This window comes from Pituophis catenifer, unplaced genomic scaffold (genome assembly GCF_029215685.1).
Source record: "Pituophis catenifer annectens isolate HBS135680 unplaced genomic scaffold, rPitCat1.0.hap2 SCAF_2, whole genome shotgun sequence".
Classification (NCBI taxonomy): Eukaryota; Metazoa; Chordata; class Lepidosauria; order Squamata; family Colubridae; genus Pituophis; species Pituophis catenifer.
This window is the reverse complement of record NW_027256882.1, coordinates 241996175-242140353: the sequence shown is the minus strand read 5'-3', so window position 1 is coordinate 242140353 and position 144179 is coordinate 241996175. Positions and strand designations below refer to the sequence as shown.

The 144179-nt window shown below is 36.3% G+C and overlaps 3 protein-coding genes across 5 annotated transcripts; 2 read left to right on the top strand and 1 right to left on the bottom strand.

The window, feature by feature from the left end:
• Positions 1–9524: 9524 nt before the first annotated feature.
• Positions 9525–35143, top strand: SNX2 (sorting nexin 2). Its single transcript, XM_070935703.1, has 15 exons — positions 9525–9644; positions 13446–13563; positions 16798–16961; positions 19755–19821; positions 19992–20035; positions 20127–20268; positions 24589–24667; positions 27554–27629; positions 28870–28983; positions 29215–29308; positions 30997–31202; positions 32597–32740; positions 34552–34632; positions 34741–34812; positions 34982–35143. Exons 1-15 carry the CDS (start codon positions 9537–9539, stop codon positions 35030–35032), a joined length of 1560 nt encoding a protein of 519 aa, XP_070791804.1. The 5' UTR covers positions 9525–9536; the 3' UTR covers positions 35033–35143.
• A 3030-nt stretch (positions 35144–38173) lies between these two features.
• On the top strand, positions 38174–122806 carry SNX24 (sorting nexin 24). Of its 3 annotated transcripts, none has more exons than XM_070935698.1 (7): positions 38174–38290; positions 86799–86882; positions 91396–91500; positions 115944–116038; positions 116824–116856; positions 117949–118013; positions 120579–121604. In XM_070935698.1, exons 1-7 carry the CDS (start codon positions 38231–38233, stop codon positions 120647–120649), a joined length of 513 nt encoding a protein of 170 aa, XP_070791799.1. In that variant the 5' UTR covers positions 38174–38230; the 3' UTR covers positions 120650–121604. The 3 variants fall into 3 exon arrangements, with proteins under 3 accessions (XP_070791799.1, XP_070791802.1, XP_070791800.1); XM_070935701.1 differs by lacking the exon at positions 120579–121604 and adding an exon at positions 122759–122806 and having other exon boundaries at positions 38195–38290; positions 117949–118087; XM_070935699.1 differs by having other exon boundaries at positions 38195–38290; positions 117949–118087.
• On the bottom strand, positions 122562–131500 carry PPIC (peptidylprolyl isomerase C). Its single transcript, XM_070935702.1, has 5 exons — positions 131337–131500; positions 126415–126528; positions 124858–124951; positions 123987–124171; positions 122562–123261 (listed from the first exon to the last, which is right to left on the bottom strand). Exons 1-5 carry the CDS (start codon positions 131445–131447, stop codon positions 123127–123129), a joined length of 639 nt encoding a protein of 212 aa, XP_070791803.1. The 5' UTR covers positions 131448–131500; the 3' UTR covers positions 122562–123126.
• Positions 131501–144179: the final 12679 nt, after the last annotated feature.

Genomic DNA, 144179 nt, shown 5'->3' with positions numbered 1-144179 from the left:
TTTCCTTCTTACTTTCTCTTCCCCCCACCCTCTTTTTCTCCTCCCTACTTCCTCTTCCTTTCTCCTTCTCCTCCTCTCTTCCTCCCTCTCTTACCCTCACTCCTACTCTAATTTCCATTCCTTCATCCCTCTCTATTGCTGTATCCTTTAATGCATATGGACTACTCAGAGGGCTGAAAAAGTTATTTTTGACTGGTCCTCACACTTTTGACCAGTCCTCGAACTTACGACTGTCCTCACATTTTACATTTTTGCCCTATCTTGTCACCATGGTGAAGAGAAGCAGTTGTGAAATGAGTGACATGGTTGTTAAGAATACTGCACGGGCATAAATGTGAGGATGGTCATAAGTGTGAGGACCAGTCAAAAGTGTGAGGACCTGTCAGAAATGACTTTTCAGCCCTCTGAGTAGTCCCTATACACATAGCCATGGCCACCCGGTCACATGACCAGCTAGCCATGCCCACCCAGTCACATGGCCTCCAAGCCACGCCCACACAATAAGTCACGCCCACAATGGTGTCCTTCTTACCAATGTTAAAATCTGTTCACCTTACCCTATACACATAGCCATGGCCACCCGGTCACATGACCAGCTAGCCACGCCCACCCAGTCACATGACCAGCTAGCCACGTCCACAAAATAAGCCACGCCCACAATGTCCCTCTTTACCAATGTTAAAATCTGGTCACCTTATACTTACTGCTACTTTTCTTCTCTTTCCTTCTATCTTTCCCAGTATTAGAGACTTCTCCAGAGAGCTAGATCTTGTCTTTGCCTAATGTTTCCAAGGTAAGATAATTTGAACCTGGTAATTTATGCCTCGAGTGAGAACTCTGGGTTGATTTGTTCAATGATCCATTCATGTATTCTTGACTGTCTATGGTATTCTTGAAAGTTTTTTATAACATCAAAATTTAAACATTATCAATTCTCTTTCTATCCCATTTCTTCACAGACCAACTTTTGCTTTTTTATATGACACCATTCTGTACCATTCTGATCTTTGTACGTATAGACACATTATTGTATCTTTTTCAAGACGTTTATGATTACTTTACTAAATGCTAGTCTGTGGCATCTGCTTTTTTATTATTGATAGTTGATCCTAAAAACAGATGCTATCTACCACTTCAATATCTTCATATCTTTCTTATAATGTTTATTGTACTTGTTAATCATTAGTTTGGTCTTTACATTTAAGGATAATCTTATTTTTTCACTATGCTCTGTGACTTTTATTACTAGGGTTTGCATTTTTGGCTATCAAAGTAGTGTCATTTTCAAAGCACAGGTCATTGATGATTTTTCCTCCAATTTTAAAACATCCAAATCCAGATTCCTTCAAAATATAGTTAAGCTTTTATTTATGGTTTAAATAAGTAAAGGGAGAGTATGAAGCCTTGTCTCATGTCTTTGCCAACCTAGAGCCATTCTGTTTCACTATTTCTGTCCTTCCTGACTTGTTAACTGCCCAGAGTCAATTATTCAGTGAGATGGGTGGTGTATAAATTTGGTTAATAAATAAATAAAAATAAGTAAAATATAGCTCTGCATGAGAACAATGAGATGCTCTTAGATTCCCATTTTAAAAGCACATTCCACAGATTGACATCACTGAAACAATCAAATGCCTTTTTATAATCAATACAGCACATACTGACTTCTTTTTGGCTTTTGGTGAATTAGTAATAACGCCTTAAGTTTTTTGGCTTTTCCTAAAGCTAGGTTGAATATCTGGCATCTCTTTTTCCATGCAGAGTTTTAAGATGCATTGGAAAATTGAACCATTGTTTTGTTAGCATGTGAAACTAAGGATATTATACAATAATTTGTACAGTGTTACGTCTCCTTTTCTTTTCTCCTTTTTAGGGAGAAGTGAAATGTAGATTGACCCTTTCCAATCTATTGACCACTGTGTAATTCTCCAGATTTGATTACAACCTTTGCTGATTCTTCTTCTGTAACTTGCCATATTTCTCTGGGTAGCATTTGTAGTTCTTGTAAATATAGAATATCTTCTAAAGCATCTTGTATGTTGATATCTCTACCGTACAATATTTCAGTACATTCCTTAAATATTTCTTTGATTTTTTCTGAATCAATTACTTGTCCATTCATGTCCTTTAGCATATTAATTCACAGTTGGAGCCTCCTTCTGAGTTTAGAGATTTTTTGGAAGACTTTCTTTCTTTTTCTCTGTCTATTTACATCTTCACATCTTTACAGACGTCACTGTAATACTCTTCTTGTCTTTTCTAACAGCTTTCTGAAACTCTTTTTAAAGTTCCTTCCTGAGATTTTTGATTTTGGCTTCTTTTTTCTTCTTGGCAATTTCCAAGAATTGATTGGATTGAGATGGGCTGCTGTAGAAACTAAATAAATAAACGAAGTTCACTGTTTGTTCTGACGTACTGTCAGATCATACTATGGAAATTGATTGGCTTTTTCTTCTACCTTAGCTTAATTTGGAGTTTGCACATGAACAGTTTGTAATCTGTTCCATAGTCAGCACTTGGCCATGCTTTTGACTCTGTAACTGAGTTCCTCTACATCCTTTTAGCAATTACATTGTCCATTTGATTTCTATATATTCTATCTGAAGAAATAATTAGAGTGGAAGAAATTAATTCTTCTCCTGCTTCATTTTGGTTTCTTAAACCATACAATCCAATTACATCTTCCTCTTTAATGTTTTCAAACTTTGACATTCAAGTCTCCAATTACAAGCAGGACATCTTGCTTGTGTGTTCAGTTGATTTCAGATTGGATCTGATCATAAAATTAACCAAACTTTTCTGCATTGCATCAGTGGTTGGAACATAAAGCTTGGAGACCATCATATTAAAGAACTATAATCTAATTGATATCATGTATTCATTGATTGAATCGTAGCTAAATTCTGTTCTTGCTATATCCTTCCTAACTATAAAAATATCAGTCCTTCTGTTTTTCATATCCTAAGTAATAAACAGTGCAATCTTCTGACTGAAAATGTCTGATCTCATCCATCTCAATTCACTGATGCCTAAGATGTCAATTTGTAGTGGTTTCATTCCATTTTTCACTATATTAAGATTTCCCATGTTCATGTTTCTTACAGTCCATATTCCCATTGTAATTTTGTCTTTGCAACTTAGGATTTTCTCTTCCTTTGGGGCAACCCCATCAATTACAAATCTTGAAATTTTTAATGTAATCACATCATAAACACCATTCATACTCCAAAAGATCCTCAGTTCTTCCTCAGTAACATGTTGATAAAACAAAGCATTTTATCAAAAGCATAAAAAGTTAGCAAATACACAACCCTGGAAATATATTTTTTATTAAACAGGGAGTTAATCACAGAAGTTGCAAGTCTCTCTAAGAGAGTACTAAAAACAAATGTCTGATTCACTGATGTATTGTCAGTGATTTTACTAATTCACTTTTCTCTTTCATATAATGTATGTGATACAAATGATTAAGAAATTACTATAGCCATTTATATCTCCCTGCCTGGTATGCTTTCTCTAGAATTAGCAAGGTTTTAGAAAGTTGATAATGTGTTTCTTTCTTTCTTTCTCAGCTTCTATGGCACTTCAATCAGTCAACTTTGATCAGTTTATGAAATGTGAGTTATAAGAAATAAACTGAATCCATTCTCTAAAAGGGCTATAATGATACTGCACCAATCTCTGCTAATTAGCTTCCTTCTGGCAGTCAGATTAAAGAATGTTTAAGAAAAATTCTTTCAAATTATCAATAATTTTACATAACCACAATAATACTTTTATGTTCCAAGTTTTGTGTTAGTGTGAAAAGTGGATCCTTGGTACATTGTTTCTACTTAATGTCCTTCACCATGAACCTCTTATATCCTGTTTCTATTAGCATGAACTCATGCTCAGTTTTGAACAGGAAGGAAGAAGGGCAGGCAGGCAGGCAGGCAAGATGACCTGAAGCTTCCTTTTGGAGACTCTATAACTCTTGATGTTTTGCCAAGCAAGAAAAAGAGAAGCCTACGATAAGTCACATAAGAAGCCACAATCAAATTCACAGCAACAATTTCTAATGGCTCAAATGCAGACTTAAGAAACTGAAGATGGAAGTCTTGAGGCTCGGCAGAAGACAGTTGTATATAAATTATGGTCTAAATGAGTAACAATGACTCCATTTAGCTTCTACATGCCTGACCAGGATTACTGTCTACCTATGCAAGAAGGAGAAATTTTGAAGACATTTTAGCATGCAGTCATAGGAACACATACCCATGAGATAAAATTGAGTCATTTGCTCCTCCTCAACACTCAAAACTTACAATGGTATGGAAAATAGATTTTTGATGTGCAAATCAGTTTAAGACTGAAGGAATTCTTGAAAGGAAAATAAAGGTGTCAGAAGTAATATGAAGCATTCAGATTGTTGTTCATGAGACCTGTAATAGAACAAAATCTGGAGAGTTTTTGTTCAATAAATTCATTCGAATGCAAACTACACTATCGCTTAGCATGATATGTGAACTAGATCAGAGAACAAATAATAGACAAAAGCTGATATAGTATAGCTTCTTCACATAAGCCAATGAACCACATAAACTAACCAATCATATGTTTAGAAAAATGGCTGAGTTATGTAAATGCAGATCATACAATTAGTTTATATTTGTAGAAACTTGGATAATTCTGTATCCTCTGAAAATATAGCCACAGTTCCTGAACCTGTGAGAAGAGTTATCTGAATGCCCTTCTAGCATTCATTTCTTAAGACATATCCTCAATTGCACTTAACCAAGTCAAAAACAAGCCCTGGCAACAAAATACTCATGATATTGCCTTCATCTTAGCCCATAACTGAGTCAGGCTCAACCTGCCCTTAGTTGTATTATAGATTTCTGCTTATTCCAACATCATCCAAGGCTTCAAGGTATCTAAAATCAATTCAGATTGTATCATATATTATCTTGGAAGGAAGTCAAAATGCAAAGACCATAGAATAAGACACAGATTGATGATGAGGACAAAAACAAGGATGGTTGGAGTGCTGCTTCTGCTACTAATGTTGCCATTGTCTCCATGAGATCAGTCTCAGTTGCAGGACACTGAAGAATCTTTGCCAGACGTAAATCACTAAGAGATAGGTCTGCAATCTGCCCAATGTCACATTCCACTTCCCACTTGGGATTTGCACAACTATGCTTGAGTTGCTGGCTCTGTCTTCTCTCACTGCGCAATGCCAGCTCCCCTTGGGTGACACTGCTTCTGTTTCTCCTGCAGCTTTGGCCTTCTTTCTTTTCCTCACAGAATCACCATGGGACCTTGCAACAAGGTCCATTACATCTAGTTTGTCTACGCTGTGATCCAGAAGGAAGCAGCAACACTAGGCTGAATCATAGAATCTCTCATTCGCTGCTCAGAGGAGAGGCAAACACAACTGAGGGAAATTGCTCCCAAATGTCAATCAATGACCACTTTGCGCAGTAGCTGAGGAAGGAGACAAACTGTTGGGTTTACACATGACAGCAGGTATAGGAACTGTACTGTGCCCATAACTAAGACAGCAATGTGGACTACAACATGGATGAAGAATTTAGCCAAAGCACACTACCTTCCATCTCTTCTATGCAACCAGCTGTTGGCATGTTGCATTTCCTTCTAGCCAGCAAGTCCTACAGAGGAAAGCAGTTTGCATAGCAATCTGCCATAGAGCCAGAAGATTCCACCTTGACTCTCCTTTTAGACATCTGCATTGGAAGAGAACTGCTAAAAAGACTAGACATATGTCACAGACCAAAGTTAGATTCCTGACTCATCAATGTTGGGGACTTATGGTAGCATAGGGATATGTTCCTATCTGTCAGGCCCCAAGAATTGACCTGTGGAATTACTTAACGAGTAGTTTACCTTATTTTCTTCATCTATACAAAGAATGTTACCAAACTAAAGCAACTATTTGCATAACTACAAGTATATTATAGGAAAAGCAAGGGAGAAGCCATCTTAACTCTCTTTCTGTCAACCAAACTTTCCAAATTCCACTTCCTCTTTGTCCTGTGGAAAGCTGTCTCATCTTTCTGAGAATTCAGACTATTTATCAACACAGGACCGGATACCTGTGTACCAGTACTCAAGGTCTAGTAGTGTGTTCTCGTTTCCTATGATGACTTCCAAAAGCACCTGGAGGTTATGGTAGAAGAGATACTCCTGTAGCCAGGGCACCAGCCCTATTTGCTCAACTTTCACAGTAACTTATATATGAGTATGCCCAAGACACTGCTGTATCACTGTGTTCACCAGGAAAACAACGTTCCACCACATTCCATGATTCAATATTACCATATATTTTTAGTTAGTTATTACATTTCTATAGATGAAACTAACTGGATGTTTCCTAAAATCATGGCTCTACAACCGAATAGCAATTCACTGCTCAGCCCGCTCATGGAGAGAATGCATGAGGGACGAATTGCATTCAATCATTACTCTATCCATACAGAGAGTGGTCAGTCTCCTCTTATCCATTTTTATGATGTCATGTGTTATTGAATCCAAAGGAAACCATTAGGGTGCCTATACTGGCATTCGAGTAGTGCCTGTCATTGTCATGTTTCTTTCACTGAGTGGTACTACAGGAAGCACTATTATAAGGAAAAGTGTTTGTCACCCTCTCTTCTCTGCACATCTGCATTTGTAATCACCCATAAGTACAGTCCTGCACACAAGTGGACTGCCATAGTGGATAGGCAAAAATTATTGAATGCACTGCTTCCAAAGAACAACACATGATGATGATGATGATGATGATGATGATGATGATGATGATGATAGGCCTACCTGGCAGGGCAAATCCTTTCCCAGTCATTTCTATTTTTGTCCCTTGGAAGGCGTGGGCATGGAGTCCTAGGATAAGGTGAGGCTGGACCCTGTGATAGTGGGTTTTTTTATGTCTCTGGGAGCGTTATTTCAGGTATCTCTGGGTTTTTTAAATTCTATCTATCTATCTATCTATCTATCTATCTATCTATCTATCTATCTATCTATCATCTATCTATTTCTTTTCAGTGAGCCAGTAGTTATGGCAAATAAAATGGGTAGCTATATAACTCTCATAAATAAATAAATTAATTAATAAATGCTCGTTAGAGAAGGGCTATCATCCATATGGGCAACTACTGCTAAGTAAGAAGAAAAGTGCTGTGCAAACTTTGAGGAATGGTTCCTCCTAAGCAAGAGAAATGTGATTCAGCAGAAATGCTATGTGCCCCAGCTGCAATACATTCTTTAGCTTGCATAAATCTTCTGCCAGCAGGAAATCCACCATCATTTGTGGTTTAGGCTGCTGCACAATAACGTGTTAAGAGATAAATGGAGAACAGTCCACCCTTTGAGACAGGCCAAGTCAAAGAAAATGAGGCCTCTGGAACACACATACAGTGACAGGTAACAAAATCTTAAAAGCCTGTCAGAGTTCTCTTCTGGGTTTGTATGCCTTCTTGGCAACTGTCTGGATGAGTCCCTGCAGTTTTCATGACAAGATTTCATAGGAGTTTGCCATGTGCCTCCTTCCTAGCTCTAAGACTGCCTGGCCCAAAGATACCAAGTTGCCTTTGGGTTTAAGGCAGGACTAGAACTCAGTCTCCTGGTTTCTAACCTGATGCTTTAACCAGATTTAGAAGCCAGAGCTATAGACAGAGCATTAACTGCAGGAAGCTTCAGCCAGACTTCAAATGTGTATCCCAGGTAGGATTGTAGCAATGGCCCACAGGTGTAATAAAGACTTCTAATGCAATCTGATCTGCAATTTAAAAGCTGCAGAAAGTAGGCTCTAGTGCTGATTTTTTTGGGGGGAGGGGGAGAATAAAGATAATAGGGTATCAATGAAGGAGAATATTTGTAGTTCAGGGTTAAAATGAGGGGTCCTTGGTGCTCTGAGCTTGTTTTCTTGACATTTCATTATCCTAACTAGGTAACGTCATTAGTGCTACCAAGAACCTTGGTAGTGCAGCAGACTAAAGCACTGTTAACACCAGCTGCCTGCAATTACTGCAAGTTCAAATCTCACCAGGCTCAAGGTTGACTCAGCCTTCCATCCTTTCGAGGTAGGTAAAATGAGGACACCGTTTGTGGGGTCAATAAGTTGACTTTGTATAAAAAAGAACACCGCTCGGGGGCCCCCAAAAAGCCCTACTAAGCAGGTATATACAAAAGTATGAAGGCTATTGCTTAACGCATTGTAAGCCGCCCTGAGTCTCCGGAAAAGGGCAGCATATAAATCAAACCAATAAATAAATAATAAATAAGGAGTGCTGTTTGCTGTCAGTTTATATTCTGGTGTCTTGCCTGTATGTGGGGAGGCAGTCTTAGGGAGTCTTTAGTTGGGCTGTTTACTGATGGCTCTTTGGCCATTTCTTGGTTGGGGTATTGCTTACTAAATTGTTGGTCTGACAGCAGATTGATAAACTGACAGCAAACAGCACTCCTTACTAGCACTGATGATCTTACCTAATTAGGGTAATGAAACGTTGCCAAGAAAACAAGCAAGCTCAGAGAGCACCAAGGATCCCTCATAATAGATTTGCCCAAAGAGATGCAGTTCCGTCCCTAAAGAATAAAGGGCAATTTAGGGGGTCTTTCACAGGGAGGAAGCTCCTTCCTGCTTTACTCCAATCTTTGCTACAGGTCAGAGGCTTGGCTGCATCTGCTCACCAGCAACAGCGATTAAGTTTCTTTCCCGCTGAAACTGGCTTTTATTTTATTTTAGATTTCAATTACAATAGTAAAAGTGAATACGCACACTAAACTCGGAAAGAGAAAAAGGAATAGAAAGAATAAAAAGTGCAAAAAAAAGTTGCCTTTTCGAAAGAAAGTGGCTTATATCCCACGGGGTTGCTTTTTGGGAGTGAGAAACAACAGGAGATTTAGTCTGTAGAGATTCTCAAGTCATCCAGGTCATGGCTGTCCCAAAGGTGCTTTTTCAGGAGGCAACTGGACTTTCTTGGTTTTTTTTTTTTTTCCTTTTGAAGATATTTCGCTTCTCATCCAAGCAGCTTCTTCAACTCTGACTGGATAGTGGGGAATGGAAAGATGCGTTCAATCCAGTCAGCGCTGAAGAAGCTGCTTGGATGAGAAGCGAAACATCTTTAAAGGAAAAATAAAACAAGAAAGTCCAGTTGCCTCCTGAAAAAGCACCTTTGGGACAACAGGAGATTTACACGCCACAAGCCAAGTTCCCCGCAACCAGAAGACCAACAGCGGCTTTCTTCTCTCCAGCCTCCCCGTTGCTACCGCTCCGACTTCCACAAAGGCGTCCTTCCCTCCGCCCACCGCTCCACGCCCCTCACTCCGGCTCCAGCGGTTTCTCCCTAACCGTTCCCTATAGCTCCGCCCCTCCCGGCCTCGTGTAGGGAAGGCGGATCTCGCGCATCGGGTCACAGCGGCCGTCACGTGAGGGGGGAAGTAAAGGGGGCGTGGTCTATAGTCGTCATCTGACTGGCTGCAGCTGCCGGAAATCTCGCGCCTCTAAGAGTGGGGTGGGGGGGGGAGAGCGGGGAAAGATGGCGACAGAAAGGGAGCCCCCTCCGTTTGGGGACGGCAAGCCGTCAGAGTTCGAGGAGCTGGAGGACGGGGAGGACCTTTTCATCAGCACCGTCTCTACCCTGGAGGTAAAGAGGAAGGAGTCGCGGTTTCTCCCACTTTTCTCTCTTCTTGGAACTCCTTATTTCTTCTCCCAGGGCAGCTGCTGTTGGGTTTGTCATGGCTGTCCCTCCCTCCCTCCGAGAGGTTTTGACTTAATGGAGGGGGGGGCTTCCTCAAACCATGGTTTACTCCTGGTAAAGAGAGTAAAGAGAGGCACCTGCCTCCTCTTTCCCTGCCATTCCCTGGGCTGGGGCTCGCCAACCCGAATTGCAGCAGCCAGTTCTGGGTTATTCCCAGCTGTGACACTTTTCTAAAAAAAAAAAAAAAAAAACCCAAGCGATTTAATTTCCCCACTTTGGGCAAGGGCGTATATAGGAGTGGATTTCCTCTAGTAGTGGGCTGCTTCTCCTGGAGAATGAGGTCTGAAAGTGCCAACTGTTTGAGAGTGTGCATATTCTTTCAAGTGCTGCATAAAGAAAACATCTGTTAAAAATGGCTTTCTGTGGATGTACAGGTAGTCCTCGACTTACAACAGTTCATTTAGTGACCGTTTGAAGTTTACAACGGCACTGTAAAAAGTGACTTGCGACCATTTTTCACACTTATGACCATTGCAGCATCTCCACAGTCACATGATTTACATGTGGATACCATTGACAACTAACTCGTATTTATGATGGTTGCAGTGTCCTGGGTCATGTGATCACCTTTTTTGATCTTCTGACAAGCAAAGTCAATGGGGACACCAGATTCACTTAACAAACATGGCAAAAAAAAGTCATAAAATGGGGCAAAACTCACCTAATACATTTCTCACTTAGGAATTTAAAGTTTGGCCTCAACTGTTGTTTTACGTCAAGGATTACCTGTATTTGAATATTCCTGAGCTATTTTTGCTGTTTCAAATATTCCTCAGTTGATACTGTCATAACTATTATGGGGGGGCGCTGCTAATTGGGGAATAAAGGTTACTGGAAGATGTTCAAATACTTTTGAAGTTTGCTTTGAGTTCCACCCAGTGAAATCAGTGGGCTAACTTTTCAGTTGGCGTGCAGATCATTGTGCTATAACCCTACTGATAAATTGAAGGAGAGTAGTACACATTGTGTATTTTTCAATATAGGATTTTATTTGTTTCCTTATTGGGTACTCATGTCCTGCACCATTGATGAAAATTTAATTAGCTCAGACACTGATTTGTGTATGTTGAATGCAACTAATAGATTTAATAAAAGAAGCTTGATAGTGGCTTGTCTCATGTTAATCTTTATAGGTCTAACATAAAATATTTATAAATCAAGATGTTCTAATTTGTAAACAACTGCATTTAGTATCTGTTTGCCATGTATGATAGCATTCAGTGAGCCTTCTCTCACAGGAAGGAAGTACTAATGCTTTGCTGGCTGTTGTTTCCTAAACTTACTTCCACCTTTTTATGCTGAGTCAGTAGTATTTTTCCTCCTGTGAAAAAGTAGGCAAAATATGTAAAGGAAATATGCTTTCAGAAAATTCAATATAATACTCTTGCCTTTCTAAACTGCTCAGTTTAAATATATAATACTATAAACAAGACAACTAGAAATAATTGGTTGGTATTAATTAGATTAATTATACAGATATTCATATTTCTCATACATTGGAGTTTGACCCCTAGAACTTACTCTTCTGTTGTGGATGAAACTAGCAGTCAAAGTAGCTTTTACAGGAACAAAGACTAAAACAACAGAAATTATGTATGTGCATGTATAAAATCAATGTACATTGAGTTGACTATTAATGTGAAATTAATAGTGATAAATGAAAGATTTGATATTTGCAGAATTTGATTTTGTAACTAAATTGTAGGTTTAATTTTCTAATTGGTAAGAAGTCACTAATTTTTGAGCCCAACAACTCAATGCATGAGAGATGAATTTGGATTATTGGTTAAAATCTTTGCTATATAACAAAGTTACTATCACAAGTTTTATCTCTACAACTATGGGACGCTGCTGTTTATCAGAGTATGTTGTACAATATTGTGATATAACTAAAAGCCCTATGTTGTTTTATTGAGTTATTGAAAGTTCAGTGTTCAAATAACTACAGAATTATAGCGGCTTTAGTTACTTTTTTTTAGTAACTATTCCCCTGGATTTGGTTCCATTTAACAATTAAGGCAGCATATCTGTATCCTGCAATATTAACAGACATGGGTTGGTGATGTCATAGAGGGTATGAAAGTATTAATATCTTAAAAGAGCTACATTAGAATTGCATTGAAAGTATCTTATCAGTTTCTCCTGCCTCAGCATTGTTTCCTGTCAGATAAATACATAAATGCTCAGATGCATTATCTGCAATCTAAATACAAAGCCTTGCATGTAATTTAAATCAACACTAATCTCTCCAGGGTAGCTCCCTATTCTATGTAATCACCCCAGGGAAATTAGTACAGGTTTGGAAAATATTTTGACTCCAGAATTCCTTGTTTTGAGCTAAGGGAATCTTATAGATGATCAATACATTTTGCACACCTTCAGAAAGTATAGGTAGCTTTGGCATACCTTTTATCTGAATAGCTTATGTTTGGTACCCAAAGTTTGGTTTATATTTCTTTTTCTGATTATATGTGCCATTATTGTATATTCAAAACAATGCCGAGTAGTCTACCGGTAAACTATGGCTTCACATACTAAAATGAATGGGCAGTAATGGAATACACAACCACAAAATGTTCATGACTTCTAATTTGATAGCTTTTGTTTGCAGTTGAAATAGCTTTTAACCCTAAACAAGTAAATAAGGATGACTTGCTGACAAACACACTGGAGATCAGTTTTTACTCTCCTGCCCAACTGCACTTAGCCACTCTTTGTTGGTATGAACAAACGAAAGAGTAGCCCTTCCAGAGTCTGGGTATTTTAATCCTTTTGTATTGTATACATAATAATTAAATGGAACCTCTTTTTTCAGAAGTCTTGCTATGGCTCTACGGTGCTTAGCTTTTAGTCATTTATCCTGCTACAAATTTGTTGAATAGATAAGCCTGATCTGTTAGGCCTTATTTTATATCCATGAAATGTTTTTATCTAATGTTGTCCAATTGGTATTTAAAATCTTGATCAAATAGATAGACTACCCTAGAGTTGCCCTAGGCTAGCTTCAAAGGAAATTACATTAAGGCTAGCTCCTTAGGAAATTACATTACTAGCCTTTATATTTCATTCGTTGGCAGCCCATTTCTTAATTTATTTTGCTTCATTTAGCGGTGTGTAAAACTTAAGTATTTTGATGTTTTTAAATCTTTTTTATAATCAGTGTTAGCCTTATTGCACAGTCACTTAACCATTGTCTTTTTTTGAGCTTTTGATACTTTAAGCTACTACAACTTACAAATAAATATTTTAAAAAATCATTTACTGATAAATCTATATAAATGAATTCAGAGATTCAACTGTATTAAGTTTTATATGATTAATGAGCTTTTTAAGTTTGGATATACTTACATCAACCTCTTTTTATTACTCGGCAATAATTATTTCCTATTATAGGAGATTAAAAGTCAACAGCGTTACCACATTTAAATTGGATTAACGTATGAATTAAATTTTAGACTGAGATTTGAGTGCATACGAATGAACAATATAGTGAATATCACAAAGTGAAAACATTAGCTAAGGTATCCTGCTAAACAATAATTAATGGTTTCTTAATGTATTATTCTACAGCTTTGAGGAAATGGAAAGTGCTGACATGAGTAAATATATTGTCTGCTTGTGAATGTTAACAAAAAAAATCATAGTGTAAATACTGACTGTTTCTCAACTCTTCATTCCTTTCTCTAGTCAAGCCCTTCATCTCCAGAACCAGCCAGTCTTCCAGCAGAAGACATCAGTACAAATTCAAATGGTCCTAAGCCTACAGAAATCTTATTAGATGATGACAGGGAAGATCTTTTTGCTGGTAATTTCTTTCCCATTTGTAGACGAGTTTTTTACTGGAAAAACTTCATGCATGCTTTTTCAGCGTATAATTTTAGTGACCTATTTTGCATCCTTTATCATCATTTAGTTAGTATTAAATACATCAGAACAGTTTTTAACATTTAAACAAAATTGGTCTGAATAACTATAACATTGCAACTATAGCATTGTAGTAATAAGCAAATATCTCATATGTAAAATTATGACATTAAAAGATCAGGCCTTTGTCAGTCTTAATACATTTTATTTTCTTTGTATATACAGAGTAGAGATTGAAAGATTAAAAGTTCATTCTTCTCTCTTTTTTTGCATATTAACAGCTTCCTATTATGTTTCATCTTGGGAAATCATGCTTTGACCTAAGTTTAACAAGGCAAGCCATATTTCCTATATTCAGTCTCTCTTGGCTTAAACTATAACACAGAACATGTTTTATTGAAACTGTTTCGGTAATTGAAGCATGAAGGACATAGTTGAATGAAATTAGTTTCATTTGTGCATATGTACTGACAGACATGGTTTTGTAAATGACGTTCAAGAAAGGGTTATTCAGTTGCATGGCATTAATTCAGTTCTCCTACTTCAATTTTCCTTAGAGCAGAAGTTACAACTTTTGGACTTCCCTTTTTTCTTTATCATGTACTAGATTGCTTTGGAAGAAAATGCAACCAATGAGAGCACATTTCTGAGAATCCTGTAGTATAAATTATGCAGCAATTGCTTTCCAAGATCAAACAACTGATGTATTTCATTTTTATGACATTTTGTTCTTTAAGGCAGAATATAATCAAGGTTACACACAGTATGAGAAGCTTGTTCACATGGCTACTTATACAATTAAATGAGTATGTCTATTCAGTTGCTTTTAGCATTTTTATTAAGTTGCTATTTCTATTCAGTTGCTTTTAGGGGAGTTTTGATACTAATTTCTAGGATAAGTTTCCAGAACGTAGCCGCACGGGTGATTATGGGCGCAGCTCGTTATGCCCATGTAACACCTCTCCTACGCGAGCTGCACTGGCTCCCGGTGGTCTTCCGGGTGCGATTCAAGGTGTTAGTTATCACCTTTAAAGCACTCCATGGCTTAGGACCTGGGTACCTATGAGACCGTCTTTTGCCACCAATAGCCTCCCACCGACCAGTTCTCACAGGGAGGGACTGCTCAGGGTACTGTCAGTCAAATTATGTCGACTGGTGACTCCCAGGGGGAGGGCCTTCTCTGTGGGGGCTCCAACCCTTTGGAATGAACTGCTCCCGGAGATACGGAATATCCCTGATCTCCGTGCTTTCCGCCGTGCCCTCAAGACCCTGATGTTCCAACAGGCAGGGCTAAACATACAAACATGTGAATGATTTTTTAAATGTTATCTAATTCTGGGTTTTATTTAATTGACCAAACGAAGTCATAATTTTAATTAGCAATTTTATGATGTTTGTGTGTCTATATTTTTCTTGACTGTACACCACCTTGAGTCCTACGGGAGAAAGGCGGTATAGAAATATAATAATAAATAAATAAATAAAATAAATAAGTTACATTGATTATTTAACTTGGATTGTGGCCTCTAGCAGACCAAATAACTGCAAGTATTTCATGAACCAATATAGAATTTCTTGAGAGTTGAGAAAAGCTACTTAAAAATATAAACAGTGCTTGTTTAAAAATGCAAAATGTTTGTTCTAGCCACTCCTTCGTTGTGTTTTTTCATAAGGTATCAATTTTTCATTGAAAAAGAAACTGCAGAAAAATCTATGACCAAGTAAAAAGCAAATTCTGTATAGTCTTGATTGATTTTGAAAAGCTAATGTTGTTACAGGAAATGCCAGGACTATGGACTAGATTGGTTTTTTTTAAAAAAAAGGCAGTGACCAAACACTTCTGATTGTTATCTAGCAATGAGTAATAAAGTTACCAGAAGCTGATCTAAAGAAACTTTGGCAGAGATTACTATTGCAAGCCAAAAGAATGATATATTTCCTGAATTCTAAATAATTAAAACCAGTCTTTAAGAAAGAGTAATTCATTGTTAGGATCTAAGGTTGCTTCACCCTTTATAAATATAGCAGCCCCAATGAGAACCTGCATCTCAGTTGTTAAAGTCAAGTGGTTGCTAAGAGAAACTCTGCCTGTGCTTATAATGTTACTTCAGTTTTTCCTTTGCTCGGACTTGTGAAAGTTGTAAATGCAAGCATTGGTCATTAAAGTTACTTTTTTAATCACCATTATAACTGTGAACAGTTACTGAACAAGGCAGTCGCTAAACAAGGACTGCTTGTACTTCTAATTATTCTGATGGTACATTCCTGGTTCAGTAGCTTAACATTTATTACTTTATTTAAAGACAACTTTATGATGAATTATAACAATCATAATGATATAAAAATATATTGCATCAGCAGCTTTTCTCTTGCATACCATCCAAACAGCTCACTGTTCATAAGATACTTGGAATGTCCTGAATCCAAGGACATGTAGAATATATCCACTCTAAGGTGCTTCAAGGCTTTATCACTAAAATACTGTGTTATGCTCAATTGTAAGTTAAAATATTTAATCATTTGACAACTATAACTATTTGGTTATATATACTTTAAGTGAAGAAATGTACTTTGAAATATATTATTTTACTTCATTCTCTATTTGATCCCTTCATAATTTAGATGTATATATTAAAACAGATAAATATTATACCGTAATCTATATTCATAATGTCTGAAATTATGGCTTAATCTTTGCTAAGAGGGAAGCTTGTAGAAAGAACAAGTTATTAAACTGCATGTGTGTCATCTGCTTGGCCTTAGAAGCCCACCAGGCTTACAGGCAGTACAAGGTTCATTCTCTAACTTTGTCTTTTAGCCATATTTGTATTTAAATGATGGATGATAGTAAAATGTGTATTCAGTATGGCTTCCATTTCTTTTAATAGTATGCTAATTACTTTTGTAATTGATCTTAATTTGCATTAACAGATACGTTTCTGTTACTTGTAACTATGGAGTACAGAATACGTTACAAATATTAATCATGCAATACATATTTTAAATTAAGCTTGCTCTGAATTCTAGACTTTTCACTTTTCACAATTATACTGAGGATCAGTGATCTGTACAGGAGTAAATAAAAGATACTTTCAGAAGATAAATCTTTCTCATGTGTATACACGTGTATAAAAATACGCAGGCTAATGTATGAATGGTTCTCTTTTTTGTCTAGAAGCAACAGAAGAAGTTTCTTTGGATAGTCCAGAAAGGGAACCAATACTTTCTTCAGACTCTACTCCAGCTATAACTCCTGTTACCCCAACAACACTAATAGCACCAAGAATGGAATCAAAAACAATAGTGGCCCCTGTGGATTTTGATAGATGCAGAGAAGAGGTATTAATGAAGTTAATAAGGCAATTTTCAAGCTGGGTACACAATTTATAATCAAAGTAAATGTGAATACATTGGCACTGTCCACAAAATTAATTAGCAATAAAGAAATAGTTAACTTGCTTTAGAAATTGGTATTTATTCTTATGATAAGTTTATGCATGTAACTGGTTTTATAATTCCTACAATTATGGTTACTTCTGCAGGGAATGCTGTCTTGTTTTATATTAATTGTATATAAGTAGTTGGAGCCTTTTTGAATGAATATTGGAATAAATATTTTAACACAGTGGATATTGCCAATTAAGAAAACTTGGAAAGCTTTGAATGATTTTGCAATTACTTACTTAATATCCTGACTTTATTTTTTCAGTCATAGTTACTCAACATTTCAGTCATAGTTATTCAACATTAATCATATTCACAATATTCTTCAGAATTAGGGAGGATTATGCTTTATCTTGTCTAATCTTAATGTTTTCAATTTTTTTATGTTGTAAGCTACCCAGAGTCATTGGCTAAAAGATGGGCAGCAAATAAATTTGATAAATAAATACTATGTCTGCCAACTTAGAGATACCTCTGATTTCTAACTTGGCAGAGACATAGTACTTATTAATTTATCAAATTTATTTGCTGCCCATCTTGTAGCCAATGACTCTGGGTAGCTTACATCATAAAAAAATTGAAAAACATTAAAGTCATCCACTCTAAAAACACAGCAAGTAAAAACATTAACAGATAAAATCAAGTAGCCAAGATGGCAAATAAGGGAGCCAGACACATGGGGGTGGGGAGGTAGCATTGAGTTTTAACTAGTCACCCACCTCTAGTATGAAGTTCCCCCATTGGGTCCCCAAACCATCTGGCAGAGCCAGGTCTTGAGGCTCTTTTGAAACATCTGGAGAATGGGAACCAATCTTACCTCAGGGGATAAGATGTTCCAGAGGATAGGAGCCAGGGCAGAGAAGGCTCTTCTCTGGATCCCAGCAGCCGAAAATCCTTGGCTGATGGGATCTGCAGTATGGTCCCTCTGTTGGCACAGGTGGGGCAGACCAGTCCATTGGAGTGAGAAAATTCCTCAAATAGCCTGGACTCATGCGAGTATTGTATCTATTCTCCCTATCCTTATATTTATCCTCCAGTAAGCATGCTGAACTCACAATATATTTAAACCACTTAAATTTTATATTAAGAACTCACTAGATTGGAACATCTAGTTTATCTTGATCATAAATTTTCTAGTTCAAACACAATCAGGATTTTGGGTTCTTTGCAGCATGCTAAGAACAGAAAAATATGGCAACATCTTTGGCTGGTCCATATCTTGTCCATCTTTGTTTATATAAAGGGAGTATTTTAGTAAAAATTCTGTGAGGTCCTTAGTGCGCTCCGAGTTTGATTGTATTCTTATAGATGTTTTATTACCCAACTAGGCAATTTCATCAATGCTAGAAGGGTATGGGGTTTTTACTCTCTCTTTATGTAGAAATGGCTTGCCCTGGTCAGTGTTGCTGGAGTGTTTTTGATTAGCTACTTTTTTTTTTGTCTGATTTGTTTAATATGGTAAACATATACATAGTTGTATTCAGTTCAGTGACTTGACTTTTGCAAACATGGTATTATGAATCTCCAGTTGTCTTTAAACTGGTACAGGTGTTTTAGAATTATGTACCTTGAAAACTGATTTTCCTTCAGAGGGAACTTGATTTCTATAAGTAGAGTGGAATTTTAATAATCCATTAAAATATGAACAAGGCGATGACATTAACTAAAGTTTAGGGTTAATGATAGTTAACCCTAAACTTTAGGGTTAAAGAAAAGTTTTAACAAAAGTGGGAAAATGGTATTTGTCTCTCAATGTTAAACATTTGACTCTAATACGAATGTGTATACCACAGGATTTAAAAAATGCCGCATTCTCATTTCTTTTATCTAGAGTAGAAAATATAAATGTGAAAAGTACTGGTCATAATAAAAAGAATTATTTGAAAACAAAGGCTGTAAAACCGAGTTATAGATCGAAGGGGGTTGAGAGTACAAAGTTAGTGGCCTAGTTGCTTTTAAATTTTGAATGTTTGAATGTCCCCTACACCATAAGATCCTTCATCTTATCAAAAAGCTCTGCAATTCTGTCTCCCAGCCTTTTTGAAGGTTTACTCTGTTTTAATTAATTCACCTGTTGTTTTTTGTAAAATGGGATGAACCTGGTCTATCCATGATCACAGAGTTTTGTGGGGAAAGAGTCAGATCTATTTGATTTTATTCTGACTTGTGTTTGTTCCACTATGGATCTATCATGTATCTGTTATGGTGTTCCTAAATCTGCTTTTATCGGATTGGCTGGTGGAATTATTTCTAATCCTTAGTGATGATCGGAAAAATATTTATAGAAATGCCAGTATTTTTTGCAATTCTTTCATAAATAGTTGTACTATATTTGGGATAATTTGTTGGAATGTTTTTCATCAAAATACAAGTAGCCTTTATTCTCATTACTGAAAAAGTGTTTTAATGCTGAGAAATCATAATCTTTTTCTGTATGAAAACTTTTCAGTCATAGTTACTCAACATTAATCATATTCATAATATTCTTCAGAATTAGGAAGGATTGTTCCTTATCTTGTCTAATCGTTCAAATGATTTTCTTATTGAAAATATAGTGAGCTATGGTTGGGCTTTTTATATTTTTTGAACTACAGAGATGCAAGCGTGTTTAAACTTTAGAATTTGTGATTAGACATTAAATTTAGATTCTTGGAAAGATTGCTTACTGTTTAATATTACTTTTTTTAGATTGAAGAAGAAGCAAATGGAGATGCATTTGATATTGAAATTAATGTGTCAGATCCAGAAAAAGTTGGTGAGTCTGAAAATTGCTGCATTAATTAAAGAAATATTACTTAATTTTATAGCTAGAGTTTGATATAACTATTTAAGTCACATGTATAAAAACTCTAATGTTAATAAATTATATAAACGGATAAATCTAAATTGTTAATAAATGTGTGTATTTATTCATTTACCATACAGGGGATGGCATGAATGCTTACATGGCATACAGAGTCACTACAAAGGTACCTATTACATGATAACTAATCAAATGTTTAGTGTTCAGCACTATATAAATGTGATATATTTTATAAATGCCTTTTTCTGTTTTTTTAGACTTCCCTAACTATGTTTCACAAAAATGAATTCTCTGTTAAAAGAAGATTCAGTGATTTTCTTGGTTTGTATGGCAAGTTAGCATCAAAATATCTTCATGTTGGTTACATTGTACCACCAGCTCCAGAAAAGAGTATTGTAGGTAAGTGTGACTAATGAATAATGGCATTCATCTTCCATAGTGAAACTATTATTCTAACAGTAAAAATTATGTTGCAACACATAAATCTATTTTTACACCTATTTGACAAATTTTACTTTTAGAGTAGGGGTTATTAACCTTGGATCCATATACCTCCCGCCCCCGAGGTCTGTATTTAGATGTCCAGAGGTCTATGAACTTGAGGGGGTGGGAAAAAATATATTTCCACTAACCTCTAACCATGACTAAATTGCTTATTTAGAGGCTAAAGAAGTTAAAGAAAATAGTTACTTTATTAGTGAATTTTATTTTCACTGACCTCTAACTGAAAATTAACTTGTCTTATTGATTAATGGAATAATGAAGTGCATATATTACTGTGTTACATGTTTGCTATTTGTAATATTTTGATAATATCAATAGTCAATATATATTTAATGTGTTTAAATACAATTTTCTGAGAAATTTAATGTGTTTAAATACAATTTTCTGAGAAGGGGTCAGTAGTTTCACTGCATTTCCAAAGGGCTCAGTTGCACAAAAAGGAACTGAAGCTGGTATGGGGCCAGGTTACCTACAGAACCATCTTTGTCCCATTACACTAGCACATCCCACCCAATTAGGCAGGAGACTTGTCATGAACCTGTCAGTTAAAGAATTTTGACTGACAGGGTCTAGGAAGAAAGTCTTTTCTGCCATTGCTGGCTTTGGAACATTCTGTCCCTAGAAGCAAGGCAGCCCTCCCCAGTCTCATAGCCTTTTGGAAATGTCTAAAGAACTAGGTCTGTTATCTCACTTCAAGCTTACAGTACAGCATGTACCCTGAAAGCCCTTCCTCTGCCTTTTAATTGACTTTTTAATATTAAGTTTTAAGTATCCTTATTTCTTACTTAAATGTTTATCTTCAGTTCTTTAAAAAAAATATTTTATTTCTATACCACCCAGAGTTTCTCTGTGAAGGAGATAGGTAGTTTCTAAACTTAATAAATAAATAAAGGAAGCTCTGCTTTTGACATTTTTTTAAAAGTGTAAAAACTAAATTAACATATTTTTGAAAGAAAAGTACACTTTATTAATGTATTTTCTATGTTCTATTTAGTTGTCCCTTGGTCTTGGAACATTTAGCTACTTTTTCAATATTATGGTAAATTGGCAGTTAAAATATTTAGATTAATCTTTCTATTAATCACATACTGATCACCAGTATGCTAATGATACTCAGCTTTACATCTCTACCCTGGGCCACAGTGGTGAGGCTGTTAAAGTCTTGTTCTACTGTCCAGAGGTTGTGGAGATCCAGATTGAATCCTAGCAGGACACAATTACTGTTTGTCATCAAGATATTCAGATGGTCCAGTGGTGTATGTCAAAGGGGGGGGGGAACCAATACCCCTGAAGAAGTAAATCTGTGATTTGAGTATCATCCTAGATTCACAGTTCCTGCTTGATTAGAAATTAGAAACCATAACCAAGGTGGTTGGAAGTTAGATTAGCCACCATCTGCAAGCAGTTGGAGCTCTTCCAGAGGGTATTTGGGACTCATTTGCATGTTTATGTATTTTGTATCTTACTGGATCATAACTTTTTGAATGTTTGTATTTCTGTAAAGTAAAGTTATGTGGAATCATGATCAGTTATAAATGTAATAAGTAAAAACCTTGGTGGTTCTCCCAGGCCTTTGATTAGAATGATGGTTGAACCCTTATGGTTTGTTGTTGTTGTTTAGTCTTTGGTTATAGTCTTCCATTCAGTTGTTTTTTTCTTGATATATTTTATGTTAATGTTTTATTTATAAGCACTTCAGAGTTATTGTGGACAACTGAACTCACAACTGAAATTATTATTTATTTATATCCTGGCTTTATTATTTTTACAAACTCAAGGCAGTGAACATACCCAAAATACCTTCCTCTTCTTATTTTCACCACATAACCACCCTGTGAAATGGGCTTGTGAGAAAGAAAGTGATTGATCCCAGATCACCCAGATGGCTTTCATAGCTAAGGTGGGACCAGAGTGCACAGACTCCCACTCTCTAGTCTAGTACCTTACCACTTGACCAAACTGGCTCTCTATATATTTAGAGAAAAACTGGGTGCACATCTCAAGTTATTTTTTGGCTTCTACTTATATTCACAATATCATTAAACTTTGATGTTCAACTGTTCAACTGTTCTGAAGAAACTGTTCTGAACAATTGAAGAAAGCTTATTCATTTTTGTATAGGATAATAATGAGTGTAAACTTGTAGAAACAACACTTTCAACCCTTTGGTAAGGTGTTCAAATTAATCAAGGAAAGTAATATCTCTAAAAATGAACATAAATTCTTTCCCAAGAGAAATGGAATAGACTAACGAGAAACAATATTGTGCATTGATATTGAGAATACTAATATTTGATTTGAAAAAATTTGGGCAGAATTCTGACTGAATGGTTTTATTGTTTGGTTATTTGGTTGTTTCAGGCTGATTGTTGCTTATTTCAAAAATAATTTGAAAAGTTTTTTGGACATTACAAAAGTACAGCACTTTCTGTTATTCATTAAGCTGCCTGATTTTTTTCAAGCTTCAATATAAGTTGAGTCTGAAAAAAGAGCTGCTTCTATTTTAAGAGTCCCATTGATTTTTGAGAAGTGCGATACTTCTACCAGGTCAAAAGCACACTTTCCAATTTGTTTTTGCAGTGTGCACAGCCCTAGACTGTGGCTGACGGCTTTTCTCCTTTGGATTTCAGGAATGTTCTTTGAAATACTCAAAGAATATGCAATATTTTTCATTGCATATTCAAAAAATGAACGTATTACATGTAAATCTAAATGTTTGTGCTAATTCAGTAATAGCTGAATGAAGCTTTCATCTATGAAAAAGCCTATTCATGTTTAAAGTTTTATCAGATTTATATACTGTTTATTCCAGAAATTAATCTAGACTAAGACTGCTAGAGCTAGGTGAACTGTCTTGGCTAAGAGAACAACTCATTTGTGCTACTTATCCAGCTGATTGCAAATATAATGGTTGACTTAGTGTTTTATGCTTCTGAAATGATTTTCTTCAGGTTCTTTGTATGAATGGAAGACAACAAAAATAACTTCTTTTGTTTCACTGTAGTCCCTCCTCCCTTCTGTAGACTACTAAAAGAGTAACCAAAACGCTGTCCTTTTTAAATAAGTGGGTCCATTTGGAACTTTGGAAGAATGTCACGTACATTCTCCCCAAATGTCTGCAATGTATGAATTGGCAATAAAAACACTCCCATTTTCCAGAAGCCTAGTATTTGAATAAATTGTCAGTTATCTTTTTAATCTCCCAATATGTTCTCAGCTAATCTTTTGTTTTTTTGGGAGGCAAATGAAATACTTTCTAAATAAAACTTAAGAGTGCAGTTAGTACCATTTATATTTTTGAGGAAAATATAATTATTGAGATTCCTGTTTTGCCTTGCAGTGTGTTGGCTTTTAACTTTTTTTAATTAAAAGAATAAAATCAGGTGAAGCGTGGAACCTGGTAGATCTCAAGGAAAATAATTATTGAGCATATTATTTCTGCACTGGACACTAAGTCTTAAAAAGTAAAGTGAAAACTTTTGTCTCACACTCTCATCTGAAAAATGATGTTTAGGCGCGAAGGAAAATAATTATCTAAAATTGGCCAGCACAGATCTCTCCACATTACTATAGTACAGTTCATATACTGTAAGTAAATTCATATTTACAGAAGAGAAAAGCATGATGTTCAAATTATAACAAGTTAAAATATATTTTTGTGACCTTAAGGTATTTTATGAATAATTTTTATTAAAAGATTTTGCAAAGGTTTTAAAAATTAAAGAAACTTAGAAAAAATGCAAAAAGAAAAAGTTTATACAAGTTTATAAAAGGATAAAAGAGAAAAAGAATAACAAAAAAGAAAGAAAAAGATCATAAAAGCAATTAGATCTTCTTTGAAGTTATCACAAATATAGCAATTACCATCTCCACCCTTCCATATTACATATCATAGTTCTTGCCATAAGCAAACCTTTTTAATCTGTAAAGCCCCAAATTGATTCATTTTTGTCCGTTTTCAGCAAAAACCCATAAAAGGTAGCTGAATTCCCTCCATAATCAACAAGTCTGTTTAGCTATTTCTGCAAACTCTGTCATCTTCACAAGGTGTTCTTCTATTATTGATGTGCCTATAGTCTTCCATCTTTGTACACATAGTAACCTTGCATATATGTGACCTTATTAGATTAATATACTGTACATTTAGATATGAATTTGACAAAAGGGCAGAATTTCATCAGGTTAAAAAATGAATTTATGTCACTTCCTTCAAAGGCATGACGAAGGTAAAAGTAGGCAAGGAAGATTCCTCATCTACAGAATTTGTAGAAAAAAGAAGAGCAGCATTAGAAAGGTAATTGATTATTTGTAGTATTATTAAATGAATGTGCAGTGAAGTATACAGTTCTATTTGTTTCTCAGACTATTTAATTTTTCATGCTAAACTGTAAAAGAAACCGTTCAGAATAAAATCTGAAGTTGATATTAAATTGTTTATATAATGATGATGGCATATTTCAGTATGAATATCATGTAGAAATATATATGTGTATTTGTATGTGTATAGATATGAAAGACAGAAAATACCTTTTCTCTCAGAAAGGTTGTTTGGCATGCTAAAGCTAGCTGCATCTGCTCAGAATCAAATATAATTCAAAATCCAGCATTTAAATATTGTCTGTTTTAAATATTGCTTAGATTTTCATGTGGCACTTGGAAGGACTTCAGAAGTTAGTTTACATTGATCTAGATTTCAATTTCTAGTTTTCATTCTTGACTGCTTCTGCAAGTGACATCCGCTATGAAAGTATTTGTGATTTATTCATGAAAGACAGGGCTTTGAATGCCATCCTTCTATGCTATCTTTATTACTATGTATGAAAAATCATAATGTGTCAAAATGTTTCTATGTAGCAGTTACTTAAAAGAAGACTTGTCACCAGCATATCAATATTATCTAGTATCATTGTAACTTCTCAAAGTAATATTTGGCTTCCCTGAATATTACATTCCAGACTAAATCATTTTTAAAACCTTTTCCCACCAATAGAATAGAATGAATATATGTAGCCCGGATTGAACTGTGGAGTCCTTGTTGCTCTTTGAGCTTGGTTGTTTGCTGGCAGATGCTTTGTTACCTTCCTAGGATAGTTACCAAACTAGTATCTGAAGAGGTTAACAAAATGTCAGGTAACAAAATGTCTGCAGGCAGACCAGCAAGATCAGATAGCTTCAGATACTTCACAGTAATGCTGTTAAATTAGGATGTTACTAGAATAATCCACTTTATGTCATGCCCATCTGGTACATGAGTGATTCCCCCCCCCATTGGAAAAAGACTTTTATATGCCCTGATTTTGTTGTACAACAAAGCTAATCAAAATTGATATAGCTACACTCCTGACAATTCCTCCTTTTGATATGGAGCAACTTTCCAACAGTTTAGCCTTGTAGATATGATTATGATGATGGTGTTGGTGTTCCATATTTAGGGCAAGAGGATGGAGATTCTCCATGATTATGAACCTAAAAATAATAAAAAATAAAAAATAAACAGGATGTGTTTTTACTTCTTGAAATTACATTACAGGGTGGGTTTTTTTTGGTGCGGGGTTGAGTAAGACTGATTTTTGCACAATAAATGGATTTTTGATATTGTCATGAAAATATTCCTTAGTAACCTAGGAACTATTATTCAAAGATGGATTCTATTTTGTATATTTGCTGGGCCAGCTTTAATGGATGGGTGGCTCTGCCTCCATACAGGCATATATCTATATAATGTAGAAATGATTATTGTAATATTCTAGTAAATTGCTTGCTACTAAGCATACAATAAGATAGTGGTTTATCAGTTAAAATATTTATTAAAGTTGTGAGATTATATTGAGTCTGCATACATTTTTATATAAATATATAAATTGATTATATACATTTTCTTGATTATTGGATTGTTCTATAATGGAAGCCCTTATTTTAATTAAATGATAAAGCAATAATAAAACATAAAACTTGATGGTATCCAGGTGTCTTCGGAACAGAAAATGAAAAGGATATTTGCCTAATCTACCATATTGGATAGAGTAGGTAAGCCCCAGGTTTCCCCCCCCCCTTCTGTGTTACCTTTTAGTGGGCCTAGGAAGTGTGTCTTTTCCATAGCAGCCCCTGTGGAATGTGCTTTTCCCTAGAGATTTGTCAGTCATCCCCTATCTTAACATCCCAGAAAGCCATAAAGAGCTGAATCTTCTGAAGTGTAGGTATAGCATGAGCTTGGAGTCTGAAGATGGTGGTGTTGACTGCGTTGTTGGAGATCGGTTGAGTTGCCTGGGATTTTTCTGTTTTGTTTTATTTTGTGTTTTTATGATATTTAATTCTTTATTATTGCTATTTGCCAGCCAGAGTTGTGTCTCTTAAGATGGGTGGCCATATGAATCTTTTAAATAAATAAATGTCAGCAGTAAAATGCATTCTACTGGGAAATCTAAAAGAGTTGGTGTGGCATGGCTTGTTTTCTAAAATGTATAGTAATTTGCCCTGGTTGCATTTTCTTATCTGTGATTCTCAGTAAACTTTTGGATCACACAGATTCTTGTGAATTGGAGCTAATGTTCTAACTAATGTTTAGCAGAAAGGGAGAATAAGAAAGAATAAATGGTAAAGTCAGCACACACATTCTTTTTTTAAACACAGGATGGTAAAGTTGGAACATATTATTATTGTTGTTTTAATAATATGTTAACATAATGGTAAATAGTAAATATAGTATAGTTGCTCCTATCATAAAGTGTTATAATATAGGAGTGATCACTGATATATAAGGATATTGTATGACATATTATTGATCAGATTATATCCATTAATTTTCTATTTGTAACAAAAATTAGAATTATTAAGCTTCTTCCAGGAGGAACAGCTTCAAATATTGGGATAGTTCTGCTCTTTGGGTTTTTTTTCATGTAAACTGGAAATTACAGCTTTTGTCAAATCAACAAGCTAGTTTACACAGTTTTGCTTCCATTCTAGATTCCATAAACATTGATATTTAATTGGTTGTTTTAGTAAAAAGAAAAAAGGTTGAAAGCTTTTATTGAGACTGAACTGTCCTATATATCTTGGAATTATTGCAAATTTTAAAATATACTGTCTTTCCCTAACTGTTTTAGTATATATTCATTCTATGTATGGCATTTTTTAAATACTATCAAGAACACTAAATGTTCTCTAACTTTTAAAATTGTAGGTACCTACAGAGAACAGTAAAACATCCAACCTTATTACAAGATCCTGATTTAAGACAGTTCTTGGAATGTTCTGAGGTATTTAATTCTATTTTTCCATTTATTTAGTTTTACATATTACCTACCAAACATCTGGTTTTGTGCACAACTACAGTGCTGATAACAAACTTCCATTATTTAAAGCTAGGGCAAGTGAAATCCTCTTTTCTTGCTGGCATTTAATAAGTAATCTGATTAACTCTGCAAAGACTTTTGTGTCTCTGTTTCAAAATGTAATAGTTGATATTGGATTACATCTTTGTATTACAAGAACAAAAAAGCTTGTAATCATTTAATTCCCTGGTAGAAGACTTCAGTCATCAGTGCTGTCAATTTGACATTTCATTTAAAAGTAGAAAATTATCTTCAGAAAAATTTCTAGCTGGATTAATATACAGCTGATGTAATTTTCCTGCTGATAAATGTTACAGATTTCCAAATTATTCAGTGTGTCCGAAGATGGTACTGTAAGGCCTAACAAACTGCTGTTTGGTGAAAGAAAATGCTGGAACTTTAGCTGGTTATTAACATATCATGTTAACCGTGGAAACTTGATTCAGGTTCCCAAATCCTTTTTTTTTTTTTTTTTGCTGTTTAAAGAAACCATATTTTGCAACTTCTATGTATAAATAAATGTATAACTAAACTCTTTTAATAATATACCTGGAAAGCTTTACTAGTTTTGCAGCCAACTGTCTCTCTTCTCTCTCTCTTTCTGTGTTTATGTGGGTGCAGGGAAAAACAGATCTTCTATGGAAAGGTGCATGTGAATAATCAGGGTTTGAAGTTAGTGTTCACATACATAATTAAAAACACTAGCTCATAATCTTTCTCTCTCTCTCTCTCTCTCTCTCTCTCTCAACGTAAGATACATTATATCCTAGTAATATGTTAGTGCTTAAAATATCTTCAACAACAAAAAAGTTGTCAGTGCATTTGTTATGTGGAAGCAGTAGCATCGTATTGCCCTTAAAAGCTCCACTGCTGTTGGTATACGAGTAGCCAGTTAAAGCATTTGGCGGCAGTGTAACAACTTTTGACAAATGGTCTCTGTGTTCCATCTAAATGTAAAGGTGCAGAAGAAAAGCAAATTGAAAGTCTATTTTTTTAAGTTTTCCTCTGAGGATGTAAAAGTAGTAAATTTAAGAAATTAGGTTCCACTATATTGAAATGTATGAGGGGGAAGAAAACACTACATCCTTTTCAGTCCCTTTGGTGCCCAGTTAAACCTCCAGCCTTTTAACCAGTTTGTTTGCCCTTATTTGTCATTCAATTCCAGCTGCCGAGAGCAGTTAACACCCAGGCTCTGAGTGGAGCAGGAATATTGAGGATGGTAAACAAGGCTGCCGACGCTGTCAACAAAATGACGATCAAGATGAATGAATCGGATGCAGTAAGAGCTGATTTTTCGACTTGAATAATGAGATGAATTAATGAGGTTCAACAGTTGCATTTTAAAACCATAGGAGTAGAAAATGGGATATTAATTTATTTATTGGCTTGGATTCTCAATTGCATCAGTTGACCACAAGTTTATACTGAGTTAATTTCTTGCTTTAGAAAGGGAATTGTAGTTTGCAATATAGCATAAATTGTAAATGTTTGTTTGTTTCATTTTTGCCAGTGGTTTGAGGAAAAGCAACAACAATTTGAGAATCTCGATCAGCAACTTCGGAAACTTCATGGTAGTGTAGAATCCTTGGTCTGTCATAGAAAAGGTAGATACGTTAATTAGTTTTTTACTTTTTTAAAAGTTAAACATGAATGAATGTTTCTAAAATTTCTTATGATCAGAAACCTTAAATAATTTCAGGACAAGAAACTAGCTAAATGCTGAACTATGCAATGTACAATACATCTCATGCAAAAATGTTGTTGATTTTTAGAAACTGAGAAACCATTTTTTTCAATGGATATTTCTTATCAAATAATTTCAGTTTGTAAAGTAGGGATGCAGTGGCTCAGTGGCTAAGACGCTGAGTTTGTCGATCGAAAGGTCAGCAGTTCAGCGGTTCGAATCCTAATCCCGCGTAACGGCGTGAGCTCCCTTTACTTGTCCCAGCTTCTGCCAAACTAGCAGTTTGAAAGCACATAAAAAATGCAAGTAGAAAAATAGGGACCACCTTTGTTGGGAAGGTAACAGTGTTCCGTGCACCTTTGGCATTTAGTCATGCCGGCAACATTACCACGGTGATGTCTTTGGACAGCGCTGGCTCTTCGGCTTTGAAACGGAGATGAGCACCACCCCCTAGAATTGGGAATGACTAACACATATGTGTGAGGGGAACCATTACCTTTAAAATAACAGAACACTTGAGATTCTTAGACAGTGTTCTGCTTATAAATATATTAATGTTGCATTAAATGGATTAGTTGAATATCTTCTTTTGCAACCTACTAATAAGGAAAGTGATTTTTTACAATAAGAGGAACTGGATGAACAATGCTAGAGAGTAAAAGATGATATCTATGTATTAAGTATCAAAATCTTAATATCTGTGATTGAAATATGATATAGTATCTTTTCCCAAGACCTAGTATATAAATCCCAATGTACAGCACCATTAAAATGGGAGATTTAAGAAAGAAAACTAACATAGTTAATTGGAAATTTGTCAGTTGCAGGAGTCTTTCCTAATTTCATAGAAATGGATAGGAAGGGGTGAATCAAGGTTGGAGCTAATCAGGTGCCTAAATCAGGTACATAAATCTTCCAGTGCAATCAATGGTATATGTGTAAGATAGAGAATGGAGTTCTTCTTGACATTTGTCCTCTTTTTGTATTAGATCAATACGATGTTCAGGGTTTTTTTTTTTAATGCCCTAAACTAGATATTGAAGATCCACATCTAATCTATAGTGTAGCATATAATCTTTTTACGAGGAGATAGTAAATTACACAAGCATCCAAATCCTTACATGTTTTGCATTACAATACACATGACTAAATTTATTTTACTGACATTTGCTTCATTGGCAGCAATTTCCCAACACTTTGCTATATAAACTTTGGCAGAATCTGTTTTTAGCACAGATTGTAGTAATATGACAGGTTTTTACTCTGAAATGGTTGTACTGATACACAAGATTATTTCATATCATACACACTATCATTTTAGGAGTAACATATAAAGTTCTTGTGATTTTAGCATGTGCTTACTGGCAGAATTTGTAATTTCTTAAAAATGGTTAAAATAATAGATAAAATAGAATTGAGTATTGGTATAGAACAGGGGTGTCAAACTTGCGTTGTCATGGCGTCGTTACATGACATATCGCAACTCTCCCCCCACTTTGCTAAACCTGGTGTTGGCGCGGCAAGCGAATGACACATCCAGGCTGCGGGCCATGAGTTTAACAGCCCTGTATAGAAGATTCATATTCATTGTTCATTTGTTTGTTTCAGAACTGTCAGTCAATACAGCTGCCTTTGCTAAAAGTGCTGCCATGTTAGGGAACTCAGAAGACCATACTGCTTTATCAAGAGCTTTGTCTCAGCTTGCTGAAGTTGAAGAAAAAATAGACCAGTTGCATCAAGAACAAGCTTTTGCTGATTTCTATGTATTCTCTGAGCTACTTAGTGATTACATTCGTCTTATTGGTGCTGTAAAAGTAAGCCCGCATTTAAATCTATACAAATGTTCATATATAGGTACTCCTCACTTAATGACCTTTCTTTAGTGATTGTTTGAAATTATTTTGTTGCTGAAAAAAATGACTTCTGATTGGTCCTCACATGACTGTTGCAGTGTCCTCACATGACTGTTGCAGTGTCCCCACAATCATGTGATCACCATTTACAAACTTGGCAGCCAGCTTTCAACAAGCAGCAAGATTGATGAGGAATCTAGCAGGCAGTTATAAACTGCAGTCATGATGAGGAATCTGGCAGGCAGTCACAAACAATGTCTCACTTAACAACTGCGATAGGGATGGCTAGAACTGCCATCACTAAGCACAATGTTGTTATGTCATGTTTCAGTTAATCACTGCTTTGCTTACCAATGGAATTGCTGGTCCCATAAGTGAGAACTACCTATGATGCAGAATTTATATTCAATGCCATGATATTTGTCATGATATTTGATTTATATCCCACGTATTTCCTGAACCCAAGGTAGATCTCATGTGAAAGTGAGGACTAGAACTCAAAATGTCCCAGTTTCTTAATCATTATACCAAGGGTGCTCTCATACAAGTTCTTGGAACCTTTCTGAATTCGGGCTTTGAAAACTAATCAGGGTGAGGTCTGAGTAGTATTTTGATGGGGCAACATTAGACAATTTTACTGCAGACTAAACTGAGCTGTCAAAAAAAAAAATAATCCTGGAAAAACAGAATGTCAAACAGGTGGTGTTGCCAAGAAAATTGCATAAATGGAAGTTCCCATAAAGTCAATGATACAGGTAAACCTTTCTTGCCAACTGCCTCATTTAGTGATCATTCAAATTACAATGGTGCTCAAGAAAAATAACTTTATGAGCAGTGCCCACATTTACGACCTTCACAGTATTTTTCAATCACACGATTGCCATTATAGTCAGTACATGTTGTCCTGTGCCTGTCTTTGTTATCTTTCCTTCTTGACCCTAACCCCCATAAAACAGAAAGATCAATGAAAAAGTAATTGCAGGAGAGTAAGTATTTAAAAAAAAGACAGGCACAGAGACATTGACCCCATATATTGTTTAGGGGTGTGTTCCCCTCCCCCCCGCTCCTTTTTTTCCTTCCACTCACAGAGTGGAGAGATTGGACAGGAAAGGATTACAAGAGAGTAAGGAGACATATATGGGTCATCCTGGGCGCCCAGTCCCAAGCACAAGTGTTGTACATTACAGGCAGCAGCTGGCCAGGTTAAATTCTTCTTTAGATTCAAGTTATTTTATAGATGAACAACTATAGACATTTAATAATGATCAGAGCTCTTTTTAATTAAAATGCAAAACTTTTTCTTGAAATGTCAGATTTTGAATCTTATCTTTTTTTTAAAACCACATTGTTTATAGGGTGTATTTGATCATCGAATGAAATGTTGGCAGAAATGGCAAGATGCTCAAGTCATGTTACAGAAAAAACGAGAGGCTGAAGCTAAACTTCAGCTTGCCAACAAACCTGACAAATTACAGCAAGCTAAAGATGAAATCAGAGAGGTATATTTTATAATGCAGTACCTTTTTAATTAAAAAAAACCTTTTTGTTCTTCATATTCTTTGCCTTTAGTGCAGTTCATATATGGTTTTAATCATCATTAGATCAATTATTATTAGAATAACAGTAATCTCATACATTTTCTTAAATGTATATTCATATTTGTGAATATACCACTGAATGCCACTTTTTAAAATAAAAAGTTATAGCATTTAGACTGAGGCAATTTATATTCTGCTATATGAAACACTCATTTCCAAAATATAAATTTCTGACTGTCAGCTTTACAATTGCATATACATATTTTTCACTTGTATAGCATAATCTATCATCAATAGAATGTTAAAAGAGCTAGACGGTATCATAATCATAATCTCTACACTTTTTTCTGTTATGCTTCATCAAGGAAATCGAAGAGGTAGGAGAACATACGCTTCCTGTTCTTATTTCTTACATTGAATAAGAATTGTTAATATTCATTAACAAGCAAATCCACCTCTACATTTTTCTTAAATACTAGACATACTTTTTTTTAACAAAGTAGCATATGTCTTCAGTGAAGATTTTATACTTTTATGAAAGTGCTCAATAATCAGCAAAGCATACAGTATTCCGGTAGTATGATAATGATTAAATGACTGAGAACCAACATATGTTCTGTAAAAATATTTGTTGCTTTTCTCAAGTGACTCAGCTACTATAGAATTAAGTATCTCTGGTGCCTAAACTTTTAATTCTTCAGAGTCAGTTCTTTATTAACACAATCCATAAATTTAATACATAAATAACTCCAGGCTATTTTTAAAAGTCTAATATTGAAACTTTTACAGAGTAATTTCTTTTTTAAAATGAATTTGAATTTAAACTACTTTTGTCAGGTTTTCTACATATCAACTTCCTTCTATACATTGTCATGGTTTCCTTTGAACACTCTTCATTAATTACATTTAAGTTGGAAACTTTTAATAGCCAATTTAACATATTCACTGCAATCACTATATTCTTTAATTGATCTTTAATTTTATTTAAAATTCCTTTTTAGGGATGATCGTTCCAAATACGTGACTGTATGTTGATTCATATACGAGTTATTCAAATAGGATGTAAGATATAGGCCTAGGGTATCTAATTCCAAGACTACTGTAGTTTCTTTAGAGTATTTCATACTATGTGTCAAGTATAACAGATACATGAATGGCTGACTTAAATATTAAGCTTTCCTAAATCTAAGAATAATATAATCCTTTTAAGTATATCTGGACATAGAATTTATGCTATAGTTAGTGGTCCCCAACCTTTCCGACTCTGCATGGCAGAAGAGGGCATGGTTGCACGTACACGCCTCTTGCACAAATGCACTCTCGCACACTCAACCTGCCACTTCCACGGCCTGGTTCTCAACAGGCTGGCACTGGGCCACAGAGTGGGGGTTGGAGATCCATGTTATAGGTCTATTACTTTACAGGAAATTGAACAACATATTCTGGGACTATCATTAGAACTTAAAAATTAAAACCAAAAGAACTGATAGTTTTGAAAGGGAAAATGTATTTTGAATAGTACTTCCAGGGAAGTACTATTCATATTATAGTGTTGGAAAATATATATGCTATCATTTTCTACTGAAAAATAAGAATAATTGCATTCATCATTATTATCCCTAAGGTGATAGATATAATAGAAGGTTTACTTTGAATGACAAACCTTTTCATTTAGATTATATTGCTATTTATTTTGTTACATTCACTCTTTAAAAAAATAGTTATATGCTTAATTATATGTGTTTAAATTATATGCATTTTTTAACTTTTAGTGGGAAACAAAAGTTCAACAAGGAGAGAGGGATTTTGAACAAATCTCCAAAACAATACGCAAAGAAGTAGGAAGATTCGAGGCATGTATACAGGCTGTTGTGAAAAAAAATTTATTAAATGGATCTTATGAAATAAACTTTGGCAAGGTTGTTTAGTGAGTAAATACCTTAATTCCCTTTTACTGTCAGAAAGAACGTGTGAGAGACTTCAAAACCGTTATAATCAAGTACTTGGAATCATTAGTGCAAACACAACAGCAGGTAAGATTATTTTCAAATAATCATAACACATTTTGGAGTTTTACTCAATGAAATTCATTAGATATTTACATTAAAAGAATTTTGAGTAGTCGTGCATGTGTGTATGTACATATATGCATGTGTATACATGAAATGCTGTTTACTACTTTTTCTTTTTTTTTCTCCCCAGCTGATAAAATACTGGGAAGCATTCCTACCTGAAGCCAAAGCCATTGCCTAGAAAAGACGACTTTCCAATATGAAGATTCTTTGGATGTTGTCCCAGTTGAATTAAATTCCACAATGAAATCACTTTAAAATCATCCAAATAAACCACTATATATTTTATGAATTTAACATGTGGCTTTTTATATACTATAGCATCTTATTAACAGCTGCATGTCCTGACCCTCTTTGGACTGTGGCATGACATTCTGCAATACTTGCGAATTGAACACTATTGTGTCTTAATGTTTGCACTAAGATGTGCAATGCAAGGCCAGAACGTTATTTTTGTTCTTTACTATAAGTTCTGTCTACTTGATCTTTATGAAACAAATTGCATTTATTAATGTTCACATACACATTCCTGTAAATAATCAAGATTTTGTGATTACAGTAATAAAGGGATGTATCTTGTGCAACATTAATCATTACCTGTGTTAATTTTGTTCTTCATTAATTGATTATAAACTAAACCCTGGTGAAATAATTAGTATTTAGTAGTACTATCAGTTTTATGCATATGAAAAGTATTTTCAAAATTAAACGATTGCACTTAAATGCCTTTTATTTGGCCTTAACAAAAATCTCGGATACTAAACCATGAAACTGTTACAATTTACAAATCAATTTCTTTGGATTGTTTCAAATTGATATCATTCTAGTAACAAGGCTCCTTGATCCAATGAAGACTTCTGTCAGGGAGTAAAACTGAAAACTCAACATTCTTCTACTTAAATTCTTATGATATTCTAAGGAGTTTTCTGTTTTTAAAAGCACCTTTATACAGTGAAAAAAAGAAGGCAGTCCTGAAGTTTTTTAAGTCACTATCCTGTTTCCCCAAAAATAAGACATCCCCTGATAATAAGCCCAATCGGGCTTTTGAGCAAATGTGCTAAAATAAGCCCCCCCCCCAAAAAAAATATTTAAATACATGTGCAGCCAGGCCCCGCCATTTCCTCTGGTTTCCTCCATGCGCCCCAAAATAATAACCCACCCCCCAAAAAATAAGTCCAAGCGCTTATTTCGGGGTTCAAAAAAATATAATACAGGGTCTTATTTTGGGAAAACACAGTATACAATTTGGAAAATGGCATTTTAAAAAAACGATTCTCTGAATTTTTTATGTTCCTGAAAGATATTTAAATTCTATGGTTGGAATATTTGTCTCAGTGGAAACATGAATTTTGCCATCTCCATTTCCTCTGAAAAAATATGATGTTGGTTCTAACTTCTAGCTGGCAGGTATTTTGGCAACTTTAGTTGTGTTATTTCTAGGGTTGCAATATTTTAACACCTTATCTGATAAGGCTAATCATGAGATAGAATTACACGGGCATGTAACAATTGCTTGAATATTTTATGAATCAGTCCTAAAGTGGAAATCCCACATAGAACAAGATAACAAAACATCCCAGTTAGCTTTATAATTTGGATGGGCACATATCTGAAAGAGCCATCCCAACCTTTGGACCCAGCCAGGTCTCAGTAATACATGCCAGGTCAGCCATCTCATCTGTGATTAAATCAATGTTTGAGACCTTATTTATCAAATAAGCACTAAACTGGCATTATTTATTCCCTTGAGAATCTTGTATCAACAGAACTAAAATACAGCTCTGATAATATTCTGTAGTGAAGATAATGCAACATTCAGAAAATTTAAAAAGGAACATACTTTCATAGAGCTGTATTTAGCAGCTTTTATTTTAATAGAATAGCTTTAGGAAGACTGGTTCATTTCACATGAAATACATATTTGACAGGAAGATAAAAATTTGGTCACTGAAAGTTAATCATTAACATCTTTTCTGAAAGGTGTTTTTTTTTTATGCTAACATGATCAACATTAAAGAGGGAAAAAAGTCTCTCAACTGAGTTCAATTCCTAAATTCAAGTCCTAATACCCATGGAGTTTTCCTGGCATCAATACCAGGAATGATTTGCCATCCTCTTCCCCTCAAATACTTTTTCTACTTCTCAGTCTAGCCTACACAATGGTTGGTTTGGGTGGTAATCCATTCAATCTTCCTTAGCCAAACAACCTGGCCCAGTTCTCTCTCTGTGCTTAGGATATGATCAGCACTAAAGCTGAGCCCAGTCAAGGTATTTAAATGCCATCTCAATTTCCTTGAAATATAGTGTATTATACACGTTATAAATGCAGCTTCTAAACACATTTTTGAATTAGTTTAAGATGTTAGGCAAGTCTATGGATATCTTAATCTGTAAAGACCTATCCTACTGTAATGCCATGAAATTTAAAATCTTGAGAGTTACATTTTCTCCCACAACTGTACTGTGCTGTCTGTAGCAGCAAAAACAGAATTTCAGATTGTACACAACAATCTTATTTCATATGTATTTAGCCTCATATAAATTAACCCTTTATATAGGAGAGAAAAAAAGTTTGCATCTCATTAGAGATCAATATTGGAGTTCAGAAGGCGTAAAAGAATTTGAGCCTAAAGAATCGAGGTGTCTGAAATTTCTAAGCATGTCAAGTGCGCATCTTTTGCGATCTAACAACCGTTCTCTAAGTAAGACAATTCGCGTTTTATTTTACAAACTTGCCGCCACTGTACTTTTTTCCCCTTTCTTCCTTCTGTTTACGGTCTAGCTAGCCTATCTATTAACATTACTATTGGGTGACAGTTCAGATTGCGCATTCCAAAAAAGGCGTTCCCCTTGCTCAGTGCTGCCTAATGCGTCAATTTACAATTAAGCAGGGGCGGAGGCACCTAAGGGCTGTCCTTCTCCCACATTGCTGCAACCGCTTTAATGAAAGTATGAATATGCCTGTTGCAACTGCTGCCGAAACTATCGCAGCCTCTAGCAGGAGCAAAGATAACATTTCCCCTGGCGCGCAGGACGCCCTCCCTATCGCCCAAGACCAGGAGATCTGGGAGTAGCGAAGGCACCCTCACACTCCTCCTCCTCCCTCCTCCTCCTCCCTCTCCCAGTCCATTTTGCACCAGGAATCACGTGGGGGAGGAGCGGAGACTGCCGTTCCCATAGAGATAGAAAAAAAGGTTGCCCTTGCCAGTCATGTGATTTTCACTGGCCCCACGGCTCCTTCCGCCAGGCTTTGCGCTGTCCGGGGGACGTAGAGCCCCCCCGCTCTTCTTTCCCTTGCCTATCCTTTCCACGAATGCCCCTCCCCCCCACCCACCGTGGCGAATCCGTCCAGGGGCTGCGCTCGCGCACCGACCGTACCATGGAGGTTTTTATCCCTTCGTTCCGCTACGAGGAGAGCGAATTGGAAAGGGGCTACACGGTGAGTGGTGGGCAAGGCGAAAGAGCTAATGACTCCCCCTCTTTCCCCCTGCAGAGGATGGGATGGTACAGCTCGGGGCCGGGCGTTTGCTTGCCTTCTCCCCGAGACGCGCGCGCAGGCAGTGCTCCTGAATAGAAGGGATTTGCAGGGCTGGTGCGTTGGGATAGCAGCCAGGTTTCCGACAAGGATTTTAGTGCTAAATTTATTTTGCAGGATCCAATCGGGATCGGTCACCGGGACCAGGTTTACTCTTGCGTGCTTTGGGACTTGTGCTGGAGCCCATCCTAGGGGAACTTCTCTCTAGCAGAGTGTGCGCTTTGGACTATTTTGTGTGTGGTATTCATATGGTGCCTGGTTGTGCGTTCGACAACTGAAAAGCCACACACCACACACAAAATAGCCCAAAGTGCACACACTGCTAGACAGAAGTTCTCTGAGGATGGGCTCCAGCATCAGTCGGAAAGGTCGGAAGACAAAACCTCTGGTGACCGATCCACATTGGATCCTGCAACATTACCCTGGGACACCTATATTTGACTTAATTCATAAACATATTTTGATTATAGTGTAAATCTTGTGAATGGTTGGGTTCCCATTTGAACTTGTCATTCTATATGATTGCTACCTGAATTCCTGAGGGCATTCTCAGTGGGCTATGATAGAAGATTTAGATCAGATTTTATTCTTGATTTTAAAATTCCAGGTCTTTAGGGCAATTTATCTTCGAGCATGTGTGAAATGTTCTTTAGAGATACCTAAGGCATCACAAAAGGCAGCGGGTACCAAAGCAGATACAAACTGCATTTATGAAAAAAAAAATGCTTTTTTCCCCTTGTCTGGAGTCCTCCAAAGTCTACTAATTGAAGTATGACCTGATATTTTTGGCCCTTGCTCCACACAGTGGAGTGCATGTGTCTGTTTTAAAGTTGTAGCTCTTTCTCTTAAGTGAAGAAGCAGTGATTAGATTTTTGTCAGAGTAAAACATTTAGGGTTACTTAACCTGTAGCCTGGGACGCAGTGGTTCAGTGGCTAAGATGCTGAGCTTGTCGATCGAAAGGTCGGCAGTTCAGTGTTTTGAATCCCTAATGCCACGTAATGGGGTGAGTTCCCATTACTTGTCCCAGCTTCTGTCAACCTAGCAGTTTGAAAGCACATAAAAAATGCAAGTAGAAAAATAAGGACCACCTTTAGTGGGAAGGTAACGGCGTTCTGTGCACCTTTGATGTTTAGTCATGTCGGCCACATCACCATGGAGATGTCTTCGGTCAGCACTGGCTCTTTGGCTTTGAAACGGAGATTATCACTGCCCCCTAGAGTCCGGAACAACTAGCACATATGTGCGAGGAGAACCTTTACCTTTACCTTTAACCTGTAGCCTAATTATTAAATACTGTTGTCCAACATCAGTTCCTGCCAAATATCACAAATCATGAGTTAAATATAGATGGAAACTGTTTTACTATCCCAAATTAACCAAAACTAGAATTAACTTCCATTCTTCACTTGTCTCTGCAATATGTGAGCTGATGCTAGAGACAAGCTGTTGAATCTGACTTTAAATTGGGGGTGGGGAGGATCTCACTCATTCTTAAAGAATATGAATTAAATTGTATATATAATTCAAACAAGATAGAGGTGTTGCTTATGAGGCACTTGCAATAGGAACTGAGTCAGTTTGGATGGGGTGCTTAATCTCAAAAAATCAAATTTCCTTTTGGATACTTCTGGATTCTGCTTTGCATTTGGGGACTTGTCTGAAGGTAGAAGTGCCTTTACCTAATTTAAGGCAATGATACATAGAATGCAGCCATTCCTGATTAATTAGACCTGCCTCTACCTTAGTTAAGTTAAACTGGATAGGTGCAACACACATTACTTGGGGTTTCTATTTGGAAAATATAGTTGGTCTACTCTAGATTGAAGGAGTAGGAGGCTACTCCTCCTCCTAGATTGAAGGAGGCAGTGGTGAGGCCCCTCCTCAAGAAGCCTTCCCTGGACCCAGCTGTATTAACAAATTATCGTCCTGTCTCCAACCTTTGCTTTGTGGCGAAGGTTGTTGAGAGTGTGGTGACACGACAGTTTCCCCGGTTCCTGGAGGAAACGGTTTATCTAGATCCGTTCCAGTCAGGTTTCAGGCCTGGGCACAGCATGGAAACGGCATTGGTCGCGTTGGTGGATGATCTCTGGAGGGCCCGGGGCAGGGGTTGTTCCTCTGTCCTGGTCCTATAGACCTCTTGGGGGCTTTTGATACCATCGACCATGGTATCATGCTGCATCGACTGGAGGGGTTGGGGATAGGGGGCACCTTGTTGTGGTGGTTCTCCTTCTCTCCGACCGGTTGCAATTCGTGTTGACTGGGGGGCAGAGATCGACCTCAAGGCGCCTTGTGTGTGGGGTGCCGCAAGGGTCGGTTCTCTCGCTCCTTCTGTTCAACATTTATGTGAAGCCGCTGGGTGACATCATCTGTGGTTTCGGGGTGAAGTGTCATCTGTACGCTGATGATACTCAGCTGTACATCTCCACCCCAGACCACCCAACGATGCTCTTGATGTGATGTCCCAGTGCCTGGAGGCTGTGCGGATCTAGATGGGGAGAAACAGGCTCAGGCTCAACCCGTCCAAGACCGAGTGGCTGTGGCTTCCAGCATCCTGATATAGTCAGTTGGTACCATCACTGACTTTTGGGGGTGAGTCGTTGGCCCCCACAGAGAGGGCTCGCAACTTGGGTGTCCTCCTGGATACACGGCTGTCTTTGGAAGGGCATATGATGGCTGTGGCCAGGGGGCTTTTTATCAGGTTCGCCTGATCCACCAGTTGCATCCCTTTCTGGATCAGGATGCCTTACACATGGTCACTCATGCCCTCGTCATGTCCCGCTTGGACTACTGTAATGCTCTCTACATGGGCCTCCCCTTGAGGAATACCCGGAGGCTCCAACTGGTCTAGAATGCGGCCGTGCGGGTGATGGGGGCGACTCGACGCTCCCATGTAACACCTCTCCTGTGCGAGCTGTACTGGCTCCCAGTGGTCTTCCGGGTGCGCTTCAAGGTATTGGTTACCACCTTTAGAGCGCTCCATGGCTTAGGGCCCGGGTATTTACGAGACCGCCTTCTGCCGCCAGTAGCCTCCCACCGACCAGTATGCTCCCACAGAGAGGGGCTCCTCAGGGTTCCGTCAACCAAACAATGTCGGCTGGCGGCCCCCAGGGGGAGGGCCTTCTCTGTGGGGGCACCGACCCTCTGGAACGAGTTGCCCCCGGAGATACAGCGGATCTCGGATCTGCGCACTTTCCGCCATGCCTTAAAGAGGTTTTTGTTTCATCAAGCTGGGCTGACCTGACCATATTTTTAAATTGTTTTAATTTTAAATTGCTAAATTATGGATTTTTAATATGGGGGTGTTTTAACTGTGGGCCAAATTAATTTAATTGGTTTTTAATATTGTTTTAATTTTTGTATTTTCTGTATTTTATCTGCTGGCTGTTCACCGCCCTGAGTCCTTTGGGAGAAGGGCAGTATACTAAATAAATAAATAATAAATAAATAAATAAATAAATAAATAAATAAATAAATAAATAAATAAATAAATAAATAAATAAATAAATAATAATAAATTGAAGGCAAAGCTGACCAGAAAATTGAAGGCAAAGCTGACCAGAAACTAACTTGGAACTGGTTAAGATCAGGAGTACTGAAAAAAGAAACAGAAAGCTTTATTTTGGCAGCTCAAGAACAAGCCCTAGCCACAAACTGCATGAAGGCAAAAATTCAACATGTTATCACCAGCAGCAAATGCCGCCTCTGCAATGAGAAAGATGAGACAGTCGACCACCTGATCAGTGGATGCAGCAAAATTTCACAAACTGACTACCTACAATGCCATGACCGTGTTGCTAAGATCTTACTCAAGATCTTGTGGGACTTTAGGATTCAGACTGACAGGCACTTGGTCCACAACACACCTGACATAACAATAGTTGAAAAGAAAAAAGTATGGTTCATTGATATTGCAATACCTGGTGATGCACGGATTGAAGATAAGCAGCAAGAAAAAATCACAAAGTACCGGGACTTGTAAATTGAAGTTGAACGACTGTGGAAAAAGAAATCGTGTGTTGTCCCGATTGTAATTGGAGCCCTTGGAGCAATACCCAAAGGGCTACCCCGTTATTTAGAAATTCTAAATTTGCCGGACTTGAACATTTTGACTCTACAAAAAACCACCTTACTCGGAACAGCTTACATCCTCCGACGATACCTTAACAGTTCCTAGGTCCTTGGTTAGGACTCGAGCTGCTGAGCTATTAACCAGCCTCAAAGGCTGTGAATCTCACTAAAGATTAACTAATAATAATAATAATAATAGATGAAGAATGCTGATGGGCAAATGTTTGAGATGGAACCATAACGTACAACTCCACTGATTATTATGGATCTTGCTCTAGTTCACTTTGCCTGACTTAGGACACAGTTCAAGGTTACAGTACAGATAGTCCTTGACTTACAACAGTTCATTTAGTGACCATTCAAAGTTACAATGGCACTGAAAAAAGCGACATGACTGTTTTTCGCACATAAAACTGTTGCAGCATTCCCATGGTCATAGGATCAAAATTCGAACACTTGATAATTGACTCACATTTCTGACGGTTGCAGTTATTTTTTATCCCACCTTTGTTTTTATAAATAAATCAAGGTGGGAAACATATCTACCGGTAGTAGTTCTAGTACTCCTAATTTCCCCACAACAATTCTGTGAGGTGAGTTAGGCTGACAGAGAATGACTGTCCTAAAGTCACCCAACTGTCTTGCATGTCTAAGGCAGAACTAGAACTTACAGACTCCTGATTGCTAGCTAGCCTGGTGCCTTTTTAAATCTTCATCCATTTCACGCTATTCTTTATTTATCAGTCTATCATTGTTTGATAATGAAATTTAACCCAAAATTTTAAAACAATGTGCAGTATATGTATAAGATATAAGTGCACTACTTTCTATCATTTTTATTGAACAAAAAAAAAAAAGAAAAAAAAAGAAAAGAAAAGCTAATTCTGGGCATTTTCAGTATCATTACAGCAATATCACTTTTTAGAGAAGTGGTTTTGGTGCCTTTTCATTTGAAAGTGGGATTTTCAGACTTTCTAAGGAAATTAAATATCTATTGTATGTGGAAAGATTGCTCAGTGATATATTTTCTTCAGTTCATGCTAGTCAACATTTAAACTTTTTACTAACACTTTAAATTGATGAGTAGATCTCCAAACTATTGATTTCTCTGCTTAAAAATGCAACAGTTGTTCATAATTTGGTAGTGAATAACCTTTAAATGTAGACATTTTGTGAACATATCCTTGGGGAACAATTTAACTTTAAAATGACACCCATGAGCACTTGTTATCATTTAAGTATGATTCTTTTGCCGATGATAGAAGAGCAAATACTAGTTAGATTTCTAATGTTGATTCCAGTATGAGGAAACCACCTGAATAAATTAATTTGTGGTTGATTCATATTGATCAGAAACATTTATTGGTATGTTATAGGTCAAGGTGACATGTGTTTAAGTAGATCAAAGTGCAAAGGGCATATTTGACTGACAGGCTTAGAGTGTTCTTAATTAAGTTCTCCCCCTCATCCTGTTAGCTTTTAAAATAGCCTTCATGTAATGCTTTCTTAAAACACTTTTTAGAAAGATAAGTTTACGCATCCTTAGGCCTACTCTTGCCACTTGTCTCATAAAGATAAGTTAATTATACTTAATTATAAAATAAGTGTAGCTCTTCACAGTTTAATAGAACATCATGTACAGATTAATAACAAAATATCTTTAAAAGTATTTGGAGTGTGCTTTTTTTCTTTTGTGGCAGTCCTCTGAATTATTAACATAGAAGTGGTACATAATATAAAATATTAACCTTCTCTTCTTTTAATTTTGAAATGTTTGGGCTAGTTCATTAAGTTCTTCAGTGAATGAAGCAATACATAGAGCAGAGTAGAAAAAATACTGATTTGATATTGGTAGTAAAAGACAAATCACTACATATTTGGCTTATTTTAAATTTTTTAGTTAGCAAAACTACTTAAATTCTATCCCTTGAAGACTGCAATTATGAATACCAATTATTTTATTAATAATATAGTCATTGAGGTAAAAAATCTGCTCTAAATATAACTGAAATATATGTTGTTTAAAAGAATTAATGTTTCAAATACACAATAATCCAGCAGTGCATATATGCAGGTTTTTTAGGCTGTACTAAGAAAAACATATCGCTTAGAAAAATGCATGCAAATAGATGTATTGAGTGAATATGCATGAACATACATGTATAAATGCACACAACCACCACATGAGACAAAGAGAAAGAGAGAGAATGAGAATTGACAGGTTTCCCTGTCCCAAAATGAAGGTCTATTTTGGGGCCTGAAAAAAAATCCAATATTCACTTTGAATTCTGCAGTAGATATTCACACTGCAACAGTGGTGGGTTTCAAAATTTTTTACTACCGGTTCTGTGGGTGTGGCTTGGTGGGTGTGACATGGCTTGGTGGGCGGGGCTTGGTGGGTGAGGCAGGGGAAGAATACTGTAAAATCTCCATTCCGTCCCCAATCCAGGGGAAGATTACTGCAAAATTCCCATTTCCTCCTGATCAGCTGGAAGTTGGGAAGCAGAGAATAGATGGGGGGGGGCAGTCAGAATTTTTACTACCGGTTCTCCGAACTACTCAAATTTCTGCTACCCATTCTCCAGAACTGGTCAGAACCTGCTGAAACCCACCTCTGCACTGCACAGATATAGCTTACTGCTTTAAATGTTGGACCTTACCATATAGTTGACATAGGTAAGTTCTTGAAAATATGTAGCTGTCTTTAAATAAAATTTCCAGTATAAAACATTATTTTTGTTTTGGTAATAAAAGTATTATTTAAAAGCACAGTTTAAAAGTCATGCAGACAAATATTCATATGTTGTAATGGAGCTTCAAACAGGAGAAAAATGAAATCCAATGTCTCCTCATCATTCCATTCATAATCTTAAAGTAAGGAGCTTGATTATGTGGGGAAATAATCAATAAGATAGCTGTAAGTATATATTGATTAGGAGAATTGTTTTTATAACATGTAAACAAATTTCATTCCAGCTGACTTGGTTTTTTTCTTTCTTCCTGTATTCAAATGAATTTTCTTAGGTTCTGTGGTTGAGAAATCCATTAAGATGAGTAGAATCTACTTTTAATGGTGTTTAGGATCACACTATATCGATTTTAGAGCTAATGTTATTACTTTAGTTATGTAACCTACATGTGCTTTACATAGTATCCAAGTATATTCTAATATTATTAGATGCTATTATATCTTATTTGTTACTCTTGGTATCTATTTACATGTTATACTACCTATCTGCATCATAAGATATTCATGAACATTTCAAACAATGATAGATTGATTGATATTTCTTTTCCTGCACATTATTTTACAATACGTTTATAGCAAATTTTCCAAATAGTAAGAGTTATGTTTAAATTTTTATATGTAAATACTTAGAAGCTTCTTAACAGTAACAGTAATTATAACAGTGAGAGAGTGGTAAGGGACCTTGGAGGTCATCTAGTCCAACCCCTTCTCTCGCAGGAGACCTATACTATTTCTGAAAAAAAATGGCTGTCCAGTCTCTTCTTAAAAGCCTCTAGTGATGGCACATGTTTGTTGCTCTTCTATGAACTCTTTTCAAAGTCTCCATATCTTTTGGGGAAGAACCAGCGTTTATCATCGAAATAATACTATGAACCAGACAAAAGCAGAATCAGTACTCTATGGGAAAGGAAACAGACCAGATAGCCCAAAGGTCAATCCTTGTTGTAAAAATGCATAGCAATGACATTAATGCTTCTCATAATACTTATAGTCCTGTAAGCTTCCTGTTTTTACCACTTAATTCTGAATAAAATGTTTTTTTTTATTCTGTGTATTGTCAGAATAAGAACATGAACAGAATTAGCAAAACTGTGGTCTGCTGCTAAACAAATGACGTAAACAGAATTAGTGGTGTTCAATACAGTGGAGAAATTGTATGAATTACAGTATTAAAAGGAATTGATGGACCAGTAAGGTCAATCAGTTTCTACATAATAACGTAGCTTCTACTTATATTACTATTTTTTTTATATGAAAGGAAAATTTGTCCAAATCTGAATTAGAAAGCTGTGAAAACCCTTCATAATGGGTCAGAGAATGTTTATTTGGTAGGCTTCATTTTGGCCAATAATGACTAAACTGACTCTCTTGGTGTGACTGAGATAGTACAAGATAGCAAAGAATTAGAATTAGAATTCATTATTGGCCAAGTGTAATTAGACACCCAAGAAATTTGTCTCTGGTGCATAAGCTCTCAGTGTACATACAACAATAGTGATAGATCATTATCATAATCATTGTAAAAACACATTCCTCATAAAACATTAGATCAACACTTAGTGATAGTCATGGATACTAAATAAATCATACTGGATACTAAATAAACAATATAAATCGTAAGATGCAAGCAACAAAGTTATAGTCACAAGAAGATAAGGAGATAGGTAATAGGGAAGATGAGAATAATGATGGTAATATTTCCTGTTTAGATAGTTTGATATTTTGTGGGAATTAGTTGTTTAGCGGAGTGATGGCATGAGGCGGGGGACTAGTGTCTAGTTCAGTGGTTCTCAACCTGTGGGTCGGGACCCCTTTGGGGGTCGAATGACCCTTTCACAGGGGTCGCCTAAGACCATTGGAAAACACATATTTTCAATGGTTTTAGAAATAATTTTATTGTTGGAGGTCACTACAACATGAGGAACTGTATTAAAGGGTCGCAGCATTAGGAAGGTTGAGAACCACTGGTCTAGTTGTTCTGGTGTGCAGAGCCCTATAGCATCATTTTGAGGGTAGAAGTTGAAACCGTTTATGTCCAGGATGCAAGGGGTCTGTAGATATTTTTACAGCCCTCTTTCTGGCTCATGCAGGCCCTCAATGGAAGGCATAATAAGTTTGCTGCTTTTGCTACAATTCTGAAGACCTGCCTCTCTTGGTTGATTCAATTAGCATCACTTAGGTGCTCTCTGACCAAAGTACTTTCAAAGTCAAGGGCCTCAACTTATGATCGGTCATTTAATGGCCATTTGAAGTTATTACTGACCCTCCTGCTCTATAGTGGTCATACATACATACATCCTCCACTATTGCGGAGTGCACATTGCATTTTGGGTACTTGGCAACCAACTCATCTTTATGGCCATTTGCAGCATTCTGCAATCACATCACTATGATTTGTGACACATTTTTCCAGCATTTACTTCCAGTTCTGGCAAAAAAAAAACACCCAAGGAGGAGAATTGATTTGATTAACCATAGTGTTTGCTTAACAACCACCATAAAAAAGGTAAAATAAATTGGATCTGGTGATGTGATACTTTGACCTAGGACTGCCACACCTTATGACTGTAATTCCAGGCTCAGTTATGGTCATAAATTGAGGATTGCCTGTATGTTAGAGAAATAAACTTTCTACATTTTAAAAGTTACAAGCTGCAGAAGTATTAATGAACCTCAGGCTGCTATCTCATTCCATCTGCCTCAGTTGCTACAGTGAAGCTAAAATCCTTTTTAGTACTGTACAATGGTGAATTCAAATTATTATTGAGTGAACATTAAAGCAAATAATTTAGCAACTTGCTCTAGCTTTAACTTTTACTTTTGGTGTGTTTAAAGAGAAAGTATCCGAGATAGTAAACTGGAAAAATTATCCTGAATTTTAGATGTAATTTTTTTAGTTACAAGGACAAGCAGGAGATTTTTCTAATCCTGGAAAAGTATCAGCTTCATTTAGCAGCAGCAACATAATATTTAATTGAAAAAATTGGAATTTCATCTATAATAAATTCATGTTAAAGCTATACAAAACATTCTGTTAGAAGCACTATTGAGTTTAACATATTCATGGTAGCAAATTCAAAAACAGTAGGTGACTGATTATTTCCTTGCCTGGAAAGGATGCTCTGTGTTATTTCATTCAATTCAATTTAGATGCTGCCTGAATTCAAACTAATTATAAATGGTGAGAATTTTGTATGAATTGATGGGATAAACTTCTGTAGCAACTCTTCGTCTTGAAAGATAATTTCATTAGGACATTCTTAATTATCAGTGCTTTCTATAGCAGGTCTTAGATGCTATGTACCATATGAGTTTGTATATAAGATCACACTGTTACACTAGCAATTATTGTGCTAAATATACAGTCAGGTCCAGAAATATTGGGACACCGACACAATTCTAACATCTTTGGCTCTATACACCACCACAATGGAGTTGGAATGAAACAAACACAATGTGCTTTAACTGCAGACTGTCAGCTTTAATTTAAGGGTATGTACATCCAACTCAGGTGAACGGTGTAGGACTTACAGCAGTTTGCATATGTGCCTCCCACTTGTTAAGGGACCAAAAGTAATGGGACAAAATAATAATCATAAATCAAACTTTCCCTTCTTAATACTTGGTTGCAAATCCTTTGCAGTCAATCACAGCCTGAAGTCTGGAACGCATAGACATCACCAGACACTGGGTTTCATCCCTGGTGATGCTCTGCCAGGCCTCTACTGCAACTGTCTTCAGTTCCTGCTTGTTCTTGGGGCATTTTCCCTTCAGTTTTGTCTTCAGCAAGTGAAATGCATGCTCAATGGGATTCAGGTCAGGTGATTGACTTGGCCATTGCATAACATTCCACTTCTGTCCCTTCAAAAACTCTTTGGTTGCTTTTGCAGTATGCTTTGGTCATTGTCCATCTGCACTGTGAAGCGCCGTCCAATGAGTTCTGCAGCATTTGGCCGAATGTGAGCAGATAATATTGCCTGAAACACTTCAGAATTCATCCTGCTGCTTTTGTCAGCAGTTACATCATCAATAAATACAAGAGAACCAGTTCCATTGGCAGCCATACATGCCCACGCCATGACACTACCACCACCATGCTTCACTGATGAGGTGGTATGCTTAGGATCATGAGCAGTTCCTTTCCTTCTCCATACTCTTCTCTTCCCATCACTCTGGTACAAGTTGATCTTGGTCTCATCTGTCCATAGGATCTTGTTGCAGAACTGTGAAGGCTTTGTTAGATGTTGTTTGGCAAACTCTAATCTGGCCTTCCTGTTTTTGAGGCTCACCAATGGTTTACATCTTGTGGTGAGCCCTCTGTATTCACTCTGGTGAAGTCTTCTCTTGATTGTTGACTTTGACACACATACACCTACCTCCTGGAGAGTGTTCTTGATCTGGCCAACTGTTGTGAAGGGTGTTTTCTTCACCAGGGAAAGAATTCTTCGGTCATCCACCACACTTGTTTTCCGTGGTCTCCCGGGTCTTTTGGTGTTGCTGAGCTCACCGGTGCATTCCTTCTTTTTGAGAATGTTTCAAACAGTTGTTTTGGCCATGCCTAATGTTTTTGCTATCTCTCTGATGGGTTTGTTTTGTTTCTTCAGCCTAATGATGGCTTGCTTCACTGATAGTGACAGCTTTTTGGATCTCATCTTGAGAGTTGACAGCAACAGATTCCAAATGCAAATAGCACACTTGAAATGAACTCTGGGCCTTTTATCTGCACATTGTAATTGGGGTAATGAGGAAATATCACACACCTGGCTATGGAACAGCTGAGAAGCCAATTTTCCCATTACGTTTGGTCCCTTAACAAGTGGGAGGCACATATACAAACTGCTGTAAGTCCTACACCATTCACCTGAGTTGGATGTACAGACCCTCAAATTAAAGCTGACAGTCTGCAGTTAACGCACAGTTAACGTTTGTTTCATTCCAACTCCATTGTGGTGGTGTATAGAGCCAAAGATGTTAGAATTGTGTCGATGTCCCAATATTTCTGGACCTGACTGTAGATATTTGTTTTTCATAAGCTTTTGATCCAGGATGCTAATTCTGTTACTAGTGTATTGAATTATATTATCTAGTCTATGAAACAAATAGATTAGTAGTAGATTAACATTTTCATGTTACTTAGATTTTGTGTGTGTGTATATTATTTTTTTATACAGCATTTTCCTGCTGACTTTAAGGAACAATAATTTTGTAAAACAGAATAATTCCAAACCTTAGATGTAAAATAGTGCTTCTGTGCTTGTAAATGAATCTCAGTGGAAATTGAAACTTGAGTCCTGAGGACAGATAATGACGAAGTGTAAATAAATTATATAGCTTAATTTTCCATGATCAAGCAATATACAGATGTTTTCAAAACTATTTGCAAAACATAAAAAATATTTCAGGATACACTACTCCTTCAGTTCTTTGGAATTTGGCCTCAAAACTAAGGCATGATTAATCATGCAATCTAAATACCACACTTATCTTTTAAACTGACCCAACAAAGATAATGCCCAGGAATGGGGGGGGGGGGGGAGCATACAAGCAAAATAAACTCATCATTGTTAGTTCTACATTCATTCAGCTAATTCCTCATAGGCTAATAGTGAAGCAGTTCCATTTACAGAAGTGGGAAAAGAATCCAGGTATGGATATGTAAGCTAGAATTAAATAGCATTAGACTTCACATGTTGTGTACCCTTGCATATCAGTACATACTTGATATGAACAAAGACTTGTATTTTATAATACACTAAATATTTCAAAATGTTAGTTTAGGTTTAAAATACTGTATAGACTGAATGCATTGTAAGTAATGTTGGCCTATTTAGTGGGACTCAAAAAAATTACCAGTAAACATGAAATAGAATAAGAAATATTTTATATAAAATGTGTCATCAAATCTTAGATTTTATTGAAACAAATTGCTTACCAGTTGGTTGTAGTCAAAAGAACAAACCAACTTTTCATTATCTTATCTTCTGGTAGCATTGGTATTACAGTTCCCATAATTCTGAGATTTGTAATCTTAACATACCTGTAAAGTACTGGGAGTAAATCAGAAATAGATTATAAAGCAAAAATAGGGGGGGAATAGAGTTTCTATTTGAAAACAGGAAAAATAAGGTTATTGAGTTTGTTTTGACTTTTCCTATTATTCTGAACTGCAGGAATTATCAGAAAGTTACTTTAAATTCTGTGTTAATAATTTCAGTATGGTATATCTTGCCTTTGGAGATCACTGTTAGTTACTGGAAATGTTTCACAGTGTTCAGTAGTCAGATTACTGGTTTCCTAAGAAAAACTGACAGCAAGATTCTCAACCTTTTTGAATTACTTGTAATCTGAGTTGTCGAAACTGGCTGGTTTAAAAAGGGAACTCTACTAAAATAATCTCCCAATAGCTTTATCTGTTGGGGGCTGTGAACTCAATGCCCTGTTTCTAAAATCTCACTTTTTTACCCAGTTTACTAGATAGCTGAATAACCCGCTTAAGTGAAGAGCTCATGAACCCACTTCCATGAATATTTCTAGTCTCAGCTCCTCTTCCCAGGTCACCAGTTACTTTTGCTTATAGAAGTAGAAAATAGATCCGATAAAAATGGCTAGTCTCTTGGCCTTCGTTTTATTTATCATATCAGAAAAGAACAATGTTTTGCTATCCTGTGGTCAAAATAAGAGGCGACCTTGCTTGTTCACAAGTGTTCAAAGTCTAGAGATAAGAAGGACAAAATAATAGGGTACAATGGAAAGAGTGCAGTGTAATTATTTGTGGCTTGTCAAGGGACGCCCTTTCAGGCCCCAAGTGATTCAAATCTGGGAACTCTGCACAATTCTCTAAGCTAAGCCTGGCCAGCATCTCAGAAATCTCACCCCATTTCTTCGACAGTGCTGAAATTGCATCAGTTTGTCATGCACTGAGCATGCCAACTCTATACAATATCATTTGCTTGCAAATCGGCCTGGCCCCAAAGCTCTGATACACATTCTTTGGTATCTGACTCTTGGCCTGTGATTTGTCATGTCTCTAGTACTATCAGTTTGAGGTAATTTTAATAGGTTCTGATGGTTTGCTTCTGGGAGTAAAGAATGCATATAGCTTGCTTTACTTTGTGCCTCTTACTGTGTTGTGCAACAGAGGCCTCATGTGAATGGTACTTATTTAAATAATTGTGAAGGAAATGAAACCATTGTGTGTGTACTTTTGCTAAAAGCTTGTATTGACAAATGCAATGTCAGCTGTGGCAAATCTTGAGAAATTTCAAGACTTCGTTATTCCCATTTCTGAAATTCAGCATTTCTTTTAAATAGTTTTGACATTTTCAATTGTAATGTAGTAATGAATATGACATAGTTTCTACTTATTAAAAAGGGAAACTCTTGTTAGAATCACATGTTTAGTTACATTTCTTTTTTTCTGATTAACTGTCTACATTGTGATCTCGAAGAGTTTGCTTGTTTCCCTAAATACAGTATAAAAGAAGTTCATAAACCTCAATGTAAATTTTCTCTTGAAATGTATAGAATTCTGCTATTAATATTAACTGAATAGATCAAAAGGTTTTCAGATATCTTGACCAAAATACATATTTAATATTTTATTACAGATGGTATCCCACTATCACTTAAACATCTTTCAAAACAAGTATTTCTCTTATGTAATCAGTAATTTAATAGTTGTTAAATAGATGTTACTGCCTAGAAAAGTGGGTGTGTGGCTACCTTAGCAAAATAATTCAGCTTTGTTACGAAATAAATGCCATATTTTACTCTGATTTTGACACCATAAAATGAGATTGTTTTACTGTTGACATCTCTGATCTTTGCATCATTTTTAACTGACTCCCTTAATTGATTACTTCTGTGATATTAGAGCCTGTAGCATAGCTCTCTAAAATTCTGCTGACATTAATCGATTACCATAAAGGTGTTAATGTTTGCTATTTCATCTAAGAAACATTCAAAATTATAGATAAAAGCTGTCAGAGCAGAAAACTCATCATATTTTGAATTACTGTTGATTTATCAAGAAGTGTTTTAGGGATGTGTTAATGAGTTTTTGAGGAAGCAACTAATCATTGAATATTGAATTGGTATGGATTTTAATATTTTAATTATAGTTTTCTTTTTTAAAAAAGCTTTAGTTTAATATTTAATCTCCATGGAGTTTGCACAAAAAGATTACTGAATTTCTTTTTACTGGACTATTTGCTTTGGAGTATCTTTTCTTTAAAGCATTTTTCCTATACGAACATGCACAGAGGCAAATTCAGAATAGTGTAGATTTTTCTTTATGTAAGAAAATGTATTCAGACATAATTTAGGGATTTTTTTATTTTTAAGATTTTGCATGGGAAATGCAAGAAATATATTTAACTTTTAAGAATTAAGGAGATAATTCAGCTTCTAAAATAACCTTGTCCCATTATTCGTTAAAATATTGCTGTATCTACAGGATTGTTGGGATTGGAGAAGGTTCCATGTTGTATCTGCCTGCCATGTAGCAGTTAAAAGATGAGACTTTTATCAGAATTTTTAAAAATGGCCAGTTAATTCAGCATCACATATGTGATTTGCTGCATAGAAATGCAAACCCATACACTTTTAAGAGCTCAGTCAAGAGTTGACAACACAATATATATGAACCAGGGTGGATAAAAATCAATGATTTTTTAAAAAAATCAAAAAAATCAGATTTTTTTTATTTAAATCAGATTTTTTTGATTTAAATCGAATTTATTTTAATAAAAAACTTTTGGGGTAAAAATCTATCGTAAGATAGTTTTCTATTTAAGATACATAAATAATTTAGTTTATTCAGCATGAAATGGAGCTTAGTTATATAGCATGAGGCTGTATATTCTGCAACACTGGGACTATCGGTGAGTCAACAATGGGTCAAAGGAGTAGCAGAGATGACAGTTGCTCTTTAAAAATTATGATTTAAATCGAGTTGATTTAAATCAAGCCTTTTTACTAGTGATTTAAATCATGATTTAAATTGTGATTTAAATCAACTCGATTTAAATCAAATCCACCCTGATATGAACACAATCAGAGCTGTGGAGTCGGGAGATAAATGTTCCGACTCCGACTCCGACTCCGACTCCTCAGTTTTTTGTACTTCCGACTCCGACTCCGACTCCGACTCCCCGACTCCGACTCCTCTGTATTAATATGCGAATGTATTTTATACATTCCTTGAAGGAAAGAAAGGCAACATACATGTCATTACCACAGGACTACTGGCTGGGAAGCCAACAGTCTACTGTATTGAACAGTTTAAGCAAAAGACAAACACAATGAAAACAACAAAGTTTTATTAATTTTTTTTTATTAATTTAATTAATCAAGTTGCTGGATAGTAGCAGCAGGCATAAACATCAGGAACAGGAACTTTACCAGTTCAAAAATACAAACCACATTATTTGGTTGTTTTAGAACAAAAACAAAGCTTATCTATATGAACCAAAAACAAAATCTGTAAAACCTAGAAATGGTTTATATTAATCTTGAAATGTAGTTATAGGCTTAGCAAATGCAAATCAATTCAATGTAGAGTTCTAAGGAAGAGAATTGCCTCTGCCAGATCCTCTTTCATAGAGGCTCTTAAGTCAGACTTTATTATTTTTAGGGCTGAAAATAATCTTTCGACACTGACTTGGGTGGGTGGCATTGCAGTAACTATTCTGGCCACATCACTAACGATCTCTGGATAAACAAGGATGGCTTCTTCAACAGTAAGTTTTGATGAGCGATCATACTTTTCAACTTCTTTTAGTGCTTTATAAAACTCCTGTTGGAATTTTTTTATTTGGACATTTACTGGTTCTGTAACGCTTATGCGACGTCGCTTTCCTTTAGCAACTTCCATTTTGTCTAAGAAGGAATCAAAGTCTAATTCTTCGTTTGAAGAAGATGATTCTGAGTTACCACTATTGCTTAAAAGAACTCCATCCTCCTGTGGAGGTATTTCAGGTCGTAATCCCTTCATGCGAACTGCTACATCATAGAGGGCCTTTTTCCCAGTAGCAATCTGTTTACTGTTCAATAAAAGTCGGCTCATTGGGTCGACATAAATAGCCGCTAACAAGATTTCATTTTCCAGCAAAAGACTCTCTCTTTTCATCATTGAAGATGCAATGCCCTCAGCTATTAACCCTCCATTTTTGTTCAGGCGATATAACAGGCTCTTCCATTCCAAGAGGAATTTACCCGGGGTTAGATCATCACATTGCAACCTCTTGGTGACAGTGAAGGGGTGAGAAAGAAGGTTCTCCAGCTCTTTTGTTTGTGTCCACTGGCTTGCAGTTAATGCAAGATTTTCATTGTCCATTTCTTCTATGAAGTCTTTAAGTTCAAGCAAACGCTTCACCATTAAATAAGTGCTTCCCCAGCGAGTTGTTTGATCCAAAATGGCTCCTTTTCCTGCACGTCTTTTCAAAATTGCATCTGTTTTTGGGGCCCTGGCTGCAACAGTTACTTGCCGTAATTTGCCAATTAATGTAGCTGCATGGCGATCTTTTAATCCATCTCTTATGGCAAGTTGCAGTGTATGAACAGCACATCGCATATGATGAATAGTAGCAAGCTTCAATGCTTCTTCAACAAAGTTGTCTAAAAAAATGTCAGCATTCTCTTCAGTTTCTAAACTTTCTCTAATACTTGCAGAGCTGTCTTCCTCTAAGTCTAATATCTGTTTGATACCTTCTTCATCTGCCTTCATCTTCTCAATTGTGCTCAACATGTTAGAAGCGTTATCTGTCACAACACATAAAATCTGTTCCTTTTTAATTTCAAAATCTTCTAGAACACCCTCCACTAACTTCTGAAGGTAATCACTGGTGTGATGTGCCTGAGTGTCCTTTACTCCGAGGGTCCGTGTTATTGTTTTGTTATTTTCATCCACAAATCTAACATTAATAGCGAAATAATTGACTCTGTGACGTGTGCATGCATCCATTTTAAGGAAGACAAAACATCCTTTCATAACTTTCTGTAGTTCTTCCTTTTTACATTTGGCCTCCTCAATTATAAGTTTCCTTATACTTTCTCTTTCCAGAGAAACACCAAGTTTTTTTGCCATTTCTCCATTTAGGCCTAAAAAGGCTGTCTGTGAAAAGAAGGATAGTGGTACACTATTCTTTACTACCATTTCAATAATGTGGTGTTTGAATTTTTCTGGTGTCATCCTTATGGTAACTTTGTCAGATATAAAGAATTTTCTTATTTGTGATTGTTCTCCAGTAGATTTCTGAACGTTTTTTGTCACAGAAGTAGATGCAATGTTTTCATTGCTATCTTTCTCATTCACGGCTTCTAACACTTTGGGATGAAAACGCTGTAAGTGTCTTTTCAAATTTGATGCTCTTGTAGGTGCATTTTTATCAGGCCCACTGAAACTGCTAATTTTTGCATCACATTGTTTTTCACCATCATCATCTTTTCTAATACATTGGCACACGTAATGTTTTCCATCACTTGATAATGCAAAGTGCTCATAAACAGTAGACTTTGCTGTGTTTGTTGTTAGCAGTCTTTTTGCCATTGTTTAGGATGCCTCTTTCCCTAAAATATAAAATATGTTATACTAACTGGCATATAATTAGATTTTTAATATCAACATACACAGTCTTGTAAGTTGTACGTACATGGCTTTATACAAACAAATAAGCTATATATCCCAGCACTAAACCTAGACATGATTTGTCCTATACAATATAAACACTTACAGTTGAATCCAAGAAGCTGTTCCACCAAGTTCTTCTAAGCCAGTGGTTCTCAACCTTCCTAATGCCGCGACCCTTTAATACAGTTCCTCATGTTGTGGTGACCCCCAACCAGGGGTGGGTTCTAAATTTTTTTACTACCGGTTCTGTGGGCGTGGCTTATTTTGTGGGCATGGCTTGGAGGTTATGTGACTGGGTGGGTGTGGCTAGCTGGTCATGTGACCGGGTGGCCATGGCTATGTGTATAGAGGGCTGAAAAAAGTCATTTCTGACAGGTCCTCGCACTTTTGACTGGTCCTCACACTTATGACCATCCTCACATTTATGCCCGTGCAGCATTTTTAACAACCATGTCACTCATTTCACAACTGCTTCTCTTCACCATGGTGACAAGATAGGGCAAAAACGTAAAATGTGAGGACAGTCGTAAGTTCGAGGACTGGTCAAAAGGGAGAGGACCAGTCAGAAATAACTTTTTCAGCCCTCTGAGTAGTCCATATACATAAAAGGATACAGCAATAGAGAGGGATGAAGGAAGGGAAGGGAAATTAGAGTAGGAGTGAGGGTAAGAGAGGGAGGAAGAGAGGAGGAGAAGGAGAAAGGAAGAGGAAGTAGGGAGGAGAAGAAGAGGGTGAGGAAGAGAAAGTAAGAAGGAAAGAAAAGAGAGAGGTGGTAGGTTTGAGGAGAAAGATTGCTGTACAATAAAAAAGATGAAAGGGAAGAAAGCCAACCCCAAACAAATATAAAGATATTAAGATAAAGAATGAATTGTTAAACTTTAAAGAATAAAAGAGAACAAATATGAATAAATAACAATAATTAGAAACACACATACAAACATACAATGTATTTTCTTTGAACAGAGTATTTGGCCGGTTCATAAATTTAAACAGTGTTTAGTCATGTTTAAAGTTTAAGCTAACAATCAGAGTTACAAGTTTTTATAGCCTTAGCTGAATGACAGCAGTTTTTCCAATGGTTTACAGCTTCAGTCTTGAACTATTGACCCTCCATTCCCTTCACTTATGCAAGTGTCTCTAGTCCTGCAAAAAACATATTTACTTAATCCCTTATCAGTGAGAGGCTAGGTTACCCATGGGCGCTGCGTTCCCTGTAACAGCAGAACACAACACTATGGAAAGTATAAGTATTGCCACTCCTAATTGTGCGTTGCGTGCCTTATAGTGAAGCACATGAAAAGCATGCTTCTTCACGGTCACTTAACGTGTTCATTTTGCGGTTACGTGAGGCACTGCATGCATTGGTCTTTATTCTTACAGTAGAGAAGTCATTAATTATAACTTTTTGTGAATTGGGACATTTAAACTTGCTTTTTTTAAAATTCCAATCTAAATTTAGTAGGAGTCGGAGTCGGAGTCGGTGCATTGTTTGCCGACTCCGACTCCGACTCCAGGTACCCAAAATTTCCTCCGACTCCGACTCCTCGACTCCGACTCCGACTCCGACTCCACAGCACTGAACACAATGCCACCAGATTCCAAGACATGTAACCGATGCTTCAAAATGAAAAATTGCTGAAATTGTGCAAGTTTGAGTCTTTTTAGACTGGGATGCCTAGGATTCCAAAATGTTGCAAACCTGAAAGATAGTCCCTCAACCATCCTTCTGAGATAATTGAAATAATTGCATCCTGAATGATGTCAGGATACAAGATCTGTCTTCAAGTCAGTAGGATGTTGGTGATAGTAGAGCTTGCAAGGTAATCTCTAACTTGGATATTGTAATTTATCCCCTTGCTTAAGTGAAATTAGGTTTTGATTGTATTTGTGGCCTACTTGCCAAAATCTCCCAGGACTGATAAGACCTTTTTTTTAAACCTTTAGCAGAGAATGCTAAATGTTGCATGGTTATGACTGAAGATGTAAACTAGACTACAGCTTTGTCTTGTTAAAAAGGCTTATGTGAAAATCTTGATTGACCAAAGTCTTAATGGGCAATAGAGATCAGTCATCTGGTGATGACTACAGCATATTAAAGCTTATGACTTGCAGCACAAGACAAATAAATAGTAAAGAACATGAAATTAATTAAATGAGGTGGGATAGATTTGTTAAATGTTTGTGAAACTAAAAAAAAAAGAGAAAGTTGGTAATAGATCCTGAATGAAAGTTGTCTGATCTTGTAAAATGAAGCTGATAAATGCACGTTGGGAAGTGAAGATGTAGGTTAATTATTTATCAAACAGCCAAAATGCATGTCAGGAAAAATATATATCATTCCTTAAGATCTGGCTAAATCACCTGGAGATCTCAGGGAGCTGAAAATGTTCTTAGATGACTGCAGTGTGGTTTTTATTTTTATTCCTTTTTGTGTGGTTTGTATATTTTAAATTTTTATAATATTTTGTTTCAGATAAAGACTTTTTATTGTTATAACAAAGGTTTAATATATTTGCTTTTTTACTAATTGTGGTACACAATTAGTAAATTAAGAATTGCTTTCTATGGGATCAGTGACCATATAAAAGATAAATCAATAAAACTATTCTGTTCATGACAAATTTGTATCAATGGGAACAACATGAGAGTTTGCAACAAAATGTTTGGGGCTATTCAGAGACCTAAGTATGAATAAGAACGATACTATCAGGTGAAAAGTCACCAACACATCAAAAAGATGTTTGTTTTTGAATAAATGGGTTTAACATGTAATACCCAAGCATGGCAAAATAGATTTATTGTTATTAATTTAATTTAATTTAATTTAATTTCGAATTTATATACCGCCCTTCTCCCTGAGGACTCAGGGCGGTGTACAGCCAAGATAAAAAACATAGAATACAAATATTAAAACATTTAAAAATATATATAAAATTTGGCCCAAAAAATTAAAATCGCAGACTAATTAAAAGGATTTAAAAATTTTAAAAATTTCTTCTTAAGCCAACCCGGCTTGCTGAAAAAGATAGGTTTTCAGGGAACGACGGAAGGCATTGAGGTCCTGGATTCTTCTTATCTCCGTGGGCAACTGATTCCAGAGGGTGGGAGCCCCCACAGAGAAAGCCCTCCCCCTGGGGGCCACCAGCCTACATTGTTTGGCTGATGGCACCCTGAGGAGGCCCTCTCTGTGGGAGCGCACGGGTCGATGGGAGGTCATCGGTAGCAGCAGGCGGTCTCGGAGATAGCTAGGCCCTATGCCATGGAGCGCTTTAAAGGTGATAACCAACACCTTGAAGCGCACCCGGAAGACCACCGGGAGCCAGTGCAGCTCGCGCAGGAGTGGTGTTACATGGGAGCGCCATGTTGCTCCCATCACTACCCGCGCTGCTGCATTCTGGACCAGCTGGAGCCTCCGGGTGCTCTTCAAGGGGAGCCCCATGTAGAGAGCGTTACAGTAGTCAAGGCGAGAGGTGACGAGGGCGTGAGTGACTGTGCACAGGGAATCCCGATCAAGAAAGGGCCGCAACTGGCGAATCAGGCGAACCTGATAAAAGGTCCCCCTGGTAACAGCCGTCAGATGTTCCTCCAAAGACAGCTGCCTATCCAGGAGGACTCCCAGATTGCGAGCCCTTTCAGTGGGGGCCAAAGACTCGCCCCCAATAGTCAGTGATGGAGTCAACTGACTATATCGGGATGCCGGGAGCCACAGCCACTCAGTCTTGGAAGGGTTGAGCCTGAGCCTGTTCCTCCCCATCCAGATCCGCACAGCCTCCAGGCACTGGGACATCACTTCAAGGGCATCGTTGGGGTGGCCTGGGGTGGAGATGTACAGCTGGGTGTCATCAGCGTACTGGTGGTATCTCACCCCAAAGCCACGGATGATCTCGCCCAGTGGCTTCACATAAATGTTGAACAGAAGGGGCGAGAGGACCGATCCCTGCGGCACTCCACAAATGAGAGGCCTCGAGGTCGACCTCTGCCCCCCTGCCAACACAAACTGCGACCGGTCGGAGAGAAAGGAGGAGAACCACCGTAACACGGTGCCTCCCACCCCCAACTCTTCCAGCCGGTGCAGCATGATACCATGGTCGATGGTATCAAAAGCCGCTGAGAGATCTAATAGGACCAGAACAGAGGAATAACCCCTGTCCCGAGCCCTCCAGAGATCATCGACCAACGCGACCAATGCCGTTTCCGTGCTGTGCCCAGACCTGAAACCTGACTGGAACGGATCCAGATAGGATGTTTCCTCCAGGAATTGTGGAAACTGTTGCGCGACCACACTCTCAACAACCTTCGCAATGAAGCGAAGGTTGGAGACAGGACGATAGTTAGCCAATATTGCTGGATCCAGGGACGGCTTCTTGAGGAGAGGCCTCACCACCGCCTCTTTCAGGGCAGCGGGGAAGTGACCCTCACTCAAGGAAGCATTAATAACGCCCTGGAGCCAGCCTCGTGTAACCTCCCGGGAAGCCAGTACCAACCAGGAGGGACACGGGTCCAGTAAACATGTGGCCGCACTAAGTCTCCCCAAAATCCTGTCCACATCATCGGGAGTCACAGCATCAAACTCCTCCCAGATAACATTCTCAAGACTGTTCCTCGTCACCCTGCCCTGATCTACCCAGTCAGAGTCCAAATCCCCCCGGATCTGAGCGATTTTGTCATACAGGTATTGTCCGAAATCCTCCGCCCTGCCTTCTAAGGGATCCTCCCGCACTCCCAGATGGAGCAGGGCGCGGGTCACCCTAAACAGGGCGGCCGGACGATTCCCTGATGACGCAATAGAGGCGGAAAAGTAGTTAGACTTTGCCGTCTTTATCGCCACTAGGTAGGCCTTAATATGCGACCTTACCAGTGTTCGATCAGATTCAGCGAGACTGGCCCTCCAACCGCTCTCCAGGCGTCTTTTCCGGCGCTTCATTTCCCTCAGCTCCTCAGTAAACCAAGGAGCCACCCGGGATCGGCATCGGGTCAGAGGCCGCAAAGGCACAACTCGGTCCAAGGCCCCACCAGCCGCCCGATCCCAGGTGGCTACCAGGTCCTCGGCCGAGTCATGTGCTAGATCCTCAGGAAATGGCCCAAGCTCCGTCTGGAACCTATCAGGATCCATCAGGCGCCTGGGGCGGATCCATCTAATTGGGTCCGCCTCCCTGCGGCGAGGGGTCGCGGTTCGAAGATCTAGGCGAAGGAGTGAGTGGTCAGTCCATGACAAGGGTTCCATGTCTATATCCCCTATAACAAGACCACTCAACCACTGGCCAGAGACAAAAATCAGATCCAGAGTGTGACCTCCCCTGTGAGTAGGGCCATGAACTAACTGGGTCAGGTCCATGGCCGTCATGGAAGCCATGAACTCCCGAGCCACCTCAGACGTTTCACCGACAGATGGCAAGTTGAAATCACCCATGACTAAAAGCCTGGGTGTATCTACTGCCACCGTGGCTATCACGTCGAGTAGCTCAGGAAGGGCTGTTGCCACGCGGCAGGGAGCCAGGTACGTAAGCAACAAGCCCATCTGAACCCCACGGCCCCACCTCACAAGGAGGGACTCACATCCGGCTATCTGAGGCACAGTGGTCTCCCTCGGATCCAGATCCTCGTTAATAATAACCGCCACCCCCCCCGCCCCTCCCCTGGGCCCTCGGCTGATGGAATGCTCTGAAGCCTGGTGGGCACATTTCAACCAGAGGGACGCCACCCTCCGGGCCCAACCAGGTCTCCGTAATACCCGCCAGGTCCGCTCCTCCCTCTTGTATAAGATCGTGAATGAGGGGGGCCTTATTAACCACGGACCTGGCATTGCATAACATCAGCCGAAGGCCCAGATCCTGAGTATCTAAGCCACCTAGTCTCCAAGAGGAGCCATGGGGACCGGGGCAAGCAATTGCTCTCAAACAGCGAGTGCGAGCCCCCAACACATGATATGGTCCCCTGCTCCCGCCATATCTGCCCCTCCCATCTACCGTGCTGATGGTACAAACCTCATAGGTATCGTCCCCCATCCCTTTCCCAGTCCCTCGACCAACACCTCCCAAATCGTTACCCTGTGCCGGGCTCGGCTCTGACCCTGGTGGATTTCCCCCCCCATCCCCCAGAGTCTTCTTCCCAATTTCTCTAGAAAGATCATTACAAACCCCCCTCCCAGAACCCCTTAAAATCTTAAAAAATTTCCCTAAAAAACCCCACAAATTCTTCCTTGCTCCATGCCATCTCTCTGGACTCCAAAGTCCGTCATCGAGATAGGCCCTCGATAATGTGGAGGGCCAAACCTGCGAGTGGGGAGAATCTCGCAGGGCGAGGAGTTCCGACACCGAATACATTTGTTACTGGGAGTAGTTATGGCTTATAACCAGGGAATCAACCATGATGATTTAAGAGTCCAACGGAAAAGTATATAAGTCTTAGGTAGTATACATTGGAAAACGCCACTGCCTTCATGGCAGTGGGAGGAGTCCAAGAATAGTCCAGAAACGATGGAAATAATAGCCGAGGCTGACTCCCTCAATACTCATACCTAAGGTAAACTTCTCCTTTCAGTTAGGGAGGACAGATAGAGCAATGCCAATCCATAGGTCCAGAAGTATAAGTCGGTTTACAGAGTTAGTGCAGTGGGCATATCAGGAGATGATCCAATGGAGAGTAGATGGAAAATGATGGTGGTATCCAGCTGAGACTGAAAATGGCCTGGATAGCGTGGGACCATCATACGGGCTAAACCCGGCAGAAAAGGGGGGGGAGCAATACAAAGCGTTTAGGGGGGGGAACACCCCCATAGTCCTCTTCCGGTCCTCCACATCGCCCCCTAGGTCTTTCCCGGTCACAACGTTATAATTGATTGATTGATTTACAATGAAGAAATGAGAGAATAGGTGAAGAATAAAAGGGCGATAAAAAGTTCTGAATGTGTTAAGCATGTTCAGTAGTGTTAAGAGTAGAATCCTGTATTATAGACTAAGAATCCAAATTTTGACACCAAATGTTACGTAGATCATATAATGCATTAATGACTGTAATTTTGAAAATAAATATATCAAATACAAAGGAAGTAGTGTTTAGTAAAGAAAATTGAATGAATATTTTTGTGTAAAAGCCCAAAAAAATTTGAGCAAGGAGCTAAATTTGTATACCTTGATGCAACACTTAATAACCTTCAAAAATGAAGAAATTTTAAGATTGCAAATGCTGGTGTTGTATACAGTCTGTTATAGGAAATAAATATTGTCAAAAGTAGCAAATAATGGCTGTGTATCAAGACATACTTCTGTCCACTTCGTTATATGATTTTTATATGAGGAGAAATAAAAAAGAAATGAATATGAAATTGGATAAAGTACATGTGGTAAAGCAGTAAAAGTAACTAAGTAAAACATAGTATTGATATAAAGTAAATATTGCTTTGTTTCCTTTTGTTTCTTTCCTATTTCCTTTTTGTTTCATACCATTAATTTACATGACCCATTATCTCTTACTCCATTTACTGTATGTATTCATGTAGTTGCCCAGCTCGCAGTAGTTTCTCTTCCAGATCTAATGAGACAAGCTGATACAACTGGAGACAAATGGCCCAATAGATTACTCATTCCTGTGTTATAAAGGGCTTTATGGGTAACAAGAGGAATCGTGAATTGTACCCAGAACCCTATAGGATGACAGTGTTGCTCACAAAGTAGTTAAGTGAGTGTATTGTGATGTGCCCCTAAGTACCCAGGCCAGAATATTCTCAACTGATTGCACTTTAATTAGATATTCAAGGGCAGCTCCATGTAAAACTCATTACTGTAGCCAAGCATCTATCATTCAGTGATAAATAATATGAGAGTTGGTTTCTCTTAAAAATGATTGATTGGTATAATTATCAACTACAAATACATTTACTGAAATGAATAAGTAAGCTTAAATTGTGTTTACACTGATTATGTATATCAGTGGTGGGTTGCCCCCAGTTCTCACTGGTTCTATAGAACCGGTAGTAAAACCGGCAGGAGGTTCCGCCCATTGACCCTGGCGTCATCAAAATGCTTCTGCGCTTGCGCAGAACAGCACGCGCGCAGCCCCATTGCGAACTGCTAGTAAAGGTAAGTAGAACCCACCCCTGATGTATACGTATATATACACACATATACATGTCTCCATGTGTGTGTAATATAATATATACATATATGATATAATCAATATAACCAGTATAAATACAATTTAAACTTACTTATTCATTCCAGTAAAAATGTAGTACATCTCTAAAAATATTAGAAACATTATTGCAGAACAGTGCAATTTTAATGATGCTACGGTAGTAACCTATATGATCCAATGTACTATATGTCTATTTAAAAAGTCATATTTGCTACCTTATGGTCAATATCACTGCTGTCTAAATCCTTCTACTTCTAGCAAAATTATTGTTTAAAATTCTTCCCTCAAAAAAACTATGTGTGCCAATATGGAACAGCACTTCATGTATTTATAGAAGACTTACCTAGAAAGATTACTTCTTTTCTAAATATGTGAGTCTCTTCCTCTGTATGGTCCCTAAGCCTCTGCTCTCAAGATCAACTCCCTGGAAACTGTCATATAATCTGTGCTTTCAGGAATGAATTAACTACATATCCATGTTGTAATATATCCCGGTTGGTATTAGGTAGACAGAATATTCCTAACTATGTGTTTTTTTGGGGGAAAGCTGTTTTTATGTTAACATATAATTTCTTATTAAATGTTAATCAAGACTGAATCATGATAAAAATCAGTGCCAAGAAAAACGCTAATAAATATACAAATATATTTAAGAAAAACATTTCATCTAAATGTAATGTGTTTGTTTGAAATTCCCCAAGAACCTATGTCTTTTATACATGTTAATTTCTTGGGAAATATTATTTTTAACGGATGATTTATTAGTCATTTTATATTTTGTTACAGTTATTTGACTGATGATCCTGCAGTGCAATGAAAAATTAATTCTACAATTTTGTATAATTTATGTTCCAACAATTATTTTGAATCCTAATTCAAAGTTATGCAATTAAGAGTGAAAGAACTAGGTAATTACTGTCAACTTCATTATGAACTGCAAATGCTCACATTTCTACTTATCAATTCCCTTCTCCCCCTCTTCCCAAAAGCTTAACAAATGTACTTTAAGACTGACCTGGTTAATTAGTTTTACACTACATTGAATCAATTACCAGGTTGGGTTGTCATTGCTTTTACTTGGATATCCAACGTGTATAACAGTAGGGGTCACTCTATGCATTTAATTTGAGATGTCATTTTAAAATTAACTTTAAAGACTTGCACGTCCAGGAAAGACTTTTTTTTTTAAAAAAAAAAAAAACAACCACCGACAACTTACTATCCCAAATTATTTTTAATAAATAAGATAAAGATGTCCACATTGTTTCAAAATGAATGGAATAAAAATATAATTAATGTATTTTAGGGGGTTTTTCCCATATGATCTCGTTGACATCCGATGCAGCTACCTGACTCATCCACAATAACTTTCTTACAAAAAAGGGAACGTTTAAAAAAACAATGTTGACTGATAATTTTAGCTATGAAGGGTATGCAAAAAGATACTAGCAAGAAGATGCAGCATTTGCAAATAATGGGAAAGTAAGAAAATTGTACAACAGATAAAAGTATAAACTATGGCTTAATCAAAGGCCAAATGTTTGGAAATATTGAAGGTAATTTTAGCTGTTTGTTTTGGTAGTAATTGTCACTTTGAAAGGGTAGTTGTTTTCTGCCATTCTTAGCATCCTAATAGTCTTCAATTGATAAGTGGTAGATTTTTGATAGGAACATAATTGCAACTGTTGTATGTCCAACAAAATATTCTCATTTTGCAAATGATTTAGATATTAGTTAACAAGTATCCTTTGACATTAGTTAACAAATACCTTATATTATTCAGTATCTTCTTGACACTGTGCTTGGTATCTGCATTTATTCAGTACTTTTAACTTTTTGACAGTACTTTAGATTTTTGACAAGAACATAATTGTAACTTGTATGTGCAACAAAATATTTTCATTTTGCAAGTGATTTAGATGTTAGTTAACAAGTATCTTTTGACATTAGTTTACACATTTCTTATACTATATTATTCGGTATCTTTTTGACACTGTGCTTGGTATCTGCGCTTATTCTAGATATTCAGTACTCTAGCTGAATCACAGCTTTTTCCCTCCTTTTCCCTCAGGGCCTTCCAGTTTCTTTTGTTATAGTCTGTTGAAAAATTTAAATCTTCCCTTTTCTTGACATGGTTGCATTAATCTCCCTGACAGCGTGCTACAGAATGAAAACAGGTCCAAAATCTTCATATTTTGATTCGTGCTGAATTACATGCAGTAATATTGAAACAAATAGTGCAGGATTCATGTATAGGTCCCTTTTTAGTGATATAGATAGATAGATAGATAGATAGATAGATAGATAGATAGATAGATAGATAGATGATAGATAGATAGACAGACAGACAGACAGATAGATATATGTATGTATATATGTATATGTATGTATGTATGTATGTATATATATATATGTGTGTGTATATATATATATATATATATATATATGTGTGTGTATATATATATATATATATATATATGTGTGTGTATATATATATATATATATATATATATATATATATATATATATATATATCTCAGAACCAAAAAAGGCATGCTAATCAGTCTGCAACTGTACAGTCTGATGTTCTGTTCCTTCTAACAGCCAATTATTTCTGGTTAAATCAGCAGAAATCCAGATTCAAATGTTTCCTTAACCACTGAAATCATTAGGCCTGATCATTCTCTCAAGCCAAACTAGTTTTTCTAATTGTCCTGTCTCCACACTGAGTTTTCAAATAAGAGGTGGGATACAATCATTCCTCAGCAGAGGGCAGCACCTAGCTGAACTTGGCCAATCTTAATATTTAAATAGAATTAGTTGTGGTTAGTTCTTAGGTGGGAGACCAACTGGAAATGCCATGATTCTTGACTAAACGGGGGAGTTACAAAAGTACTGGGAAAAAGGAAGCTACTTTGTAACACTGTCAAGAAATCTGAGAATCATATTGGAAGTTGAGCTTCAGTTAAAAGCATCTACTTTATCGTCCTATTCAAAGGGCAGAATTAGTCCTGCTAGCTTTTCCTTCTTTTCATTGATTTAGTCTCTTTTCAAAGCCATCCATGTTTTTAGTAGATTTCACTACATCTCATAGCAGCAAGACGGGAAATCATTGATATTTTTTTTTGTATTGTTCATTGTTGGACTTGTTACATTTTCATTCAAATAAGTGGCTTCTTATTCAAGATAATGGCAACCGCAGTTTGGCCCCAGCCTTTTGCTAAAATTAACACTATGGTAAAATTGGAGGTAGATCTTTTCTCACTTTGGGTGAAACTCACACTTGAAGACATTTATGTTCAAATAAACAGTCATTCTCCCTGATCTATATGACCAAGCCTTACTGATGAGCTTACTTCAGGCATTAGTTTAAAGTAGCTTAAGGGTGCTAGAAAAGATATGCAACCTTTTTTCTTCATACAACCCAGAGTGCATTGTGGCAATAGAAACAGTTCCCTGAATATGATGTATTCTGAATTTAACAGGGAGTGCCTCTGTAATGTTTAGAAAATATTACTTTGACTAAGGCTATTATGCAGATAAATATCATTAAACAAGGCTGCAAAAATTTTTGGGGAAAGACAAAAATTGCAATGTTGAGATCATATTACCTTCTATGTTTCCTATCTGTTGAGTTCAAATATGTTCTTTCCTGGAATTCTTTAATAAATAAATAAATGTGTAACTTCAAAAGATCAATCCCAGTTCACAGCAGTGATTGATAAATCCAGCCAACAATACTATCAAAAACATGACTGATCTCTAGAACAGTTCTGCATTTTTAGAAGAGTTAAGTTTTTGATTGTTTATTGACCGGGTAAATGCCTAAACCTGGAGGCAACACTTTTGAAAAAATAATAAAGAGAAAATTAAGGGCCAGCTTGAAATGTGGTAGGAGGGCAAATCAAATAACTATAGTTGATAATGCCTATCACTTAATTAGTGAATTAATTACTGGGTATAGGCAGGTGGAAGCAGACTTCAATTCCACTTTAATAACTCACTGAGCAATTTTTTTCCATTACAGCATAGTTAGAATAGTGATTTTATTTCCATTTAGGCAATGGCCTTTGAAATCTAGATGTGCAGTTTCTTTTTTTTTTATTTAAAAAAAAAAAACCACATCAGTTTTATTTGCTCTAAAACTAAAATAACTAATTTTAAAAGCATTAGATGCTCACCTCTTTTTCCCATCAATTGGTGTATTGGTGAAAACTTTAGAATCTACTCAAAATAATTCTCAGCCATTATTTTAGTTTTTGTAAACTTGTTTTGTTCTGAGATGGAACAAAATAAATTCTAACCCATGGCCCACAGCAATTCTAAATGAGAGTCTTTTTTTTTTCCTTTGTGGCAGAAGAGGACGAAGAAAAGCACGTCCTTTGGGTGCTACTTCGTCCAGCTTTGTGGCAGTAGCGCTGCTGCAGTATATTTCCCACCACAGCATCATTGCTCCCCTTTTCCCTCACAGCTTAGGTGTTCAGCATTTTGACTGGGCATTTATAATATGTATCCTGAAGCCTTTCAAAAGTCTGCTGGACACATGTCATCTTGATTACATGGGAGTTCCTTGGCATGTGTTTAAAATGTCCCACCCTAGCTGTAATGTGAAACCTTGAAGGAGGGGAGTTAACTACTCTTCTGTTGGGGGACTGTAGCATATCTAGAGCCTAGTCTCTTGCTGCAGTTACAACTTGCCCTCTTGGGTAGTCAGGAGAGCAATGTACAGCCTCCACAGCAGTCATTTGGCAATGGTGTCTTTCCCGCTTCACCTGCCTCTTATGACAAGGAAAACTGGGTTGGGGGCAGAAGAGGAATCCCAAGGAAAGTATTCTCCACTTTTCATCCTGGGCTCTCAGTATAGACTGAAGCCAAAAAACTTTTGTCTAGGCACCTACACTTGATAGCATAAGATCGGAGTGTTGTACCATGCCAGTTTGGGAAGGCATTTTTCTCCCACATACAGGTGTGGAGATCCACTGGCCTCTTCCAAATATGAAACTCCACAAAACTAACTCTTCTATTAATTAACTAATAATAGTTACATTTTTGTTGATAGGTGTAATAGTAAACATGATACTATTATTTTCACTCATTTGGAAACTTCACAAAACTAACTTTTCTATTAAGTAACTAATAATGAGACATTTTTGTTGATGGGTGTAATAGTAAACATGATACTATTATTTTCACTCATTTGGATCTCAGAAAAACTCAGTTGTTCCAGTTTTTATTTTATTCCCCCAAGAAGTAATAGTAGTGCTACAGGCATGCTTAGAGCAGTGTCTCAGTTATTTGCCCAGTTCACATATTCCTGTCAAAAAGAGTCAGTTTCTGCTCTTCTGAAACCCGAGATATTAGCTTGTAAATCTTGAAGTGTATTGTATTTTTTGCCAGCCAAAGCAATAAATATTTATATCTTTTATTGTTGATTAATAATTAATTGGGAATAGTCTTAAATACAGGATGGTCATTTGGCTCACCTTTCATTGATGCTTATTTGGGGGGCGGGGATGAATTAAAAATTATTTGGATCCCAGAAACTGCAAGTTGCAATGGGAGATTTCCTTTACAATCTGAAAATGACAACATATTGTAGGAAGTTACCACTCCTCTCCTAGAAAAATGAAATATTTTAGGAAATATTAAAAGGACAGAATATTTTCCCAAAAAGGGAGGCAGAAACTGGACTGGAAGAGAAAATGCCTACTTTACATCTGCAGCATCCAACTCCTCTTATATACTTTTGTGGCATCCCTACAAAATTGGGGGGGAGAACTGTTTACCTGGTTCAAACCGTAAAATCTGCCCAAAAGAAATTATTGCTAAGACTTCATCCAATACAAAAAATGTTGCTTTCTGCTTAAAAATAATTGGTAGAACTTGAGCCCTAACAACTGCAAATTAAAACCTTTGTACACAAAAACTGCACAGCATGTATGTAAGTTTTTTTTTTCAATCAAAATGCACAACACTGCTTGCTATCTGTAGAAAGGCATTTTAAGGGATGCCGTTAATAAGTATTTCTGTGTTGTAAATTATTGAAACTATTATTTGTGCCTAATTCCAATTAATAATACAGGGAGGCAAGACTTGTATTGAATGTAACTTTGTCTCATTAGGTTATTAATTTTAACAAAATCTACGTATTTGGTCATGTTGTCTTTTTTGCTGTAAATATGACCATTATTGGCAGTTGCAGTCTCTTCACAGGGCAGTTCTGAAAGTGGAAATTTCTTAGGAAATAATAGTACTTATTTTCTTTACATTTTGTCTGAGCTCTGAAAGTATATTATTCCTTGTTTTCTCCTGCTAATAATGGTGCTTCTAAAGCTTATGAGACTTAGCTCCAAGATTCCACAACCTGAAAAGCCTTCAAAATTCAGTAATATATATATTATTAAGAATTAAGATGCAAGCCTGTTCTCCCCCATATCCAGAACTATTCTTCTTTTCTAGTCTTGTTTGTAGTCTTGCACACAAGGTGAAAGGACTGGAAAAGCAGAGTGGAAGGAAAGAGAGGATTATGCCTAGTGATGCTACTGCCTGGCGACAATGGTATACCAACATATGTACTAAGCAGTGGAAAAGTTTTTAAAAGTATCTTCCTGAGAGGTAGTGCCTCACTAAATTGTAAGTTACCAGCATTTTTTTAAATGGGGGGAGGAAAAGGTCAGCTCAATAAGCCTTTGGCACGATTGCAATGTCAGTACCTGTCTGATATATTCGTCTTGGCAAGTTAGCCAGCCATTTGCAAAGGTTTATGAGCAAATGCAGTTAGTAGCACATTGATACCACCAGAAAGAGATTGTCCTCAACCCTACGTAGACAAAGCAATCAGGAAATCTAGGCAATGTTTTAAGCACTAGTGGCATGATATAATGAAGTTGTATGCTATTAAACACTTGTATATAGGGAACCAAATGTCATCACCTGAGTGTAGCTGCAATTCAGTAATACAACATCATCTGTTCCATCAACTAGTTTTGCTCTGATCAATAAGCAGTTTTCTGTGGCCTTTCACTACTGTCAGTTATCATTGAATGATGTAAATACACATCAGAAACTAGAAACTTGACAGCTCACCCAGACTAAGGAGGGAGAGGAAGACCAGTGCAATTGACAGAGATGACAGTTGACATCTGCTGTGTATAAATTATTTGTTGTTGCCACACAGAAGAGCCCTATAGTCTGTCAACATCCCACTAAATCGTTATTACTGAGAAAAGCCCAAGCAAGTGATAATTGTACTGCAAAATTCATAACCAGATTCATTTTTAAAAAAAGAAATCGTATTGGAAATACGATATTCAGGGAATTCTAGTAACTGTTAAGAAACAAAAAATAGTCTAGAGATTCTCTCTGGACATATTTCAGTTATAAATTGACTCAACAATGATTCAAGTTGTTAGCACTTAAGTTCTTCAAATTCATGAATCACATTCTGCAAAAAAAAAACATTATGCAATATTTGTTTCAAAAAGTGTATTGCCTGATTTGTGGTTTTGTTGTAAAAAACCTCACAGCAAGAACTGTGCAATATTTGTACAAAGAGTGCAGCGTTCCATAAATAGTATAGTTATCTTTTTTTTAAAAAAAATGTAACATACTGTATTTCTGTAGTATTTATTTATTTATTTATTTATTTTATTCAATTTGTATACCGCCCTTCTCCTAGTGGACTCAGGGCGGTGCACAGCCAGAACTAAAACACATGCCAATTCAAAATTTAAAATTATTAAAAGAATTACATAACCGGCCCAATTTAAAACAATCAATTAAAACCCAATGACAATTTAAAAACTAAAAAACTAAAAAAGACTAAAAAAAGGGGAAGGGGGTTCACGCCAGCCCTGCTTGATGGAAAAGAAAAGTTTTCAGGGCACGGCAAAAAACCCGGAGATCCGATATCCTTTGTATCTCCGGGGGCAAATCATTCCAGAGGGCAGGAGCTGCCACAGAGAAGGCCCTCCCCCTGGGGGTCGCCAGCCGACATTGCCTGGCTGACAGCACCCTGAGGAGTCCCTCTCTGTGGGAGCGTACTGGTCGGTGGGAGGCTATCAACAGCAGAAGGCGGTCCTGCAAATACCCAGGTCCTATGCCATGGAGCGCTTTAAAGGTGGTAACCAACACCTTGAAGTGCACCTGGAAGACTACTGGAAGCCAATGCAGCTCACGCAGGAGAGGTGTCACATGGGAGCGCCCCCTCGCTCCCATAATCCCCTGCGTGGCCGCATTCTGCACCAGTTGGAGCCTCCGGGTGCTCCTCAAGGGGAGCCCCATGTAGAGAGCATTGCAGTAGTCCAGGCGGGAAGTGACGAGTGCCTAAGTGACTGTGTGTAAGGAGTCCCGAGCCAGAAAGGGACGCAACTGGTGAATCAGGCGGACCTGATTCAGTAATCTATATATATAAAAGCGAAAACCACTCACGCATTAATCACGAAATCTCCAGAACTGTAAAGCCTACAAACTTGAAATTTGTCATGTATTTCCTCTTGGCTTCTAGGTGCTCACTAAAAAAGGATTTTTTGAAATGACTATCAGAGCATTAGTATTTCCTATATTATTATCACATGCTCTGATGCTAATTAGTTAAACGTTCTACTCTCCCTCCCAACTTGACAATAACTCTGGAGAGAATGGGATAGCATAAACATTGTAAGTTCTGAAGTGTATTGTATCTTTTCCAAACCAAACCAAACCAATAAATATTTATATCTTTTTTTTTGCTAATTTATAATTAATCGGGAATAGTCTTAAATACAAGATAACAATTTGGATCACATTTCACTAATGCTTATTTTAGAAAAAAAATGAATTGCAGATTAGTTGGATTCCCAGAAACTGAGTTTCTGTATGTACTATATTATTTTTATATAAAATATAATTTGCAACTATAATATACAATACACATACACATGCCCACATGCGCACGCACACACACACGGACACACTCACCTACTTTCCAATATCTCAGGGGCTAACACTAAGAAGAGGGAGTCAGGCTATTCTCCAAAGCACCTGAGGGTAGAACAAGAAGCAATGGGTAGAAACTAATCAAGGAGAGAAGCAACTTAGAACTAAGGAGAAATTTCCTGACAGAACAATTAACTAGTAGAACAACTTGCCTCCAGAAGGATTTCCTGCCTAAGCAGGGGGTTGGACTAGAAGACCTCCAAGGTCCCTTCAAACTCTGTTATTCTATTCTATTCTACTTACAACTACAATATAATAACTATGATACTAAATTACAACTTTTTAGGTGGTGTACTGGAATCCTTTGAAAAGTATGATGCCTATTTAATTTTTTTAATTATCTATCATAGTGATCAGTACTTTAAGCAGTAGCTTAAAACACTAGGAGAGTCTTTTATTGAATTATTGATTTGTTCTGAAACAAATGAGTAGAATTTTTAAAATATTAAATAAAATGTTATAACCAGTGTGTCATCAGTCTCCTGAGAAGAAACATGGCAGGAGAGCTAACTATCGTTTCAATCAATCAGAATAGAGCTGGAATAGACCTTAGAGGTCTTCTAGTCCAACCCCCGGTTCAAGCAGGAGAGCCTATAACATTTTATAGCTGTCCAGTCTGTTCTTAAAAACCTCCAGGGATGAAGCACCCATAACTTCTGAAGGCAAGTTGTCCCACTGGTTAATTGTTCTGTAAGGAAGTTTTTCCTTAATTCCAGGTTGCTTCTCTCCTTGATTAGTTTCCATCCATTGTCTTGCCTTCTGGTGCTTTGGAAAATAAGTTGACCTCTTTTTTGGGACAGCTTCTCAAATACTGGAACACTTCTATCATGTCACCCCTAGACCTTCTTTTCTCTAGACCAGTCATACCCAATTTCTGCAACCATTCTTGATATGATTTAGCGTCCAGGTCGTTCATCAGTTGATCTTCTTTGTACTTTTCAAAAGTCTCAACATCTTTTTTGAAACGTGACCAAAACTGGATGCAGTATTCCAGGCATGATCTTACTAAAGTTTTATAAAGCAGTACTAATACTTCGTATGATTTTGATTCTTTTTCTCTGTTTATATCAAGGATTGTATTAGCTTTTTTGGCTGGTCCTGCACACTGCTGGCTTATATTTAAGTGAGTTAGGTCTTTCCATTGCCCCCACAATTGAATGAAGTATCAATAATGCTCTTGAGTTCAATGTGCTTGCATCCATAGGAGACCATTGGAGTTCTTCCAGGAACTCTATTGCATTTACCTTCAGCTATTTCATTGAGGTAATGCCTAAATGAAGTGGTTCATTTTTCCTCTTTCCTTATTATTGTCAGTGTTTATATCCCACTTATATCTTACTAAAATAACAAGGAATTATAATGTTACTTCTTATGCAAAATTAGTAGTGGATTCACCAGGCAGACTTCACTTGATTCTTCTAGGCCTTTTATAGCAAAGCTAAAAAGTTCTGACCATATTTACTTTCTTCAAAATGATCATCCTGCACAGTTTCTTGGGAAAATAGGACACTGCCATGGGATGTCCACTGTTATTTTGTCTTCCTTCCCTCTTTTTTTTTTTTTAAGATGACATAAATAGCAATAGTAAATCTGAAATACTGGAATTCCTCGTTCCTAGAAGAACAGATTTTATTATTTGCTTTTCACTGTCCATTTTTCTGAAGACAACAGCACCAAAATAGATTGCCTAAAGAGGAGAAAAACTGTCAGGCAGACTTACATGAATCAGTATGATTCCCCTTTCCCCCGCAAAACTGTTCAGGATTTTAAAAAGTGAATTGAATTTGGAAACAATCTGCAGCTGAAGAGGTTTGGTCTGATTTATGAATAGTCAGAATTCTGGTGACTGCATTGTGAGTCAAAACATTGATTTCTAGTTAATCTTCAAAGGCAATTCATACTGCCTTGAGTGGAGTAATTTTGGTTAGAGAAAGCTAAGGCCAGAAAGTTGTGTATAATACAAGTCTGTAGAAATCATTCTGGGCATCACAGCCATGACTGAAAGACGCATATTCCTGCCTATTCAAACAGATTATAATCCATACCTACCATATCTAGTAGTTTCATTACTACTATCCAGTCTTTGTACTAAATGCTTGTTCAGTAAAATACTACTTGTTTGTTAGATCTGTGTACCTTAACTCTTGTTAATCAATTACAAAAATGTAAAAAAAATTCAAGAATGCAGTTTTTCTAAAACTTCTTGTCCAGGATAGTCCAGAGGCTTTTCTAAATTGTTTGGTTTTTCTGTTTTTAAAAAGAAATAGAAAGGGATTTAAGGGATTTTGCCAAAATCTGTTCAGTGTCAAAAAAAAAAAAAAGGTTTTGTTTATGTTTTTTTTTTTTTTTTTTGTTATAGTCACCGGATGAATATTTTCAGGTAAAAGACAGATTCAAACTTCAGTCTTTAAGGCAGAGAAAGTTTTAGGGGAAAAACATGCAGAATAAGTTTGGGATGAATATGTAGAGAAGTTTTTATTAAACCTTGTTCCATGTTGCCTTTTATTTATCTCAGTTTTATTATTCTTTGGAATTATAGACCAATGGTAATTTTAAAAACCAGAATTCTATCTGGAACTCACATGGAAAGGTGGATAAATACAGGGGTTACACGAGACCACTACATGTTTTTAGAACATCTTTCCAAAAATATTCTATTTTAATAAACTGAGGCAACTGAGTAACTTAGTGGGCTAAAATGAGAAAAATGTTTCTTGTTTACAGATTTCTTGCTTAGCTAACAAAAGAACAGGCTACAGAATTGACACTTTACCAGCCTGTAGAAAATAGCTTGGAATATCTGTTCTACAAACAGTCATCCAAATTTTGTATTGCTTATCAGTTTTTGATTTTTACATAGTGAACAAAAAGAATATCATTTCTTGGGAAATAATAGTAATGGTATCTTTAATTACCATTAATTGGACAATGGTTATTCTACTTAACTGTAGTTATCTTAACTGAGTTGTTTTCAATATTTTGCACATGACAGGTACTAATTTAGCTAATTTTCACAGTCTACTGCCATATTTGCATCCCCTCTCAAACAATTTCAAAAATGATTATGGCTCTTAAAGAGCATGTTAAAGTATGCAGAGATTGCAGTGAGGACAAATAGTGTGGCAAAAAAACAGGTGTTTTACTTGTATATATTGAGATCAGAAACATTTGCAGAACTTTATAGAAAAAGGACTTTGTGGTATAAATGTGGTGTAGAAAATTACTTTAGATGTGCCAAAAAAAATTCTCAAACCTTTTCAGCAGTACATATTCAACATATCTATAGAAACATCAGACTGGGAGAGAAAATGTTTGTTAACTTTATGGCAAGGAATATGCATTTTAAAACAGAAACAGAGAAGGCAGTAACTTCTTAAAGTTCTCCAATCTGTTTTGTGTGTTTTAAAGATACCTTGACAGCTATCTTTTCCAACCCTGTATCTGGAGCAAGATAACTGTTGATGGGCAATGTTGCAAAACTTTTTAAGTAACTTCAAAATCTACTTAAAGGGGAAAACTTTAAAACTGTGAAAACATACTATTGTCTCATCTTAGTCCACTGAAATTTATATGATTTCTCCAGTCTGTCTTGAAGAAAACTTTTCCAAGAATTGTGTTAAGTTTATGTTATTGTAGATTATGGAATTCGCAGCCTTCCTCTTCCTCCTCCTTTAGAACCAAATTTTCGTGTTAAATCATGAAATCATTACTTTTCAAAGATCTCCCAGTTTCAAAAGCAAATTAACCTTAAAGATAGATTACCATGTGGGTATAAAAAGCTGCTTTACATTAACACAGAGATGCATAAATTAACTGTCTAGTTATTTGAATCCCATGTAATCACATTGTAAATAAATAGATTGCCACTAATAACCCAACTTGTCTACTTGAAGATACACAAAAATTAAAGGCATCATTCAGAGCATTGTATAGTTGTGCCTATTCATGGCCTTCTTTTTCACCAACAGCAAGCACTCTATCCCATAAAATAGCTCAGACAAAGAAAAATGGAAGTTTCAGAAGTTAGAACTATTTTGTAAAATGTCTGATTATGAGGATGATGATGGTGGAGAATTTGATTTTAAGCATTTCTGGCACTTTGGTGGTTTACTTCTTATTAAGACTTCAGAGATACAAACCAGTAGCTCAGTAATTGCTTTCTTGAATCTGCCTTTAATAATTACATTTAGTAAAGCTGTATTGAAAATTAGAAAGGCAGAGACTAATGGAAAACTAGATTTTTCACTGAATTAGAAAGCAAGACAATCCATATATTGACAACATTTCAAGTTGAAACAGATCAGGAAAACTGTTTTGGACTGTCCACACAAAGAGTCAAATACAGGCCTGATGTGCAGTGGCATCTACATTTTATACCAACAGAGAAACTATACAAGATTTCATGTAAATTGCTGTCTTGAAAAGCTGATACAATTCCAATTTGGATGAAATCATTTAAATCTTTGTGAGATGGGAATTATTGCAGGATTTTCTGTTTGACATGTCACAAAACAAGAAATTGTGTTAATGAAGTGACTGTGTCTTTAAATTAGAAATGAAAAATTAGATATTCAAAAGTATGGAGAGCGGCATGGGATAAAAAATTAGAATGCTGTGTATGAATCAATGGAATACCATTTGAGCATCTATGTCATTTTGCTAATTAATTCAAAGAATATTGTTTTGTATGCATTGGACATTACATGAGTCTTTTAGAATTATTGATGGGTCCACCTAAGAGTTGGAGAGGTAGTCCTCAAAATGCAGATTTATTTTGTACTATAATAATTCCTTTTCTGGATAAATTTTTTTTCACATATTAATTTTGTTCTTGAACTTTCATTGATATTTGGGATGCTTGTGTTGCTTTCCATGATATGCCAACAGTTTGGAAACTATTACGAGGACAATAAAAATGGATTTTACATGCATTTATAGCTACAAAAAAAATTAGTTACAAATGGACATACTCTCCATCAGTTTTTGGTGGTCTGAAAAATACACATCTCTTTGTATATTTGAATAAGCATTTTGCTACTATGGATTCTGTTTGGAGGACCCTTTTAGAAGCTTAGGTTAAATGTTTAAATCTTTAATCTATGTTTTTCCCTTTCCCTTTTATTGATGTTTCATTAAAAAAAAAACTTGCACAGTTTTTTTTAAAAAATGAATATAAATTAATTTCTATTAAGTAAATACTTAGAGTAGCATACAGTTTTAAAAATTTGTCTATGTTACTTAATCACATTATAAAATCTGTACTTAGTATTATGTAATATATATTATATTCAATAGACAGATAATATTGTTCTTCAAATAAACTTGTAGTCATTCTCCCTTCCCTCTCCCAAAAAACTCTTTGGGTTGAATTAGAATGAGATGGGGACAAATATATGTATTTAGTTTCAGTAGGGCGTATTCCTCAATATGCATCATTTCTTCTTTTTTAGCTAACTGCAGTAGCTAATTGCAATGGGAGGACATTTTACAACATCTGGTCATGAAGTGACTAAATATGTGAGAAACAGAAACAGTAGAGAATGACTATCTAGCTGTTTGAATGACCATTAGAATAGCTGGTCAGGTGGACAAAATGTATCACTATTGTCTTGGTGGCGCAGCAGACTAAAGCACTGTGAAGTAACACCAGCTGCCTGCAATTACTGCAAGTTCAAATCTCACCAGGCTCAAGGTTGACTCAGCCTTCCATCCTTTCAAGGTAGGTAAAATGAGGACCCGGTTTGTGGGGGCAATAAGCTGACTTTGTATAAAAAAGAACACCGCTTGGGGGGGCGGGAAAGCCCTACTAAGCAGGTATATACAAAAGTATGAAGGCTATTGCTTAACACATTGTAAGCCGCTCTGAGTCTCCAGAAAAGGGTGGCATATAAATCAAACCAATAAATAAATTGTCATGTTTCTCACATGTCTCCTATTTCATTGAATCCAACAGTATTTTCCATATCATGAATTTGTGTTGTCTGGGTACCTTATACGAATAAATGGTATAATTCGGAGCATTAAAGAACAGGAAAACTGTAAATAAAAAGTTTTTTAAAACATTATTTCAAATAATTTATACGGCCACCCACCTCACAAGGGTGGGCGCAACGGCTCAGCAATTAGGATGCTGGACTTGTCAGCTGGAAATCCCATAGCTGATTGTGTGACGAGGTGAACTCCCATCTCCACCTAGTTTCTGTGAGTTCGAAAGCATGAAAATGCACGTAGATAAATTCGTACCACTTTGATGGAAAGGTAACAGTGCTCTGTGACATCATGCTGGCCACATGACCATCGAAATATCTTCAGATGGTGCTGGCTCAATGGCCCTTAAAAGCAGAGGAGCACCACACCCTATTGTGGGTTATGATCAGCAGAGTAACCATCCACAGGGAATACTTTTCCATCTCACAACAGTGATTCTAGATGACTTACAAACATAAAAGATATCCTCACACAAGCTGGTTTTCTCCTGCTTTAAATGCAGTGCCAGAGTTTTGTATTTACTGCTGAATTCAAGTTAGAATTACATTGCTACAGTACTGTTATTCAAACTGTTTCTCACATTGTGCTTGTCAAATATAAATGATTTTATATGAACCAATGTCCATTTGTAAACTAGAACTTTGAAATAACAGAATAACGGAGTTATTATGGCTCAGTGAAATATATTAACCCAAATATTAAGTATGAACAAGCCATGTGAAAAGTGTGGCTGGGGGTATACAATTTGTATGAATGAAATCATCTAAGGACTTGGACATAATATATCAAACATGGTTAAATTTAATTCTAGTTAGTTAAGTATTGTGTGATCTAGGGCATTTGTTCAACTTATGATTTGGTGTATTATTTAAACCCAGATAGTGGTGAATTTGGTCACTAGAATGTAGTCTGTGTGAATCTAGTTTAAAACTGTACTATTATTTTCTACTGAAATGAATGCAGTAGTACCAGATTTTTCTTGTTTATAACTTGATAAAAAATATAATTTTATTTATTGCATCCTTGACTACTGCTGAGTACTGCTGAGTACTTCTACGGCAAAATATTTCAGTATTCACTAACTTAAAAAAAATAAGTATATTTCTGTTATATTTGGTAAGATGTATTTGTTTATGGTACAAAACAGTGGTATCCTTTTTTTGTTTTAAGTAAGTTGAATTATCTAAAAAGGTTTGCTTGCTTCCAATCACTTAGCTACATTGTGCTATGTTTCTTCAGTTTTTATTATATAAAATGTGTTGGGCTAGAGCGCTGCCTAAGTGTCCATGAGAAATTTTGGTCTAAAAGGAATTAGTTGTGATGTTAGGCAATGGATACAGGTGGCCAATAAAAATGCAGATTAACTTCATTAGTATTCAGCCAAGATGTAGTAAAGTTGAGTAAAGTTCATTTGCAAAGAACTAATTGCTTGGTACACTGGGTACACCTCTACTGATAAATAAAAAGAACCAAAAAAAAGTTTGGTTTGAAATACAGATTTAATTTAATTTAATTTTAATTTAATTAATTCAATTTATATGCCGCCCCTCTCCCTCTCCCAGATTTGTTTTTGTTTTTTAAAATTTTCAGTATGTTTGTACTGTATATGGAATACAAATATATATTGAAGAATTTCAGCATACTTCCATAACTGCATGCCTAGTATTTCCCTTCAGTTCTCCTTATTTTGACACCCTAGAATCCCCAAACATAGACATCTTTTTAATATAAGATTAGGATTCTAATACAGAAGTTCTGAACAAGAAACATCCCTCCTCCATTTGGCCAATATCAGACATGAGTAAGATCAAGTCTGATTTTACTGGTAAATATTATATGCAGAACTGGTTTTTAGAATAGGATTTGGAGAGGAAAATCCAGGGGGAAAAAAGCAGGTATAAATAATTTCTGTAATTCTACTTATTAGAAAACTGCACGGATCCTAGTTACAGGTGTTCAGCTTGAAAATATTTTAAGCTACAAATGGAAGCTCAGGGTTGCTCCCCTATGCTGAAAAGTTTTGTTCCAAATAATTTTTGATATTTTCATCATTTGGTTGGATGCATTTAAATTGTTGACAAGTTTTAAATTATGACTTCTGGTTCATAGGTAATAACAAGCCAGGAACTGTAAAAACAAAAACTGAATCCTGTTAACTACTGCTCCAAGATATGCAGACAAAGCAAAAGAAAGTTGGACTATAAAAGCCTATGGTTTTTCCCCAACTTATAGAAGTTCATCTATTTAGCACTAAATTCTAGTTTAAGGTGATCATCTTCTTCCCTTGGCCTTAACTCCAAAAAAGACCTTAACAATTGGGAAAGTTAATTTGTACTAGAGCCATGATGGCGAACCTATGGTACACATGCCACAGGTGGCACACAGAGCCATATCTCTGGGCATGCGATCGTTGCTCTAGCTCAGCTCCAGTGTGCATATATGCGCCAGCCAGATGATTTTTGGGCCTTCTAGGCCCACCGGAAGTTGGGAAACGGGCCATTTCTGGCCTCCGAAGGGCCTCCGGAAGGCTGTTTTCACCCTCCCCAGGCACCAAGAAAGCCTCTGGAGCCTGGGGAGGGCAGAAAATGGGCCTATCAGGCCCATTAGTAACCTTTTTGCCATCGCGTGCCAAAAGTGAGGGGAGCACTGGAGGTTGCATGTGCATGCACGGGGGTGCGGGAGGCATTGAATTATGGGTGTGAGCATGCATGCATGCAACCATCCCGCGTTCCCACCGCTTTTGGCACGCAAAAAGGTTAGCCATCACTGTACTAGAGTATTGGGAGGTAGATTGCTTTCCAAATTTGCTATGGTTTATAGTGTATTTATCATAACAGTTTGTAATGCATTTATTATAATGGATAATCAGACAATGATTTACTATTCTGTGTTAAATATTCACTTTAAATGAAGACATCTGTTAAATATATTTATTGAAACCTATAAAAAACTTTGCTATGATTTCTCACAAAGAATTTTTCAAATAGGACTTCAATTTAATAGGTCTCAGTATTTTTTCTCCATCTTTTGATAGTTGTGAGATAAAATGTCCTATTTTAGGCATGTTAATCTGAGAAAAGTGTAAGTCCTCACACACTCTCTGTTCTTCATTTATATGAGTTAAATGGATAATTATTTTCCCTATCAACTATTGGCTCAATGTAGGAGAAAATTGTTGAGAACTGAATGCACTTTTATTGTGGTGAAAGAGAAAGAACATTCATTTGACTGCCAAACAGTTATAAATATAATTTGTTCTATCTGCTGCATTTATGAATTATACCTTTGAAAGGCAGAATGTAGTAATTGAAGTTCTATATTCCTTGCTAAAACAGCCAAATTATATAATAGGTTAAATGTGTGCATACCATCATAAATCCCCCATCTCCAAACTTTAAGGTTACACACATTGATGGAGAGGGAAATGAATGTGGTTTGAAAGATACATTTGTATGTGTTTGTTGTTAATAGATTTTCTTGCCATGATCTGTATGAAAGTTTTGCCACAAGCTGTGATTTTTTTCTTGGGAAGAAAAGTTATAAAAAGCAGATATAAGGAAGAGAAAAAATAACTTTGGTACAGTGGGAAAATATTTCACTCCTTCCTAACATACTGCTTAGATTGAAAATAACACAAGAAGCATATAAGTTATAAAATGGCGTCTTTAAATTTTGGCTTAGTGCGTTCTGAGAATTTAACCAAATATAGTTTATTCTGTAAGAACTTGGTGCATTGTGAACCAAATCTCTATAGTTCTGACGTTATTACTTTAAATGAGGATGCATATTAAAACCATACATTAACTTTTCTTAACATTAACTTAATTCTTAGTGTAGGATTTCCTTTCACCTCTCATATCATTCTTAAATAACTAAATAATACTTTATAAAATTCATTGAAATTGTAATAAACTGTTTTGTCATTTTGGAAAATAGTTGCTGCAATTTGTACTTCAACAGCAATCCATAATGTTGTGTTTATGAAATTGTGTATTCTTCTTCAAAAGTAGGAACATTTTCTTTTGGTACAGATCTTCTAAATATATAATTTCATTTGCAAAGACCTCGGCACAGTGTAACTTTATTACAACTGCTGGATATTATTTTTTCAGGGTCCAGGTCAGGGGTGGGTTCTACTTACCTTTACTACCGGTTTGCAACGGGGCCGCGCGCACGCTCTTCTGCGCATGCGCAGAAGCGTTCTGATGATGTCGGGGTCGGTGGGCGGAGCCTCCCTCCGGTTTTATTACCGGTTCTATAGAATTACCTGGTCCAGGTAATTGAACATGCTTTGGTTTGATGTTTGCATTTGTCATGTAGCAAACTCTAAAACTCTCGAAGTAATCAGTTTTCAGTATGACCAGTATTTTAAGAATTTTAAATATCCTAAAGCTAATTTTAATTGTTCTTAGCAAGCATACCACGAATCTGAAGAATTACAATAATAAAATTGCAATAAAGATGTATTGTATTTTGAAAAACAAATTGTATTGTTGCTGATTGCTAATCTGTACAGTTAAGAGAAACAATGTTCATATAGCACACTAAGCCGTGGCTTGTTTTACTGCTGAGTTTTTAAAGAAACCACAATTGACTCAGTTTATACAATTTACTAAATTATAATTTATAGTTAACTAATTATGACTACTAGATTCACATAACACATTAAACCAAAGCCAAATAAACTACATTATGTCTCTGTATATATATAGTATATGAAGTCTACAAGCTGAATGCAATTAGTTTAGAGTTATGAAAGGGGGATTTTGAAAAGTAAAATATCCCAGATACAGAGTTTAGTAGCTTATGGGTAATAGTATTTAAGCCAATATTTCTGGAAAACAATCCCTGACATACAGAAGCTTCAGACCATACATACAATATGGAAATCCAAAATTATCTTCCAACTTAAAAAATGTTCATGAACTTTGACCATTGAACCTGGACTTTAATAAGAATTTTTTAATTCTCCCATTCTCCCCAAAATGTTTTATTATATCTTACTTCCTTGATTCAAAAGCCAAAACTATATAAAGAAAACCAGCCTTCCCTGGTTTTGAGGGAGTAAATGAGCTTCTATTTACTAGCAATAACACTTACACTTACTGGTAGGTACTGTTTCATAGTGCTTTTACAGCCCTCTCTAAGCCCTCAGCATATTGCCCTCAACAATCTGGGTCCTCATTTTCCCCACTTCGGAAGGATGGAAGGCTGAGTCAACCTTGGGCCGGTGAGGTTTGAACTGCCGAACTGCAGCTAGCAATCTGCTGAAGTAGCCTGCCGTACTGCACTAACCACTGCGTCACCTTGGCTCTATCTACTTACCACCTATTTACTAGGTGATCACTCGATACCACCTAGTTACCCTGTACTACATGGATAACTTTATTGTTTCAGTTCGCTCATAATTGCTAAATTGTGCTTGTTGAATGTGTTTTATTTCTGGATTCATCAATAATGTTAAATCATAAACCATGATTTACAAATTGGGCTGGATTCATAGAATATACCAAGCTAAAATCAAACAATACTACAGCTTAGTGCATTGTGTAAACCTAATTTGCTATAGATAAAATGATTTAGAGACAAAATAAAGTTGCAAATTTTCATATAAGCGCGTTTCACCAAAATTCATTTTTTAAAAAGTACTTGAAATATATGTAGATGCTCTTTCTACAGTTGTTCCCTATCTCATTATAGAAATTGTGTTAGAAATATTAGTCATGCAGAACAAGGATCAAATCCACAAATGATGGAGGCAACCTTGAGGGAAGTCTTGTCCACTTCCTTGAGACAACAAACTTGAATACATTCCAAGTTGCAGGTTATTGGCTGTCAATCTCTCAGCTGGCTTCCATTTCCAAGTAAATGTGATTTTTATCCACAAAATGCCTAGATAATTATAAGAGACAAAGTTACATAGTTCTCTTTTTTGGAAAATTTCCTATCTTAACATTTTTCCGCAAATTCATTTTGGAGAGGAAAAAAGTATGCTTAACACAGTTTTAGATTAGGAAATCTCCTGCATCTATTATTCACTCTCTCAATTTTTTTTGTTTCTGAAGGTAAGAATATTTACTGATTGTAAATAGATTGTCTTATGCAATTTTCTGATCTTGGTTTCACTAGGTTGTGTTTTCATGAGCATTGTGAGATATTTCTTGTCACCTGCCCTAAAGATTTGACCTAGTGACCTGGAAATCAAGAAAATGTCATGTTAGTGGCTACTAATTAGTGGATCTACAGAGCTGCTTCATCTGGCCTTTCAACCTTGTACAGACAGCATCCAAAGCTGTCATACTCATCACGCTAAGAAAACAAGTCAGCACCACATTTTTTAAAGTAGTTTAAACACTAAAAAATGGTCCAGCTGAGACTAAACAAGAGTATATAGGTTAGGGCAGAAATTAACCTATAATGTAGTGTTCATATTTATATCTCATGCAGTAAAGATACAAAAAAGTAGAGTTGCCTACAGGATACCTATCACTGTATGTTGTGAATGTGCTGTGTATACTACAAATGTTTCTCACTTATTTTGCCTTTTTAAAATAAAATTCCATCACCGCATTGCCTGTGGGATAAAATATTCAGTTGCAAAATGCAGATAATGTCTAGGAATAAGAGTAGTGAAATAAAATAGACTTTTTAGGCACTAGACATTTTAATCCTTAGATGGATTTAAAGAAACACTTAGTTAAAGGCATCGGAGTGCTCGTTAATCAATGTTGCATCCTGGTATCTCCTGAGTGTCGTGGGGTTTTGAGAGGTAGAAAAGATTGGCTACAGTAATTAAAGCAAAGAAATCGATCACAAACGATCACAAACATATCAGGAAATACATAAAAGTAATCTTTTCTTTTCACAGGTCTTTAAGATCGAAGTACTAATGAATGGAAGAAAGCATTTTGTTGAAAAAAGATACAGTGAATTTCATGCTCTCCATAAAAAAGTAAGTATACTGTGTAAATTGTTCAGGTAATACTGTCTGTAGCCAATTTCCATTCATTCCCAAGTAATGACTGCACTTGTTTTCTGAATATGATAAGGAAGCTTATACTTTACCTGCATTACTGTCCACTTTTAAACAATTGAAGGTAAGTAGGTAGATAGGTAGGTAGGTCCAGAAATACCCTTTTTGGACAAAGAAAGCATTCCATTCTTTTCTGATCAAGTATGGGGTACTATTCTTTTTATATAGTGGCCCATCGACCCAGATAAAATTCAGTCCAGGTCCTCAGCCAAGAGTGGGTGATGGGCTAAACTTAGACAAAGGAATATTTTTTGACTTTGTCTTTTTTACCATCTTTCATATTGAGTTTAATTCTCTCTGTGTTCATTACTACTGGATAATCAAAGCCTCAAGCAAACAGACCGTCAGAAAAGAAAAAAAATGCAAATTTCAGTAAGTGGGAGTTGGTAATTCCCTCTATCCTGTCTTTTGGAGGGAAAATCCAAGTGGCAGAAAGATTATCCACCTTTTTTTTCCAGAGGGAAAGGCTAGCTAGGGTAAGAGTTACTCTCAGGTGCCATGCCGCTTTTCCAAACTGTACCGGGTAGAGGCATTGATCTTGAGCAAACCATTTGAAGTTCCTTCCTGTAGCCAACATGACAACCTCAGATTTTTCAGGAATTGTTTACAAAGTGGGATGTGCAGCAAAGCGCTGTAGTTTAGGTATGCTTCATTGAAATCCCCGTCTCTCTTCTTCAGCAACCACTGTTTTATGTTGACTGATCATAACCAGTTTTTCTAGGCTGTATGGAAGTTCTTCCCATCAGGTTTTATTTCTGCTTATCTAATTGGTACTAATTCCCTTTTTTGAACAGTGTTTTATCCTAACCTGAGGGAAAATCCACACTGCCTGCTTGCCCTGATTCAATGATGACTCAATGATGCAATGATGCCCTGATTTACAAGGACATGTCTGCATGCCTTTCTCTATATTACAATGTTCTCTTGCACCTGGCGCAACTTAGTTTTACATGCCAGAAGAGGTGTTTTCCCTAATATCCCATAGTCAAGATGATGTACCCAGCAAATGCAGGGAATGCTGATATGTCTGAATTCGATGTTCCATACCAGCAGTCTCTTGGCTCCAGTTGTTTCTGCAGGTTTCCTGTGGAATTTCCCCCTTTGATCTTGTTTTTAATCTGTTCCTCATTTCTGTCTTGGCTGCCAGGAAGAACGCAACTGTAATTTCTTTTTTTATGTCAGTTGGTCAGCTGGTTGACCTCTGTAACATGGACACTCTTAAATCTTGTCCTTTAGAAAGTTGCACATTAAAACAGTATGGACCACAGCACATTACAAACCCATTCTGGAAACTCGCAAACATGCACATGATGGCAGCAAGATTTAAGGTCATGTGATTTCCTACCAGCTCTAGGATGGCAGGGAAGCATAATAGAGTAGTTATACTGACTTGGCCTAAATTGGCCAACCTAAATTGTGAGATTAAATATATTTAACTCAATTATTTAAACTTAAATGTTAATTACTGTCATATATGATGTTGGATTTGTCCAGCGTTTGTAGAATTATGGTTGGAGAAATACATTGCTGATTTACTATCCCATTTAAAGAGCAAATCCAGAAGAACTAAAATCGATGCCAAGAACTTCTAGGCTTTCCATATAAAAGATAAAGATAAAGGTTCCCCTCGCACATATGTGCTAGTCGTTCCCTACTCTAGAGCGCGGTGCTCATCTCTGTTTCAAAGCCAAAGAGCCAGAACTGTCCAAAGACATCTCCGTGATCATGTGGCCGGCATGACTAAACGCCAAAGGTGCACAGAACGCTGTTACCTTCCCACCAAAGGTGGTCCCTATTTTTCTACTTGAATTTTTTACATGTTTTCAAACTGCTAGGTTGGCAGAAGCTGGTACAACTAATGGGAGCTCACTCTGTAATGCGGTGCTAGGGATTCGAACCGCTGAACTGCCGACCTTTCGACCGACAAGCTCAGCGTCTTAGCCACTGAGCCACCATGTTCCTTCTTCACTACTTTCCCTATATGAATCACCAATTTCCATATTTAAAGAGAGACATAGATTGACTATGCTAAGATTGTGCCTTGATCATGAAATTCAGATCTGCTTAAGGTTATCAGAACACTGGATCATATTGGAGCTTTCCACATGCCTATCAGAAATAGTAGTTGTAGAACAACACCAGATTATGCAAGTTTAGTGTAAACAACTGTAAATCGGCATCTGTGAACTCCTTCCTGAACAGTAGACTTTCTTTTCTTTGATATCCAAATCTCATTGCTTGAAACATTCGTTGACATAGCTTTTAGTCAGATGACTTCTCCTTAAGATGAAAGATGAAATGTAAATTACTCTACTCCTGTGGGCATTACATGTCAAAGTCAAATTTGAGTTTGAATGTCCTTTTGACTTTCAATCTCCACCCCTTTGCACAATTTTTGAACTGATAAAATACCTGGAGAGTACCACTTTTCCTTATTTCAACTATAGGTAAACTATATTTGTTATCTTTCTTCTTACTTTTATTTTTAATGCAGCCTGTTTTGTATGTCAAATGAGTTAATCAAACCATTTATTAGAATCCTGATAGCTAGGTATTATTCATGCTAATGAGACAAAGGAAGTATAGGTCTCTCATCTACAGTAAAAAAGTAACTTATCCAAGGGCATGTAAAAGCTACAACTGTCCAGATATGCCACAGTCACCAGATCCCTTACAGATTTTTGGAGAGGAATTGATTTTCCTAATATTTATATCCTGCTTTCCCATTTTAAAAAGCATAAATTGTGGACAGGAATTGATTCATATTCATTTATCAATCTGGCTATAAATCAGCCAAAACAAAGCCATAATTTTGTAGTTGTAGAAAACTCTTTCATACTTAAGTCAATTATAACTTCTCCACTTTGAGGTGCACAGTAGGATTATGTAAGGACTATAAAAATATGGACAACCACTAGATGGCAACAAAGAATTAACATTTTCTTTTTTTTTTCTTTGCTGATGTCTTCCAGTTGTCTAAATGTTTGCAGGCCAGATCTGATGGTCCCAGCACAGTGATGGCAAACCTTTTGGGGTTAACATGTCAAACATTTAGAAAATACCTAACTTTATTCTGCTGTCAAGTCACACACACACACACACACACACACACACACAGACACACAAAACAATTATCTCCCAGTCATCTAGATCTCATTGAATGGTGGCAGTGCCAAGGCTGGGCCTAAAGTAGAGGACGCCTCGACTTCAGCCCTAGAACTACAGGTGCCACTCAAAAAGCCTACCTTGTGCCATTCCCCAAGAATGTGTGATTGTCTTGCAGCCCGCTGTTCCCCAGGATCTGCCACTTGCCTCTTATCTCCAAGTGGTATTCTCTTTCTGTTAACAGGCCCCTGCAACCTACCCAAGGCTGATCCAGGACACACAAGGCCTTTGTTTTTGAAAAGGCTTTGGAGAATGCCCTTTCACAGCCTCCGCAGCCTCCAAAACTGTATGAAAACATATCCCATCCCTTCAGGATTTACACAGGCTCCAGAGGCCATGCAAGAACATGGCCCTCTTGTTTGATATTCAGAGGTTGCACAAGATCACAACCCATCCACAGCCTCTGAAAATCACACAAGAATGGGATGTGTTTTTAAGTAATTATTACGTATTGGTGAACACTGGCATGTCAACCAAGATGTAGTAGCATGTTACCGTTGTCACACATCATACATTTTCCATCTCTGTGCTGTTAGATCTTGGAAAATAAGCAGATTCCTTGCTTAGCCTTCGCTACAAAAATATAAATTTGAATACTAGCCAAAAAGTTGGAAAGTAAGAATATATAGTATGTTCTTTCAAAGTGACTTTATTTTGTTTTGAGATTAGTATTTTTTGTCTCCTCAATCTGTGTCAATCTTAGACACAGAACAATTTTTTTTGTTCTGTCTCCTTATTTTTCAGATTTTGAAATTCTTGCTGTAAAATGTCCTCTCAAAACCAAACCATTTATATTTTCATAGATATTTCATTTTTCTGTATTTGCTGTTTTCTAAATTGCCTGTCCAGCAAGGAAAAAAGCAACAAATTGCATTTTGACCATATAATACAGTTTTTAAGGTTTGTTTTTAAACTTAATGCTCAAGAGTGCATCTAAAATAAGAGTTAAACTCCATTCTTTCGGATTTATTAGAGTTGTATATTGGTTAGTTAGTATTTAGCTGACATACCAAAATGTTTAGTTTCCAACTTAAGAAATTGCCCAGTCAGTTAGCTGTTACAAGTGTTTATTTCAAATTTGCAGTACCAATATCTTTTGTAATTGAATAAGCCCATTTACGGTCATAGAGGTTTTTCATAACAACACTTAGTTTATTGATTTTTTGTCTTCTTTCCCAATTTGTTTATTTCTCTTTTTGTTAGTTTTTATTTTTAAAGAATCTGTTATATTGATCGTAGAGTTTATTTCTTTGCTCATATTTTTTAGCTTAAAAAATTCATAAGAACTCCAGAAATCCCTTCAAAGCATGTGAGGAACTGGGTGCCCAAAGTTTTGGAACAGCGTCGACAGGGATTAGAATTTTATTTACAGGTAAGCTATTTTTAACAATGAACAGAGAAGAATCTTTTCTCCAAGCAATATTAGGAGCTTAAATGCCAGATGCTTTAAGATGTACTTAACAGTGATCATTGAAGTCTGCTGTTACTTTACACATAACCACTCCAGCAATATATTATTTGCTTTGTGTCTATCTAAAATATTTATATCTGAGCTTTGTACAACTATATTGTTTTAAAGGCAGTCCCAATTGCAAAGGACAAAGATATGGTTATGGCAAAGAGGAAAACTTGGTTTAAATAAATAGCATTGATTCAGTTAATATAATTGTTCTACATTTATTTAATGCTCTTTATCCACTGTAACATTAAAATTAAAATGTTCTGTTTAAAAAGTACACAAACTGGAGGTGCTTGGAGAAATATTATAGAAGGAAAGCATTATTCTAGTTCATCTTTCTTGCTGCCTTCTATTCTTGGATAGTAGTTATCTCAGACTTTCTGTGATTTTACAATCTTTGCTTGTATTCTAAAAACTTGGACAGAGCATCTAAAGGATACAAGAATTTCTCTGCAGTCATGTAGTAAAAAGTCTAGTTTTACTACATGACTTCTCTGTAGTAAAACTAGTGATGAAAAGTCACTAATATCTAGGAAAGCAAATGACAGTACCATATTTTTCGGAGTATAAAACGCACCTTTTTCCCCCCTAAAAAGAGGTGAAAATTTAGGTGCGTCTTACACAGCAAATGTAGCCCCGCCCACCCACTGGCCCCCACCCTTTGGCCTCTGCCTCTCAGCAGTTTACCTCATGTATCTTTTCTTTTATGTACACCAAGAGCGTATGCACCAAGACAAATTCCTTGCGAGTCCAATCATACTTGGCCAATAAAGAATTCTATTCTATTCTATTCTATTCTATTCTATTCTATTCTATTCTATTCTATTCTATTCTATTCTATTCGGAAATACGTAAGATCTCCGACCTCCGGGTGTTTCGTTGCGCATTGAAGACCCTGTTGTTCCGCCAGGCCGGCCTATTATCATAATAATTTTAATTGGGGTATTTTAAATTTTTGGGGTTTTAATCCGGCCAAATTTATTTAATTATTTTAATTTTTAATCATTGTTGTGTCCTGTGCTTTTTAAATTGGATGTACACCGCCCTGAGTCCTTCGGGAGAAGGGCGGTATAGAAATAAAATTATTATTATTATTATTATTATTATTATTATTATTATTATTATTATTATTATTATTATTACTACTACTACTATTCTATTCTATTCTATTCTATTCTATTCTATTCTATTCTATTCATTTTCTTCTGTGAAAAACTTTATTAGAGTTGAATATTTCCAGGGCTGAAAGAAGAAAGCAGGTTCCTTAATTTCCCCCTTCTCCTTACTACTTCGTTTATCTCCCTAAAACTTCTTTGTTGGTCAGGGGAACCTTGTGGGACAGTGGAAGAAATAGTGGTAGATCTTGCAAGCTGAAAGAGAAATTTGTGAAAATGGTTCCTTCTATTAGTGAAAGTGTTACGAGACAAAATCTGTTCAAGTGATGGATGGTACTCCAAATAAAAGGAAATACTTGATGCAGCCCAGCAAGAAGAATTAATATAATGTCAGATTTATTCTGATAGTGAATCCATATAATAATTTCTTCTCCTAATGCTTTGAAATCAGTACTGAAAGGTATTTTTGAGTAGGAAAAAGCTAACCATTTTAGTCGTGATACAGTACAATTCTTTCAAAAGTTTGAAAAAAACATTTTGGCTGTAACACAGTTATAAAGTAATCATACAGATGAAAATATAAAAAATGGATGGGATGTTTAAACTATGTTTTTTTATTGCATCGTACAAGAATTTGGATATTAGGAAAGATAATGTTTATATAACAAAATAATATATTGTTATTAATAATTGTAGAATTGTGTTTTTAAATTGTGTTTAGAGTCTCTCAACATAATAGATACTAACCAAATTCAGTTAGCAAAAACATCTCACAATTATTATTTTCTGTCCTTAGCAGAATAATGGGCAGCTAGCAAAAGATATGTTATAAAAGTTCTTTCCTTGAATAAAAAAATTGCTTTTGATTAGCTTTTAGAAAATGGCTTTCCAAGAGCAATCCTGTGTTTCAGGTCAGCAGTAAAAAAAGAAGTGTACTAGATTTAATTGAGATGGTGACAAATATTGTTTACTGGCTAGAACAATGGTTCTCAACCTTCCTAATGCCGTGACCCTTTAATACAGTTCCTCATGTTGTGGTGACCCCCAACCATAAAATTATTCCTAAAACCATTGAAAATATGTGTTTTCCGATGGTCTTAGGCAACCCCTGTGAAAGGGTCATTCGACCCCCAAAGGGGTCACGACCCAGAGGTTAACCTAACCACTGGCCTAGAACATCATTTTGAAATCCTGTTTCGTACTGAAAGAATTTGATTTTCAAATACATATGGAAACCAGAATATTGAAGTTTAAATTCATCATATTTTAGGAGAACACAGTTCAATTTCATTACCCTTTTCATAGGAACAAGAGGACTATAGTGGATAGAAAGGGAAATAAATTAAAGACAAAGTCATTCTTCTACCATCTTCCCAATTTTAACAACACAGTTGGTAAAGTAAAATTTAAAGTAGTTGTTGACATCAGAGTGGTACATATTGACTACAAGTTGCAGATTCATATCTTAGAAAGCTACTAGGTTCATCTAGTTTAGCACTGTTTTGTATAAATACGAAAATTCACACTCTCCATCTTTTCACTTGTGTTCAAAATGTATTCAAGAATTTTCTTATTCCTAGAGGGGAAAAAATAATCCCATCAGTCATGGTCAGTGCTTCAAGGATCTGAAGAAAGCTTTTATTTTCCTTTTATCTGATCCTGTTTAGACTTATTCACCTAAATAAAATGAACTTTGGAAATTACCTTCCTCTGTTTAAGAGGAGGAGTTGTAATTCATTCTTAAACACCTCATTTCTCTGATTCCCAACGATTTTGTATAGTTATTAATGCATATATTTTCTAACTTAATGAACTTCCAAATATATTTTTATCACCAATAAATATTTTAGTCATAAAATTTTCTATGTCACTAAACCTAGAATTTAGGAATATATAGTTTCAAATGACAATATGTTAGCCTTTCTCAACCTAATACTTTACAAATGTGTTAGACTTATGGTAAAAGCTTCTGAGGGTTTTATTTATTTGTATTAGGAAATAAATATCTGGAAATGGGATTTCTGATGGTGTAAACTATAAAAATTTACCCAGAATATATGCAAATATATTTCACTCCAGTTTTATCTTTTTTTTTTTTAAAGAAAGCCACTGAGGACTTCTATTAATCACACAGAAAACTTAGCAGAAATTATTCAGTGTCCTTGTCCCTGTGAAACCCTGATTAGTTTTAAATGATCACTTTTGTGTTGTGTTTATACAGATCTCTGGAAAGAGCAGTATGATAAGTGTGAAGAACCAAAATGTTCTTTATCCTCATTAAAGATTGTGAGGAGTGTGTTAAATAATATTAATGGCTAGGATTGTCAGTGGTTAACAGTACTTTCCTAGTACAAGTGATTTTATTGATCAATGCAGACTCAATGTAACAGGGCAGATTATTTTACTGATTTTATTGAAACCTTAACTAACTTTGTTAGTGCACCACATATCTTTAAATGGATCTAGATGATGATGAAGATTAAGAAAAGCAGAAGACTATCCATCTTTTTTGATCTGTTAATAACTTAAATCCATCATTGTTGGTAAGAGCTGTTTTCAGATTCTGTGGAGTGCCTGTCTCTCTCTCTCTCTGTGTGCGTGTGTATCTCACAAAGGATATATAACATCAACACAGTTTTATTAAGTATTTATTTTAACTATCTGGTAACATATAACAATGCTTTTTCAACAGGAGAAACAGTAAATTCTGCTAATAATAAAAATATCAATAACTTTCACTTAACTGAGCAGAATTCTTGCAGAATCAAGCTGAAAACTTTATTTGTTTTAATTTTTAAAAATAGTCTTTAAAAACAATGTACAGATCACAAGCTGACTAGGGTATTAAAGATTAAATAGTGGACTGCAGCAAACATGGAGTACTTCTGAGCTGTGGCTGAAGGGACTACAAAATGAAGGATACGTGAAAATGAGATAATGAACTAATTTTGCCTTAGACTTAGCATAGTTGAAGGAGTTTTTTTATTGTTTGGGAATAAACTCAGCCTATGTTGGAAGCCAATAAGTCCCTTGCCACCAATCTATGCTTTGGGGATGGCTGGATGATATAGTCAATTAGCAACCAATTCTCAATACATTCACATTTTGACCATTCCCTATAAGTGGGCAAGAGGGGAAATATTGCAATGTGTTGTGGATGCAAACTCTACGGGAAATGCATGTTTTGTTGAAATTTCTCCTTGCAATAAATGCCTACAATTTTTTAATTTTCTTTGCTGCTATTACAGGCAACTCGCCATCAGTCTTTTGTATAATTTAAAGAAAGATTCTTCAGTCAGAGATAGTTTATTGTTTTCTCTATAAATCTTATTCAAATATTACCAGGTGGAACAAGAAAAAGACAAATGGGAAAAAAAGAGTGGTTTTTCATTTTTCTTCCTACCAGTTCAAGCAAATGAAATTCAACAGTTTATGACCAGCAGTGGGAATATGTTTCCTACTTCTTAATTGGCTGAGTTTTAATTGTATTTTATACTTATGTGATTCTTAACATTTATCCAAAAACGTTGGGTTCTCTCTCATATATCATTGAAATCATATTTATTATTTTATTTACTTAAAATACTTATATATTTGTCCATCTTCTATAACACAACTTTGGGTAGTTGACAACAACAGTAAAAGGAAAATAATAAAATCAAAACCAGAAACCTTAACCAACATTCTCTAGTACATCCAGTGATACCCATCTATGAGCTCTTATCTCATCTTATCCCACTATTTGGCTACAGATCTTTCAGTCTGCAGAATAATGTTTTTATCAGATTATGGATCATTATTTCAAGTCATGAAATATGGCTGGGAAAGCTTGTAGCAGTGATGCCAACTGAAAATGGTGACAGCCATCTTGTGCTAGAAATATAACCAACTTTGTTGAATTTTTTAATCTTTACTTACGATACCATTGCTTTATCTAGATTTTCAGTTTATTATTTGGTTTATAGAGCTTCGGTTTACTGGCTCCCTTGCAGCCTTTGAAAGATTATAAGTATCTGTTTTCCCATTCCTTATTTCATGTTGGATTAAAGGAAAGCATTCTACTACCGTCTACTGGACACACAGATGACAATATTTTGAATTTGTTGACTGTCAGCAGTTTCCTATGAAGGTGATAACATATGAAAGAAAACAAATGTACCCTTTGGAACACCCTAGGAGAAGTGACAGTGCTACGCTAAAGCAGCCATTTCTATCTGCAATATATTTACCAAGTAGAAATGAAATTACTGAATAGGATACTCTGTCTTTTAGGACAGTAGTACCCAAACCCCGGGCTGTGGCCCACTATCGGGCCATGAGTTGTTTAGAATTGGGCTGCCGAAAGCAGTGGGTGAGCATCTGCACATGCACGCATTCCATGGGTGAAATGCTCCTGGTTCGGACCGGATCGCCCAATCTGGTACCGATGGTGCGGGTGGTTCGGAGAACCGGTAGCAACAATCCCTGCGTCCCCCCCACCATGCCCAGCTGAGCTGCATGATTATTAGAGGCTTTTTTTTTTTACTTTTAAAAGCATTTTTTCTATAACCTCTTCCGATAAAAGTAAAAAAAAAAGCCTCTGATGATCACGCGGCTCAGCTGAGATCGTCAAAGGCTTTTCAGAGCAATTTTTTTGCAACCTCTTGGCCGAAGAGGTGGTAAAAAAAATGCTTTGAAAAGTCTCTGACGATCCCAGCTGAGTTGCCTGATCGGCAGAGAGATATTTTTTAAAAAGCCTCTCTGCCGATCCCAGCTGAGTTGCCTGATCGGCAGAGGCTTTTCAAAGCATTAGAAAAAATGCTTTGAAAAGTTAAAAAAAAAAAAAAGTTGGCCATGCCCACCCAGTCACATTACCTCCCCCACCAAGCCACGCCCACAAAACCGGTAGTAACAAATTTTACGTTTCACCCCTGATACATTCCCATTCGATAAGAGCCGAGGTGGCACAGTGGTTAGAGTGCAGTACTGCAACTACTTCAGCTGACTGCTAGTTCAGCAGATCAGCGGATCAAATCTCATCATGGCTGGGGTACCTCCCAGATTTCTGCCGCCGGTAGCCTCCCACCGGCCAGTTCGCTCCCACAGAGAGGGGCTCCTCAGGGTGCCATCGGCCAAGTTATGTCGGCTAGCGACACCCAGGGGGAGAGCCTTCTCTGTGGGTGCTCCTGCCCTTTGGAACAAACTGCCCCCGGAAATACGTAAGATTTCTGATCTCCGTGTATTTCGCTGAGCTCTTAAAACCCTACTGTTCCGCCAGGCCGGGCTATCTCTGTGAATGATTTTAAATTGGGTATTTTAATTAGGTTTTAATTCTGAGCCAAAATTATTTATTACTTTTCATTGGTTTTTAAATTGATGTATATATATTATGTTTTAATTCGCTGTACACCGCCCCGAGTCCTTCAGGAGGAAGGCGGTATAGAAATTAAATTAGTCATCATCATCATCATCATCATCATCCGCTCAAGGTTGACTCAGCCTAACATCCTTCTGAGGTGGGTAAAATGAGGACCTAGATTGTTAGGGGGCAATATGCTATTTAGTATACTATCTTTGGTGTAAGCCGCCCAGAGTCTTCGGAGAGTGGGCAGCATAGAAATATGACAAACAAACAAACAAACAAACAAACAAACAAACAAACAAACAAACAAATAAATATATAAATTTGTGCAAGCAGCATGTGTGTGTGTGTGTGTGTGTGTGTGTGCCTGCCATTTGCCTGCTGCTCACACAGAACCATCCCATCTCCTCCCCCCCCCCCCCCGCCCAGCAGTCCACAATTCCAGAAAGGTTGGAAAACTCTGTTCTAAGACAGTGTTAAACTTTTACTCCCACTTCCCACTCCCTTTCCCACTTTTAAAAATTATGTAGCACTCCAAAAGAGCTTTTGTTTGTATAGATTACATTTATTCTTTTGTTCAATCATGTCTGATTCTCGGAGACTGCCTGGACAAGTCCCTGCAGTTTCTTGGCAAGGTTTTTCAGAAATGGTTTGTCATTGTCTCAGTCCTAGGCTGAGAGGAAATGACTGGCCCACAGTCACCCAGCTGCTTTGTGCCCAAGATAGAACTACTCTCCTGGTTTCTAGCCTAATGCCTTAACCACTACACCAACTGGCTCTCATTAGTAATTACATGTTAAAAATTAAAATTAATGTATTCATAGAATATTTATTTATTGAACCATGTAAAAATGACATGAGTATTAAACCCATCAGAAATTAACATTAAAAAATGAAAATGAAAATACTTTTCATGAAAAAAAATCCTTCGTTATTTAATGAAATTAATATTTGAGAAAAGCTAGAACATTGTCACTCAAAAATATGATGCCTTCAATATTTGGAGATGTGCTGGTGCAGTGATTAGAATGTAGTATTGCAGGCTAACTTTTCTCACTGCCAGGATTTTGATCCTGACAGGCTCAATATTGACTCAGTCTTCCATCCTTCCAAGATCAGTTAAATGAGGACCCAGATTGTTGTGGGCAATATGTTGACTTTGTAAACCGCTTAGAGAGTGCTGTAAAGCACAATGAAGTGGTATATAAGTAAGTGGTATTGCAATTTGGTACATAACTTCGATTTCATAGTTCCTATCTAGGATATTGTCAGTGAAATAAATGATCTGATATCTTCAAAATAGGAATAAAGTGGTATTTTCTGTGTGTCTCATTCAGAAGAGGTTGGACTGAAGTAGTTTCAGTTCCAAAGCTAAATTGAAAATTAGATTGTACTTTATTGTGATATTGATGTCATTGTTGCACTTTGAGTCAGAAAATGATTACCAGTAGGTACATTTTTATAATAATCTATGATAAACTTATATTTCAAAAGAATATTGTATTTCACTTTATTCTATTTTTTGAGATTCTGTTATCTGAAGTAACTATTGAATGCTCAGAGTTGTAGTCAACTTACAGAGCTTTCTTCTTGTTATAAGAATTAGATAAGCAGGAGCAAATTTCAATTGTTAGACCTCACACTACTTTAGCCAAGAAATATAGAAATTATTTTAAAAGGTGGATAAAATCTGTATATATTGAGAAAAAATCAGTCATTCAGTTTGCTTTTCTTAAATGTCATCTATGTTATCAATGCTAAATTATACAAAAGTCGTCAACATTTTAATATTTTACTAACTTGGATTTAGCATATTTTGCGGAAAGCATGTTGGAATTTCATTGTAACTCAGAGAAGGTACTTTGATTCTATTGTTGACATGGAAAGAGAAACAAGGAATAGTGAAAATGAATGCCAATAAGAAAGATGCTTTTCTTTTATTCTCTTGCATGGGCTCCATTCTCATTGCCTCCTTGCATATTCTTGATCTACAGGTGAAATTCCTAAAGTTTGCATAAACTAAAACAAGCATGAAGTAGATCTGGCACTTTAATTTCATTAAACACCTTGTAACTGGTGAAGATTAATGTATATATCTCTTGCTAATTCTTTCCAATTACCTAGTTCATATAAATTCCCGAGCCTGGTTAATTATGCCAAAGTCAAGAGGTAATTTTTTAACAGTATTTCCACAACAGGGGAATTTTCCCAGCCGTAACCTTGCCCTCTAGTAGAAACTCTCAGCAGATTAGGCTCTCTGACTTAAGTCCATTCATTTTCAGCTCAAGCCTAATTGCTGCCGACTAGCTGCCACAGGTACCTGGCTATTGTACACATAAAGAATGTTGCTCTTTCTGAGAACAAATAAGGAAAGATTAATTGTTTGTTTCATTTCATCCCCAGAGAAATGTGGGCCCTTAATCAAGAAAAATAATTTCTCCTGTTGATTTGGCTTATTTGGAGCGATGCATAATTGTGGAAAAGAACGTGGTAGACATGCATTTTGCAAGAAATGTAGCCATGTGCTTTGCTCAGGAGACAAAGATAAAATGAAATAAATATAAGACAATGCTGAAATGGATGGGGATGGCTCACATTTCTCATAGTAAGTAATTTGGCTGTTGGGCTTTTATTTGAACCAATATTGCCAGGTAGTATTGTCATTTGTTTTGTCTACTTCTTTGGAAATCTAATCAAGAAGACAATAGTGCAAGTGGGGGGAGAACCCCTTCTCCAAATTGTCCTTAATTGCTAGAACACAAAGTGAGCTAAACACTCTGGTGTTTCCAATTAAAGAATCTGTTTCAAGCAAGCACCATTAAATCTATCTTTCCCTGTCTGATAAATAAGCTATCAAAGACTGGAACAGATTAATTGAGAGCAATTAATTCAAGGCTTAGTATAAAAGTCAGACAAAACCAATGCTGTCAATGACTACAAATGTGACATAAAATAAATTATTTCTTGGATTAGAAACATTTTAGCCCTTACCATCTCATTACCCTAGTCAGCAAAACACACAAGAGAACACAGGTCAATTTTCTGCTGTTCCAGTGTAGGTTCTGTACACTTGATTTTGGCCAAACTCTTTATAGTTGCTTTCGTGGACAATGGTGCAACAGGAGTAGTTTAAGAACTTTATCTGTTTTCTTTGGTGATGAATAGTACTTGAGAAGGCAAAACAAAAATCATTGACTATTTCTCCATATGTATATACCTAGAATTAGATGTATGCACATATTCTATAGACAGATGGAGAGGCATAGATACTTTTGAGAGAAACTTTGTTTTGAATATTTCATGAATGTTGTCTTGTTGTAATCCAATACTGAGTTTCCTAACCTGTTGACACTAGATATGTTGGAATTACAATCTCCAGTTTTCTCAGCTTTCTGTATCAGTTGGTTGTTCTAAAAGATGCAATTCAACACATACAGAAGTGCTTTCCAAGACATATATTCAACTTTAAATTAATATTCTCTACTTTCACTAATCCATCTCGCACCTTCTTTAGCTTTTAATATTTTATTATAATTAATTTCAAGGACCCTAACTTTCATAAGTAGGATAGGGAAGGCTTCAGGATAGATCGGTACTATACTGCCCTGCTCCCCACATACACACACATGGACAGCAAGAATTCTACAGGTGTAGAACCCCCCAAGCAGGTCCTCAGAAAGCTCCCCCATTGCACAGATCCAGATTCTGAGCTCAGTGTCACAAGAATCACTGGGTAACTGAGTTCCATAGGCACACATAAAGTCCAGGAAAGCAATCCATGAGTTGAATAGGTCAGGATGCACAACACAAGCACACAAGGCACAGAACTGGATAGGTTGCTCCAACAACACTCAAGTCCTCAGGGTGGGATTAAGTAGGAAATGCTGGTGCAGCCCTGTATGAGAGAGGCGAGGTTGCCTCCTTGCAAATAGTCTAGATGCCCACCATTGTGCCTGTCTCCTTCCTGCTCTATGTGTCCTTGGATCAGGAGGAGGTGTGGACTTACCTCCTCCTCATTGCTAATGGACAACGGCTATTCCCAGCCCTCACCTGGAACCTCCTGGCCAACTTGCAGCAGCTGTTGCTTGTCTCAATCAGTGTCAGCTTGCTGCTCGGCCAGTCAAGGCTGCTCCATGAGGCCAGCACTCTCCAAGGCCCAATCCTGACCAACACTCAGCTCCGCGCTTTCCTCTGCTAATTCAAACTTTCCCTCTTCCTTGGAACTTGCATCTGGAGAGGGGTCCGGGAGCAGATCCATGACAGGTACATATAGAGAGAGATTGGTTAAATATGGGTGCTTTAATTAGAATTAGAATTTTTTATTGGCCAAATGTGATTGGACACACATTTTTCTTGGTGCATATGCTCTCAGTGTACATAAAAGAAGAGATACATTCATCAACAATCATAAGGCACAACACTTGATGATACTCAAATAAGCAATCCGGAAACAATATCAATATAAATTGTAAGGATACAAGCAACAAAATTACAGTTATACAGTCATAAGTAGAAGGAGATGGGTGGTGGGAACGATGAGAAGATTAATAGTAGTGCAGATTTAGTAAATAGTTCGACAGTGTTGAGGGAATTATTTGTTTAGCAGAGTGATGGCATTCGGGAAAAAACTGTTCTTGTGTCTAGTTGTTCTGGTGTGCAGTGTTCTATAGCGTCGTTTTGAGGGTAGGAGTTGAAACAGTTTATGTCCAGGATGTGAGGGGTCTGTAAATATTTTCACAGCCCTCTTTTTGACTCGTGCAATATACAGGTCCTCAATGGAAGGCAGGTTGGTAGCAAAGATAAAAATCAAAGATAAAAGTAAGTATTCCAGGAAAACCAAGTTACCTCTAAATAAATCCATTGGATTTTTGTAAGATAACATGTTTTATTGTATTATTAGTGCTAAATTTCTGAAAAAAAGATAAATTTCTTGCTGTTCATTTTCTCTACACATGATTTTATGTACTCTAGTCATTTCTCTACTCTTTCCAAATTGAAGAATCCCAGAATGTACAGGTACTCCTTGTTTAAGGACCACTTGAACATCAACTGTTCAAATTTATGATAGTGCTGAATTAGGACACTTATGACTGATCCTTGTAGATGCAGTAATCACAGCATCGATGCAGTCATGTGATTGTGATTTGGGTAACTGGCAATTGGCACACAATTAAGACAGTTGCAGTTTCTTGTGGTCATATAATCACAACTTGTGACCTTTCCGGCCAGCTTCCGACAAGCAAAATCAATGGGGAAGCTGATAGGAAATTTAAAATGTTGCACTTTGTGACAGCATTGCTTAATGACAGAGTTGTAAGTCCCAAAAGTATGTATTGGCCATTTTTCTCTTAGGAGCAGTTCAACACACACAGAGAGAGACAGAGAAAGAGAGAGAGGGAGAGAGAGAGAATAATTTTGATTGCCATCTTCTGCTTTTTCCCCCAAAGCCTATTATATGATTTTTGAGATGTGCCAATCAGAACTATGCACAATATTCCAGATGCAGAAGTCCAATATATTTCTATAATAGCATTTTAATATTGACAGTTTTATTTTCAATTACTTTCTTAGTAATTCCTTGCATGGAATCTAATATAAATATTTCAAAACAAGGTAGTTTCCTAGGAAGAAAGTTTTTAGATTGATTGTCTTAAGATTTCTATTTAGTGTCTGTAAAGGCATTAGAATCATTCAAAACTTGGCCTACCTGAGATAGCAAGATTTTAACCCAAATAGATCGGGAATGAACATTTAGCTTGAATTCCAGGCTATTTATATCTAGTTGGGAAATGCTATGGAAGGCCTTAGTGGTAGAACATATGAAATACAATACATTCTCATCGGTGGCTTTTTTTTTTTTTTTCATAATTAGGAACATGGTGCATGGACATTTCTAACACATTTCTAGAAATAATATTAAAGGTAATAGTTCTGTAAGACTGCTGATTTGGTAATTAAATCATTCCCAAGACTAAATTGTAAGGAAATAACAGGGACTCCAGTAGCAAAAAAGAAAAGAAGATATAAAATTGGGAGATATTTCAAGTAAGTTCTCATTCCCCCACCCCCGTTCTTCCTCAATACAATGTTGGGGAGAGTAAGTTATTCAGCCAGTTTTAGGGAATAGTTCACTAATCTTATTCTAAGGAAAGGAAAAGGCAAAGAATTTAGATGGTATCAGGGAAAAAATGTTGCTTGGCTTTGTAATTGTGGCTTGTCAGTCTACAGAAAGAATCAAATGTCTTCAATCACACCATCAGGACTATCATCTTGACATTTTTTTAGCCATACCCTACAGCACTCTTGTATGGATCTCTTAAATTGGTACTTTCATTTTCTTGTATTTAACACGAAACCCTTCATATATAAAATTAGGAAGCGCAAGTTCTAGAAAACAAGAATTACAATGAAATACTTTTGATTGAGAAAGAATTGCATTGCTCAATTCATTCTGTAAAAAATTAATCAGTTTGTCACCCAAATAAATGACTAGAGCACATAAAATGTGGAGCCGGGTGACCCCTAGAAGAAAATCAATTGAAGTTCATATTTCATGGGTCTATAATTGTTGGTGGAACAGATCACATTTTTTAAAATAAAAATACTTCATTATTATAGATAATTCCTATTTACAATAGTGATGGGGTTGAAGATTGTTATTGTCTGCCTTATTCCATAAACAACAAAGTCAGATTTTCTTACTCTGTTCATCATTCTGTATTTGAGCTTAGTTAAAAATATTTCAGGCATACTTATAATGCCTGAGATTTCTGCAGCTTTGGCAAAGAAATAAAACCTTTTGCTCTCCCTCTTCTGTGAAGTTATCACAGTTTGTTAGAAGTTGAACCCACAAAGAGGGGCTCTTTTTAGGTGTTCCTTTTCCATCAAGGAGGCAACAAATCTTGCTTCTCTAAAAGCAAAAGCAACATTTTGAAAGTGTCCACTTTATTTTATTTTTTCCCACCTCTTATTTCAGTCTGATTTTCTTTTTACAAAGCTGCGGAAGATTCCTATCCCACTGTGGACTGAGATGTCATATAGATAGAGAAAATGCCGCTCACTTTATGGATTACTGTTAGGTCAACAAAACTTTGGCAGCATTGATTAACTTGACAGTGAGTACAGCAGTACATTTATCACTTATGGCTGTGCTGTAGAAAATCTAATAAGAGGCAAACAATTCCCCTTAGAGTAGTAACAGGTTCACTGTGCCTAACGGTGCATGCACTGGAAATTTCTGCCTTTAAATTATACTCTTCCTGCTAGTTGGGTCATTGACTTGAAGCTACTGCATTTCCCGTGAACCATGTTCTATATTATTTATTTGATCAAAATCATGTGGTTTATAGAGCTATGGTTACACTGAAGTTGGCTCTGGAGTTTAAGAAGTAATAATTGATAGTTAAAAATACCCTATTAAAGTTTGTTGTGCTTTGCTATATAAAAGCTGGCTGCCTACTTTTTTGAAGCTTGAACAATTCCCAAATAATCACAAGGAACATTAACAGAGAATGATGTAAATCAGCATGTGCAGTAGATACAGTATAACCTGTGTTTTAAAAAGAAAGGCTTTTCATATATTTGATCAACAGTGATGTGTAAAATACATGCATATTGGGGTGTATGATATTGCATTGTATTGTAACATTATACTATTATACTATTACACTCTACTCTACTAATATTGGAATATGAAAGGCTAACTTGCATAATGTGTGGAAGCATTACTGAAATCTTTGAAATAGAATAACAAAGAATGTTCAGTGACTTATAAAACAAACTGACTTTATATATTGTCTAAAACAAATTAATTCATGCTTCATAGTATGTTATTCATGTAAAGAATCAAAGGATATGTAGTTTTATCATGTTCTAGATAGGGATATCATATTTTACTCATTTGAATATTCTCCAGATTTATTTAAATATAGTCTTGGACATATTCAGGGTTAGATGTTAGATGTTCCCATCCCTAGAAATTTTTATTTTATTTTTATTTTATTTTTTTATTTTGATTTATATGCCGCCCTTTTCCGGAGACTCAGGGCAGCTTACAATGCGTTAAGCAATAGCCTTCACACTTTTGTATATTTTATACAAAGTCAGCTTATTGCCCCCACAAACTGGGTCCTCATTTTACCTACCTTAGAAAGGATGGAAGGCTGAGTCAACCTTGAGCCTGGTGAGATTTGAACTTGCAGTAATTGCAGGCAGCTGGAAGCTAAATACTATCTTTTAACAGTAGCATTAGTCTGCTGCGCCACTCACTTTATTACCCATCATGGGTAACTGAATAACACTGCCCTATATTCATTTTTAAATACTGAAATATTTGTTATAAACTCCAAGATTATTTGAAATCTAGGATATCTAATACATTTAATATTTATCTTCTAATCACGGTGGATCATTTTTCTTTTTCAAATATTTCCAATTTCTGATTGTACTTTTAAACATCTATGTCCTTCAAAGATGTTGAAATTAAATAAGTGTGAATTCCAGGCAACCAGACTTACATAAGTAAGTTCAGTTTAACATAAAAACATATTGACTGCAATTACATATCATATTAGACCATTAAGCATGGTTTCTGCAGTAGTTGAATGCATGTCCTCTAAGCAATAAATGAACCTCATGCTTCTTAACTTGTTATTTTGGAAAACGCTATTTTTGAAAACAGTTTTTATATATTTAACTTTATGTAGTAAATTTTTAACTTTTGGAATGTATTTTTCCAAAATATACTGTATATAAGATATCTTTTTCATTATTAGGTAAGAATTATTTTATTTGAATAAAATATTAAAAAGCCTTGTCATGTAATAAAGCAATTTGTAGAGTTTTTTTTTTTTTAAATGCAGTGTAAAGAAAATACCCTCAGGTATTGGTTTTAGCAGAAACCTGGAAGCCAACCCAGAGAAGACATGCTTGATCATTCAAAGAACAGGAAACAGTATGGTGGATCCTAATTCTTTTTCTTTTGTTGAATGTAAATAAACGGTGGGGTCCATCTTGCTTTAAAAACAGCAGTAGTCGTCTCCTAAAATCATGGATTTGTATAAAGGAAGTCCTCCCACCATTTGCCTTCTTAAGTGTGAAGACCTGAATATTGATTAGCTATCACACTGGCATCAGAACTACTCTTAGGATTCAATTTTTTGTTGTTGTTTTGCATATTTTATTGATCAAAAGTGGTAAATGAGCGTCAAGCGTGCAAGAAGACGATGAATTGTTTACTTGCATAAAATAACCTTTCAATAAGGGAAGATGCATTGCTCACACTTTTGGTGCTGATCTGCTGCCCAAAGCAGATGGCATTCAGCTGCTATTGATTGGCTCCTATAGTTACAGAACAGCACATAACTAAGTATGCTTCTTTCAGGTGGGTTTTGGTGTGTTGTTGTGCACTGTTCCCACTATACTTTTTTTGCCCCATTTATAAACAGAGATAGACCATGTCCTTGTTTTAAAAAGGGGGGACAAATTTAACTTGAAAATTAATCCACTAACCGTGCAAGGACAATTAGCTTAAATGTAAAAACAAAGCAGATGAAAGGTGTCAGTTATTTTGGTCCAGGAATACAAATATTAATTGCTAAGTGATGATCTAAAATTGTCACATCTATAAATTTAACGATAAGTTCCTTAAGGACAATAAAATACTCCTTTGTAATTTATTATACACACACATACTTTCTTGTCTTGTGTATATGATGGATTTCATTACAATCCTAGGTTTGCTAGTTTTCTATACTTCTCAAGATATGTGTGCTTATGCGGGTGGAAGCGTGTGACAGCAATTGCTATACACCTTTGTTCTTCTGGAGTGTCATTTGACAGATCTGCTCAATTAGGATACTCCCATATGGCATGCAACAGCCAAACTTTACATGCCTTCCAGCTATGTATTTCAGTCGATCAAATTCTTGATAAATGTATAGGATCTGTGGCTGTTTCTTAGGTTCTTCTAGCTTCATTTCTCCAGTGTTGTGAATGGCAAGCAATAGAATTGGCAATGATTCTCTGTCCCTAGATAACAGATATCATGAAATTGTTGATCTCCGAAGTTGACTTCTTATTATCCATGACCATTGACCACATTGATGGGCCAATGGGATTTAGAATCCTTCTTTTGAAAAGCCACAACTGCAGGCATGATACTTGTGAGCTACATTAACCAAGTTCTGTAGATTTAATCTTCTGTGGTTCTTCTTCCAGAAGGAAATGGGTCCAGATCTTAGTGTCCATTGGCATGAAGATAATGCTATGAACTGCCTTTTAACTCTTAGCATTTGCTTAATTTTCCAAAATATTATAAAGTTAGGTTACATTCAGAACAAATTTATAATTCAGGGAAAATCAGAAAGGTGATGCATCTTCTTGAAGTCAGCTTTTAATTTTTTTTATCTATATCACTGTGATATATTCATAATATTTTAATTGCATGTATACTTTAAATCCAATGGTACAAAAGCTTGCATACATATTTGGACATCTGTATGATTATTATCCTGACTGTAATGTTTTTTCCCCCTTCATCACAGAAAATATAGGCTGGGATATATACAAATATATACAAAGCAAACACTATGAACGCCAAAAAAATAAATAAAAAATATCAGTGCTCATCAGAGTTCAGGCAGAAAGAGAAAGTGATGCCCATTCAATGATCCTGTGAGGCTTTTTTTAAATTATTCCTGCTATAGATAAATTCCAATTTATTTATTTACTTAGGTTTGTGCGTTCCTCTAATCCATGGAGATTTAGAGTAGTTTACAGAACCCTCTTCAGTATAAAGATTAAACATGGTACATCAAGTTAACAACAAAAAATATGTCATTATACTTTCCCACTCCCAGCTCTTTGCAATAGCTAGGGCTGTAATGACTTTCCAGAATGTTAGTATGGAAGAAGTTAATCTAATTTGCTGTATGATGCTGGTCCAAATAAAAGCAGCCATCAGTGAAAAACCCGTCACCAGATTCCCTGCAGATGGCATTTTCTTAAAGGATCAATTCCAAAGGCTCCACCTTCTAATCTATCAGAAGGTGGCCTAAAAAAACTGACTCAGGAAGAGAAGAGGAGAAATATAAACTGAAATATGGGCAGTTTTAAAGGGATATTTGAAACCTTTTATCCTTCTCTCCCTCCCTTCCATCAGCACAAACACAGGCAGTAGCATGTGATAATATTTTCTATATGGATATTTTTATTGTTTTCTTAAACTATGAAGAAAATAAGGATACAATTAACCACAAACAGAATCTTAAAACACTGTTGAAGAAATGAGAATAAAGTTTTTTTAAAAAAAATACAATCTGATTCAGAGAAAGAACAAAACTGGTATGAATTAGGAAGGCACATCTATTTTTCCTTTTTCTAAAAAAAAAAAAAACCTCACACAAAGCAGAAGGTTCATTCTTGGTTTAGGGGAAAAACATTCCAGACTGCTTCTTGATTTTCCAATGGGTGATATTCTTTTGCTAACTTTTTCTTTTGTCATTGTTAGAGCCCTTTAAACGACTGCCAAAGACAAGGCAAACAAGAATATATACTACAAAATGCTCTATAAAGACTGCAGGTTGAAGTCCCAGTGGAGGCTGATGCTCCTGCTTTCTTACTGTAGCTAGAATGTATTGATTTTTTTTCTCCCCCATTTTAGATGCACCACTGAATTAGATATTGTGAAGCATCTTTCCTTGTGAAGACAGGAAAAACTGTCATGAACTTTTTCACCCTAACAATAGGGCATTTCAGACTAAAAGATTGCAATAACGATTGAAGCCTTCAAAAACAAAGCTTCTTAATGTATCCCACACTGACTGTTCTGCCCAAAAGATAGCTGTAGATCTTGAGGAAATAGGATGGCAGACTGGGGGAGGGCGGCATGCATTTTTAGAGCTGTTTTGTGTGTTAAAAAGAAAATCAATTGATGAAAACAATGCAGTCCTCTGGTGCGTTCTCAGGTTAGCCCAGTGGTCTCGTCCAAGTTCTCAGCAAGCTGTTCAGTTACTGTTATAATTGGCTGATGAGTAGGTTTGGACCTAACTAGAATGCCAGAGTTCGATTTCATGGTGTCCTCTGTGAAGATGTGTCACCATTTAATCCTAGCTTTAGTGACATTTTTTTTTTTAAAAAAAAAAAAGGAAACTCATGGGAAATCATTATGCTGTTTATATGTCTCCCATCCTGGAGAGCATTATTCTATGATATTTTAGCGCTGTTTTCTAGTGCATGATGGTATCTAGCGAAGGTTAAGGCAGAACAAGTCCCTTTGCAATTTTGTGACTATATTTCACTTACTGAAGGAGAAAGGATAACTGACAATTAGGAATTCAGAATGTCACTAGGAAACATGTTCAGCTGACCAACAAATCCTCCGGGAGGATGCTTTTTATGAACCTAAGAAGATAGAAAAATTGGGATATTGTGGTTTTGTTATATAAAATCCTTTCTTAAGGCTGTATTATTCCTATATTTTTTAAAAAAATATCGTTATAGTTAATTAATTATAATTAATATAAAGGAAGCAATAAAACATCACATAAACAATGATATTTTGTTTTCTTTCTAGTTTATGTATTATCTTCAAGTTTATGTAATCACTTCATTTTTACGTGTATCTTTTTAGTTGAATCTAGACTTACCAAAACCAGACTTTTTCTAAAGCAGTGTTTCCATGATAGAATTTGAAATCCCATTCCCCTCCCCTGACACCAAAGCTTTATTTGAAATTTAGAAGTATTTTGGAAAGTATAGCTTTTTTATTTGCTTTTCTGTAGTACCGTACCAAATTCCCACTTTTCTGCCAAATTTTGTCCTAAATATTATTATTCTAACACTACTTTTTCTTTCTCTAAGGATTATTTAAGTATCATCACATTTTGTTTTAAAATCTAGGCCAGACAGTGTTTTATTACTGATTGGGTGATGTTGGACCAATCACTCTCTCTTATCCCAACTCGATTAACAGCATTATTGTTGTGAAGAAAATAGGAGGAGGAAGTAATATTAGGAAAGTTCACTCAAATTATTTATAAAAATAATAAAGTCGGGATACAATTTTTTTCTCACATCTAGACTAAGGATTCACCATCCCTTTCTCTGCTACTTTCAGACAGCTGTCATTGATGCTGCTACTAAAGAATCATCAATTAGTGTGTAGGGGGTTTCATACCACAGAATGAAAAATTCACTGATTATGAAAACAAATTTTGATGTGGAGATATTTTTTACAAGTAAAGTGTATTTATATCTTGCCACCTCTGCAGACTAGTTTTCAAAATAATATATAATACAGGTAGTCCTCGACTTACAACCTTTCATTTAGTAACTGTTTAAAGTTGCAACAGCACTGAAAATTGACTCCTGACTATTTTTCACACTTAAAATAGTTGCCGAATTCCCATGGTCACATGATCAAAATTAGGATTTTGGCAATTGATTTATTTATGATAGTTGCGGTGATTACCTTTTGCAATCTTCTGACAAGCAAAGTTGGGGGGCAATCAGATTCACTTAACTGTATTACTAACTTAACATCTGCAGTGAATCACTTAACTACTATAGCAAGAAAGATAATAAAGATAGTAAAATGGGGCAAAAATCACTTAAAAACTGTTCTGCTTTGCACCAGAAATTTGGGGCTTAATTGTGGTTGTAAATCGAGGGCTACCTCGATTTTTTTGTCAAAAGTTGACAAAAAAGTTGACAAATATTCCTAAGGTTTAGGAAAAGTAATGTTTCCATTACTTTTGCATCAAGCAAAAAGAAACCAGCCTAAAGCATTGATATAATGGCCTAACAAATCCTTTTAAATGATTTTAAATTCGTTTGTCTTTTTAAATTTTGGGCCAAATTGAGATATTTCCTTTTAATCTGTTCTTAATTTATGTATTATGTATTATGTATTTATGTGTTTTTACTTGGCTGTACACTGCCCTGAGTCCCTAGGGAGAAGGGCGGTATATAAATTTAAAGTAAAATAAAATAAAATAAATAAAAATAAATATGTGGGTTGCTTTAACAGGCATGTTTTGAAAACAAAAGATTAGTGTTTGGTAGGGCCCAGAGAAGTTATTTCCAAAATACCATTCATCATCTTCATCATCATCATCATCTTTTAACAACCTCATAATCCCTTGCTGGGTGGAGTCTGGGCAATTGAATGGAGCCAGCAGAGTGTTTAATGGCCGGATGCTCTTCCTGTCGCTAATGCTGAGTTTTGTTCAGCAGATATATTCTCATTGTGCCCAGAGAGAGAAATATCTGCTTCTACCTAGGATCGAACTCACAGCCTCCTGATTGTGAGACGAGAGCTCCACCTCTAAGCCACTGCACCACTCCTTATTTCCAAAATGCCATTAATGTGCAATATATGAATGTATATCAAATTACAACTGCCATAATACCCTAAGCATTAGCCATTCTGTCAGTAGCTGCTGGGGACTGAAGTCTGAGAAAATTTGGAGTGCTCAAGTCCCCACTTCTGCTTACAGAGACAAGCCAATATCAAATCTATAATTTCAGATCCTGGCTTGTTCAGTTAAATCAAGCATTCCAAATTTTCAAAGCCTACAGTTTTTTCAAGGTTTCATCACAGCTTCCCTAGTTCCTCCTGATACAGCTGCCAAATCACAACTTGGAATATAAAATAAAAGTCATTATTATATACATAGGTAGCAATCATGTTCATTTTATTTATTTATTTAATTCAATTATATTATATTAATTTAATTTTGCTCCTGGCCTTGATTAATTGTTTTTCCTGATTGTTCTTGGTATGACCCTTGGCATGTCATGATCTCCCTTCCCCTGCCCTGAGTTACCATAAAATTTAACCATGGATCTATAGGCTATACTATCAGAATTTAATTAAAAACAAAATCCGAAGTTGATGCTTTTAAGCCACCTTTGGAAGACAAGAAAGGAAAGTTCACAAGTTTGAGGTCCATTCCTGGAATGCTGAAGGATTAGGATTAGGTTTGAAGTCAGCCAATAAAAAGATATTAATAGTGACTTTGTAGCCCAGATACACTCCAATAGATCTAAATGACCTACAGAGAAGAGCTTTTCTCTCACTGTATTAAAAGTGTATTTAATTGCCTGCAGAGCTTTTTCAATATTTTCCCTCAATACCTAGATTAGTGACTATTAGGACTTTGTTTTGCTTGGGTTAACAGTCTGTATTGTTATTCAGTTCACATATCCTTTAACTTACATTCCCCATCACCCCTCCTTCTGTGAATAACTAAAATGCAAAGCAAGATGAATTTTGTGGCAGTAGAGTGCTGATTTTACAAAATGCAAATGAAAAAGACATTTAATGTAGAATTCTCATGTAAAGGTGAACTGAAAGGCTTTCTAAATACCAGATAATAAGAGTTTAAGCCAGGGTGGTCAGCATATAATATGAGATGCAACTCAGCCTACCAATACCTGCTGATCTAGAAGAAGCCATCCAATGACTGTTGGCATGTCCGGATAAAGCACAGCCAACAATCTGGAGCAGCTCGGTGTGTATTTTAAGAACAAGACTGGGAATGGGTGGTAATCATGGAAATACACTCCAAAATTGTCTGCTGGCTTGTTAAATTTTATTTATCTTTGGCAAACCTACCAGATTAGCCTCAGATTGGCCAACTGGCAGGGAACTGTATACCCAACAGATCTGGACGGTTTCAGGTTGGAGAAAAATATGTATTTACTTTTCTTTCCAATTCATCATTTTGATATAATTACCTGATCTTCTTTTTTAAAAAACAGAGCTTGGGTTTAGATCTACACAAGTATTAAGACAGTACAAAGCAAAACATACTGATTTCATCTCTTATTCCCCCCCCTCCTTTTTTTAATTGTATTTTCTGTTCTGGAGCATATTTTCTGCACTTTTTCTTTGTTGTGACATCCAACCAAATAATGGTGTTATGGATGGTTGTAATAGAGTCTGAATTACTATAGGCCCATGATGGCAAACCTACGGCACGGGTGCCACAGGTGGCACACAACGCCATCTCTGTGGGCACGCGACCCATCTTCCCAGTTCATGTGCCTGTGCACACACCTCCCACTGGCCAGCTGGCCACGGACGGGGCGAATGCTAAGGGTATGGATGCATGCGTGGAGGTCAAGGTGCATGCATGGTACCATGCGCGTATTGCATTTTGGGGGTTTGGGCATCCGTATGCACATTCGCAGGCACGCATGTGCATATTTGCAGGCACTCTGGCGCGCTTTGGGCACTCTGTCCGGAAAAGGTTAGCCTTTTTACTGCTATAGGCGGTGTGAACAAATTAACTTTTCAGCCAGCCCTACAAGGCTCTTATCCTATAAGTAGCAGTATAATTTGACTACATTGATCAAGATTGCCTTCTACCACTACACTACTATTGCTCTTGACTTTGTTTTCTCATCCAAAATCAATATGATATGCTTCGGGATAAATATTTTTCATTAGATGATTTCCTTTCTGTGAACTTGTAAATTTTAAAAAACCATTTCTCAGTTTTTTTATAAAAACATTTTTTGTAATATTTTTTGGGGAAGGAAATGACTTGCATGGATCTTAAAACAGATAAATGATGAGTATTTTGATAAATGAGTATTTAACTACTATGTATGAAGTTCCTCCTTAGCTGTGGTGGGATTCAAGTATTTTAACAACGGTTCTCTGCCCTAATGATTTCTTCCAACAACCAGTTTGCCAAACTGCTCAGAATGTTAACAACCGGTTCTCCCAAAGTGGTGGAAATTGGCTGAATCCCACCACTGCTAGCCATGGAAAGTCACTGAATGACTGGGTCAGCTATTTTTCACTGGCCAATCTTCCTTATAAGATTGCTGTGTGACAAAAATGGGAGAATGTTGTAACTGCAATTTTGAACTTCTGAAGAGAAGGCAGCATATAAGTGTAGTAAATACTGTACATATATTTTGTGGAAACAGTCAAACATACAAAGTTCATCTGATCCTCCTAATGAAAGGCTGTTGTTTTTTCTTTTCAATATCTTCTTTATGTCAGGGCCCTTTTTCTATGGTCCATTTGCAGCCCCTGAATTAAATTGAGCTAATCTCTTGGTCTATCAGAATCTTAGCTCAAATCTGCCTATCAAATTATGTCTTTTTTCTAGAGTGATACACTTTTCATTCTGTCCTCATTAATAGTCCCATAGTAAGAAAGGATAACTTTTGATTGTAACATTTCCAAATTAGAAATGTTAGAAAATATAGGAGCCCTGGTAGCGCAGCAGACTAAAGCACTGTTATTAACATCAGCTGCCTGCAATTACTGCAAGTTCAAATCTCACCAGGCTCAAGGTTGACTCAGCCTTCCATCCTTTCTAAGTTAGGTAAAATGAGGACCCAGATTGTGGGGGCAATAAACTGACTTTGTATAAATATACAAAAGTGTGAAGGCTATTGCTTAATGCATTGTAAGCCGCCCCGAGTCTTTGGAGAAGGGCGGCATATAAATCAAATTTAAAAAAAAAAAGTTTGATAAATGAATATTTAACAACTATAGACAGCTTTAAATATATTGCTAATTGCTTCCTTATAAAATGATTATGGGTTACATCATCAATTATTTCTTATGAAATATATGGATTTAATCTCCACTGAACTTTGAATTGTCACTTGGACCGGTGATCTTGCACTTAGTCAAGGTGTTTGAGATGAATCTGTGTGTTGTATGCTGATCTATCAAATCAAACCCTTCCCTGTCCTTGTTAAGACACACTAAATCTTTCATTAATGAAGCCAGCTAGACTCCCAGATAATCAGAAGACTTTCCCCTGGCTGCTGTGATGGATGAATGTCTTTCAGATTTCACTAGCAGAATGACTACTGGGTGTGATCATGTTAAGACTAAGTGCATTATTTTTATTATTGTTTTATTATAGAATATTGTTTTAGAAAATGAAGAACTTCCCAAGATGTTTCTTGATTTTCTCAACGTTCGTCATTTTCCATCTCTCCCAAAAGCAGAAAGTTGTGGGTAAGAATTTTATCCAAACAGTTCAGAATGCAACAAAATACAATAAATTTAAAATTCCAATTTGTCTTTATTAATTAAAATTTCATTCACAATTTGTCTCAAAATATCAGACTATTTAAGTGCCATTAAATATGGCACTTAAAAATGTTCAAGAAATTCTTCAGTGATTCTATTTTGCATATAAAACAAGGAAATTCTAATTTAATGTGTTTTGGCATTACCATGCTGAGACAGAGAATTTGACTTCCTATCTAAGTATTTGGTATAATTTTGCATTAGTCTGATTCAGTAATTGCTCCAAATTTAGAACCTTTGTTGATAATGCAGGTCCCTTCTTTAGAAAGCTCTGATTTATTTCAGTAGAAGGGGCTTATGTATGTCTATATCCTTTGGAAAAAATACCATTTTACTGTACATACTAAAAATCCTTTGGGACATTTGAACATACGTGACCTCTGAAATGACACTAAAGAAATTTGGTGTGCAGGGTTAAACAGTCATTATCATAAAAATGAAAAACAGTTGGCATTAAATTAGAAATTATTTAAAAAATATTTACATTAGAATAATTTAAAAATAATTCGAATAGCTGCTGGGATGTCTGGGGGGAAAGGATCATAAAAGTTCAGATGGCAGCCGTAATATGCAACATGGACAGCTGGCTACAGGAACGCATAAGGCTGTTCTAAAACCTGTTTTAAAGAGAGTTAAAGTTTTGCCATTCCTTTTGTGGAATATATATTTTAAATGTATATATTCTAATATTTTAACAAATTATATTCCAGTTCTTTTGAAGAAACAGAGTCTGAAGAATCAAGGTAAGACATTGGTTATCATATATTCTTAAGAAGTGGTTTTATATGTATTATATAATTAATGTGAGATAATTAAGAAAATTATCTGTGCATTGCAACAGATATTATGAACGCATACCCTTCCCCCCCCCCCCAATTTTTAACAAGAAGCAGCATGCAGACAAAAGATTTTAGGAGTCACTATTTTGTACTGTTCTTTTGAATTGAAAAGGATTTTAAACTGCTTATATTGAAGTTAATCAGACATTTAACATTGCATGGTTAAATGTACTCATCCCCAGTTAATTTTGAAAGGGAGCCTAACAGGGTATTTTAAAGAGGATTTATATGTTATAACCTCATTATATTGATATTGGCTCTTATCTGTCAGTTTCCTTATCTTATGTGAATTAAGAGTTTTGCATAACAATTAGATTTCCTTTTTCCATATTTCCTCTTTTGGTATTTCAGAACCAGAAAAACCTAGACTTCTATCTACTGTTGTAGCAATTCTGGTTTTGATGCCTAGAGATTAAATTTACATGCAGTTAAATCAGGCTGTGGTACCATTTTCCTGCCCACAGATCTATATGATGATATGGGTGTTCCTTCTTTATTTACATATTTTGTGTAACAGCTGGGAAGGGAAATTATGATACTTTCTTTACGTGTCCTAAATCCACACAAGGTCTAGCAGCTGAAATAAATTAATGTTGAAGTCTTAAGAATAAAAAAAAAAAAAAGGAATTGAATTTGCTGACAACTGCAATCTTGAACTACTTGCTTTATCCTGAGATTATTTCCAGGCAAGCTGTATAACAACCGGCCCAGTTTTAGTACCGTGATCACTGGTCCTCTTGCGAGAAATTAAACCTCTCTGGACTCAGCTGGATTAGGTTCTGAGTAAATATACCTATTCCTCGTATTATATGTGATCTTCTACATGTAAGCATTATTCCTTGATGATGGATTTTTTTTCCCTTTCCCATAAAACTGATTTATATATATAAGCGGTATCCCTAACCAGTTCTACTGCCTTACTTTATCAAAGCTAGTTTGTAATGTATTTGGTTTAGTGTCCCTCGATGCTGATATTCCTGTTCTTGACCTTTACAGCAAGCTGTCCCACCAGCCTGTGTTGCTGTTCCTAAGGGATCCATATGTCTTGCCTACAGCCAATGGTAATCAGACCTGTCATCTATTAACAGCTCTTTACTGATCTGCCCCATACCACAAAAACCACATTGTTATAAATGTATGTTGAGCTCCAATTCTAATAATTTGGCAATACATCAGGAGTTATTTTAATGCTGTTTAAAGTAATTGCTGAAAAATGATTATTATTTTTTTTGCAGACAGCCCTCTTACAAATAAAAATATATTGTTATCTTGGCTTTCTCCTACATCAATAGCAAAGCTCTTGGAAGTGAATTTCAAATGGAATGGAATCTTGTATTATTGCTAATATTTTGATAAGGATTATAAAAACAAATAGTTGGATGAACAATCTTATTTGTGTTCTTATATGTGTTATCTTTTTATTATAGCTTACGATATTTCACATAACCTTTGCTAGTTTCTCCCCATCCAAAATATTTCCAGTATCTAGTGATATCATGAATTAGACTGTGAAGTGAGCAAAATTAGATATCTCCAGTACAGTTTATGTTCAAACTAAGTCTTAGACTCCCTTCCTCTTTAAGGTATAAAATGTACTTGCTACTGTGATTGATTGGGCTGGGGTGTAGTGCAAAAGAAAGGGTATTTAATTATTCACTCTTGTAATACTTTATTTGGTTAAATTAATCTTGCCAATTACTGTTAACTGAGGAAAGTAAAGCCCATTACATTTTCCTATTCTTTGGAAAAAGAAATAGAAATTTGAATTGGGTTTATTAACATGGAATATATATATATATATATATATATATATATATATATATATATATATATATATATATATATATATATATATATATATATATATATATATATATATAAATGTATGTATATATATATATATATATATATAAATGTATGTATGTATGTATGTATGTATGTATGTATGTATGTATGTCTTTTTCTTTTTCGTAGGCTTTTATGTGCATATTCTTTCAGCCAGGTTTTACCTACGTAAACTAAGTTGTTCTACAGCCCTGGTTCTGTGAAATCTCATTCACAAGTTTCTGGGCCTTTCTTCTGCTGACAAACTGCAACTCTCTCCCAGAGAGCAACACAGAGTTGCAGTTTGTCAGCAGAAGAAAGGCCCAGAGTGGCTTACAATGTGTTAAGCAATAGCCTTCATACTTTTGTATATTTATACAAAGTCATCTTATTGCCCCCACAATCTTGGTCCTCATTTTACCTACCTTTGAAAGGATGGAAGGCTGAGTCAACCTTGAGCCTGGTGGGATTTGAATTTGCAGTAATTGCAGGCAGCAGATGTTAATAACAGTGCATTAGTCCACTGTGCTACCAAGGCTCTAATTGATTCCCTGGCTCATATAGTCACTGCCTTTTCCAAATCATGCTATATTGAGTGCTTTTTGTAAAGTTAAGATTACACTCAAACAGAAAATAAAGCACTAGCACAGTATGAAAATTTGAGTACAATAAAGCCAACTGCTTTCTTCACTTTCTAAGACCCATATTTATACTTTTAATTTCTAGCCCAGAAGGGAAGAAATCAGAAATTACGTTGCGTGCCACCATTTTAATATTTTTTACCTTGGAAATGTTTTCATAGAAGCAGAACTTGCCTGCAAGTATTGAATTGAATAGTATTTTTGAGAAGACAATGGGATTGCACTGTGAGATGCCAGGCTCATTAAGTGATTAAAATTTGAACAATTTCATTAAAGTTAAAAGATTTAACAATCTCCCTACCCTTCTCCAACTTACAGTATTTGTAAATGGAATGGTAGTAATGTTTTTCCATTTCAGGCAAGACTGTACTAATTTAATTCATATCATTGGATTTAAACTGCAGAAGACAATGAACAACTGAATATTGGAGTAATATTAAATATAGGAGGTATTTCTTCATTCTAGCCATATAAATTAAGAATTTACACAACATTGAAAAATATTATCTCTAAGCACCAACAATGCTAAACCTCAAGTTATTTTTTTTTTTTACTGAAATTTTCCTTCTTGTTAATATTTTAATTCCTGTATCTTTTGTAGTGATTAACTTTGCTTAACTTCTTTCTAGGGCTTTTTCCAAAAGTTAAGTTCCTTTATATTTTTTAACTAAAAACTTTGTTGCTTTCCTGCTCTAGAGATGTTTGTGTGACAGCATTAAGCCTCTTCCAGTCAACTTGGACAAAACTGTGCTGTAAACTATAGTGGAAAAACTGCCGCGGACTATTCCCAGTAGAAATCTTGGAATTCCTTCAAGTGTATTGAGATTTTGTTAGAAATTGAATTGCCAGTGTAATCCATCTTCCTTGTGAGAAAAGATTCAGATAAAGAGCTGGAGCCTAGCAGCATTAAGTATTAGAACATCCCTTTAAATCAATAAGCTGCAAATCTGGCAGTGCGTTCAAGCAATGCCCAATGCTACACTAAAGTGGGTTCCTGCTGAAACAGCATTACTAATAACAAATTCTGAGCACAGATAAACAGGATGGTGATGCAATATCCTAAATTATACCAGGCTTCGCCTTGTTAGGTTCTACAAAAACATTTATATTGTATTGACATATGTAAGAAAGCAGTTTTTCTTCTCTCTTTTTTTTCCCCAGATGACTTTCCAAATGTAGTTATTGAAGGCATTCTCCATGGATTGTTTTATCCTCACCTACAACCCAGGTAGAAAATGGGTTTCGACGGAAAATAATCAGAATAAATTCAAGTTGTGTTCCTCGATGCAGGGTTTTGGAGGCTTTTAAAAAAAAAATACTGAAGCATGACGCCCCTGTTCGAAGATGAAACTTTTGGGATTTTTTAATTGTATCACTAAAAATGGCTGCTTTTCAAGATTATGAATTGGGAGAAAACGTTACTTGGTTGAACCTGTATATTAAACGCTAAATACTTACATTTTAAAACAGCTGACAAAATGCCAAATTACACTAACTTTCATCATGTATTTATAATTTTTGTGTCTGTGATAAATCATTATCCTAATTCTTTTGTCTCAGCATTGTATCCACTGCTGGCAGCGGATACATAAAATATAATAGCATGTATGACTAAAAAATGTAAATGTTAAAAAAATAACTACCAAAACTGGAGATGCAATATAAGCTCACTGTATCAGTATTTCTGATGTTATATCACGTAAGTATTATTTTAGGAACAGAGATGGGTATATGCTAACAGTTTGGTTCAGTTTTAATTTATGTCATAAACTCAGCTGCAGTGCTTTTATTAGCCTCTGCTTAATGTCATTTTGAAAATTTTGTTAATTTCTAACTTTTTGTAATAGAAATAATAATGAACATGATTAATAAAAATAATCAGCCAGCCCAGGGGCAGTTCAACTTGACTATCCTGTTTGCAGCTCCTAGAACTCCCCCTAATTTTATCTGCTAAAATTGAACAGTTTTGCAAAGATTTGAGATGGAAGCACATTAAAAAATGTACTCAAAACTATACAAATATGCATTAGGCCCAGGGAAAAAAAAGAAAATAATGCTTCCACCTAAATGTATGGTAAATGAGTCTGCCCATTTTGACCTCACCCCTAAAGGTTTGTCTATCCTATCAATTGTGCAAATGAACATTGTTTCTCAACATGTGAAATTCAAAATGCCAAAACCACAATAAAATAATGACGTGTGTAAAAAATAACTTGTTGGTCATATGTCCATCCACCACTTTGTCAGTTTTGAGTACATGTGCCATAGCTGGGTAATATTGAGGATGGAGCTGTAACATACTATGCTTCTTAACATGGGGGATTCACACCTAACATAACAATTATGACTATGTGCCAGTGGGTACCTGGCACAGCAGAGCATGTTCTAGTTACGCCCTTCAAATACAGTTGCAGTCAGAGGTGTTTTCCTATCTCTCAGTTATCCTGGCAGATGATTCTCTGGGCAGCTTTAGGTTGGCTACTGGTATGAACTTTAACCAATGTTAAAATGACTTCCTGAATGCCACTGGGGATTTTCCATCTTCTCTGTCAGAGATTACTGTCAAACCTTATCAAGCAGTAGATATTATTGCTCAAAGAGGTAACAGCAGGTGCAGACAGTACATTCACATCCTCTTCAAAGCAGCTTTCCTGCCTCAGATCCAAATACTGTGAACCTGTCAAGAAGAGACTTCTTAAAAATACCTTCATCTTTTGAAGTCCATTTACCTGTCACCCAGGAGAGAACTTTCTCCAATGCTGAACAAAATTCAATTCCCTGTTTCATTCAGCCCCAACATTTTTCCACTATCTTGAAATCAGTCTAGATTTTTATGGTCAAGCCTTTTCACTCTGAATTGGTTTAATAGTGATGTGTTCATGTTTTTCTTCTTATTGTTAGCTTGTAATGAATATGGGCAGAAATATGGAAAATAATTGATGACAATAAATGATATTCTTGTCTTCATGTATGTTAATACTATTGTGTTGGTATAGAAATCGAAAATATATTTACATCTTTTAAAACTAATTGGTCTTGATTTGTAAAAAAAAAAAAAAAAAAAGCATAACAAAATAGAGCATTGCTTTAAAACAGACGGTTTTCACCAGTGGTTTAATATTTGTACATAAAGTCAAGGTTTAAATGATAAAATTATAAAAAATAATATGTAACTATAATAATAACATATTTTGCATTTCGACAAATTCAAAATTTAAAGTTGGAAGTGAAGTCTTTTAATAAATGATATCCATGTATTGTTGAAAGGTATGATGCAAGGTATTTGTCATGCCATTATAATTTGTTCAATTACATGATAATTCTTCCTTGTCTATTTTCAGATTCATAAATTAGGAAATCCACACAATATGTTTTATAGAAGTGCCAGCTGAATAAGGAGGGTTTTTGTTCAAAGTTTTAAAATTACTAGGCAAACATGTTAAAAATATTCGTAAGATGGATACTAATAAACAAAGAACAAGGGGCTATAAACATTTGCAGTGTATACATCTCTGTCAATCTCTTTAAATCAACACCTATGAAATGTTTTACCCTAGAAAGAGAATATCATAGCATTTCTTCATTTAATACCCAGGTATTTTCTGTTACCTGCAAGGTCAAGTTGTACAGTCTCTGCAAAGTATTTTCTGATAGAAGCCTCACACAGTGATAACCAGAAGTGATTGCAGCTCAGTTGCTGCTATTTCTGTCAACTTCTCCAATCATCTACTTCAACCGCAAAAGGTTCTTTTACATCTATTTTTCCACTGTTAATGATCACACAGTCCTGAAGAGGCTGGTCATAGTCATCTGTTGCCTGAAGTTCAATATCATGTACTACGGACTAGAGAGAGAGTGACTTTTGATGAAAAGGAAAAACCAGGTATGAAACACACAACAAATAAGACACATGCTGTAGTCTAAATTTTGTGAGATTTTTCATTTTAGAGGCTTTATATCGCTAAATATAAAATATTATATATTTATATCCATGCTCATCACCGTGGATGCAATCTGTTTCTCTGTCCTAGTGATTTCTATAACAAAAGTACTCAGAAAAAAAGGGACTAGAAAAAAAAAATAAAACAACTCCTTTAATTCCTCATTTCAAAGTTGTTTACATAAATGGCCTTTCAGTCAAAAAATCAACTCTGTGTCACAGCTATGATCAGATGTAATAGTAGGGCTTGCTTTCTAGAAGAAACTCAATTTGAGAGAAAGCTGTCTCCTTTGCTGTAGCTCTGTAAAACTGCTGAACATCAAAAGAATATGAACACTGTATGACCTACAATCTTATTGACAAATAATAAAATTAAAACCCCTTCTTATATTTTGCAAAGGGAACAAGGGTAAAAAAATTCTTGCTTGATGCTGAAAATAAAACAAAAGGTAATTCTCACCAGCTAGGGAATTACACAGCCTTTGTTCCATCAATAAGAGGATGTTTTCTCTAAGAATCATTAACTTTTCACTGGAAATATGCAACTGAGACACTTTTAGAACCAAAGAAACTTACACTCAGAACAATATTCTATTGCTAATAAATAAAAGCATTGCAGATTTACCTACCATTCCATCAATGACTTTTCCAAATACTACATGTTTTCCATCTAACCAGCCAGGCTTTGTTACAGCAATGAAGAACTGGGAGCCATTAGTGTCTGGGCCAGAATTTGCCATGCTGACCCAGCCAATGCCATAGTGCTTCAGCTTGAAGTTTTCATCAGGAAACCGATCTCCGTAGATGCTTCTTCCTAGATAACAAAATAATGGTTTTCATCAGAAGAAGCAAGATTATAAAAGCATTGTTTAGAAAGTTTTACAATACAGGATACTCGCTGGTAGAGCTATGCAAAATGTCTTCAAGCGTGTAGTCAGACTACTTTAAGGGAAGTTGCTGCCAAGCAAACATTTGAAAGTATGAATAGATATGTGTGTGTGTGGATATTTATTTAAACACATCATATATGTGCAGGATGGTGTACAGTTCAACCTTTTTATAGTGGGATATATTTAAAGAAAAATGTTTTCATTTTTATAATATGCCATATTAGATATATATCTTGTTGAACAATGGTACATGTGATATAGCTTTAATGTGGCTTGTTTATTCATTTATTTATATTTAATTTCTGTAATCTTCCATCTCAATTAAGTAAATGGTAGCAAATAATGCTAAAACAATTAAAACTGTCAAAAATAAACATGTACAGCAACCAAGAGAATTATCGTAATAATTGTCAGTGAAGCCAAGAAATGAGGCCCTTAATTCAGGAGCACATAGCTAGGTTTTTAAAGCCTCATGACAGGTCAATAAAGTTGAGGCCATTCTAATCTCTGAAGGATGGTCCAAAGGGCAGGGTCTAAAATAGTCAAGGCATGTTTTCAAGTATTTGAACCACCTCGCAACATGAATATTGTCTAAAGAAAGCAGTGTTACCTCCAGTACCATCTCCAGCTGTAAAGTCACCTCCCTGAATCATAAAATCTTTGATTACGCGATGAAATTTGCTTCCTTTATAACCAAATCCTTTCTAGAATTTAAAATGACACAGTTTCAGTTCAGTAAAGTTACTACAATTAACAATGCATGCAATTAAATATTTAGCAAGACAACTATTGTGTGTGTGGTCATTTAATTTGAATGACAAAAAAAAATCAGAATATCTGTTAGTGATAGTCAGATCTACATCCACCCAAAGCTTAATTTTGACCCACCCTTTCTATATGAGATTCAGTACTGCCATGCTTCTTATTTCTATCTTGAATGTTCATCATTTTTCCTCACTCATTGTATTTTATTAAATTTGGAAGGCCACTTGACTCTCTTATTTGGTGAACTGGATGCTGTGCCTTTGACAGCCATCAGACCCAAAAAACATTTTTCTCAAAGAGGTCAGAGCACGGTTCTTTCAGTAAAAGGAATTTACCTATGGGTTCCTCCCCAAAAGAGGCCAACCAGAATCAACATTTGTATGATTATAAACTTATAATGATACTGCTGCTTGATGCTATGATGTATGATCTCCTTAGATATATATTTTTTTTAAAGATCAACCAACAGGAAATTTTTGAATGCCTAATGTATAATTGCTTGTTTGAAACCAACAAAAGAAAACATTTCTATCTCAGGGTTAAATGAGGGGTTCTTGGTGCTGTCTGCTAATATCAGTGCCAATGGTACTACCTAGTTTGGGTAATGAAACATCTGCAAGAAAACAACCAACTTCAGAAAGAACCAAGGACTCCTGCTTGTTTGCGAATCAAGTATGGGAACAAAACCTAACATGCACTCCAGACTGAGCAATGAATCCTGCCGTCAAAGAAAATCTTAGAAAATAATTCTCTAGAGCAAAATCTTGAGAATTTGGGCTGGCTGTGGTTCTATAGCCAATTTTTGCACATTCTAAGACTTCGACTTTTTTACTTTTCTACATGAGGTCAGACAAGATCCTCTTTTCCTTTCCCTCTATAAATTTGGTGCTGAAAGGTTTAGCTGGAGATCATTCCTCTAAAGGTCTCCAAACTTAAGAAAGATAAAAGAATTGTTCCTGACAGTAACCTGCCAAAGCACCCATGCAGTGACCAAATACGACAATATCACATTGAAACTGAAGGGAAAGGCTTACTGTTTTCCTGATGACTACACTTCCATAACAACCAGTTTCTACTATTTACAAAATACTGATTTACAATATACCGATTTAGTTTCTACTATTTACAAAATACCAACCGGTTTTGGGGATTTGATAAACCAGTTCGGTCTCCCTCTGCACCAAACCAGCCAGGCCTGGAGGAGGACCTTCAAGACATCAAACTAAACTGAAACGGAAAACTTGAACTTTTGCTTATCACTAGAAAATAATGGCTCAATCGCTACTAATCAATCACTACTGACATTAGATAAATAAAGACGTGATAAAATTAATGCTACTAGTAAGTACACATATTTCTTTTCTCTTAAATATGAAAACAATGCTTTTAAAAAAGCTCTTACCTCTCCAGTTGCAAGTTTAATGAAGTTTTCTGCTGTCTTGGGTACTACTTTTCCAAACAAGCCGATTACAATTCTGCCAGCATTTCTGTCACCAATCTGTATATCAAAGAAAACCTGGAAATTTTCAAAAGTGGAAAAAGGAATCACTGTCAATATGATATATCATCGTTAGGCTAGGCTATTTATTAGTTATTTACTAGAAGATAAACAGTTGTATTCTAATGTGCTTTTCAAGTTGTAGAAGGAACTTTTCAAACGATCTTTGAGCAGAAAAAGCCTCTTGATTTATCACTTCTCAATGTTTTCTCCCACTTCTCTGGACTCTATTTATAGCATGGAGATGGAAATACCCACTTTATCAGTCTCACGCTACCTATTTCTGAATGTAAAGAAATATTAGCTACATTTGTTTTCCACCACTAACTATGCATGTTTATAAACCAAGGCTTATACTTTTATAATCTTCCTATATTGTGATTTCAGGACTGTATCAGGTGAATTACAAGTTAAGAAATATAACTATAAGTAAGCCATAGACCCAAACAATTCCTGACTCCCTAACATAAATATTCTTCAATATCTAGCCATGTTTCACAATACTCTAAACTATAAGTCCTTTCCTTTATTGTTTTTGAAGTTTCTAATCAAGATTCAACACTATGTATCTATTCAGAATGTTCAATTCTCAATGCATTTGGGTAGTAAAGGGGTATTGGGTTTATCCACTTAACAGAATTTTAAAGAACAAACTTTTTCAAACTTCATCATTTTGCATCAAAAGCCCTATTTCTCAATGTTTCTCAGTGGTTCCATTTTGGTTCCTATCAATAGTCAAGCAATCCAAGTTCACTATTAAAGGAAGAAATATTCAGTTATTACAGTTATTATTAACCACCACAATTGAGCCCGAAATCTATGCTAAGTGAGACATTTGTTACATGAGTTTTGCCCCATTTTACGATCTTTCTTGCCATAGTTGCTAAGTGAATCATTGCAGTTGTTAAGTTAGTAATATAGTTGTTAAGTAACTTTGGCTTCCCCATTGACTTTGCTTGTCAGAAGTTTGCAAAAGCTGATCGCATGGCAATTCTCATAAATATGAACCAGTTGCCAAGCATCCGAATTTTGATCACACGGCCATGGGACTGCTGCAATGCACGTAAGTCTGAAAAATGGTCATAATTCACTTTTTTCAGTGCTGTTGTACCTTTGAACAGTCACTAAACAAACTGTTGTAAATTGAGGACTACCTGTATTAAGTGATAATGATTTTTCACTTAACACATAACTACTTAGTTTAAATGTTATGATTTAGAGAGGGAAAACATTACCAGCAGCTTTCCCTTTAAAAAAAAAAATTAAAACGACAATAAAAAAACAGTTACCTAGTGAATACATATCCTGCCCAATTACATAGGATGTTGCATATAGTTTTATTTCTCAAAACTGCCTGTCTTCCCTACATATCATGGTCCTGGCGAAAGCTAAGAAGTTACCCAAGGAACCATCTTGTCCCAATTACATCAGTGTATCCCATCAGGCAGGATGAGTAGTTAATTGATGAGTCCCATCAATTAAAGAATTTTTACTGCTGGCGTCTCTGCCACTGCCCCTCCTTAATGCAATATCTTGCCCCCAGAGGTGTGGTTGGCACTCATTCTTTTGATCTTCTGGAACAGCATGTAGACAGCTCTGCCAATTGGCATAAGGATCGAAGACGGCGGTCATGAGGACTCACCCCTTAAGGGCTGAAGGCCATCTTTTAACTTGACTGTTTTTATTCTGTTTGTCCTTCAGTTTATTTTAATTTAGCTTTTAACTACCATATTTGTCAGAGTATAAGATGCACTTTCACCCCACAAAAGAGGCTGAAAATTTGGGTGCATCTTATACTCTGTAGCTTTTTCAAAGTTTTTTTTCAGCCCTAAGGAGGCAATAGAAAGTGAAGTGATCTTCCACGGGCTCCGACTCTCAGCTGTGTTTTAGAACCTTTTTTTATCTTCGGTGTGCTCCCTCCCTCCAACTCTCAGCTGTGCTTTAGAAGCTTTTTTTCAGCCTTAACGGAGGCGCTAGCGAGTGAAGCGATCTCCGTGCTTTGCCTGCTTTTCTCATTGCTGCTTTAGAAGTTTTATCCCCAAGCAGGGGATAAAAAATGCGTGTGTGGACTCAAAACCAGCAAACTAATGTGCTGAAGCTGACCAGACTAAGGACACTAGCCAGATGAATACTTGGTAGGCAGATTCCCCCCCCCCCATTTTCCTCCCCAAAAACTAAGCTGTGTCTTATACTCCGAAAAATACAGTATGTCTCTTTTATATGGTTTCATGGATTCTATTTGTAAACTGCCCAGAGTCACTTAGATGGTGAGATCGGCTGTGTTTTAAAGTATTTATAAAATGAGATTCAAGCTTCACTGACTGTCCATTGGCTAGAAAGCAATACACAGAAGAATTTTAAGCCGTGATGGATAAGCTTTGTTAATTGATACCAGAATGTCAAATCTTTTTAAGATCACAGTTTTCATTGGGCTATGATCTCATAATGTCTGTCCTAAGCTCTCTTTCATAAATATGTTAGAAAAGCAGAATAGGAGGGAAGGCTGGCAAAGCAGAAAAATGATTCAGGTTTCTGGATTCCAGAATTAGAACCTGGGGTTAAAGTTAGGGGCTCTTGAGTTTGGAAGCACAGATGGTTTTATGATTACATTAACCGCATATGCTGCAAAACAGGTATAAACATTAAGTGATATTAAGGATGCATAAATATATCCATTACTCTTTTATGCTTTTCTTTTAAATGTCTATTTCAAGAAAAATCAGGATTCCTCATCAATTGGTCCTGATCTGACATCTATTGAAGCTTGCTATTTATTATAGTGATTAACTCTACACAGTAAGGGAATTACAAATCCCCCCAAGTTCTGCAGATTGTCAAATGTTAGAACACACCTGGCTTTGTTCTTTTTTGCTCCAGCTAAATAACCAGGGCATAGCGATATCCCATATTTCTAAATGAAATCAAACAATTTCCCAATGGTCTAATTAAATACCCCAATATTTGAGAATAATATAAACATTTAGGCAATTAGTAAAAAGAAAGGCTACTTCAGGTCTCTTTACCAAGATTTGTTAATAACAATAAAATATATTTCTTTCTTTATTCAATTTCTATAGTATCCCAACTCAACTAAGTGGGTTGCTTAAATTATGTTTGTTATCTGCTTTTTAATTCAGAAACCCATTAGTTAATTTTTTGAATAATTAATTCAACAGCATTACATCACACATAGTTCACACCAAGCAGTAAAAGATTTTCACTAAGCATGATTTATGAATAGAAGCAATGAATAACCTATGGGTTTAAATTACTAAAATATAGTTTGAAACCATCCTTGCTACTGGTTTCATGATTATAGGCAAATAGGAACAAATTTGTGTATTCTTTTTGGTGCTCCATTCATATTCTAGCCCAGGGGTCTCATGCGTTGGCCACATCCACCCCTAGTTTAGCAAAGGGGAGGGGGAGTTGCGATATGTCACATGACACCGTGTTGTCACGAGTTTGACACCCCTGCTCTAGCAAATCCACTGAGATACAAAGCAAGAGCAGTTAAGAGAAAAATAGCTAAGCTACTTTGCTTCATTTCAAATGGTTTTTCGCAAATACTATATATTTCTAATTCTCGCCTCTACCATGAAATTTCATAAAGTAAAAACAAATTGAATGGAAACTACTCTTTCGGGGCAATCAAATTTTAAGAAAAACCAAGAATGATATTTTTTAAGCTGTAAGGTTGAACAAAAGTGAAACATTTGCTAAGTGAGTTTGCTTCATTTTACGACTTTTCTTGCCACAGATATGAAGTGAATCATTGCATTTGCTAAATTAGTACAACCTGGTTGTAGAGTGAATCTGGATTCCCCATTGACTTTGCTAGTCAGAAGGTCGCAAAAGAGAGATCACATGACCCCAGGACACTGCAACTGTCATAAATATGAACCACTTGCTAAGCATCTGAATTTTGATCATGTGACAATGGGGATGCTGCAATGGTCATGTGAAAAACGGTCTTGTCACCTTTTTTTGTGTCATTGTAACCTTGAACGGTCTCTAAATGAACTTTGAGGATTACCTGTATTATTCCTGTGATCCTTTGTGATGTCTGCTTCTTGAGCTGGCTATCTCAGGGGCTGACATAAAATGACAGACCATCTCAAGAATGTCAGCCAATCTTTAAAAAGTCTAATGCCTCCATCCTGGTCACCCATGCTCCTCCAAACCCATTCCACTACATCTTAAGGACAGCAGTACAGTACCCAAAAGCAACCTGTTACACGTTACTGGGAAGAGGGCGGTCAAGTGACAAAGTCAATGAAGGCACAAGAGGGATGGGCAGAGAGGAATATAAAATCGGTGCAGGTAAGATCATCTTCATTGTCTTTTTTTTTTTTTTTTTACTATGGGCACCCTGGCACCCATTAAAAGTGAAATTCTATTGCCTGCTCTCAAAATGCTCACACATACATAACATACTATATAGACGTGCTACATATATACCTACACCCGTACATATAAATCCCTGTCCATCTTGAACGCACAGCGGAAAGAGAAAGCTCGAGTGTTCATACAATTGATAGGAAACCGCGTGGTTCTGCAATTCAAGCGGGGTTTCGTAGATGACGCTATAAAACCCTACAGATCGTGAATGAGGAAAAGGCCGAGGAGAAAAAACGGAAAAGAAACAAGGGAGGCGAGGAGAAGCGCCTCGGAAAGCGGCGAGGCGAAGCACGGCGCACGGCATGAAGGCGTTACGGTCCCGAAGTTAACTTTTCAGCCTCTGCAGCGGGTGGGGAGGTGGGAAGGGGAAGGGAGCGACCGATCCCCTCCTGCACTCTGGCTCCTCGCTTCAGGGCGATAGTCACCTTAGCGGTCACGGTGGGTCCTCGCTTTCGGACGGCCTCGGTCCCCGGAAGGCGCTCCCAGGCGCCCCAGCAAAGGCAGAGGAGCAGCAAGCGCGACGCCAGGCGGCCCATCCTCCAGTCCTCTCCGCGACGGCCCAGCGCCTGCGCGGCTTTCCCTCTCGCGGCTGACACTGTGGCAGGGGAGGAGCAGCGCGGAGGAAAAGGCGCGGGCGGCGCTTCCAGTCGCGAAGGAATCCGGTTCCCATGCTTTCGGTCCGCGGAGGGCTGCGGCGGATGGCGTTCTTTGCCGAGTCTGGAGGGTTCCGGTGGCTCCCGGCTGCAAGTGCTCGCGTGCGGAGCTCCGGCGCTGAGCGTGGAGCGTCATTCAAATACCATGTTGGCTTGAGGAGGACATTAGAATTAGAAGAATCATTAGAATTAGAACAGAGCTGGAAGGGACCTTGGAGGTCTTCTAGTCCAGCCCCCTGCTCAAGCAGGAGAACCTATACTATTTCATATAAGTGACTATCTAATCTCTTCTTAAAAGCCTCCGGTGATGGAGCGCCCACGATTTCTGAAGGAAAGCTGTTCAAGAAGATGGAGAACTTCTAGAATGAGCCTATCCTCCCGATTTTGAAATGAAATAAATGGGCCTTATTATTGCTTTTTTTTCCCTTTTGCCCAAAACAAATTAGATTTGTTCAGAGGCAATTATGTATTGTGTTTTACCCTAAATATTAGTGCAGCTGATGCAAGAAAAATATAGTGAATTTCTCCTATAACTTAAAATATTTTTAAAATAATGTAACATATTTAAGTAGGTTTGTGTAAAACCTACTGCGGCGTATGTTACAGTGTGGACTGTTCCTAGCCAGGCTAGGAGGGAATCCTATCTTATTTCAGAATATTGCTTTAGTTTGCTCTGCTTGTCACAAAAGATCCTCAGCATGCCAAGGGCAGATTCCAAACCTCTGGAATTGATTCTGGCATTTTATTTTTAGCACACAGCTTTCTACAAATTTTGTACGTATGTGTGTGTTTGTATATTTCTTCTATTCCAGTCTCATCCATTTCTTGGCATGGTTTTTAGAAGTGGTTTGTTATTGCCTCCTTCCTAGGGCTGAGAGAAAGTGACTGGCTCAAAATCACCCAGCTGTCTTTGTGCCCAAGGCAGGACTCCTGCTGTCTTGGTTTCTAACCTGATACCTTAATCACTACAGCAAACTGTCTCTTTTTATATTGTTAGTCTCTTAAATCCAGTAAAGGTCCTAAAGGCAAGATAAAACTGAAAACATGTTTTGTTTCTTGATAATACGATTCTGGCTTCCTAGTTAAAATTCAGCACCTGAATTTATTAGATGGAAAGAGAGAGAGGGAGAGTTGAAGCATTATGAAATAAATAAATGTCTGATTGGGATTTTTGCCCAATTTATATCATATAAATTAGGCTATAGGATATTGCAAGATCTGAACAATCAAAAGGATGATTACCAGGATGACTGGAGTAACGTTTTAGAAACAGGAAATGTTGAAAGAAATCAATGTCAACCAGATGGTACTGTCTAAATCACTGACAGCCATGGTTTTAAACCAGATTTTGTTTTTGTTAACTATCATAGATCTCTCACAGGAGTTGGCCCTTTGCTTACAGGCCAGAACAGGCAAACAATAAAGTTACAAGTAAACTTAACACAGTTGTTGTTGTTCAAGATTGCGATATATAATATCAGCATATAAACCCTGAAAAGTTTAATGTAAACATGGGCCACAATTTAGAAGCAATTCAACACTTAGAATCGACAAAAAGAACTGGGTGTTGAAGCCTTTGCAAAACTGAATCATCTTGTAATATTCTTTGCAGATATTTTCCTGACATCTTTTTCTTAAATTTTGTTTTTCTCTTTTTTGCTTTTTTGTTTGACATACAAATAAATTATAATTATTTATTGACAGTTGCTATTTTAACAGATGACACTGATTGATTTTGTAACATTTTGAAATTGAATGAAGTACAAAGATAGGGTATATTTTACTATATAATGATGCTATGTTCTGCTTTGTGTGAAATAAACAATATTTCCATTAAACCCTTTAAACATGTCTGTGTGCTACAATTTATCTTACAGATAAAGAAATATTTCAACGGCAAACTCTAGTAATATATTATATCCTTCCCATAAAAATACCATGACTGTGACACAGTAATTCTGTTCAACTTCTCTAGCTCTTTTCAGCCACCATTATTGCCAACAGAATGTTAAGCTGTAAATCTTCTTAGCAAAAACTTTTATTTATCCTTATTCAGCAGGCATTCATAAAGCTATAGTGGGGTAAGTAAAGGACAGGAGTTTCAGAGTAAGTCAACATTCCTTCATGGAAGGCAAGTGGGTCTCACTACTGTTTATCTTACATTCATGCAATGGTATATAATTGTCCTGCCAGAGGTGTCTAGAGTGGGGTTGGGTGGAACACAAATAATAAAACAAGCTCTTTTTGTATCTGCATTGTGATTTTTCACACAGAGACATGAATGAAAGAGAGCTGCTTTTATCTTGATGAAAACATTGGCTCCTATGGACACCTGATTTTTTTCATCTGGCCAGCGGGTGGGTTGCATGGTGTACTTAGTTTATTAAATGATTATTACATGAATGATCTGGTTTTGTATAATGCACTGAACTGATAGGCTTATATAAAGCAACAAAAAAGTGAAGTATGTAAATATAGCCATCAAGTCTGATTAAGAAAATTTAATGAACCAGTCCATGGGATCAGAAATTAACTTCAGAGTTTTAAAAAGTTACTTGTTACTTTTTAAAGAATTACTTGCCATTCAATATTTCACTGCTTCATACCTATCTGTTCAGGGAGCAATAGAGCTTCATAAATCACATGTTTTTTTTCAACAATGATGGTTGTGCAGTCAGATGGTTTTTTAGATTTACTGGTTATATCAGACACGCAGAATGACAAAATTATATTGATAGAAAAGGCACTAGTGCCCCAAATATCCAAAACTGAACAAAAATGTGTAGTATATTCTTTTTTAAAAAGTCTGTTTAAAATTAAAATCAAAATTTAATTAAATTGCTAAAATTTAATTTAATCAAATATAACAGTGTTTCTCGTTGGCATGGTTTCCATAGTATTTTACAAGAACAGGCAAATTATATGCACAATTTGATATATTGTTATTGCATGAAGAAGTAGACATGTAAGATATATACAAGTGATTAATATTAATTTAGTATATTAGTTGTTTAGATTTGTTTTTCAGGTGTTTCATTTACTTTATTTCTGCAATTTCATAACTAATTTGACAGGTGTTATTCTTTGTTTTTTAATTTGTTTTGTACATTTTGTTTTTTCTACATTTCTCTTTTTAAAAATTGCAATAAAATTAAAAGCAAAGAATGTTTCTGGACATTAAAGAAGCAACATTGTCATGCTGATAATTTCTTCATGCCTAAGGCAGGCCTAGAAATTTACAGTGTCCTGGCTTCAAGGCCAACACCTTAACCACTGAACTATATGTGCTCTCTTAAAAACTGTCTAACATCCCTTGCTTCCACATCCCATCACCAATTAGACAAGCCAGCATCTCAGTGATTACCATTTGGTAATCTCTGGTCATCATTTATTAATGGTCATCATTTTAAGAAAAGAAAGTTACTAGGTCAAGTTTATCAACACATCCAGAGGTGGTATTCAGCAGGTTCTGACCAGTTCTGGAGAACCGGTAGGGGAAATTTTGAGTAGTTCGGAGAACCGGTAAATGCCACCTCTGACTGGCCCTGCCCTCATCTATTCTCTGCCTCCTGAGTCCAGCTGATCGGGAGGAAATGGAGATTTTGCAGTAACCTTCCCCTGGAATGGGGAGGAAATGGAGATTTTGCAATATCCTTCTTCCACGCCCACCAAGCCACGCCCACAGAACCGGTAGTAAAAATTTTGAATCCCACCACTGAACACATGTAAGGGATGGACACTGATAGAAAACTGATTGGAAATCATAGTCCTTTGGGATTCAAATCAGATATTTGAAAGAGAGTGATTCTATTCTATGAACCTGCTCAGACTTTCACTATCCCACTATCAATAGAAAAATCTTTGTTATGAGCATAAACAAATTCTTTTGGCTGCTGTTCTCAGGTTCTCAAAAGATTCTGCCACACACCTTCATCAACAGGCAAAGCATTTTATTGAGACCAGCATTTCCCAACCTTAAGATAGGTAGACTTCAACTCCCTGACTGGCTGCAATGCTGGCTGGGAAATTATGGGAGTTAGTCTACCTATCTTAAAATTGCCACGATTGAGAAATACTGATCTAGACAGACTTTAAGTATATAAACAAGGCCTGGTGCTGAAATTGATTGCAATTGTTTGGTTGTTGCTACTTTTATTGATGCATTTTAAAAGTTCAATATGTTTTTATTTGTGTTTTAGGTTTTTTTAAACAATCTGATTGTTAGCTCCATTGCGTGCCAGGATGTAAATTCAACAAATAAATAATTGCACTAATTAATCAGTGTCAGAGGAATTTAGGGCAAGCTTAGGTTCAAATGCCTCTGAACATGGAGATTAGTTATAATGTCAAACAGCTGTTAATAAACTTAACCCCTTCACAATCGGAATTTTTTTTATTTTTGAGCAGCACTGGCTGGAAAGATGGTTCTATGCTTTAAAAAAATATGTTTGACCTGTTTTTCAGGTTTGTCTTACCATCCCAATTTTATTTATTGCATAACCTTTACTCCAATGTTTATTCTATTGTAAATTCATGTGATAATTGTGTTAGGACTAGTCCTTTTAAATGAATTTGGTGATCCTAAAAAAGTTATCAAATAGTTATGTGTTTTGGAACTCAGTATAAATGTTTGTTTTTAAGTCCCAATAACAATTGTTTATTATATAATAATGATCTTCTGAGGCATAATGAAATATTAGATTTTTTTCTAGATTAACTTTTCAGAGCATATGTATTAAAATGAAAACTGTAAAGTAAGAGAGATTGATACAATTCCACTTTTTTTCTGAACAGGCTATACATTTAATACACTGAAGAACTGTGTATATACCAGTTGCAGTTCACAAATGGCTAACCTTGCCTATAAATTTTACTAAGTTCTAACAACCGTCAAACATTCTTCCCTTTAGCAATTAATGAATTACAACAAGTTGGAGGTTTGAAACAAATACCTGAATTTTATTTTACTGTGAAAGCCTTACATTTATAGTATTATAGCATTAAGGAATCATGGCCATATCAAATCGGCTTAGAAGAATGATCATTCTCTGATGTCTTGCAATTCTTTTTCCCCGTTCAAAATATAGCTTTGGGTATTCAAACACAGGTTTTAAATGTCTACCTGTGTATGATTTATTCAAATCCATTCCTGCATATGTCTGAATACGTCCCTGGTTTCTAGCAGCAGCAATCGCAGCCTGAAAGCCGTGCAGATGTTTTCTTGATTATATCTAGGGAGATGTCAATGATATCCTTAGAAGCAGAAAGATTGGCTTGGCAAGACAACTGGTGGCATTCTTCTTCTCATTAAAACATCAGCTTGATAAAGTCCATATTGCACTGTGCTTCAAACCATTCAAGCTTTGTTAAACATTAACATTCTAATCATTTATACTACACCCATTACATGAACAGGCTTCTAGCAGATTAGCTTTTTACCAAATTCTTAAGATTTTTTTTCTTCCATCAAGTTGACAAGTGAGAAAAAAAGTCATTCTTAAGATTGCCAGTCCTGCGTGCTTATAAGACAAGGAGGTTATGGTGAACTGTTAAGTAAACTAGTCAATTACTCCTCTGCCCTCTTGGGCTTAGGTCCTGATTCACTGTTCTTTTGAAGACAATCCAGTCCTTTCTCAGTCTAAGTGATGTTCTTTGTCAAGATCTACTAACCTTGGACAACATTAGCAGCCAAATGACAGCTTTATATCTGTCTTTTGGTAGGAAAAACCAGTCTATTCTGCAAGTGTTATAAGAAAGGAAAATCATAAAATCAAGCTGATGCAATACATGAAAGGCCAAGTATTGTTTGCAGTACTAATACACAGACTTAAAAGAGTATTTTTTAAAAAAACTCGGAGCTCTAATTGCCAATCACTTCGCAAACATCCTGGTGATATGTTTATGTCTTAAGCAACCAGTGTCCTTAAGGAAGGTAAACATTTGTCATCCCCATCAAAAATGTTTGTTTTATTTAAATAAAATAAGGAACACATTTTACTGCCATTAATTAGAAAATTAGACTCAAACAATGGTGAGATCAAAATGAATGGTTCAATTTTTTAAAAATGGTTCCTTTGTCTTTGTCAGTACCTTGTAAGATGATTTAAAATGTGGCTACCAAAAAAGAATTATGCAGCTGTCACTTACACATTTGTTTTAATACAATACCTCATAAAAGAAAAGATACAGAAGGGATAACTTCTCTTGCAAATATTTTTCTTCTTCACGTAATCTATGCCAGTGACAGGAGAGGGGGCAGAAAAATTGGCACTGCACTATTTTTTCCCCTTGTAGAAGTACAAAAGATATCTCTGCTTTTCACATTCTGCTTTCTGTCAGAATGCAAAAAGTGATACAATAATCCCAGCATAGAAAATTGATGTAAAAGAAAGAACATTACCTATGTTGGTAACCCCTGAATATTCCTTCTTTTTTCCTGGGATAGATTTATCCCATCCACCTCACACACACAGGCATTAGGTCTTCTGTCTCAAAAAGGCAGGATATCACACCTCCAATGCAGGGGTGGGTTCTAAATTTTTTTACTACCGGTTCTGTGGGCGTGGCTTATTTTGTGGGTGTGGCTTGGAGGTCATGTGACTAGGTAGGCGTGGCTAGCTGGTCAGAGTCATTTCTGGAAGGTCCTCGCACTTACGACCAGTCCTCGCACTTACGACCCGACTCATTTGTTTGCTTTTAACACTGATCAGCTGTAGGACGGCCCTTTGAAGCCCCGCGGCAAGAGTTTAAACAGTTTTTTTCCCTCTAGTCATCAGCTGGGACTCAGGAGGCAGCAATAGATTGGGGGTGGGACCAAATAAAAGGTAAGAATAACGTGGGTGGGGGGGTGGGAGGGCGGGGGGGGGAGAACCGGTTCGGTGACATCATATCATCACCGCTACCGGCTCGGCCGAACCGGACCGAACCGGGAGGAACCCACCACTGCTCCAATGAATCTGTAAGGAGTGAAAGGTACTGAAGATATTGTCCTTGCTAGTTACATTGGTTACCGTTGTGTTTCGGAGCGAATGTTATTATTTATTAGATTCATTATTAATTTACTGTACATCTTACTCTCCAGAGCTACTGGCTTACAGGACAATAAAACTATAAACATAAGAACAGTTTTAAGCATAAAAACAATTTAAACATTACAACAGTTAAATGTGGACTAAAAACCAAATGATCAGGAAGAGTGGAGTTGGTGCCTTCTCTGTCACTGGAGCAACCACCTCTGACTGGAGCACTTCCAAGCCAACTGGCAGAACCAGGTTTTAAGACCCTTCTGGAAGGCCGGATGTTGCCAGTAATACCTTTTAAAATAGGAATGGGTAACCTGCACCTCTAAATTTCTTATTATTGTAACATTGCTTAAGAGGGAAAATAGGATTTATGACTAATTTTGGCAGAAAAGTAAAATAAAAACCAAGTATGCATGTAAATAAAATGGCTATGTATATTTTAAACACACACATTCCCTCCTTTTGAAAAAAAACACAAAGAAATCTGAAAACTCCAGCCCTTAATTATTCCCTGGATGCTTCTGATTATCAAAAGCCTGTCTATACTGCTGTAAATGATTTGGGACAGATTACCTTATGGACCGTCTTCATCCATTTGAAACACATATGCTAAAATCCATACTACGTACTTGCTAGTAAAGTGGGTTAAATTGTTGAGCTCAAGAAACTGATCGTTTGCAGGGATGACTCCAGAGTTAAGGAATTCCCTTTCATGTCCTTTATACTTTTCCTCATCTGGGCAGTTTTTTGACTACCTTCAAAATGTTACCTCTTTGGTTGCTCTCTTAAAAATGTAAAATGCAAAATTATCTTCTCATAGTAGTAATTTTTATACACAAATTGACTGTGTCTGTCAATACTATATTTCATACATAATTCCTCATAAGAGTCTGTTCCTAAAGATAGTCCTAACACTGGTAGCATTTTCGGAATAACAATGAAATACAATTTTATTATTCTATCTCATTGTTTAATACCAATCATTTGAAAACAATATACTAGAATTATATGCTTATGTCATCAAAGTAAAGATTTATTGAAAAGCAATGAATGGAAAAACAAAATAGAACCCAGTGCAATCCAATTCAGCTGTATGAATAATGACTTTAAAATTAGGTCAGATTTGCTCTGTCTCCTTATTTGAGATATTGATAGCAATGGCAGAAATGTTAAGTGGTGTCTTTTATTTTCTTTGCATGCAATCTAACCTATAACTTGAGAATTGGAATTTTCTTTTTGTATGAGGCAGTGATACAGTTTCTAATGCCAGGTTTTGATATAATTGTTAATTAGTTGAAACAAAAAATACAGGCTCTAGTGACATGTTAAATAGATTTGTCATGACCTTGTAACTTCTTGACCTAGAATTCTTCTCCCAGAATCTTTATTATACTTTGGATCAGGATCATTCATATTTTGTTATGCTATAATTGTTCCACAGAACATACCAGTTTTAAGCAATACTTTTAATTTCTAAGAATTGAGTATACAAATTTATTTATTCATTCATTCATTTATTAAACTTGTATGCAACCATCTCACCAAAGATGACTCTTGATGAAGCATTATTTTTTTATCTTGCTAGCATTCCAATTATTATGTCTCAATATAAATTTTCATAATGTTGACTTATTATGAAGTGCAAGAAGCCTTACAAAGCTAGTTGTATAACAGAAGCTGCACTATGTTCTTTTTTTCCATCATCATTAAATTTGAACCTTCAGTTCTCACAACAAGGAATAGTTTGGATTCATGGACATATTTTTTTGAGCAATTGGTTTTAGGTTTTCTAATTGATTGATTCTGATTTCCAAAGAAGGAGAAACAACATCTCAGGAGTTGTAGAAGTTGCCCCTGGCAATAGAATAGAAAAAAGGGGAGTTTTAAATGGTAAATGCACCTGGTGAAAGAACGAAACATGAAGGCAACCAAATGCCTTAAGGTGCACAAAGACCCAAAGTCCATCTGTTGAAGGCTACCAAAACCCCAGGGAACATTTCTCATTTCAATTCCTGAACTTGGAAACAGGAAGGAACAAGGGAATGTAGGCTTTTTCAATGTTTAATAGATAAAGTTTGCTTTACAATGGACAATATTAATTGAATAGAAACAAAAATAAAGAGCATTGCAGAAATGCTATTATGCCAGATAAAGTACATTTTATTCATTTTGAATTTGATATGTAGAACTGCTAGCATTACATAAAATCTCCCAGTATTAAATAGTTATTACCAAAAATATTTATTTGAATTTTGTGTAATAAAATTCTTCTGAAACACGATACTGAGAAATATGCACTGCTGGAAAAAATACTAATCACATAATGCTTTTATTTAATCATTCACATTTTGTTTATATTCTGATAACGTGTAATTAAATAAAACCGTATCAGATGGAGAGATCATATGTTATTCCCATTTTATGAGACTGCTATGGGAACTTTTCATTTCATTTACATATACTAAGTTCTGGGATCTGAACCCAAACTAAACAGTCCCCCTACTTCAAAAGGCCACAGATAAGTAGAAAAATGTTTGTCTATGAAATATCTGAGTTTTGAGTGTGCAGATAAGAAATGGATTTAGCCTATGCTAAGAACAGTCAGAACTAAAGCAAGTCAAATTTGGAACTATGTTATGACTTTAATCATGTATACTGAACAAGGGGTTGGTGTAGATAGCCTCTGAAGTCACTCACAATTTTACTATTCTATTACATATTATTCTCAATGAACACAGATATACTCAGAAAATTTTTCAACCACTATTGTTGCTATAAGACATAGTAAAGTTTCTTAATGGCCACTAAAACCATGTGCAATCAGGTAGGGTATCTAGTTTCCTCTAGTATAATTTGTTGATTTTTAAAAAAACACAGTTGTGTTAAATTGTATTTTAAGACCAGGGAAAGAAATTCTAATCTCCTTAAATTGCCACTGCAAAGTCCCTGTAGAAATTATAAAAAAATATACCCAGATTAAATATCTTTCAAATTAATTTAAAGCATTATAATAGGTTAATTGTTGTCCTTTAAAATGTCTGATGATCTTATTTTTTTTAGTAGCAACACAAAGAGGATTGTGATAGAATTTGACTGATAACATTTAGTGTAGTGGTTAAAGCATCAGACTAGAAAAAAGGAATTCAAGTCCCACCTTAGCCATGAAAGACAGTTCGGTGACTTTGAGCCGGTCACTTTCTGTCAACTGTTGAGCCAGTCACTCTGTTATCACACACAGTTGCTGTTGTGGATAAAATAGGAGGAGGAAGTTATGTTGGATATGTTTGCCACCTTGACTTATTTGTAAAAATAATAAAGCAGGGGTACAAATAAATAAAGAATAAAATATACTTACTGATGGAATGGTGCTTGGTAGGTGGTGAAGATACATTATTAAGGAATAAAGGATCATCTGTTTTCTGATTCTATGTTGTTCATTCCATCCTTTTTTTAACCTATGCTATTTCATCCGTTTTAAGTAATTTACTAAAGTAACAACTTTATTACAATAATTTTCTCTCTTCAATTCATGGTACTTTCCTCATATAATTAAGATTTGATCTGGTTTAACCAGCCATGGAACCTTAATGCTAAATTATTCTTCCATTGGCAATAAAATTGAGATATAATCTGGAATCTCCAAATAATAATGCAACTATAGTTATTTTTACTCACTTCCAAGACAAGTTTGCAATTCTTAGGGATATGCTTGAACACTAGATTGTAAAATGAGCCTTTTATTAAGTAACTCACTCTTCTGAAGGCAGAGCTTAAAACGTAGTTGGACTCAGGAGGATAGTAATCCTTCAATCATTGCTTGGACTTTATGCAACTAATCAAATATCCACTATTATTCTAGTTATTGGCAGTGACTTCAATGTTCTCATCATGATGCATTGGAAGCCATTAAAGATTATGCTTACGTACCATAAGTTAAATGCCATTTTTGAGTTTTGAGACATATAAATGTGTAGAGGCATGTTTGAAATAAGCCAGATACGCTTACTCTTCCAACTTAATTGCCGAATGGGCAGATTGCCCTGTTCTCTTGCAACTGTTCACTGTAGGGAAACAGCCTAATCTGGCTTTTCCTTTTTCAGCAGAGATTTATGTACTATTCATATCCCTCTGCTAGTATAAAATCAAGATTATTGATGCAGAAAATTCAGATATGCAATGCTTATATTAAAAATAATTTGCAGTTAATGTGGTCTGGACATGAAATTCCCATTATGTCTGGAAAACCATCATTTCCTGGATTGAGAGCTATTCTTTCTTATGAAAAGGCTGCATGTAGCTAAGTGAATAACACCAGGTAAAAGAAATAACCACACATCTTTCATTTGTGCGAGCTCTGGATTAACATGGTTTACAGATATTTTCCAACCAAAAATGTTCATGGAATTATAAACCTCCCCCATTCAGGTCATAAAGTTATTTTGATTATCAGAACCTAATTATAATCTAAAGTATGAAGAACCCAATTTGTGAGTTTGGGCTTAATTCATTGCAGAAGAGAGATGATAGAGATGATAGATAGATAGATAGATAGATAGATAGATAGATAGATAGATAGATAGATAGATAGATAGACAGACAGACAGACAGACAGACAGACAGAATCAGAGAGATAGAGAGATGATAGAATATAGATAGATAGATATAGATAAATGATAGATAAAGAGAGAGTCATATATTTAATTACAAAACATAAAACTATTTATCTAAGCAAATGTATTTCATTTTGAAGAGATCCAACTGAAATATGGTTGTGGTGTAGAATGAAACAATGTTTTAAGGAGCTTGTATGACTTACAAAAAATTAATTGTGATTTACAATACTGGATTATTAAATAAAGAACATGAAAATCAGCAGTGTACAATTGCTTTTAAACTATTGTTGAAATACATTTTCCTACATCCCATATTAAAAATACACCAAGGATGGGCTGCTGGGGGTTTACAGGGTTCAGGAGAACCTCTAGCTAAGATTCTGTGCAGTTCGGAGAACCCCCAAATCCCTGGAGTCCCCACACAGCCCATTTTGGATGCAGGTAAGTGCAGGGCACGCATGGAGGCTCAGGGAGGGAGAAAAATGAGCCTACTGGAAGTTTGGAAAGGGCCTCTGGAGCCTGGGGCCTCCGGAACCTGGGGAAGCCATTTTTGCCCTCCTGGAGGCTCAAGGAAAGTTTCCGGAGCCCAGGGAGGGCAAAAATGCCCCCCGTCATGGTGCAGGAGGCTGACTTGCCCACGCCCACCATGGCCACACCCACCCAGCAACTGGGCAGAGAACCCCTTGCTAAAATTTTTGAAGCCCACCCCTGAAATACACTGTTTCTAATGTAGGAAAATGTATTTCAACACTAGTTTAAAAGCAACTGTACCGGAATTTAGGTTGCATCAGAAGAGTAGCTGAAAAGTAATTTTATGACTGCTGTTGACAAGCCAACATAATATGATTCCTTCAGTATAGAAATATGATAATTTTACAAATACACTGCTGATTTCATGGTCTATGTTTGCATTGTGTCCATTAGATTTTAAGCCTAAAGGCAAGGTCCATTGTTTGGGGGGGTTGCTTCAGATTATACTG

Bases quoted from the DNA above. Each gene is read 5' to 3' on its own strand.
- SNX24 (XM_070935698.1), top strand. From the start codon at position 38,231: ATGGAGGTTTTTATCCCTTCGTTCCGCTACGAGGAGAGCGAATTGGAA. The intron at 38,291-86,798 runs GTGAGTGGTGGG...TTCTTTTCACAG, and splicing joins AATTGGAAAGGGGCTACACG to GTCTTTAAGATCGAAGTACT. The intron at 118,014-120,578 runs GTAATCAGACCT...TTTTTTCCCCAG, and splicing joins TGTCTTGCCTACAGCCAATG to ATGACTTTCCAAATGTAGTT.
- SNX2 (XM_070935703.1), top strand. From the start codon at position 9,537: ATGGCGACAGAAAGGGAGCCCCCTCCGTTTGGGGACGGCAAGCCGTCA. The intron at 9,645-13,445 runs GTAAAGAGGAAG...TCCTTTCTCTAG, and splicing joins GCACCGTCTCTACCCTGGAG to TCAAGCCCTTCATCTCCAGA. The intron at 20,269-24,588 runs GTAAGTGTGACT...CTTCCTTCAAAG, and splicing joins TCCAGAAAAGAGTATTGTAG to GCATGACGAAGGTAAAAGTA.
- PPIC (XM_070935702.1), bottom strand. From the start codon at position 131,447: ATGGGCCGCCTGGCGTCGCGCTTGCTGCTCCTCTGCCTTTGCTGGGGC. The intron at 124,952-126,414 runs GTAAGAGCTTTT...TTTAAATTCTAG, and splicing joins TTAAACTTGCAACTGGAGAG to AAAGGATTTGGTTATAAAGG. The intron at 124,172-124,857 runs GTAACACTGCTT...TTTGTTATCTAG, and splicing joins AGCTGGAGATGGTACTGGAG to GAAGAAGCATCTACGGAGAT.